Raw genomic sequence first — 144,179 nt, 5'->3', positions numbered from 1 at the left:
CACTTCCATCGCCGTGGCAATGGGAGCGGCGTCTCCCAGTAAAACACGGAAAAAAGCCGAAAATACTGCAGCGCGAAGGAACAGTGGTCTCTACCACTGTTCCCAGAAAGGTGCAGTATTTACCAGAAAGGTGCAGTAGTTGCCTACCTTACACAATGTTCTACCAATACAGGTGGAGGCATTGTGAACGGTTAGGACATACAAAACAAATTGAACCGCGACAGAAAAGAAACCGCCTTCGTGTTTATGGCAATGCAACAGAATACAAAAAAAAAAGAAGGCTGTAAGAACGAGCTGTCAAACTTTATGAAAAGTAAGCCTGTTTAAATGATTGTTATTCAGTAGAAAAGAAAGCTAAAGTCGGGAACTTTGCCCGTCCCCGAGTGTGTCAAGTCGGGATTCGGCAGATTTACTAAATATTTGGGGCTGTCCCGCTAAATTCAATACGGTTTCACCGCCCTGACTAAGAGCCAAGAAAAAGTTACGCCGCTGTTCAGATGTGATTACGGTGTCCATGAATTCACGTGCAAGGCATGATTGCCGCCTACACCGTACACGCAATGCGACAGACGTGACGATCACATCGAAGAGCTCGTTGGCGTTGGCAATGATCAACGCGTGCGTGAGGTTGTGGCCAAGTCGTTAGAGCATAGGGCTGCTTTGTTGGGGGACTGAGGTTCGATCCCACCGTCGAGCTCGCAATTAAATTTTTTTTCTCCAGAAGTACGAGCTATTCGGCAAGACAGTAGCAGCAGCACCCAGCCAGCTACCACGGTCATGAATGTTAGTAGTAATTGGTTGTTTATTTAAATAAAAGGATAGATAAACAAAGGAAAAATAGAAGGGAATGAAAATTTTTTTTGCTGACCGCAGTAACTGTCTAGCGTGATCTGCTGACACCTGAACAGCGGTCAGCAGTGGAGTGGGGGGCGAGTCAAAGGACAGGGAGAGGGGAGGGTTCGCAAAATTTAAATCTTTCTACAACTTTTTCTTTTTTCTTTTTTGCACCCATCGAAGCGCACTACATCAAAGTTGTCTTTACCATATGTCTTCTTCAAATACCTGAGCGAGGAAAACCGGTGATGTCATTCTTATCCAATCAGAGAGAGAGAGTAAAACATCTTTATTAATAATATTTGAATGGCGAGAGCAGTGTGGGAGGAACCCTCAGTCCAGATTGTCCGAAGACACCGTTGACTCCGCCTTTGTGGTGAAAGAGCGTTGACCGTGTGCCTTCGTTCATGGAACACCGAGGGGAAAGGGACACAGCGGGAACGCAGTGCTGATCGTCCCAGTCATTCGACGTCCCAGTCATACGAGGGAGAGGTGCCACACTTTCTAGTGATTCTATTGGACCACTAGAAAGTGTGGCACCTCTCCCAGTTGAAGCTCCTCGGCTCATCGAATGGGCGGGACGCGAACATTCTTCTCGGCAATTATATAGCTGGCTTTGCGTAGCAGTCGATCCCTTCATAACGCGCCCTTTTGAGGAATCGCTCGAATCGCCTCGTCGTCGTGGTCTCATGAGGAAGAACTAACCTGCGCTTGATAAACACGCAGGCCCCGGAAGGCAATTCCCACAACGACTGCGCGGGCCAGTTGCGTGAACATACAATGGGTTTTAACCGCTCTACAACGAAACGAACCCACCTCCAGGCCCTAGAAATGCCGGACTTAACAGCATTTAAATGTTCATGCTGGCATTCGATCGTGTCATTACCTAAAGATTGCCGAAGACTTATTTTTCCTTCAACAAATGAAAACTTGCGTTCTAGTGGCACTACCACTTTTTGGTCAAGTAATAGTAGTTATTGAAGAGCCAAGTGGCAAGGACGACAAATATATAGGCCTTGTTGTTCTAAGCTTGTCGAGCGTCTTCAAAATTGTAAGTTCCATGAAACAGCATAGTGGCTGCATGGGTTGATCACAGGATAACTAGTTCGCTACCTTAGTTAACAAACTACCTAAATTAACGCATATGCAACATTGCTGGAAATGAGTTGAATCGCGAATAGGTTATATAAAGGCTGCCTGTATCCCCGATATAGCGACCTCCCAAAGATGATTAGCGGAGACCATGGTGCAAGACTGCACTATAGCTATGGCACAAGCACATTGCGAGCACTGCTTACGGTTTTGTACTGCAGTAAGAACGCCATGACGGCTCGTAGTCGCACAGGAAGAAAGCAAGGTAGGAACCGCGCGGTCTCATCGTGCGATGATCTCAGTTGAATCTCTTATTCCCCCCGACAAGTTATAATCACAGCTCTCGGTACGCCTGCTTATAACCAAGTGGTCAAAATACAAGACCGATGAGTCCTAAGAATGGTTTTAGTTGCTGGTTTCAACGTTTACCTAAATTGTGCGCTGGGAGATGCAGTAAGCTGAAAATAAAAACTATACGAACCTGGCTTTTATTTTTCATCTGCGATATACGTGCATTAAAATATCTAAAGGGGTTTTACGTCAGCCATTACACCACTTTCTTTCATAATAATGCTACTACTACTATTACGACTACTACTACTACTAATAATAATGATAATTCTACTTTATGTCCACTGCAGGATAAAAGCAATGGCCATCGATATCCAATTACCTCCTTTTTCCGATAGCTGACAACGTCATACATGCACGGTATTTCTTAATTTCATTAGACCACGTATTTCCCTGCAGTCTCCGACTGCGATTCCCTACCCTTGACTATAGTAAGCATTCTAAACAAAGCTTGCTAGCTGCGGCAACTCATTCGTAACATCATTCGCATAATCATAATAATAGTATGCTCTTGGCGCAGTGCGTCATGCAAAGATATACGCAGATTCTTGAATGCACACAAAGATGGAGGAATAAGGGGTGAGGAGAAAGAGAGAGTCACCAAGAACATTACAAGTTTTGTAGGCTTTGAGGAACACTTATACCTAAGAAAAAGAAATCGCAGTTCCGTCCGACAGGCGAAGCACCGACTGCGGTAGGAAATTAGTGGGTACCTGTACGGAGTAAGGATAGTAGCTTTATCGGCCGTATAAACTTGTACTTTATTCTCTTACTAACTAAATTAACGATGACAGAATATGTAAGCGTGACTCAACGAGGACGTAGAAAGAAACAGACACACAGAGACAGCGCTGTCTTTCTGTGTCTGCTTCTTTCTACGTCTTCGTTGAGTCGAGCTTACACATTCTATCATGGATTCAAACCAACTAGCCCGTCAACGTGTTTTAACCAAATTAACCAGCACGGTGCCACGCGCGCACAGGTAAACATCAACACATCTCGCTCGATGAGCGCGGAAACTCGCTGTGAAAATTCCGGAACCTTCATGCACCTCTCGCTTCAGCGCGAACGAAACGTCGAAAGCAGATCGCATACGAAGCTACCGGCACTACGCGCACTATGCAAACCATAGAGTTTCCTACAAAAATTTTGTAGGAAACTCTATGGTGCAAACATCGCAGATCGCTTTGACGATGAGGCCCGCGCGGGCGCGCACTTTAGCCCCATCGCAAACCGCTTTGAAGACACACGAGCGCCAGCAAACGCGTCCCTTTACGGCGTCCGCCAAAGCGTCTACTACGCGTCCGCGATTCGCGTGGCCAGCGTCGTAGTGGACGCCGCGGTTGACTCCATTCTGTACGAAGCGGCGGGCGAGGAGGACATCGAGGCGCCGTAGCAGCCGCCGGGGAAGGACGCACCTCGTCCCTCGCCTCGCGCGCCACAGGATAGGGCACGCATTCGGGTCCCGTTCCTCGCACGCGCACGCGAAATTGAACCACGTTCACTCACACCTCACACGCTTTCACTCATACGGAACTTCAAGGCGACGCCGACAGCAGAAATGCGCCTGGAGTGTCCATATAATTGCTATCGCAATAAAATTGATCGTTCTTCCACTACTGTGAAGAGAGGTGCAAGCGAAGCTCGGTATCCGCGGCTCTTCGTTGTCGTAATGCCTCGGCTTCGCGCTCCCTCATGGCGAGGTCGGCACGTCGACGACGAGTCCTTTCTCGTGCGAGTTTCCGGCAGCATTCATGAAATACCATAGAGTTTCCTACAAAAATGTAGGAAACTCAATGTGAAATACCACCTGTTTTTCGGCCGAACGCACGACGTGCGGCCCGCTCTCGCTGCCGTTCCTTCAACGCAGCCTGCTGTTCGGCAGAACGAACCAAACACGGCCTCCACATCTAACTGCCGGGCCTGAGCTGGCTGGAAACGGCGGGCGCCCAGGTGAGCGAACACGCGATCACACCCATTCCCTCCTCCGGAGGGAGAGGACGCCTGTGATTGACTTGCGCCTGGCTCTGCGTCTGCTTCTTCATGTATATTGAACCTCGCTTTAAAGGTCGCGTATGGTGAACCGGGAGTGGTTGAATCGGTTAGCCTGGTGGTCTCGAGACCCAACAAGCAATTTTTACTTTCGCGCGGCTTGGGTTTTTTTGCACGGCAACACCAACACCGACGTGGGCACGAGTGAGGCAATACAACCTTCTCTCGATCCAGACTTCTGTGAAGGGGGGCTCAGATGACCCAAACACAGCAGTCCCGATGTAGTAGAGGAATGGTTGAGACATGTTATACTGATCGACGCATTTGCCGCGATGTAATGAGACGCGCATGTTTCGCGGAGTTCTAAAGTCTGGCATCGGACAGTGTGCGACAGTGAAAAGACAGACTTCTTTCTTCCTTTCCTTTTTTCCGCGTGCACAGCAAGGTTTGCCATGTTATGAATTAGCGGGATACTCTTGTCGGGAAATACGTCCTCTGCACACAAATTATATAGTTTCAACACAATGTAGACGATATATACACGTTGTGAGGTGCTTCTATAACATAATTTATCAGAGAGTAAGAGGGGGCACTTCGTCTGTTTCCAGTACACCTCGTTCGCCGTGAAGATAAAATAGTTTGGTAATTTTCTCAGTCTGCATAGAACACCACGAGTTCAGACCGCTTAGAGAATGGTAAAACTGAAGATACGTGCTCACATGGAAAGTGCAGGTAAGCACGTTCGTGCATTCAGAAAGGTCTTCCAGTCCGGAAGCTGTACACGGCATCTGTAGCATATGGTTGCTTTGCTATAGTTGATTCGTTGATGTTGCTTTATGCACAGAAGCGCATTGAAACACATTACTATTAGCCGTAAACCCTTATGAACATATGTTAACATCGTCTCCCTGGTAAAAAGAAATTTACTCCGTCGAAGCAGAAATAACATGCCTATTCGAAGTTGTATAGAAGAATGCTGTAACGGCTCACGTTGCCGGCCAAGTAGATTAATTCGCTGACATGATTTATGTACAATTTACTGTTGGTGCAGAGTAAAAAAAGAACTGTCAGAATAAAAAAAAAGAATAGCCATGCCAGTCAAATTGTCATTCCATACGTTGCTCCTGCAGCGGCTTCCGGATTGCGTGAAAACTTGGTCGTGCATGGGCAACGAAACAAAAGCTTTCTTCAGGCCACGGATAAATGAAAGAGATGGGCACACGATAAGAAATCCCTTTGTGCAGTAGTAGAAAAGATTAGTTAATATATTTACAGTGTCTCACCGATGCTCAACTACATAGCCAAAACTTCGGGGATACCGAAAAAACTCTGAAATAAAACTGAGGACAGCTCAAGAAGTAATGAAGAGGAAAATTATAGGCTTGATATTACTCATGGCATTTGCTCATGTTCGGTATAAAGGATGATCAGCCTTATGAAATAATAGTAGTTCTTAATTAATCGCGACCGAGACGCATTCTCGCAACATTGAGAAAGGGGAGGGATCGGAAAGCTTCTCTAGAACTAATAAAGAGGGGCAGAAAATGGTCTTAATACGCCGTCGCTCGTTATCTTATGTCGGAAAGAATTTCTTGGTTGATGAGCATGATGGTCGACGACAGTGGCGGAGACGCGAGTGTTTGAAAGCTCCGGCATATGGTGTGACTTGCACAAAGTCGTCTACTGGCGCGCACGCCGTATTCGCTCTTGGGCGGTGTTACGGGTATTCACTGTGCTTGCACTGTTCTGACAAAACTAATTCCTTGCTGGCTGATTTCCTGGGCAAGTGGGGGAGCGTGGTGCCATGATGCTATGTTGTTGTACTTGAACTGTCTTTTCAGGAGCGTCCGGAAAGTTGTCTTGGCGTACTTCGAGGGGGCGTTACAAGTCAGTCGAGTATTTTCGAGTGACCCGGCATTGTGGCTGCGTCTTTGTTGCTTTCTGCTGCTAAACTGCTGCTGCGTCGCTGCTCGAACGGCGGTAATATTCCGTGGATGTAAAATATGAAAACGCCGGAGCACTTAGCTTTATGTGCACGTCAACCCTTTGATTGCCAAGCTTATTTTCCACATGCTTCTCAGCCGCAGCTGGTTTTCTTTCTCGTGTGGGTTCAGTGGACATCTTATCCTAGACAGACGCAGTTATTCTTGTCGCTGATTTTTCCAATTTCAATTCACAGATTCCTTCGTCTGCCATAGTCCGAACGAAATTACATGCTACACTGGTTGCTCTTCCAATGCTCAGCCCTTGCTTTCTTAAGGTTGTGCGATAATCCGATGAATGTACGGAATTACTACTTTCTTTTTTTGGTTCTTCGCGTCGCTGCTGGCAGGAAGACTGTTTCCTAATCGTTCTTACTTCTGCGTCATCCAGCGAAACTAAAATGTGGTCCGGGTAGCCAGACGCCTTCAGGCGATTAACTTTCTCCGAAAGACACTGCTGTGCAAGGTGCGGGCACGATTTCTTAAGATCTTTCCTGGAGCCAAACTTGGCGACGCTCCTTTTGAGAAGTTTTGAATGAGCCGACCAATAAGGTAGAACGATTTTGCTTGATGTTGGCTGGTAACCGCCGCACGTGTAACACGCGCCAGATACGACTACCACCGATTAGCGAACCAGACCATCGAGCCGTTGTGGCAAATCACAATGCCACAATTGCGATGACCTTCCGGTTATAGGAGGTTGCCACCGGTAAGTGTAACAGTCAACCTAACCGTGATACGCGGCAACTTGGCAGCGCCCATGCATACAACGCTGACTGCCCACTTCGATCGGAATTCGCACTTTTTATTGGCCGTCTGCCCAACAGCAAGAAATAAGTTGTACAATCCGTCATCGATTAGTCTCAGCTCACGCTAAGGGCAAGCATTAGGTACGTTTTGTCGCAATCATTAAGATCAGCTGTCTGTTTTGACGCTGCTAAGACTACAGAGTCGAGCCGAGCCGAGCCGTAAAAGTGTAAGGGCGTTCGCCCTTATCACTGGCTAAGGAGGCTGGAAACAATGAATGAATGAAAACTTTATTTGTACTTCTTTAAGGGGAAAGAGCAAGCGAATAAAGGGGGGAGAGACTACTCGGGCTAGGCCTCCGCTTCTCTCTAGCCAACCCCAGGATGGCCTCCTGAAGGTCGGGCCTGGAGCCGTGCAAGGCAGCCCACTGCTCCTCACTAGTTAATAATTGTTTAAGGAAAGGGGAGGGGGTTCCGAGGGCTCTCCCGTATGATGTGGTTTAAGTCTGCTTTGGCAGAACAGCAGAATCTGCAAGGAACTGCTGAGAAAGTGTATAGATGAAGCAAAGCCCCGCTGTCGTATTCATGTAAACACAGCTCATTGTTATAACACCAAAACATTTGTTGCGTCAATTAAGCAACCGTGGACATGTATACAGGGTGTCCCACGTAACTTGAGCCAAACATAAAAATATGCAAATGCCACGTAGCTGAACGGAACCAATGTAATGTTGTTCGCCGTTGAAGAAAGATACTCACATTATTTTTTTCATTCCGCGTTAATTAATAATAATAATAATATTAATAATATTAATAAAATAATAATAATAATAATAATAATAATAATAATAATAATAATAATAATAATAATAATAATAATAATAATAATAATAATAATAATAATAAGATAATTAATTTTAATTAATTGATCAATCAACTTCTCAAATATTATAGTTAGATGAAAAGTGTCAATAAGAAAATTGTAGAGCAACATGAAAAACTCCCGATACAGCTTTCCGTAGCTCGATACGTGCTGCATAAAAGTGTTTTTCCATAAAAGTGTCCATTTCGCTTGGACACAGATTCTAAAAGCCTCCGTGTTTTTCCGTGTTCAGCATGCATTGCTCAACAGTACATACATTCATTAAAATCACCAGTACAACACACAAAACAGCGTACATTTCACTAAAGAACAAGCTCAAAACAAGCATCTGAACCATCAATATAAAGCATTGCATACCCCCCTCAGCGTTTGTAATGGTGGTTTCGCAACAGCATCGCTGGACATCCATGTTGATAAGGACAAATAAGAGTTTATAATGGTCGAATCATGTTAGATAAGGTTGATAACGACCGATGAGAGTTGATAAGGGTTTATGCTAGTTGAATCAAGCATGCTCACTGACCTGGAGAGGCAAAGTAGAAGGGTGGGTCTGAAAATTAATCTACAGAAAACTAAAGTAATGTTTAACAGTCTCGGGAGAGAACAGCAGTTTACGATAGGTAGCGAGGCACTGGAAGTGGTAAGGGAATACATCTACTTAGGGCAGGTAGTGACCACGGATCCGGATCATGAGACTGAAATAACCAGAAGAATAAGAATGGGCTGGGGTGCGTTTGGCAGGCATTGTCAGATCATGAACAGCAGGTTGCCACTATCCCTCAAGAGGAAAGTGTATAACAGCTGTGTCTTACCAGTACTCCCCTACGGGGCAGAAACCTGGAGGCTTACGAAAAGGGTTCTGCTGAAATTGAGGACGACGCAACGAGCTATGGAAAGAAGAATGATAGGCGTAACGTTAAGGGATAAGAAAAGAGCAGATTGGGTGAGGGAACGAACGCGGGTAAATGACATCTTAGTTGAAATCAAGAAAAAGAAATGGGCATGGGCCGGACATGTAATGAGGAGGGAAGATAACCGATGGTCATTAAGGGTTACGGACTGGATTCCAAGGGAAGGGAAGCGTAGTAGGGGGCGGCAGAAAGTTAGGTGGGCGGATGACATTAAGACGTTTGCAGGGACAACATGGCCACAATTAGTACATGACCGGGGTAGTTGGAGAAGTATGGGAGAGGCCTTTGCCCTGCAGTGGGCGTAACTAGGCTGATGATGATGATGATGATGTACTGTTCGCTTCACTTTGCTGAGTGCTTGTAGCCTCTGCCTTACGTAGTAGTGAGCCATTGCTTACGGCGCTATGAGCGATGATTTATGGGGTATGAGCCATTGCATTCGTCTTACGTGAAAGACGGACAACCTAATCATTGGGCAGGCAGATAAATACTTACGAATTTAAAAACTTCTTAATATTGGATTTCATCCTCAATGACAGAGTTTTGCACAGTCTGTGTTGTCGAGACACCACGAAGCTCTAATGCTCTAGAAACAGCAAACAGGTTAAAACGGACGTTTGGGTGAGTTGGTAAGCCATATTTGAAACAGAACAGCGCGGTTTTGACGGGGACAGCAGGGAGAACGACACGGAATGAACGCCGGAAGGAGCACAACAACAATGTGCATAATGCTGTATAAGGGCATCTTGGCATCCACTGTAGGGACTGCGACAGCAAGGCTTGCCGCCCCCATTTCGCTTGGACACAGATTCTAAGTAAGCATAGTAACCAACTAACGCTTGAAATCCTCGAAGCAGCGCACATCGCCTGGTCAAAAGACGCATGCGTCAGTAGCCCCTCCTTATCGATTACGTCCAAAGAACTGGCATCTTTAGCGGGGGGGGGGGGGGATATGATGATTATAGTTATCACCCTTGTTCAGTGCGGCATGTATGATTGACTGTGAATATATGTACGTTTTTTTTTTTGTTTCTCCTGCTGGTTGGAGCTTTGTTGGAGCACACTGATAAATAACGCCCGAACTACACAGTAGTAGAGAACAGCGACGAGGAATCACTGCTGCATATTCTGTAAACTCGCTCTTAGAGGCACGGATAACGTGGCAAGTCAGCAAACATTGTCAATTTATACCAAGACGTCCACAGGTGGAATTCGCAAGTCAAAGGCGAATTTCACCTGCAATGCAAAATTGTTGGTCTGCTTTTTAGGATTTCTGAACTCTTGCCTGTTTGGTTAAAGGTATCAATGTATAACGCACTGTTTTTCTCAAAACTGTCATATTGTAATCTTTTATGGGGTACAACCACTTCTTAAAATTACCATAAACTACTACTACTACAAAAAAGAGCCTTGCGTGCTATTGAGGGCTATTACGGTGCACCACAAAAATTACGTACACAACCCTTGTTTGTTGAACACAGCATACCACAAGCTGACCAAGTGTATTATCTATGACTGTTGCAATACATTCGTCGAAACCATTTGTACTCTGTTGCTGACAGTACTATAAATTACAACCTTCGTGAGCGAAAACTACAAGTCCGGCGAACGCGTACGAATTATGGTAGACAAAAGCTAAACTTTCAAGTACCCAACGCCCTCAACGAATTTCCCTTTGCTGATGATTTCTCTTTATCAAAAAATGTGTTCATGTAAAACACGAAACGACGTTTGATTGAAGGCGAAATTCAAATGTAAAAAACTGTAATCTACCGTTTGTTTATACATATGTTTCTCTCTATCTATCTTTGTTGCGGACAAGTACTGTAGTTGCATTTTTTTTGTGTTTTAATTTACCAGTCATGTATGCATTGTATTTGTATGTGTATGACTTTTGAGTGCTTAAGTATTACCTTGCACATGTGTGTCTTTTTCCCTAATTATGTTTCACTGCGCGCATTGTAGCGTTGTTTTGACATATTTGACACACCTTCTATGTAAATTTTTTTGGCCTTTATATTATTACTGCCAACTTTGTGGGTACCGGGGCCTCGTCAGGAGAGACGCCTTTTGTCCCGCCTTTTGTCCCGGTCCCCTCTATTCCTTGAAAAGAAGGATAAACTTCACTTCCCTTCACTTCAAATTATTACGATTGTGCATTGAAACTTGCGTCGCGTATTTTCATCGTAATGAGTGACGTTAGCTGCCCCCTTTTAATGCAAAGCATTCTTGGCTAGTTCTATGGAGATTTCTGTAAGGACTAGCTGGCCGTTGCCGTGGGCTGATCCCGAAGGTGAAGCAGTAAAAAAAAAAAATAATGTGGGCCGTTCCCTTGGTTATGTGGCACTGAATGTGTGCGGCTCTTCAATTAACATATTTGGCAACTTGGCTATGTACCCTTATGTATGTGCCGCTCTTCATTAAACCTCTTTGACGCCACATTGGGGCACTGGGTATCACAACAATAACAAACAAATACTCCATGCGCTGCACTCGATCCACATCAGTTCTCCAATACGTCGAAAGATCAATAACGTTCACTGCAGAACAGTTACGATTCATAACAACCATTCTCTGCCAAAGCAAGCATGCTTCGCATTACCTAGAAACCAACTGGGGTGGAGTCTGCTCATTTTCTTTTTATTCAAAAGCTCTTTCAAACTCTAAAAATGAAACTGGAATAAGAATGGCAAAGGCCCAGGGGACGAGTGCCCATGGCTAGGAGGATACACGTTAAGACGCTGCCGACACAGAGAAAGAAACTTTTATTGATAAAATCAGTGTCCCGAGCGAAGCCCGATACCATAAAAAAGAAAAACAAAGAAGAGAATGTGATACAACCGCATCGCTGTTTGATTCAGAATGCAAAACCGCTCCCTTGACTCTCCCCAGCACATAACCAATATTAATCACGGCCGTCCTCTTGTCCCAGTCCCGTATCGTACCTTGCCCTTCCAACCTCGAGCTTAACAAAGCCACAATATATAGTGCACGTCCAATTACACCGCACCATTGTCTTCGCGGCGAAGGAGGACAACAGGTCGCGGGAAATGGCAAAAACAGGAAAGGAGGTGTGGAGAGGTTGCAACTCTCAAGATGACGAAGTCGGTGCCGTCTTTTGTCTTTCTGACTCTATTTTTGCCCCTCACCTGCTTTCATGGCTTCGGCACGCTTGCGTCATCGCCGCGAGTCCGGGTCGTGTACGCGCTGCCTACATACAACGCTTCGCTTGCTTTTCATCATGCGCTTTTTTTCTTTTTTCGTTCTTTTCTTTTTGGGGGAAAGATGCGATTTCTTGGGCAGCCTGTTTTCTCTTTTTACGGTACAGTGCCCGGATTAGGGGGCCAGCACCATTCCTGCCGCAAGCCCTTTAGCGTAGCGGAGATAGCAATGAAGTGTGTGAGCGCGGGCGGGAGGGGGTCGAGCGGTGTGGGAGGGGATGAGCGAGGAGGAACTCGCCTTGTCTCTTGCGTGCAGGCCGTGTCCTGATCTACACGCGCACACCCTCGCGTATCCTTTGAACGAGCTTCAAAGATTTTCTTTCACAGCCTGCTCTTTCGCGGTCCGACTTTCTTAAACTGGAACGGATTTCCCTCGCGTTGAAGACGTCTCCATTGAGCCGAGGCAGAAGAGCGTGCACGCGAAGATGGGCAACGGACGACCGTCGGCAAAGCAGGAACCGCGTCAACACCCCACGGGTGCGCGGAAACAAGCAAACGCACATTCACACGCCCGCATGCGCGCATGCACGCACGCCGCTCAGCGAGCCGCGAAGCGCTGCGTGCCCTCGGGAAAACCCGCGCTCGTTTCGGACCTCTGACAGCACGGGAACGCGGTTCCGAGCCACTAACGGCACTGCACAGCTCCGGGAGATTGGAAAAGTGGAACGCTGCGCTGACGTCATAGCATTTTGGGGGCGTGAGTGCGACGGGGGTTGAGTTGTGGGAATGGGGGTGGGCGTGGGGGGGGGGGGGGGGGACAGGTTTGTAGTGCTGCAAGGAAGAGTAACAGCCGCAGTTTGTTGCGATATTTGGGCCGCTTTGCTGGGTTTCTCGCGCTCCTCGCTCAGGGAGTCCCGTCGACTCCCCCTCCGGCGCACCCCCCACACAAACATACAGCACGCACATTGAGCGCCGGAGAGAGGTCGTCCCGTCTCGAAAGCCCCACTTTTCAAGCTGCCATTCGTCTCGGTGCTCTACACTCATTCTTGTTTCGTTGTCGTTAACGCGGCGGCCCGCGAAATTCGGCACCTTCCCGTTGACATGCAGCTTACGGACGCCAAAAACGAGTCATTGAGGGTTTTTCCGGAACTCGCCGTGGATCATTCCTTAATGAAGCTTGATGTAGTTTCCTTGCTTATATGCAGTTGCCAGTGACACGACTGTATTGCTATTCATTAACGTGTGCGCTCGTAATAACATTGTTCTCAGACAATGTTGTCTGAGAACAATGTGTTTAATATATTGGTCCTTTTACGTCGAACATCGCTGGCTGCGAACAGACCGATGAAGTTTCGCTTTACGCATTTTTTTTCTTTTAAATAAACGTTTTGATATATATATATATATATATATATATTCAGAAATTTGCCTTTGATTCGGCGAAGTTCTTAAATATGTTGTCACACTACAATTCACATAATCAAATTAGTGAGCGATAAGGACGAGAACGTTCAGCCAGCGACATTGACCAGCTTCTTCTGTGCAAGCCCGTCTCTGTCTTGTTGCTTTTGTTGATCTGAAGGAAGGAGGCATATACCCACAATGGGAGATTGCCAAGAATTGGGTGGTTATTATAAACGGACAAAAAAAAAAAAAAGGACAGGGTGAATTAAATATTTGGACATCTTGATTTGGATGACGAGACATTAGATCATTCTCTTCCTCCTTGTCGCCGTTTCAACGCCATAAGTCACATTTTCATCTAATTTTCCGTCACCATGCGTTTTAGATGCATGATTCAAATTTATTATCGTTTCGTAATGTTCATTTTAGCTGTAGCCACAGAGTAAATTGAGCTGCACTTCTCAAGCTCACAAGCACCTCACTGCAGCGATGTGCTTATATTTACAGTTCGAAGAACAGGGTGCGTTTTCTTTTATTATTATTGCTGATGTTGTTTTGAAAAAAGTCCCTGCGAACCCGTACCAATGACAATGCTCTTCATTTTTTTTTCATTCGCAGCAAGTTTCGACATTTGCAATGCAGTTTATTTTATTGAAATGGAAATATGACTGGATAGTTGATCACCTTCTCGCCTAAGGATGCAAAGAATACGAAAGCCTACGCTAATAGAAAATGCAGAAAGAGAAAATAATAGATAAGTGAAAACGGATACCCCATGCGAACGAAAAAAGTACCAGTAGTGGTACTGGTCATGTCCATTACCAGTAATGGTGATGTATATGCCAGCAATCCAAAGCTCAACATGAGTGTCAATGAAGACGCAAATCTCGAAGTGCTGTTCATGTTAGGCTTTCTAAGTTCACCTTGTGAATAATTCATAATTTGTCTTTCCCAAGGCAACTCTATATTCGTTTGTAATTTAATAAGTACTGCCTATAATGTTTAGAAGCGACGGTGCGCCAGCTGTCATTGACATTCTGAATCTAGTTTTTTAAATTATGACACCCGCATAAAATTTTGATTAAGTAAAAGAAAAATCCCCGAATAGTGGCACCGGCACTCCATTTTCCGCGGCTCTTGCTCGTGCGGCCGGACGGCAGTTTACGTACTACGGGCATCAAAATTCCGATTACGTGCGAAGGGGCGCCCAGAACCAACAGGATTATTGTCATATGTTGCATCTGCCATCGCTTCCCTAAAGTTTCTTCCCCTGATCGCAAGGTTCGAGCGATCTTCTCAAGCTGGCATATCTTCTCAAGCATACTTGGAATAGAAACTTGCCTTATTCATGTCCGACGATCAGCCGGGCTAAGATCTCCAGCCTATCATTTGAGCTTGTATCTCTGCCTCTCTCTTGTCTTATTCAGCTTCCGCCGTCGTCATTGCTCCTCCTCCATTAGAGATAGGACGCCGTAGACGTTTGTACTTGGAGTTTAATTTCTACATTTAAATAAAACAATAACAACTAGATTTTAGTAAACACATAGGCAGATATTTACATTGCATCTGATGCGTTAACTCGGCGAAGCCGAAAGTGCACCGCTACTACTCCCAGAACTTCCCGAACTCCCCTCCCCCCGTGAGAGGCCGGGAGCTCGGTTTACAATCAATCAATCAATCAATCAATCAATCAATCAATCAATCAATCAATCAATCAATCAATCAATCAATCAATCAATCAATCAATCAATCAATCAATCAATCAATCAATCAATCAATCAATCAATCAATCAATCAATCAAATGTTTGTTATAGTGCCCAGGAACAGCTACGGAGCCTTCGTACTGGTGCACTTAAAGAGTAATACACAATACAAAATGTACAAAGAAGACATATGTAATAGACGAAACAATGCGAGATGGAGAAACAAACAAGGAAACAGAAAAACGAGGAGGCGGCGCGAGAGGCAGTTAATTATACAAAAAGATTATATACATTTATACAAGACACAGGAAATGAACGCTGAAATATGTCAATAAAGGCAGAATACTTAATACGTGTTTTTTTCTGTCGAGCCATAGCACAGTCTTTAATGCAACAAGGTCGGGCAGAAGAATGCGCAATGTTGCCTGGTGTACTTTCGTGGCGCGGAAAATTGCTCATGATTATGTAGGTTTCGGTAATGCATAATGCCATGTAGCCCCTTACAGATGAACACAATGTCTAATTTAACACGTCTTGATTTTAGAGGTGAGAGTTGGAGTATACTTGAGAGGGCTGGACTATGGTCGCCAGAAGGGCAAAAGCGGTGTTTGAAAATAGATACCGGTTTATTTTGAACGTGTTCAGTGAGGTCAGAATCAGATCTGCACTTTCCGCCCGCACTACAGAGGCGTACTCAAGTAGTGGAAGGCAAACAGTAAAATACAATTTCAGAAAAACAACCGGGGAGCGGAAGTCATGCGATATACGACAAACAATATCAAGATCGCGAAGGGCACGTTGTTTCGTATATTTGAAGTGTGAAGAGAAGCTTAGCGTTTTGTCGAAGTATACATTAAGGCGTTCCGTTTCATCAACCCTGGGCAGGAAGGATCGGCCAATAATAGTGGGCAGCGGGCACGTGAACAGCGCTTCCGGCAAGGCTCTTAATCGTTTCCCCTTCGTGATGCAGGCATTCATCGCCGTGCTTTCCGTCGGACTGACGACTGATTACCATGCTACGCCGCTACCTCACCGCAAGAAACTCGGTCACGCAAATGCCCTTTTTCGTGCAGGCTGCCATTCTTTGGGCCACTGCGGCTTCAGCCTTTGCTGACGCTGCCGGTGTCTTCATCGAGGACGGAATCTACGAGCTGCCACAAGAATTTCAAGTTGGCGAAAGTCTTCACTGCGCAGCTTTCCTGCTACCCCCAACGACAGCCGTCAACCCCTCTCTCGCCTGGCCACAAGGAACAATCAGCGCGGGAGCAAACCCGTATCTACAAATACCGCCCTCGCCGGACGCCAGTTTGGGGCACCTCACCGCAAGGATCTTGGTCACGCAAATGCCCTTTTTTGTGCAGGCTTCTATTATTTAATTCTGCCGTGACAAACTGGACGTATCAGTCGATACTAATAACATTGAACGGGCCCATAAACTAGGTGGATTCCAAGAAAAGAAGAACCGCCCTATTATCATGAAGTTTGCGTGGTTTAAAGAGAAATCCCAAATTTTCTCCTGTGGCGGAAAGTTAAAAGGCACATCGTTTGCTATACGCGAAGATTATTCCGCACGGGTACGCGTGGCTAGAAAACAACTTCATCTTTACGCGCAGGAGAGAAGCCTACCTTTTAAGATTAGGTTCGATAAACTTATCATAGGCAATAAGCGTTTTGTTTACAATGCTCAGACTGACTCTGTTATCGAATTCGAATCCTAGCCACCAACACGTGCTTGCACTCACCCGTTTTCATCCTTCGCTCTTGACTGTCCCACTCCTGCCTTTGAAGTAACTTATCACCTTATGCAGGGTGTGCTTTCGAACGTCCGTAGTTACTTACCAAAAAAGGATATCGTGGAAGCTCTTCTTCCGAACAGTGAAACCGACTTTGCCATCTTTACTGAATCATGGCTAACCCCGGACATTGAAAGCGAGGAACTATTGCAGGATGTCACCTCATTCATCACTTATAGATACGATAGGACTTCACGTATGGGCGGTGGTGTATTGGTCTTTGTTCGATCCAATATAGCCTCATGTTCCGTTGCGATTAACTGCAGCCTAGAGATCGTCTGCGTTAAACGGCCCCTCAAAACATGTACGAACATACTTATAGCATGTTATCGCCCTCTGTTAAGAACGGCCAGCTGCAGTGCAAGTTTGCCAGCCATTTACGCCAGCGGTGGTAACCTCATCTTGGAACGCCGCCGCCAACCTCTAGCCTCGTCGCCGTTGCGAGTGAAGGAGTTTGACGAAGCAGGCTTTGTGCTGAAACCGCCACCGTTACGCTCTAGCCTCGTCGCCGTTGCGAGTGAAGAAGTTCGACGAAGCAGGCTTTGTGCGCAACACGACAACGCCGCCCTGTTCTGCTATGAGTGGGGGAGTTGCCGCGAGAACGTCGACAGGGGCTCCTTCCCGCGTCCCGACCAAGACGCAAGACAATGTGCTACCCGGAACGGCTCAGAGTTCTACGAAGCCCCTCTGACGTCGGCTCCGGACCATTACACCTGTGTGCATGTGCGGCACGTGTATGTGAGTCCTCATCCTCCTCTAACAGCCCTCATCCTCCTCCAACAGCCCTCATCCTCCTCCAACAGCCCTCATCCTCCTCCAAAAGGGCTGGTCTACGGTGACGTCGAACGGTGACGTCGAACGATGACTGGACGAACGTTTCCGTCCGCTTGGAATCAAGGGGGGGGGGGGGGACCAAGTGCTTATAAGCAGTGATTGTCGGCTGCTAGTGGGTGCTCGTCGTCGTGCTCGAAATGTACTAGTGAGCTGTGTGCTCGTAAGCTGTTTGCTGTATGCGTCGTCTTGCGTGCTCCATTTGGGAGTCACGCTAGACTGTCGATGTATGTCTTGTCTAAGATGTAAATAATGTAAATAAATCCTGTTCACCGAGTTCCTCTCTACGACCGTCAACTCCTTCAAATGGTGGCAGCGGCGAGATCGTCCGACGACTCCTACATCTGGTTGACAGCGATGGGATCGTCCGACAACTCTGACACCTCCGAACTGTGACCACACCTTCACTAGTGACTTGCACTCGGTTCTAGTTAATTTGACTCTCCGGTTCCCCAACGCCAGTTACATCCTTTGTGGCAATATAAACTTCCCTGATATTGATTGGAAGAACTCAACCGCATCCTCACGGTTATCCAAAGACTTCCTTCAGTTAACCCTATTGTTCAACCTTACTCGGACTGTCCACTCGCCCACTCAGGGCTCTAACATACTCGATCTTGTTTTGGTCTCAAACCCTGACTTAGTTTCATCAGTGTCCCTTGTCATAGAACTAAGTGATCCCAAAGCCGTAACATTCCACCTATCTTTTCCAATTAAAGAAACAGCCAATACAAAAATATATCAGGAGCTACAACAACGCCAACTTTTCTGCGATTAACTCCGAACTGGAATCTTTCTATGAATGTTTTCGTCGCTCTGCTTCTTCACGATCAGTTAACAATAACTGGTTGATGTCCAAACAGCAAATTCAAAATCTAATTGACAAACACGTCCCTCTGATTCGCATTCGAGGCGATGCAGGAAAGCCTTGGTATTCCAACTCTCTAAAGAGACTATCGAGCAAGCAAAAAAGATTGTATCGTGTCGCTCAGAAATCGTCCTCAGCATCTAAAGGGAAGAAATACTCGGATTGCCTGCGCAAATATGCCTGTCTTTTGAGGCACTTGAAACGCAAATTTCATCATGAGGATCTAAAAAATATAATTAGCCTTAACCACCCAAAGTTTTGGAGCATATTAAAACCAAGAAATCAGTCCCATAACATTGCGCTTGTTTATCCAGACGGCTCTGACGTTCCACTTGATCAGCGGGCTAATGTCAGGAATTCCTATTTCTCGTTTGTTTTCACCTCCGAACCTGTTCATGATGTACCGGCGCTGCCTAGACCAAATTTTGGTGCAATGCCGCCGGTCGTCATCACAGTTGAAGGCATTTTGTGCCTCATTAACAAATTAAAAATTTCGAGTGCTCCGACACCTGACAATATTCCTGCAAAGTTCCTTAAAAGTACTAAGGACGTGTCGAGTCGCATCTTGCAGATAGTTTTTGCGCAGTCCCTTTTGTAAGGTGAAATTCCGCACGACTGTAAGACTGCGAAAGTAACCCCGGTTTTCAAAAACGGCAACTGCTCTGACCCATCAAATTATCGGCCTATATCGCTGACATGCGTTGCATGCAAAATATTGGAACACATCATATATTCCCACGTCGCCAGTGATCTCGATAATTATTCTTTCTTTTTCCACGAGCAGCACGGCTTTCGCCCCGGGTTATCATGTGAAACACAATTATTCGAATTTACTACAGACCTTAACTTGAACTTGGATTCCTCTTTTCAGACCGACGTCGTTTACATCAATTTTTCAAAGGCATTTGATCGTGTAGCTCATTGTCATCTCATGGCCAAACTGAGTTGTCTTAATCTTGACCCGCTTGTCATGGATCAAAAGCTTTCTAACAGCACGATCTCAGTTCACAGTCATTGGCGGTAAGCTTTCAACAGCAGCACAAGTAGTATCCGGCGTCCCTCAGGGATCAGTTCTTGGCCCGCTTCTCTTTCTTATCTTCATAAATGACTTGCCATCTGGAATAACGTCATCTATTCGCCTCTTTGCTGATTATTGCGTTGTATATCGTCGAATCTCGAACAGTAGTGATCAATAATTACTACAACGCGACCTAAACCTAATTCAAACGTGGTGCTCGTGCTGGTTGATGGAGCCTAGTTCCTCAAAGTGCAAATGCATGGTTGTTCCACGCAAAAAAAAAAAAAAAAAAAATCTGATTTTTTAGTATTTTCTTAGATCGACAGCTTTATGACATGCTAGCTCTTACCGATACCTAAGCGTCCTCATTAACAGTAAACGAACATGGTCGGAGCATATCTCGAATGTTGTAACTGATACATCAAGGTCACTAGGTTACTTAAAAAGAACACTACGTCTGTCCCCCCCCGAAGATCAGAAATATAGCCTACGAAACCTTCGTTAGGAGCAAACCGGAATATGCTTCTTCCATTTGAAGCCCTTACCAAGATTATTTAATTACCTCTCTCGAATCAGTCCAAAATCGTGCCGCCCGATTTATCTCATCAAACTATAATACACACGTCAGCGTAACCCACATTAAACCAACTCTTGAACTACCCCCTTTACCAGTAAGACGCAGAATCTCACGTCTCAGCGTGTTCCATAAGCTATATCACAACTTTCCTAACCTGCATGGTACACTGTTACTGCCACCCGCTCGAACTTCTCGCCGCCTGTTCAACTCCAGCAGCGTCCAACGTCTTCATGCTTCGACTCTTGCATTCAACAAATCGTTTCTTCCCGCAGCCATTGAAGACTGGAATTGCCTTCCCGAAGCAGTTGCTCTTGAAAGAAATCCAGAAAAATTCAGGCAGTCCTTAACTGAGCTCTTTGTTAAATAACTTGAACTACGCATTTTTTTTCTCGCACCATTTTTACGTTACAGGCATTGTCCAATAGAAGTTATTGATTTACATTATGCTTTGTATACTTTGACTTGTATTTCAATGTCCGGTTGGGTGTCAATCTCTTACTACAAAGTATCTCTTCGTTTGTTAGCTTATTCCTAATTACTTGCTCCATCCCATTCTTGTGTTTTACCTTTCTTTGCCTTGTGTTTTCCATTGCTCTTTACTGTATCTTTTTTTTCTTATGTGTGTGTGTGCGCGCTCTGTACTTGTAACGTAGTTGGTTCATTGTTGAATAGCATTCGCTCCATTATATGTTATTTCAATACTGTCCCCCCCCCCCCCCCCCCTTATGTAATTCCCTGTTAAGGGTCCTTAAGGGTTAATAAATTATGACGATGATGATGACAATCGTAATGCGTGCAAATGCTGATCCCCGACATCGACAATATGGCGCCTTTCCTGGATGCACCCTTACTTACCTGGCGGGCTCGTTCACCCGAGTTCAGCCACATCGTCAACGTTTTCAGTACGTTCCCGTATGGTTTCCGTATTCCATGCGAGCAATGTACTACTCTCCTAAACACCTTCGTCAAAAACTTTTCCACGCAGTGTAAAAGTGTTCTACCTGCCACACATGAATATGTCTATATACGATGACGATAAAAGACTGGCTAAAATGTACAAGTACCTGTCATTAAAAGCAAGGACACGGAATGGAGGAAGAGGTAAAGAAAGTTGGCAACCAAGTACAGGGTAATTGAAAGTGGAACTAGACAACCAGGAGAGATAAAAAGGAAAGTGAAAGAAACAGAGACGGTAAGTTGGATGCAAAGGACGAAAAAAAAAAGATTATCGATATTTACAAGAACGGCAAGAAAGAAATCAGGAGGGACAATCTGTGTGAGGAAGCAAGGGGGAGTGCCTTGCTATTTGAGGATCGAGTTGGCTACCTGAGGAGAAAAACATACCGGAGCAAATGTGCCATAGGATGAGGTATGTGTGTGCTGCAAAAAAAAAAAAAAAGAAAGTAAGACAGTCCGGAAACGACTTCCCCCATAGCAATAGAATGCCAAGATATTCACCCAGCGAGACCCATAGAAACAGTCCACCTTCCAGAAGAGTTGGTATTCGAAGAAGATGGAAGGAATAGTTGGTTGGCGGCCGAGATAAGCAAGAGACGATTAGGGTATTGGCGGAAGAAAAGCAGAGAAGAGATTGATAGAACAGGAGTAATTGCAAGTGTAGGTAATGGTATAGTATAGTGGTAGAACGTACCGAAGTTAAGATCGAAAGACACGAAAGTTAAGATGGAGATCAGATAGAGAAAAGGCTAGATATATATGTAATAAAGCTTGAATAAATCAAACATGCTAGGAGACTATTTGTCCCCGCCCCGTTTAAAAGGGATGCAAATAAACATGGTTATCATCACCCACGAATGAAAAGAAGCAAATATGGATGAAATAAAATGAGTGACTGAAGCGCATAAATATTTGTACCTCAATATCGCGGGCACGGCATGAAGGCAGGGGTCAACAAAGTTCGCAGACAAGCACAGGGTCATTGAAACTATAGGTAACCCGGAGTAATGAAAGATAATGTGAAAGAAACAGAGACGATAGATTGGGTGCAAATGATGCGAAAAAAAAGTCCATGGAGATTTACAAATACTGCAAGAAAGAAATGGCGAGGGTGGTGATGGTGGTGGCGGAAAAATTTTAATGGCCATATATACAAGAGAGAGTTGGGGAAGGCCTTAAGGGCCAACCCCTAACAAAGTCTAGGACCCCTGTGGACTTCCGCGGCGGCCCGGGCCCTAGCCACGAGAGCTCTTTGGCTCTCTGTGGTGGAGCAGCCGAGCAGGGCAGCCTCCGAGCTCTCTCGTGTGGGTGAGGGAAGGGGGGCGGGTAGCAGGGTTGGAAGGGCAGGCCCACACCATGTGGTAAATGTCCGAGAATGAAAACCCACAGAGTGGGCACTCGCCATTAAATGCAGGATGAAAATGTTTGAGTACTGCCGGGTACAGTACTGTGTTGGTGTACAAGCGGAGAAGCCAGCGCTCGTCGCTTTTAGATAGCCCTTTCGCGGGGGGGGGGGGGGGGGGGGATGAAAACGGCTATGCTGAAGCTGAGTGATTTCTTTAAATGTAAGTGCAGGGGTTGGTGCTGTATCTCAGACGGTGGTTGTCGAGGCGATGCCCAGTGGTTGAGCGCGCGGGCAGAGGCTAGGGAGAATCTGCACGATAAGACAAAGCCTTGTTGTTTGAGGCCCCAGCTGGTTGCTTCAGAACAAACACATACAGGTACAGGAGCAAAAATTCGCAACAGGATGATGCGGTATCATGACGAAAACGCTGTTTTATGCATTGAAGCACGAAAGTAACTGGAACACCAATGCGTTTCGTTGGACACTGAAAATTAATATCTCGAAGTTAGTGCAGTCTTGAAAATTCGTTCCAAGCAGATACACATTGGAAACTCATTAGCTACACATCGTAAATTGATATATGTGCCCTAAAGCGTGTAAATCAAAAGTGAATCAGCGTAATTACGTTACTTATTAAATTTAGCATCTTTATTTCTCGTAGATGTAATGACCGCCTCGTCGTGTAAGTTAGATCGAGGATTAAAACTGTGCTATCTGCCACAGGCAATTTTTAAAATTTGGTGCAGCTAATAAACCAGCACCCTATATATAGGATCAAAACTGCAAGCTGAAAGAGTTGGTAGGTACGCAATGGACAAGGATCCACATCACACGAGAGCTGTCCTTCCTTCTGCAATACAAGCATTGTCCGATGTCCGTTTCGCGCTGTCCTTTTATGAACATGTGTATGTAGCTTTATTGTATTTTTTTGCTCGTGTTACTTTTAGTATGTTTCCATCGGTTCAATTTTCGATGTTAAGTTCTTGCTTTTATTTGCGTAACTTGTTTGGCGCCTCCTTTCCTCAATGCTTCGTCAATGGGGCCTGTAAGGCTTTCATAAATAAATAAATAAATAAATAAATAAATAAATGAATAAATAAATAAATAAATAAATAACTCGACCAGTCTCTTAATGAAGAGAAACAGCATAAGGTAGTGACAGGCAAGATGTTAGGCTGCGATTAGTTGATGGGAGGCTTCATTGACTTAAGCAGGCTAGGCGACAAAACGAGGATGCCATTATGTATAGTCATCATCGTCTCCTTCACCCCCCCCCCCCCCCCACACACACACACACGCACACACACGCACACACACACGCACACGCCCACGCACACGGACACGCATACGCACACACACGCTATCAATCTAGATTGAGTGAACGACGACTCGGCTCCCAGCGGCACTCGGCCGACTGGTGGCATTGACCAGGTGCGGCTATCTTCCTTTTTTTTCTCGTCCACCCGAGCATCCTTTGTTTTTTTCTTTTCGCTGTCCCATCCGCGCAGCGGACACTCCAGCAGGAACGCGCTCTGCGTGCCGTTTGCTGCACAGAGCGGCGATGCAAACAACCGAGCGCGCCGTAAATGAAGGGGAAGGAGCCTTTCCTGCATCTTCGCCACGCGTAGCTGCGCCCCGCGGCCGAGTGTTCGCCCGTGCGCGGCGGAGAAGACAAGCGTCGTCTTCTTGGGCCCGAGCAGCGCCGTGGATATCCCATCCGTGTTTACTGACCCACATTGGAGAGTGCGGGGTACGCGGGCAGGCGCTCGGGCGGCCGACGTTTACAATGCGCTCTCTTTGTTTATCCGATCTCGATGCGCGCGCACGCTGTAATTCTGCGCGCTCGCTGGCGCCGCGGCTAGCATTAACTGGCCGTCGTTGGCCGTGTTGACCGGTGTCGAAGCTGCTGGCTTGCCGGACGGGGGTTTAGCCGAGCAGAACTTTTACGGGCTTCTCGCTGGACGAGCGTCGCTCCACTGCCGAGTCCCAAGCTCGGCTAACCAGTTCCCGTTCAAGGCTTGTGCCTCCGTACAGATGAAGAGAGAGTACGGGACAGACAACGCTCTCTCTGATTATTTTTTTCAGAGCGTGTCTCGTGAAACTGACATCTGATATCATTCATTCATTCATTCATTCATTGAAGCAGACGCAAATGCCTTCTTTATTCAATTGTCAGTGTGTGCTCGTGATGCTGATGCTCCTTACGTTTGATGTTATGAATATAAATGAGACAGTGGCACCTTGAGGTCGAAGCGAAAAGCCCAAGTTTATTGGACTCAAGTGGAGCTAGAAATTGCCGACACCAATGCTGCAGAAGTTGGTTATTATAGTCGCTGTGGACTACGTCGAATTTCACCTCGGGAGCGCTAGTTCACAATCTTGCTCTTTTGTACCGCCGTCACAGAAATACGATCAGTTGATTCTTTTTATAAGTAAATTTACTGTGTATTGCCAATGTGGTTACACATGACTGGATCTGAAATGCTCGGCTAAGTTATGTTTTCACTGCGGTCCATGACAACCGCCACGACGCACACATGAATGCTGCCGCAGTATCGAAAACAGTAAGCATGATACCAAGGTATGGTGAATGTTTTACGCGTGGAATTGTCAAGACTGCTGCAATGGCGTTAAAAAGAGTGTGTAATCAGACCGGGAGGCACCGCGCAGGAATAAAATGGTAAAAGGAAAGAAGGGAAGAAAGAAAGAAAAAAGAAAGGAAGAAAGAAATAAATAAACAAAAAAAGAAAGACAACATACAAGAGCAAGAGCTTGTGTGCCGCCCTTCATTTGCATGACCTTGCATTTTTTCACTACAACTTACTTTTTCTTTTAATTAGATGGGGGCTTGCTACAAAGTATACTGTCTGCTATGTATTAATTGTGTACTTTAAGACTCACGTGGAACTGCAAGGAGTGTGTTGTGGTATTTGTTGTAACGTGCCCAGCGATCATAGATACATATAATAGACGTGACGCTATAGCGGAGACGTGCAAAAGGAAATTGGAGTGTTGACGCTGTAAGGATGGACAATTCTGTATTGAAAGCCGAGCATCTGTTTCCATCAGAGGAAGGGGACAGTTTGTCCATGACGCGTTCAGTGGAAAGTGCGGTGACAGCCTGTGTGAGGGCCAATACGGCCCGCAGCCTCCAAAGCACTGCGTCCCCCTCCCTAATAAGGAAATTGTACAATGCCAAGTACCGAAAAACCTGTGATTAAACTTTGAATCTTTCTGAACTGCGATTTCAGTTATCGTTTACAGGTGTACCTGTCACGTAGCCAATTTTACCGTACGTTTTCTTCCTTAGTTTTTCTTACTATAAACTGCGTCCGTCTGTCCTTCTTGTGATACCATCCAGCCAGTTCTGAACCTATTTGCCTTGCATCACCAGCTTGGACAGACTTTTGCGTTCTTACAGACAGCGAAGAAACAAACAAGGAAGTAAAACTCTTAAGTACATCTGTAATGAAGTCACTGATTGTTGTGGCTTGTAACACTCGTTGCTGAATATCAAGCTCGTGTTTTGTGCTTGCGGATACTACATGAAGGCTATATGCATACGTGGTAAAAAGAATGGCATATTCAAAGACAGCGCGGCAGGTACAGTCGGACCCGGCGACCGTGGATGTTACGAAGTGAATAATCGCTTACCTAATAAAAGTTGTCCACAACGTTGCGGCTTCCTGGGATCCTTCGCAAAACACCATTACTGCTTGGTCCGGGAAACTCGCATTCTTGTTCGCTGGGGAGGCGGTATCTGGCTACGAGAGTGACGGCGCTGTGCATGGAGGTGTGAAAGATGTTGTGCAAGATGATGTGAAGCTAATTTAGAGCGTCACGCCCCCTGAGGTTGGCTGCAGCTGCGAGGAATCCGTGTAGTATGACCGCAAGGCCACAACGATCGGGATTTGTCAGATGACATACGTGAAGAGTTCCTTTCTTAGGCATGTTGCCACCTCTGATTGCACGGGCAATGACGACATGTCAGAACGCCACAACAAACCTGTGATCGCATGATGTGGCACTAGTAATAAATAGCACATTAAGAGATTGACAGTTTCGCCCGAACGGCGAAGCACTGACGGCGATAGCAAGATTTAGCGTTACGCTTGAACCCATCGGATGGTGTTATAACTATCCGCTGGTACAACTAACGCATATGCGACATACGCGGGTACGGCAAAATTTCTGGCACCCTTAAAAGCTTTGACACCATGCAATGCTTGCGATGACATCACAGAGGCGCCACTATGCAGCCCGTGAAGAACTGCGCCAGTAAACGTTTATAACTTCCAGGTTTGAGCACTGATATTGTTTTGCACTTTAAGTATTTAATAGTCTGAGGAGATTTAAATAAAAGACTTGCGCTGTCCATGTTATGTTTCATGATATTTGTTTATGGGCTGCCATTCTCATTATTTCTGAGGAGTAATTTAGTCAAGAACGTAATACCTGGTATGAGCAACTTTAGGGATTGAATAATGCAGCAATGTATCCCGTATGTACGGCATGAATAAGCATATAGCACACATATAACTAAATATATGCGAAGCCCCTCGGCGACGATGACGGCGACAACGGCGTGTATTCGCTTGGTTGGTCCATACAATTGCTATCGCAGTAAGACAGAGTCTACAGAAACTAATTATAGAGCTTTCGTATGGCTTGTGGCTAAGAAATACCTGTGAAGGCTGAAAGCAACATACGGGAACATTATCGAATAATTTCACACAATCCAGTCTTACTACGACTGAAAAAAAAAAAAACTGCAAATTCACGCTATTTGAGAAAGAAAAAAAAGAAAATCTTTCTGTCAAATTATTGGTTGTATAAATGGACAATATTAAAAAGTATACATTGTAGTGAATATACTGATATGAACGGATGTCCCTCAATTCTGAGGAGTTTACTATAACAAGACTCTACAACGTTCTGTTGGCTATATGCTAGTTATACATCTACTGCGCATAGAATTCGGTCTAATGCACAGAGATACGCCATGTATCCGCGTGGCCCAGTTATCTGTGTGTCGCTAGTAAAACTCAAACTCCGTGAAGTTCCGGCGCAGAAGAGTCCAAAACGATACCTTTTCAGTTACGCGAAAGTGCTACAAATGCAGAAATGCAGTGCTCACCAGAATGAGGCTGCCTCGCAGTCTTGCCCTGGCCTGTTCCTTATAAGTGCGAAGCATTGTCCGAGTCAACCGAGTTTGTTCCTTGTGCGTCTTGTCATTTTCGTGAGCCGATCCCGGAGACAGCACAGTCCAAACAGTTCTGCCACTGGGGCTACTGGATATGTGCTATTGGCTATGTGCCCGTGAGCATTTGCCTCTGGGGCCACACGGCACACTTGCGTATGTGCCACTGGGTATGAATGAATGAATATATGATGTTTAATGGCGCAAGGGCCAGGTGTGGCCAAAGAAGGTGTGGCCACTGGGTATGGGCACTGGACATGAGCCACCGTGTATGTACCGCTCTTCAAGAAACCTTTTTGACGCCAACTTGGATCAGTGCGTATTACATCAACGACAAAAAACACCTGCGTAATTAGCCTGATTACGCATTACGTGATCGTCTAGATGTCAACTTGAGTTGAATCTGCTTGACTTTTCTTGCGATGTAGCCTATTTGAGAAAAATGACGTAGATGTAATGCATCCAATAAACTAAGTCAGGCTTCACTTGCGTATAGAATCTTTTGTCGCTTCACACGGAACGCCGGGCAGAACGCGGCGCTCAACCCTCGAGATGGCGTTGTGCGAGTTCTTTGCAGGTGCTGCACCAGCAGTGACACGTGGAGCACTACAACGAACGTGCTTCGCGATCCCCGGCCCGGATACGTTGAAACAAGAAAGAAATATTGTTTATTTTTCTTGTGGGTAATCTTCGTTTTGTTTTAAGGAGTTCGCAGCCGGCGCATTAAAAACGGGCCAAGCAGTGCTTGCGTAGTGTGCCTGTTATTCCTGGTGGACCTACGTTGCTTTGTGTAACGGCCTCCTGCAGGCTAGTTCGTTCACGACCGTAAATGCGAAGTTGCGCTACGTAGTTCTAACGGGACATGCACGATAAAAGCTGGCGCATCGTCTTGCGTGTGGAGTCGTGTATTCTAGATGTGCGTATGTGCTGTTATTAGCTGTGCAGCGCTACTTCATATTCATGAACAATTGTAAATTAGGAACGGTGACACTCGTTTTCTAAAATCCTGGTTTGCTTTTGCTAGTACACCTGATCAGGTTACGTAATGAAATAAAATTCTACAGCAACTTCTAACGAAGGCAAGTCGCTAGCCAAGACAAGCATAGAGTGAAGAAGATGCATGAATCTAACTTGAGGACGTCTGACTACGGGTTAAAAATGTTTGAAGTTCCTGTATGAATTTTCGAAAGGCAAATACAGACAAGAGTAGATAATGGTCGCATCCCACGCACTGTGGGAATCTATCTTGTGCGAAGCATTTTGTTAAGTGCCTGGCTATCCAGCATTGTTTGGGCTTCGGCAAAACGACACCAGGTGGACCAACACGTTCCTCTAAGTTCAGTAGTAAATTGTGTGGGTCGCGGGCGTTTGTATGTGTGTGCAACAACAGCAGGAAGACGACGACCTCGTTCTGGACCATCGCGTATGACAGCAATGACTTGATTTCTTCGCCCACCGTTCGACGCGATACGACATGGCGCTTGTTGGATTGTTCATAGTGGACGAGCGTAAGCGAGAGAAAGACGGATTGTAGCGTCATCAACCACTCAACGTCAAATCGTACGTACAGATATGGCCATTTCATGTGGTGTATGCCAAAATGACGATGACATTTGTACTTCGACGAATAAACGTTGAATTTTGATCTTGGGCGATCATGAAGTCTTCACAACGCCGCACAGTTAGTACGCAGAGGGAGCTGCTACGAGCAAATTACTGGGCGAAGTGGGCCCGTCCCGGAGATCATGACGGCGCTTCAAAGAGTGAGCTGTCATAAGAAAAGAATACGACAAAGGGGTACAGTGTGAACGCGCCAAGTGTTTCAAAGAGCTGGCTGGCATTGGAACGAGAGAACCATGCGTCCGATCGTGGCCCACACGATGCAGTAATTCGAAATTTTAAGGTCATTTGAGGACCCTTATACTTTGCTTTTAAAGCGCTGCTCTTAGGCGCCCGTTCCTGCGTCGGTGGCGGCGTAACCGAGCGAACAAACACAGTGACAGATGAAAAAGCGAACGCGGAGCGTAGCGGGGGATGAAAGACGCAAGGAGGAAAGCAGAGGAGGAGGGTATGGTGAAACGGTGAGAAAAAAGGTGTAGTGCGACGACGATAGCTACGAGATGGCGCCAGAGTACCGTGCGTCGTCTGTGAGGTCTGTAGGCGGCCGCTGCATGCTGTGAATCGCGCCCACGCGTGAACAATGTGGGAAAGAGGCGCGAGACGCACTCGCTAGACGCTTCAAAGAGCTGCTTTGGCTCGGAAGCAGCATGCATATCATCGTGGCCTATAGGTTCGAGTATTGGGCCGGTGCACTGGGAGAGAGAGGTTCGGTCGCACTGTCGGTCACGCATTTCTTTATAGTATATATTATAGACAGGCTATACCCACCTTATGAGACATATAACAGAAGATTCCAGGTGTCTTCAGCGGTTGCGTCACAGCGTGCATGAAATGGCGAAAAATTTACCGATGATTACGACATTCACTAATGCGAAATTTGAGGGCAGCTCAAAAGTGTTTTCATTTCGCGATATATTGGCTGGCGCGGACAATCTGTTACGTGTGGCAGGTTCCAAACAGAGCGAAGAGTGGCGCGTCTGCCTCGCTAATCGGGAGATTGCGAGAGGCGTTGCGTGGGTGACACGTGGGTGCGATTCACAGCAGCCGCCGCAGACAGACCTCCGCTCGTGCAGCGCTTTGTTTCCATACAGACGACGCGTGTTACACTGCCGCCATGTCGTAGCCATTGTAGCCGCATAGCCCGTCTTGCACGCCAAAACACTTTTCTTCTCACGCTTTCATTCCGCCAACGATGAGAGCGGCCCTTCGTCGCGGGAAAGTCGTACCACCGGGGTCAGCGGCGACAACACCCAAGGGAGCGTCCGATCGAGCCTTACTCGTAGCCTCTCGACATCGCCCCTTGCAGGAGTAGTGATTCCCGTCCCACACACTGGTAACGCGGGCTGACCTCAGCAGCAGACGCTGCGGACACGAGTATAGCCCTTCCAATTCACGGCACACTGTCTCCCTCTCGGAAGCGCAGATGAGATCGGTCACGCGGCGTCGGTAGCTGCGGATGCCGTGGCCGCGGGCAACTCAGTGCATGCGCAGGCCGTCTCCCCTGCGCTCCTCCTCAGCTTTCTGCCTCATGGTTCCGCGGCACCCTTCTCCTGCGCTTTCCTCCTCCTGTCTTCGCTATGGCTTTGCTTTTCATCTACCGCTGCCCTCTGCGTTCGCTTTTATTCTTCGCGCCGCTCGCTCACTCGGTTACGCCGACGCTGCCGACGCTCACTGCAGGAACTGGCTATTAAGAGCTACGGAAACCCAGTCTGCGTACAATGTCTCGTCCCGTTGTTGACTGGGTGAGCCTTAGTTTTTGCACATTGAGCTGCGCTTCCATGAGTTCGTCAGCCTTGCATTGCATTCGGTCTGTGCGGCCTTCTCCCAAGCAACGCACCCCTGGAAAGTTGGAAGTCTTGCCGGGGCTTGCTTGTATCCGTGTGCGTACAATTAGATGTCCGGTAGGGTATCAGTAAGTGTCCGCCGGTGAGGATGGAAACACGCGCGCATGCACGCACGCACATGCACAAAGCTGTTAGCGTGTATTGGGGAGGTCGGGGGCAAGTTGGCTGATAGACGATGAGCTGGTTTGCGGAGCGAAGCGCCTTCAAATCACCGGAGACGGAAAAGGAAAGAAAACCTGAAAGAAGACGAACTGTGCAGAGAGAACCACGCTGCTTTCTATTTTTAGCACCATTGTATACACACACGCACGTCGGCACGCGATCACGCGGTTCCGTTTCGGCTGTTTCGTGACCCCCCGAAGTTTAAAGGAGGCGAGCTGAAGAAGCGTGTCGCTTGCGTGTAAACGACGACTAGAAGAGAATTGTGTGGAGAAAAACAAGTGTAAAAAACACCAGAGATGGAGGGAAACAAGGCCACCGTTGAAGGCGGCCATGCCCGTCATTCTCTGATTCCACTGGCAGCTACAAGCACGTTTGTTTAGTTTTTCGTCCAGTTAAAGTACAAGAGAATGTAGTAAAGCGTTTACAACTTTTTTCGTTCTCCTCATAAAGAAATTGATCCCTAACTCACTTTGTTTATTACCGCATACCACCTAGCATGGAACTGCAACTGTTTTAAACAATTTCACGCACGAACTAGTTCAACCTATTCTTGGCGCAAATGTAAATCTTTAAAGAATTATTGAACTAAAGGCATTTCCTAATCAGATATCGGAACTGGCTACAGCGACAAGATATGTATATACTTACAGATGTGGTATTCACGAAAGACGGTTTCTTCAGAGCTGTCCCTCACCCGCGCAAACTGGCATTACCTTGGCACGTTTGGTGGATCGTTTGCATTAGGAATGCCCCCAAAGCCATCTCACTCCGCCTACCAAGTCCTGCATGTGCCCGTACTAGTCAAGACTTGATGCATGGCGGCAACTTAGATTAGACTCTAGGGTTTTATGTGCCAAAACCACGATCTGATTGTGACGCACGCCGTAGTGGAGGAGCGCGGAATAATTTTCACCACCTGGGGTTCTTTAACGCGCACCCAATGCATGGTGCATGGGCGTTTTCACATTTAGCCTTCATCAAAATGAGGCCGCCGCGGCCGGGATTTGAGCCCGCGACCTTGTGCTTAAGCAGCGTAACGCCAAAGCCGCTAAGCAACCACGAAGAGTTGCGGCAACCTCGGCTAATCGCTCGTCGCAATACAACAGTGGAATACAGAGGAATTTGTCCATTCCTGTCGGCCCTACCTCTACGCCATTAGGATCACAAATTGAGCAAGTTGTCAACGATTCATTGCGAGCAGTATACTGCTTAAGAAAAAGACAGAAAAAGAAGAATAAGAGGCCCCCATACGTTCGTTTTCCTGGAGTAAGGATTCCAGCTGCTAGACGGTCGCGTCGTCTCAGCTCCTTTCCGTCCTGTTCGTATAATCTTAGTCGGTGCGCTACTGTAATTATGAACCGGTTAGGTCGGATGAAATCTTGGGTTCTTGGTGGTGCAAACTTCGGCAAATGTTTCATTACATTCCTAATGGCGTTTTATTTAAAACCAGCGCACATAGTAAACCGATTCAATCCGCCAACAGTCCAAGAACTATTCTAGTTTCAGAGATAACAACGTCACTAGTTTCTCGAACAAAAGACTCCGGCACGTTTTCTTTTGACGTGCTCGAATGCCGCACGATTGCGCCAGTTGCGGCCTTCGTTATGAATGTGTGTGCGGTGTTTGTAGATGGGTGGTGAGCACGTTTGACCTTGGTCAAATTCATTGTCAGACAGCTAGACGATTCATCTCAGTTGAGGACATGAATATTGAACACTTCAGCTACTTAAATGGCGAGAAGAATGAACGCCTGCTGTGTCGATTGAACAAGGTTGTGAACACAGGTTAAGAATGCGCGCTGTCACCGGAGACTGAAACGTGATGGCAAAATCAAGAACGTGGACAAATAAACGTGAGGGCTTATTTGACATTGAATAATTGCTATGTTAAGTTCAGTGGCGGAGAGCACTAATCACGCTTCGTGCATTTAAGTGTGCTTTGTAATCCTTGGCTTACACAAACACAATTTTTTGCTTCTGGTTTGTATTTTCGCCTTGCTGTCTTAGTTGTTTATAGGGAGACCGGCTGCCTGGTTGACGCGAGCACAGAGAGAGAAAGCAGCAGGGAAAGGGCCCTGGCCTGTACGCTACCAGGCATGTGTTCAACAACAGTTCTGTACGAAGCCGCATCAGTGGGCTGCAGTACAAGGTCTGCTACGACGCAAGTGTCGTAAATTTCACTGCAGCACGGCAGTCAACGACAGTGTCTTTTACCGTATGTGCTGATAAAAAAGAGATGAATAGAAATAAGCGGACTTAAGTCATTCCTTTGTCATTGAACTCATTTAGTGCGACAGCAGAAGTCTCTCACAGCGGTACAAGAGTGCAAGGTTGGTCTAGTTGGTAGAGCATCATTCCAAGAAAAACAGCGGAGCGACATGACTGAAACAAAGACAGAACAACACGGCTGCTTGTGTTTTGTTTTTCGTCTGTAATGTTGCTGGACACTGCGTTTTTCTTGGAATGACTCTCAATGACGACACAACCATCTTCTGAAAAGCAGCTTTGCGATTAACGCAACATCGTCGCATTGCCTATTGAGCCTTTCAAATACAAGTATAGACACCCCTACTTTGAGTCGATGTGGAGTGCAATAGCAAGGTCATAGTACCCAGGACCAAGCCGGCGCGTACCGCGATGGTTAACGAGTTGCGCTTTTCAGTGCACCATACCGCAGGGTCATGAGTTCTAACTCCCCTATCGCTGGTGAGCAAAATTCCTTTAATGTGTGTGTGTGTGATAACTTTATTTGGAATACGGCGATTGGGAGGCCCGGGCCTGGGGCCGCCTAGATGGCCACTGGGAGCTGCTGCTCCCGTGCGGCTTCCTTGGCTCGCTGGACGGCCCAAAGTTGGTCTTGGAGTTCTGAGCTGAACAGCACGGCCGACCACCGCGCCCGTAGATTTTCTGGGGAGACTGCCATTTTATTTTGGTATATTTCACATCCCCACAACATGTGTTGTAGGGTAACCCTAACAGACTTGCATAGCTTGCACATATTGCTCTGGTATATATCAGGGTAGAAAGTTTTTAGTTGCATGGGACTCGTATAAATTTCTGTTTGTAGTAGCCTCCAAGTAACGGACTCAGCTCTGTTCAGTTTAGTGTGAGATGGTGGTAATACTCGCATCCGATTTTGATAGAATTTGGTAATATTGCTAAATCTTGTTAATCACCCGCCATGGTTGCTCAGTGGCTATGGTGTTAGGCTGCTGAGCACGAGGTCGCGGGATCGAATCCCGGCCACGGCGGCCGCATTTCGATGGGGGCGAAATGCGAAAACACCCGTGTACTTAGATTTAGGTGCACGTTAAAGAACCCCAGGTGGTCGAAATTTCCGGAGTCCTCCACTACGGCGTGCCTCATAATCAGAAAGTGGTTTTGGCACGTAAAACCCCATAATTTAATTTTTAATTTTTTAAATCTTGTTAATCTATCTTTTTCTCTCCAGATTTCCTCCTCCGCGTTCTCCGGACCGATGGAAATCACTCTTTGCTCAGCTCGGCGAGTAAGACCTCGAGCTTCGCGGTATGCTACCTCGTTGAGGTTGACTGCGGGAATGCCTGGATTAGTATGCGCTGGGAACGAGAGCAATCACCTGCCGTTCTTCTCTGCATTGGAGAATTTTGCTTCATTGACTCTGATGATGTGCCATGCCTCAGGAGAGATCCTAGCTTTCGCATACTTTCTAATGACCGCTTGAGAATCGCTAGTGATGTACTGAGCATTCGTGGAGACCAATGCTAGTGCAATGGCTACCTCCTCTGCTGTCTCGGAATGTTTGGTATTAACTGATACGCTTGTAAGGGGTTTTTGGGTGTGATCTACGATTACTGCTGCGTAGCTATTTCTGTGTGGGTATTCAGCCGCGTCTACGAAGGTTGCTCTGTCGTCTGACCCAAGCTTCGGATCATTTTCTCTGCTCTACTCTTGCGTCTGCCGTCGTTGTAACCTGAATGCATGTTCTTGGGCATATTTGGTGCTAGGAGTTCGTCACGAATTTCTCTCGTTATCGTCCTCTTTTACCCGTATAGATTGTGGTAATTCACTCCTAGTTTGCTTAGTATATGCCGTCCCATTTTGGTTTCCATTACTTGTTATGCTTGAGATGCTTCTATGAGTTCGTCCAGTGTGTTGTGGAGTCCTAACTTTAGCAAGAGATCCGTGCTCGTACTGATGGGAATCCCTAATGCTAGTTTGTATGCCTTTTTTATGAGGTCGTTAATTTTAGTATTTCAGCTGCAAACCAAATGTGGAAGCGTGCTATGTATGTGATCTGACTGATTACGAATGATTGTATCAGCCGTATGATACTTTCGTCCTTCATACCCAGGCGCTTGTTAGTAATTCGTTTGATTAATCTCATGGTGCTTGTTACCTTTGTGTCTAACTTATTTATGGTTTCCCCATTTGTGCCTTTGTTCTCGATTGCTAGACCCAGCACCTTGAGCTGGTTGACTATTGGGATATTCCGCCCGTTCTTGGTGTGTAGCTTGATTTCCTCATGAGCCTTGTTCCTGTTGTATCCTTTGGGAGGCCTGCCCCTAAGTGTGGGGCTGTACAAGAGAAGTTCAGATTTCTCTGCAGAGCATGTGAGGCCTGTTCCTATGAGGTGTTCCTCTACTGTGTTAATTGCAGTTTGGAGTCGTTGTTCTATTGATCCGTCGCTGCCATCACAGGTCCAGATAGTACTATCGTCCGCGTAGATTGTGTGATTTAGGGACTCTATGTGATTTAATTTTTTGGGGAGTCTCATCAAGACGAGATTAAACAGCATCGGCGAGATGACAGCGCCTTGCGGCGTCATCTAATTCTTGCGAGTCGTTACATAAGTCCCTTCCTTTTGCTCTGGTATGTAAGTATCCCCACGTGGTGTATGGGGCATTAAAATCTTCTCCTATAACTACCGGATTTTCTCCAGCAAGCCTTAGTGATTTCCGGAATAGGTTCGTGAATTTGTGTTTATGTAGCGTGGGGTTGCTATAAATGTTGAGAATAAATAATCTACGTCCTTTCTTTTTTTTGTGGGATGAGTTCCAATAGAATACTGTCAATGTGCGTTATTCCTGTGTTGTGCTGCACGCAAGTTATGTTTCTTTTCACCTGCGTGGTTAATGCCCTGGTGTCCCCTTCGGCATAGCCAAAAGATCTGTATCCTGCTAGCTTTGCAATCCCGTGTGTTTCCTGCAGAATTATGACGTCCGGTGTATCCTTGTCTTTTAAATACTGCTGCAAAACTGACTTTTTGTTTTCGTAACCTCTAAAATTCCGCTTCCATGTCCTGAACCCTTCTTTAGCTCGCCTCATTTCGGGTGCGACCGTGGGAGGGAGACGGGAGGTTGGAGAGAAGCTGATCTGATATAATTATGTGGTTGTGAAGTCGGTAAGGATTGTGGTGCTTCTGACGCAACGGAGGGGAGTCCATTACCTGGTGACTGGCTTGCCTCTAGGATGTCTAATCTACTCATAATTGCTGCTATTGCCTTAGCCATTTGATTCATCATTTCGTCCCGTTTTTCATTTGACTTTTGTATCTCTGTTAGGGTCTTTTGAATATCAGCTAATGCTTTATCTACCACTGCGTTATCTTGTTTATCACTTCTGGCTTGGGCCTTGCTCTTGAGTGGAGGGAGTCATCCCCTCCGTCCATCTTATTGTCCGGGATTTCTGATGTCTCTTTCGTGCTCGCGTGTGGAGCGGGAGTTACCTGATTTATTTGGTTTCTTCCTTCAATCCTCAACTGCGCGTTCTCATGTTTTAGTTGCGTTATCTTGTTATTAATGGCAGTCTCCCCGCCAGCCCCCGGGCGCACGCCATCGACCACGTCTGCCCAGCTCACCGTGTTTGTCTGGTTTGCTGAAGAGGATGGTCTAGTTCTGGACCTGGATCTGGATCCGGGTCGTTTCCCCGGTGTCCTGGAGCAGGACCGGAATAAGGATCTGGTGGTGGATGGAGACCTTGTTCTCGATCTGGAGCGTCGTTCCCTGGCGTTTTGGAGGCCAGGCGTTCCTCGAGACTCTGCCTTGTCTTCTCTTGAGGTAGCGTCTTCCTGTTCTCCTTGTCGTTCTCGTTGCAGTCTGTGCCATTGTCTCTGTGTAACGATGAAGGGCTTTTTGAATTTGGCTTTGCGCGTCTTGTCTGCGGTCGGATGGTCCTTGCCGCATAACTGACATTTAGGTTGGCACCTATGGTCTTTATCTGGGTTTGGTGTTCCACATCCCGCACAAATCTTGTTGTCAGGGTTGGGGCATACATCTCCTCTTTGTCCAACTCTGTTGCATTGGTGACAGAAATCCACTTGTTTCCTGTACAGGGAGCAAGGGAGTAGCGCTGCCCTGTATCGGACGTACGTGGGCACTTTGTGTCCTTCAAAGAGCACAATCACTGTGGTAGTATTACTGAGTCTTTGCTGCTATCGCCGTTGGGTTTTCGCTCGTAACCACCGCTACTGTGATGTCTCTTGGGCCCTCGTCGAGTGGGATTTCTCTGATGACTCCTTTGGCCGTCATGTCAGGCGCTGTCGCGTAAGCATTGGTCTCGTAAAACGTATTTATTTGGTTACCCTCCACACCTTGTTTGAAGGACTCCACGAAATACTGCGGATAACAACAGTATGACAGCTTGACACACTTGATAAAGAATTTTTTTCGGCATAGGCAGTGTTTGATCTATACACGCGCAGTTAACTGGGTACCTAATAAAAGAAGGAAGATCACTTTATTCCGTGACACCTCTAGTCCAAGTCGTCCTTGCTTGTGGAGCGGACCCTCAACGCTGTCGAATTTGCGACTGGTGCAGTCGCCCTATAGTTGTGGTGGACGTGGCGCACCAGGAGGAGCCCCGGATTCTGACGCGAGCCTTCGGGTGGTGCATGCCAGTTCGTCCGGGAGCAAGACATGGATGGGGGGATGTCGGCGCGTCTGATGATATGATGTGGAGTGAGGATAGGGCCCGTGGACATTCCCAGTACGGGTGTACCGCCTTAGGACTCTGCGCGCAGACCTAGGAGATGCGGTGGCCAAGCCCACGCTCAATGCGATGAATAATTACATCGTTAAGGAAGGTTAGGGTCTGTTACTGATGGATGAGAGACGCTTCTGCACGCACAAACAGGTATAACTGTGTCGGAAGAAGCATGCAGGATTCGCGGGCTTCTTTGAGTCACGCGCGGCGTTGCTTGCGGTGCATTGCTCGGCAAGCTTTAGGGGAATAGACTTCTGGCCATCGGAGTGGGATGCTCGGTGCGTCGACGTGGGCTAGCGAAAGAGTTTGCACGGTGCCTTCTATCCCCTTATAGTCAGGAATGCATTTCAATAGGACTCGGAGGTTTGGATGAGATGACACATATGTGTTTATGTGAGCACTAAGGTAACAGGGAAGGGAATTATGTGTCTGATTTCGGTGCGCGCCTTGGCTGACCGATCGCGTAGTAATTGTGTCTGTGTCATGTGCGGGTTGGCAGATGGCGTCTGCAATGGCCTGCGTTTCAGCGTCCGTGACAATTGGCACGCTTATATAGGAAGCGATGAGAGAAAATAAGGATGAATACGTTAGGCCCACTACTGCTGTAGCAGTTCGCTCCGGTCTTTGGGCAGCATCTACATGGCACGTGGTGGGCGGCAGGTGTGGCAAGGCAGGTGGCACAGGCCTGTCGGCGACCCTGTTGAATACCCGCGTTAATTTTCTGAGATACCAGAAGTACATCATTCCGTGGAATCGAATCTCATGGTAGCGGGTTTGGTGTAAAAGTTGGAAAGTGTGCAATATCATACCGAAGGCGAGCCATAATAGCCCGGCCCTGAGTGGACGTGGGGAGTCTGGGATGATGTGCTTGGTGATACGCTTGGTGTTGCGCTTGGATTTTTCTACACTGCTGCGGCTTTTACATTACTGTATACGCCGTAATTAGCTCTGATGCTTTGGATAACGCTTACGCGCAAGCCATAACGTGTCCCTTATTTCTGCCAACTATCAAGTTCACGTAATGTAGAGTTTCCTCGGGACATTCGGAAACACAGCGTAAAACGCTCCTATATTTCTTTCCAGCACTTACTAAATGAATTTTTTTTTTTTTTTTACAAAATCTCTGTTTCATCCACGTGCATTTACCTTTTCAAACCAATCTGGTATAGCGCGTTCTCTGTGTTCGGTAAGCGTGGTCTCGGTGGCACGTGTATTTAAGCCAGGACAACGTGCTCAATAATGTGCCACTTGTTGTAATCGCACCGCTGGCACGAGTTGAGGGGGTCTCGGTGCTGACGCCCGTTATTGCCAATGGGTCGCAAGCCCCAAGGGTAGCGTTGGCCTGGCGGCCTGGGGCACTGGAAGCATCCGAAGGTCCCGGCAAAGCAAGAGAAGACTGGTAACAGAACAACTTGTTTATTCTAACATAGCAAAAGAGCGGCCGGTCAGGTCGACCGAAGTGGAGAGACGGGAGAGCACGTAACTCAACAGTACAAATCGGAGCCTCTCTCCTGGCGTCCGGGGGCAGCTGCTCTTATACTCTCGGCGTCGCGGTCCAAAAGGGAAGGAGGGAAGGTCACGGGATGAAGGTCACGGGACGGCGGAGCATGAGCCCACGACGGCGCGAACTGTCGGGCCGAGAGACCTGCTGAACCGAGTGTAGTGACGCATCGCCAACCCTCACCCACACGACGGCGCGAACAGTTGAGCCGAGAGACGTCCAGGCTCCTCATTCGGGGAACTCCGCTCCCCGGCTGCCGCGCTTTGACAAGCGAGGGCACACACACACACACACACACGAAGACACGTGGCACTGAAACACGCCTGGACACGCTTGGCGGGTAGGCGTTGCGGCGGCGTCGAACAGGCCAAAATGTCCGCCGTTTTGAACAAAGCCCCGGCGTCCGTTGCATCCGCGCCGGCATTACCGCGCGTTGTAGGCGAAACGTAACAGACCGCCCCGCCGGGGGAAGGAGATCCCGATGGTCAGGGGACTGCATCCGCTGTCCGGAGGGATGTCGCTCGATGATGCTCATAACCGAAGTTGGGCGTCCTTGGGCGTTTCTTGAGCGCAGCGCACAGAGAAGGCCTCGTTCTCACGTTCAGGTGCACACAGGACACTGCAAAGTGACTTCGGGAGAGTTGACATTTTTGTTCTCGTTTCCGGCAAGCGTTAGAACCACGCCAAAAGTCAACCGCTCAGTCAGCAAGCACGGCACAACCCTCACTAAGCCCTGCCAGGCTCTTCCCCCTTTTATACTGCTGCCTAGTTCCTTACAGTAGTTTAGCAGCACTCAGAACGCGTCCACAAATCGGAAAAATTGCACTAAAAAGCACATCATCACTTTGAAACACTACACAAAAGCAATAAGTTAAAAATCCTGCCTCAGGAAGAAAAACATCAGTAACAAGCAATTTTGAGGCTGATTCCCACGTTAGGGGCTTCGACTTAAGCCATCGGCGTTACCGTTGAGACTCCCCTTTTTGTAACGCACCTCAAAGGAATATTGTTGCAAAGCGAGGCTCCAGCGCAGGAGGCGGCCATTTTTGGGAGAGATGGTCTGCAGCCATTGGAGAGGGCAGTGATCCGTTTCAATGATAAACCTCGAGCCAGCTAGGTAACATGACAATTTCTGAACGGCCCACACGATACACGCACACTCTTTCTCGGTGGCGCTATACGCCTGCTCACGACTGGTCAGCTTACGACTAGCATACAGGACGGGGTGTTCTACTTCTCCATTTTCCCGTTGGCACAGTACAACGCCCATGCCTCGCTCACTAGCATCACACTGAACAACGAACCCTTTTGTGTAGTCGGGCGATCGTAGCACAGGTTGGATTGTTAGGGCGCTCTTTAGGGCGCTAAAAGCTCTTTCCTTCGTCTCATCCCAGACGACTGTTTGCGGCTCTGTCTTTCTTAGAGCATCCGTCAAGGGAGCCGCGATATCAGAGTACCTGGGGATGTACCTCTGATAGTAGCCGGCGACACCTAAGAACGACCGAATATCGGTCTTCGTGCGCGGTTGCGGGAAGTCTCGCACAGCGGCCACCTTTATTTCAGAGGGGCGGCGACGACCCCGACCAATCACGTGTCCGAGGTAGACAACCTCGGCCTGTGCTAACTGGCACTTGGGAGCCTTGACTGTCAAGCCCGCATCGCGCAGGCGGGTTAGCACTGCCCGCAAGTGCGCCATATGTTCCGGCCAGGATGCGGAGAATATCGCTACGTCGTCTAGATACGGTAAAGCGAATTCTTGCTGTCCCCGCAACACTTTATCCATGAGGCTTGAAAAGCAGTATGGCGCGTTCTTCAAACCAAAACTCAAAACTTTAGGACGGAATGTCCCCATTGGTGAAATGAACGCCGCATACCTACTAGCCTCTTCTGTAAGTGGAACCTGCCAATAACCCCTGACAAGATCTAGGGTGGAAATAAACTGAGCGCTACTCACTCTCTCAAGGCGCTCCTCGATGTTAGGGATCGGATAAATTTGATCCTTAGTGATGGAATTAAGCCTGCGGTAGTCGACGCAAGGACGAGGTTCCTTGCCCGGTACCTCAACTAAAATCAAAGGGGAGGTATAATCACTCTCACCCGCTTCAATAACACCGAGCTGTAGCATTTTCTTTACCTCAGCCTCCATAATATCGCTCTGGCGGGGTGACACCCGGTACGCCTTGGATCGTACTGGCTCTGGGGAGGTAAGTTCTATGTCATGAGTAAGGACAGAAGTCCTACCAGGCCTCTCAGAGAACAGACCTTGAAACTCTTGTAAGAGCTGGTGTAGTTCGGTTTTCTGCTCAGGCGACAGCGATGCTTTACTTATTAAGTCACGAATGACTTGATCGGTGTCTTTCCTGTTCGTCACTGAGCCTAGTCCCGGAAGCTCGACCGGAAGCTCTTCTAACTTTCCCGCATCGGGAATTTCCTCTCCAGTATCTGGTGCCTTTAACGCTACAGGCTCAATTTTATCCCGTTCGGGCGTGCTCTGACTACCAGCTTGCTGCGCCTCTGACCCTTTCTCATCGTTCAACAACGTCGGCCCCGCAACTACCGCCTTTTCAGCGAGCTCCCGAACCTTCGATCTGGTTAAGGCCTGAACGCTAGCCTCACCAAACAAAAGCCCCTTCTCGCGCAGGAGGTGATCGGACCTGTTCGAAAATAGGTACGGGTACTGGGGGGGCAGCATAGATGACACTGCGGCCTCCGTCTCAAGTGCTCCGAAAGGTCCTTCAATAAGCACTTTTGCTACCGGCAGACACACGCTATGAGCTTCCACTGCTTGCTTGATCCATGCGCACTCGCCCGTGAACATATCGGGTTCTACGTAAGAGGGATGAACTACATCCATCGTAGCTGCGGTATCGCGAAGCACTCGGCACTCTTTCCCGTTCACGAGGAGGTCTCGCATGTAAGGCTCGAGAAGCTTGATGTTCTCGTCAGTGCTGCCTAATGAAAAAAACACGACTTTTGGTTTTGTTTCTGGGCACTGCGCCGAAAAGTGACCCGGCTTCTGGCACGTATAACACAGGCGCGCTTGCCTCGCCTCGAACCGCTTTCTGCGTTCGGCTTCGGCTGCCGCCGTCTCCTTACGTTCGGTCGGACTGCTTTCACTCGTATCCGCACTACGTGTATCCCCCTTTGCTCTCATGGGTGTGAACTTCGGCCTCTCAAACTTGGAGCCAAATTCACCCTTTTGACCGTCCTTAGCTCCGCGAGTCCGACGCGTCACAAACTCCTCGGCTAACTCAGCGGCTCTAGCCACCGTACTAACGTCTGGCCTATCCAAGACCCAATACCGCACGTTCTCAGGTAACCGACTATAAAACTGTTCTAGCCCGAAACACTGCAGAACTTTCTCGTGGTCACCAAACGCTTTCTCTTCTTTGAGCCACTCCTGCATGTTTGACATAAGCCTGTACGCAAACTCTGTATATGACTCACTTTTGCCTTTCTCATTTTCCCGAAACTTCCGACGGAACGCCTCCGCTGACAGCCGGTACTTTTTTAGCAGACTCGATTTCACTTTGTCGAAATCCTCTGCCTCCTCTCTCTCCAAGCGAGCGACTACGTCGGCCGCCTCGCCGGGTAGCAAAGTGAGCAAGCGCTGTGGCCACGTTTCCCGAGAGAACCCCTGCTTCTCGCACGTTCGCTCAAAGTTAACCAGGAACAAACCAATGTCCTCTCCAAGCTTAAACGGCCGCATCAGGTCAGTCATTTTGAACAATACTCGTTCTCCTGCACCGTGTGCCTGACTTCTATTACGAGCGCGTTCCATCTCTAACTCGAGACGCTTCATTTCCAAAGCGTGTTCACGCTCTTCTTTTTCTTTCTGTTCTATTCGTTCACGCTCATCTTTCTCTTTCTGTTCTTTTCGTTCACGCTCATCTTTCTCTTTCTGTTCTTTAAGTTCACGCTCCTGTCTTTTTGCCGTCTCCCTCTCCTCAATGGTCTCAAGGCATTCCGACAGCTCGTCATCCTCAGCTTCTAACTCAAGAATAGCCCTTAGCAGTTCTGGTTTTCTGAGTTTGTCTGAGACATCCAGACCCAACTCTCTTGCAAGCTCCAGCAATTTCGGTTTGCGCAACGACTTCAAATCCATGGCTGCTCTGAATGCTGCTTTCTCTACTGCCTACTATTGTCTTGCCGCAAACTAACCCGGCAGCAACGACAACCACAATTACCAGCTCTGTTTCTAACACTAACAAAAGCCTGGCAAAACTCAGAAGAAGAAAGTCCCGCACTCACCAAACCTTGCAGCCAAGAATTCAGCGCAGTCGTTCCGCTGCAGGCAACCAGTCATCACACAGGGCTCGTTGCGCTGCTCCCGGATGGTCGTTGTGCTGCTCAGCATACAGTCAACCGCATCTCTTCGCTGCTGGCCTCCGTTGTCGCGATCTCACCGCTGGCAACCAGATGTTGTAATCGCACCGCTGGCACGAGTTGAGGGGGTCTCGGTGCTGACGCCCGTTATTGCCAATGGGTCGCAAGCCCCAAGGGTAGCGTTGGCCTGGCGGCCTGGGGCACTGGAAGCATCCGAAGGTCCCGGCAAAGCAAGAGAAGACTGGTAACAGAACAACTTGTTTATTCTAACATAGCAAAAGAGCGGCCGGTCAGGTCGACCGAAGTGGAGAGACGGGAGAGCACGTAACTCAACAGTACAAATCGGAGCCTCTCTCCTGGCGTCCGAGGGCAGCTGCTCTTATACTCTCGGCGTCGCGGTCCAAAAGGGAAGGAGGGAAGGTCACGGGATGAAGGTCACGGGACGGCGGAGCATGAGCCCACGACGGCGCGAACTGTCGGGCCGAGAGACCTGCTGAACCGAGTGTAGTGACGCATCGCCAACCCTCACCCACACGACGGCGCGAACAGTTGAGCCGAGAGACGTCCAGGCTCCTCATTCGGGGAACTCCGCTCCCCGGCTGCCGCGCTTTGACAAGCGAGGGCACACACACACACACACACACGAAGACACGTGGCACTGAAACACGCCTGGACACGCTTGGCGGGTAGGCGTTGCGGCGGCGTCGAACAGGCCAAAATGTCCGCCGTTTTGAACAAAGCCCCGGCGTCCGTTGCATCCGCGCAGGCATTACCGCGCGTTGTAGGCGAAACGTAACACACTCGTAAAATACACTGACGAGGCTCCGAAGCCCTTTAATTCGTGATTTATTGCAAAAGAAAACAAAAATTCAAGTGCGTTGTTTATACCCACGCACTTGAATTTTTGCTTTCTACAGGTTACCCATACTGTGTCCCTTAGCTTTGCCAAATACACAAGGTGCCTAGTTAAATTCGCCAAGGACAACGATGAAACTAACTACGAATCCCTTATGACGCATAAATATAGGGAAAGAAACGAGGGTTCAGTAATTATTTGCAACGCTTCTAATTAGGTCCACAACGCGAAAGCTTTGCCACACATTAGAATTAACATTTCCCTTATTTTCACTGAATGTTAAAGGGGCGTCTTGCATAGATGTTTCAGGACATTGGGAAACATAGAGGATACCGGCGGTATGGTACAGTGGAATGCATGAATAACCAACTTTATACAGAAGCTGTAATTCACCTACACAGCTTAAGCATTTAACGTCAGCCACTCTCAACATGCTTGATTCTTTAAGGACTTACTTACTTAATGATATTTCCCGGAGGAGCCCGAGGAAAAGCAACTTCCTACCACCGTATGAAGCATAAAATTTCCTGCATTGTATAAAGTCCTGCATTCATAAGGTCATGCATATGACTTTCATGCATAAAGCCCTGCATTGAGTAACTAACTATTTTGAAAGTACATATTTAAGGTACACACCTCAAACTTTTGATACTCGTCGAATCTAGGGTAGGCCGTAATTACTACAAATATGTATTTTCTGCCGTTTATAGTCTTCTCAGGAATATGGGGTAATATTCTAAGCATTTCATATAACGCATGTAAACGATGGTCAACCAATTTTTGTTAAGCCATAATCGACATAACACTTAAAAATTTGCCTGCCATATTGCCCATAACGTTCCTCAAATTTCCTTAAAGTACAAGCTTAGCGAATAATATTGTTTTTTTTTTTTACATAGCCGTGAAAACTGGCATATAACGTATTGCGGGCGCTGCAATTCACCGGAATAGCTTCGCTGTAAAAACAACTTAGCCGCTTAGGCGAACAAGTTATCCGTAGTGAGTGGACCTAACGCGTGCTGAAGCAATTTAACTGTGGTCCTTTTGTTCGGGAACCTTGATTTGTCCCCGAATACATGTGACACAAATACTGCCACGCGCACAAGCTTCTTCCGCCACCGCAATATGTAAAATCGGCAGCGCTACGAGTTTTCGAGTCACCGTTCGTCAGGTTATTGCCGGCCCGCAATTCGACCCTGAATTCTGTGACGCGCGTGTGCGGCCACTAAGCGACGCCTGCATGGCGCGGCCTTGTCGTTGGCGTCACCGCGACCAGCTCCTATCGCGACCAGAGAATCAGGGTCAAGTGCGCGGCCGGCGCCAAGGCGCGGCAATCCGCCGGCTCGGCCGCTGCCCGCACGTCCCGTCGCGGTACCTCCGTGGATGCTCGCCTCTCGCGCTTCCCAGGGGGGCTCCTCTCTGAGCAGCGCGCGCAGGAGTGGACTTCTCTTTCTCACTGTCCTCTCGTTGCGTCTTCCCTCCTCCCTGGTATCTGCTGCAACGAGTCGGCAGCGCGATTTGCATTGCGGGGTCAGGGCGCGTCTTTCACGGGCAAGTGCAACGCCAGCGGTGACGCAGCCATGCTGTGAGGCGCTCGCCGCGTCAATTAGAGGCGGGAGAGCAAGGCTCAGACGCACTTTTGAAGGTTGTAGAGCACAGAGGCACGGCGGCGCCGCGGTTGGCCTCTGATGTGTACTATGAAGTGCCCTGACAGCGTACGTACGTGATACATACATACTTGAGCGTACGGCCTTTTGTGCAGGGTGGATCCGTACTTGCGTTTTCCGATTAATATCCGTGACCATGACATGAAGCATTTGGATAACGTTTTAAGGTTCGCGCAAATGCGGCTTTCTTTATCGTATAGCCCGGCTTGAACAATAGCCCCCTGTCGGAGGATAAAATACTCGAACGCTGGTCCAAAACGTTTTTAACGCGTGGCTCCGCTTCTTGAAAACACCCGGATTGAGTGACAGGCCTTAAAACGTGTGTCGCTCTGCATCACGTTTATGGGCACAGTTTTTTTTTGTTATATTTTTACGTCGTCATAATCTCGTCTTTGTTTCTCTCATGTTTAATTCCATTTACCCCCTCACCCCAGCGTGTAGGTTAGCCAGCCGGTGTTTACTCTGGCTAAGCTCCCTGTCTTTTTGATGATCCGGCTCCCTACACCTCCACTGCCGTCTTAAAATATATTTTTTGGGGGACTGAGAAATAACGCATTAGCCCAACACATTTTTGAAGGAGAGGTAAATGTAGCCTAAGTATCGATATATGGCGAGCCATGTATATTTTTATCTCTTTGTGTGTTTATTTCTTGAATAGCTTTTTTTCTATTTCCGTGTGATTTATTTTTGCAGAATTCGGAGTGCCGTTCTTTCTTGCGTGATTACAAGTCAGATTTTATGTTTGTGTGCTTGGCTTTGATGATGTTTATTTGCTTTTATTGCGGGAACGAAAAAAAAATAGGCATGACATAAACGTCCTGCAGTGGACTTAAAATAGGTTGTAGTTGTTGTTGTTGATGATGATGTTGATGATAAACGGACAGCTTTAGGCAGTCACAGGTGTTCACGCAGGCCAGTCGTCCTCAAAAAGTACAGAACTCACTTTACTCCCCTGTCTACTGAAGAACAATGGAAACGTTGTTCTAGAGGCGTTTCCATCGGCATTTAACGACCTTGCAGTCGTCCCATAGCGTTGGAACGGTCGATACTGGTAACGCGATAGAACGCACATGATAAAAATTTACGTATATATCGCTCTTCTAGATGTTAGCATTATGCTTACTTATAATTTTAAAGCAGCTTGCTCCCTAATCCGTGTTTTATAGCTCCAATCACATCACCGAAGAAACTTGGGGCCCAACACTGAAAACTGCGGCGCAAACACTATAGTTCAATTTATGCAAGGCACGTGTAGCGTCCACTGCTTGCGTTTATTATTGCGCTTTATGGCAGTTCAGAATTATGGAAAAGACGCAGCTGTTTTCGGGAGTCGGAGTTCCACCCATTCTGCGCGCCTCATAATGAAATCGTGGTTTTGACACGTAAAATCCCGGAATTTAATTAAAGTTCTTACCTTAATTATTAGTCTCCATGCAGTCGTCTTTAGAAACGACATGTGCAGGAACGACTGGAGCGTGAAGGGCACCTTGCGGAAACATTTCTTCGCCTCACTTGAACTTTCGAATCGGAGTTCACCGCGACCCGTGAAATCTCGAAGGAAGTCGATCGTCAGAAACCGGAAGGAATGCGCATGGGCGCGCTCGGTCGCCGTGACGGTTTAGCGGAGTGGCGACATTCTCGCAAGCGCGGCAATCTCGGCAGGTCAAACGGAACGAGCAGGAAGTTGCGGAGCGGCCAACGGCAAAAGTTAAGTCACCGGCATAAGCAGCGGCTGGTGCGCGGGCCACGTCATGACGCATATTTTGTCGGGGCGTTTGCGCAGCTTCCGTGCGCGTTTATGCGGGATAGCGTAACGCAGTCGCATGCCTCCGCTTCTGGTCTCGGGAGGTTCTTCGAAATGAGACTGTGGCGAGAGATGAGAAATGCATGTTTTTTTCCCATTGTAATGGCCTTGACTCGATTGCACCGAAACGGTCCGGTAGGACACTAAACTTTATCCGTACGTCACTCTTAACAGGGTGTCAATTTTCACGGAATGCGAGCTTCGTGTCATGTACGACATTGCTGTATGAGAGAAAGCATTGTCAACCTCCAGGTTGTAGCACGAAGCCAGCAGGAAGACGGGTTTCCCAGAAAGAAAAGGATGACAGTTTTTCCTGTCGTGAAGCCTCGACCACTTTGCGAACTTCTGCAGAACTGATTTGCCAGTGCTTCTGTGTGGCACTGAGAAACACTGCTGATAACGGCCGTATGACGTTTTCGAGCACTTGCTTGCGGAATTTTTCGGAAAGCCCGTACTATACTGACACTCCTAAACTTTGCTCGCTTTACCCCTCAAAATCCTGACAATTGCTTCAAGGAAATATGCCTTGCTAACTCACCGGCTAGAATTCGTAAGTCGCTATATGTGGGCCAAGTAATTATGCATCATTATTACTTACCAGCGCGCACTACAACACGGAAAAAGAAGAGAGACGAAACACGAGCGCTGACTCACGACTCGCCCAGCTAGATACCGTACTACAGCGAAGTAATTCGTTAAAAAAAAATCTGTAAAAAATGGTATAATTGTTCCATTACGCATTTTTATTTATCATGCAAATAATGCCGGCCTCTTCGAAAATTTCAGCTGAAGGACTAAAATCGTGCTATTTGCCACAGGTGGTTTTCAAAATTCCTGCATTGTTAAAAACAAAACCCGAGAAAAAAAGCCCCTTGAACATAAGACAATTTCTTTTTGAAGTAAAACTTAGTTACGAGTTTTAGCGTTTGTGTGGTGCACACCTTTGGTTTTATTTGGATGGAAATGAAAAAAGGCGTAATTTCTTTTGTTGCGTTTGGTGCACTTCGCCCTCAATCCGTATTGGCCCTGTTCAACACTAGCTCCACCACATCCAACAGTGATAGCGTCCCCGATGAAGCCAAACCACAGCAATGGCGGATGGGGACAGAATGTGGTCTCGGCCTTGGACGCTGAATGTCATGTGATTCAGTGGATTGTGCCACCATTTCAAGTGCTTGTCGAACAAACGTGGTTACTAGTTCGCGCTGGTTTTGTCTGCTTTCCTATAGGAGGGTAGCAGATTGTCTTAAGAAAAAAATATTCTAGCCCAGCTTGAATGCCAATTGGAGCACAGCAATTCCCTCAGCAACACAATGGTAGGATTCTGAAACCACGTTTCTATGCAGTGCTGCCTGCTGATAATTCAAAAAAGAAATGCTGCAACTTAGATCCCAAGTTAGAACAATGTTCGGGCTCGATATATCAGCGAAGCGTTCAATAAGGTAACCCATAAGACTGTGCTCGACAGCCTACGTGACCCAAAGCACGGACCTTAGACGAATAACTGCATCACAAGCGTTCTTCACTGACAGAACCGTATAAATAAAAATCAAATATTACACCAGTTCACCCTTACCAATTAACAAAGGCGTTTCCAAAGGTTCCATATTACATCCTACACTCTTCAACACAACGTTCAAAGACCTACCGATAAAACTGGCCAACATACATTTAAATTAAAACATATATGCGCCAACGATATAACATTGGGGTCAGGCCGCCTTGAAGAACAAAAATCGTTATTGCAACAGAGCAGCCATGTAGTACTTGTTAGAGGCATCTTCAGCAGTTTTCTCATGGCAAAACGAAATACACAGTATTTTTTGCTTCAAACACTTAAAAAAAAAGAAGCCCCAGAACGTAACTCGAATCACGTCGCTGCTCACCGCTAGTATGCCTAGGCGGACATCGTTTGCAAGAAAAACCAAAGCAATGAAGTCAGTAATTAAACTGATGACAATGACGAACTTCTTAGAAACTCTACGGCACGCGTTCAAATCATGGTAAAAGTATAGTCTTGTGTTTCAACATTTTAAAACAACCCCGTTAACTGAAATAACGGCCTCGTAATATTTGTCGAATTTACCTCACTGCGCGCGCAATACCGCGAAGCGCGGCTCGCGCCGCAACCCTTCTGTGACGTAGCACGTGACGTAAGTAGCGAAGAAGTGACGTAGAGAAGAAGTGAAGCTGGGCTGTAAGGCGCGATAAAGCGCTTCGTCTGGCCTCTGCTGTTGCGATTACTACGCATCCTACGGCCAGTTACTCACGGCACGAGTACGAATAAGGGAATAACGGAAGCGCGACGGCGCATTCGTTTGGTTCTGAACCCAACTACTGCGACAGCAACATTCACTTACAGTGAAGACGCCAACTGTTTTCGCTCGGCCGCCCTTTTCTCGTATAACTGCGCTCATATATTACAGGGAACTGGACAAGAACCCAGCGATTATAGGATGGTTTGTTAAGGGAGTGTGGCGCGTTCACACAAAACTGTATTTGGTTGAAAGCCAGAATTTGAAGAACAAAAATTTATTGTAATATTTAGATATAACTACAATTATGATAGTACACAAAGAGCAGTATGGATTAGATATATAAGTTCTGACTTTTGTAATGCGTGGTACAGCTATACAAAAAACTCGCGATACAGCTTTCTGTTGCTCAATACGTGCTACATAAAGCTGCTTTTCCGAACATGAAAGGAGCCCGCAAATACACGCAACATTGCCGCACGACAGGCCGCTAGAGGCACTTTGCGTGTATTCGCGGGCTTCTTTCACGCTCGGAAAACCACTTTTATGTAGCACGCATTGAGCAACATGCAGAAACTGTATGGCGAGTTTTTCATGCTACTCTATAATTTTCTCGTTGACAATTTTCATATAATTTTGATATTTGAGAAGTTTAATAATTAAGAATAAATGTGTAATTCGACGGAATGCAATAATTCCCCAGCGCTGTTTCACCACAGCGCAGGGCTTCTCGGCCTTTTGGCTAAAATCGAAGTCTAGAGGTTAGAACGTTCCATTCCCAAATGTACAGTGCGGTCCACTGTTAAAGGGAACACTCTAATGTGCGGCTCTCACTCAGTTGGTGCTGCAGCGGCAGGTACATACTCAAGTTATGTCAATGTAGTGCACCAGTGTGTCGAAAAGTGCCAGTGCCACCAACCAGAAGTCATCTACTGCAAAGCGGGATGATTGTACACATGCAAGAGGCGAATATTCGCACGAGTTTGACATACCTGTGTTCGCTTTACCAGCGGACCGTACTGTACATTGCTTCACTCATGTGGGTCCAAATCCATGAGAAGGTGGGTGCGGAGAAGTTTCCTTTTCAGAGCGCAGCGCTTAGGTGCCAATTCCTGCGGTGAACGTCGGCGTTGTCCCTCGTAACCGAGCGAACGAGCACAGCGGAGAATGACCCGCCGTGGCTATGGTGTTAGGCTGCTGAGCACGAGGTCGCGGGATCGAATCCCGGCCATGGCGGCCGCATTTCGATGGGGGCGAAATGCGAAAACACCCGTGTACTTAGATTTAGGTGCACGTTAAAGAACCCCAGGTGGTCGAAATTTCCGGAGTCCCCCACTACGGCATGCCTCATAATCAGAAAGTGGTTTTGGCACGTAAAACCCCATAATTTAATTTTAACAGCGGAGAATGAAAGCGAACGCAGAGCGTAGCAGATATGAAAGACGTCGATAGCAAAGAGAGCGCGAGGAGGACAGCGGAGGAGGAGGGTGCAGCGGAATCATGAGGCAGAAAGCGGCGAAGGAGGGTATGGTGAAAGCGTGAGAAGAAAAGCATAGTGCCGCGGTAGACGGGCTTTATGGCAACGATGGCTACAAGATGGCGACAGAGTAGCGCGCTTGGTCTGTATGGAAACAAAGTGCTGCACGAGCGGATGTCTGTCTGCGGCGGCTGCTATGAATCGCAGTCACGCGTCAGCCACGCGCTGCCTCTCGTGATCTCCCGATTAGCGAGGCAGTCGCACCACACTTTGCTCGGCTTGCAGCGTGCCGTACGAGACTTTGTATCGGGTAAACCGCACAGCCAAGGTTTACCCGATACTAACCCCACTGAAACGTATTCGATTACAGAAGACTTAATCATTCGCCACTGCTCTGACTACCTGGGCACCCAGTTAAGCCCTAACAACATTTAACGCGCCCATCGCCTTGGACGACACTCTAAGGACAGAAAACATCCAATTATCGTTAAGTTTATATCCTTTAAAACTAAAGAACAAATTTTTTCTAAAGGTTCAAAATTCAAAGCCGGAATCATCTTGTCGCTTTTGCCAGGGCGAAGCCCGTGCCGTTTTCCCTGAGATTTAAAACTTTGCATATTGGCCCAAGACGTTACGTTTTTGATGAACTTTCAGAATCTGTAAAAGAAATATATTAACAATCAACTCATCCTTGCCGGTCATTGCGCTATCCCCCACCTACGCCATGTGCCAACGTTTCACTATCAGTAATTTTTACTAACATTCGCAGCTTCCTGCCGAAACGCGATATCGTATCGAAGCTTGTAACTTCGTCAGGCAGCAATCTACTTATACTAACCGAAACGTGGTTGAACGATATCACTGACTCAGAAATTCTGTTTGACCTGCCAAATTTTAATCTTTTTCGTGCTGATCGCAAGTATTCTCGAGGGGGAGGAGTTCTAATTGCAGTCAGCGAACAATTGTCTTGTTCTGCCATTAATGTCGCTTCAGACTTAGAAATGTTGCGGATTATGTGCCGCGCTTCACCACTGGCATTATTAATTGGTGTGTGTTGTAGGCCACCTCGCAAAAGTCCCGACTTTCCCCGCATGCTCCACAATGTTCTAAATAAACTAGTTTCAAAGCATCCTAAAGCACACATCCTACTACTTGGGGACTTCAATTACCCCAATATCGACTGGAGTAATGAACCTCAGCCCATAGTTGGTCAAGAAGAGCCGAATGACTTCATTGACGTTAGCCCTAATTTTAACTTGACCCAAGTTGTATCCGAACCGACATGCGTCGCAGGGAAAACAGCTAACACTCTGGATCTCATACTGACCACTCATCCAGACAGCCTTAATTTCATTACAAGCCTCCGAGAAATCAGTGACCATATAGTAATCCATGCCAATTTTAACTTTTCACCTGAATTAAAACAAACTTACCAGAAAACTATTAAGCTCTACGATAAGCGAAACTACGAAGCAATCAACACTGAAATAACGAACTTTCTGTCGGTCTTTGAAACGACCTATCTTTCCAGAAGTGCAAATGAGAACTGGATCCTTTTCAAACATAAAATTATCGATCTAACAAATAGATACATTCCGTCATGCAGTCTACGAAAGAATAATCAGAAACCCTAGTTCTCAAGGACACTAAAAAGGCTCGAAAACAAGAAAAAATGCGCATTTCGTACAGCTAAACGCCATGCAAATCCCCACGCATGGGAAAAGTATTATGAAGCTGAGAACGCATACTTGGCCGCGATTGGAAGTGCTAAGCGCTCATTTTACGAAGTAGTGCTACCAAAATGATAGTCGATAACCCCAACAAATTCTGGAAGGTGATAAACCTGAAGGAAGCGCGCGCTATCACCCTCACTAACAATGCTGGCGAAATCATGGCTGATACCGACTGTGCAGGCACCTTTAACACTGCATTTTCATCTGTATTCACCGACGAATCCGAAGCACCATGTTTTACATTACCGCTTATTATTACTACAGCCATGGACGCCATCTCTCGCATATCTGAGAGCTGCCCAAAACTTCACTTCCCTACCTACATTGTACTTTAGCGCACTATTCTGACCGATTGAGTTCTGCACTGGTGCTCCTGTCAAAGGACTCGGTGTCACTTCGGACTTCTGCACGAGCTACTTCCGCGATGCACTGCCTTGATAAGTGTGCCAAATCGTCGCCAGCTGGCTTAGCTGATTCTCTAACATTCCATTGCCTCACGTCACGCTCAATCCGGTCCACATCAACGGGCTGCTCAGCAACTACGTCACGGTCTTCAGGTCTGGCATCACCTACGAACATACATTTATGCTCACAGGAATTAGCCTCTCTTTCAACCATCAGCAGAACCGCGCGTGCGACTTCTTCGCACCTTCCTTGCACTACTTCTACGGATGCTTTACATGCTGTTTCACTTCAATACCCTGTTCCATTCTTGCAACCTCTTTTCTTAGAGCTTAGATCCTTCCTTCTTGTTGCTTAACATATTCCTGTCTTTGAATTTCCTCCTCATGCCTAATTCCTGTTCCTGTTATTTTAGAATTAGGTTGCCGAAGTAGCGGCCGTTTTTTCATGGGCACCGCCATATGATGATGATGATGATGATGATGATGATTTATTGCCATCCCCTTTGAAACGTAGCGTTCAAAAATGGTCACCTAGCTTGCTTGACTTAATCAAGTACGCTATACATGTTTTTCATCCTACCATTTTTGTACAGATCTCTTTAATCTCTTTTTTCGCTGAGAACTACACCACTGCCGATGCCAGTACATGAGTTGGTCGTATAAATCTCTCCCTCCTTTTTCCATCAATACTCTAAAGCCCTCTTGCTTATCTCGACTGCTGACCGGTTTATGCTTCCGACCACTTTAAATCCAAACACTTCTGGAAGGTATACGTTGCGTACTGATCTCCCTGGGTGAATCCCTCCAAATTCCATTGGGATGTGCCCAATGGTCTCCAGATTTTTTCTGCAGCATACACACGCCTCATCTAATTAAGAATATTTGGTGCGGCATCTTTTAGTCCTTGTGCAATCACCTCGAGCCTCAAATAGCAAGGAACTTCTTTTCGTGTTATCGTGCAAATTTTCCTTTCTAATTTTTGTCTCATTTTTGTGAATCTGCATGGTGTTTTTCATTTCCATCATTTGCGTCCAATTCGCTTTCTCTGTTTCTTTCACTTTCTCTCTGATTCCTCTTGGTTGTCTCTCGACACTTTCAATTACCCTGTACTTTGTTGTCAACTTTCTTGATCTCTTCCATTCTGTGTCAACGCTTTTTAAGGTGCAGATACTTGTGCATTTTAGCCACCCGTTCTTTTGATCCATGTTCCTGAGCCTTCAAAACTAATTTTGTTCTGCACTTCTCTGACTTCAAACTAGGCCGACCCCATGTCCCTTTGCACTGCTCCTTTGTGGCTTTGCCATGGGCTCCCAAAGCCAACCAGCCTACTGATCTTTAGTTAACCTCTAACCATGATAGTATGTCCGATTTTAGACACAGAATGACATTTGCGAACGTTAGCGCTCGCACCGTGACTCCTTTCCACATCCCACGCACGACTTCGTATTGCATAGGCATTCAATTGCGCCGTCTATGGACAATAGGCATGCTGGGAGGAAATAAATGTATCGCGCAAAATTCAACACAAGGACGTAATAAGAAACACGGACAAGCGCTACCTTTCAACTACCTTTAGGTTTCATCACTCGTCAATATATGCCCTTAATCACACATGTGCGAAGCATGTAATCACATTGTCGCAACCACAGATTATAACAAGCCACGCAAAAAAAAGAAGAACACTTCTGACTATCCATTAAAGAAATAGATGTCACTTACGCAAGCTTTCCCTCTTAGAGATACATAAAATGCTTCCGCGAGCTCCAGGGCAGTGATAGCGTTTACCCAGGATCTTGGTTTCTTGGAAATCCGAAATTTGCCTGCGCATCCTTGAGAATGCGCAGGCAAATGCGCATTCCCTTCATTTTTAATCGAAAGCTCATGTTCCCTTCCACGGTCGTTAATAGACTGTCCAGTTTGACCTACATATTGACTTTCCACAAGGTAACAAAATCTTGTAGACAACGCCAACCAGGCGTTTCACATACTCCCGAGCGTGCTTTTTGCCTCAACATCCGGGTTCTTTCTTCTCTTCAGAAGACATTCTGGGGCAAAGCCCAGCCCGCTCTCGCGGGGCGGAAAAAACGATCGGTACATTGTGCCTGCTCGCTATCTTTTTCAGGTTGTGGCATAAGCTATGCGTATACGGCAACACTTCTGGACAACTCCTACCTAGGGGCCCGGCGTTCATTCTGGAACAAGCTGCTGCTTCTGTTTCCCGCAGAAGAACTTCTGCAATTGGCGTTACGACCGCGCGAAGGTAACCGGCATTAACCAATCGCTGTACCTGATTATTAGATCTGCTCTTCATTGCATATGAGCACGATTTGCTGAGGGCACATTCCAGCTAAAGTTTGTCGATCCCCCTTTTACCCAACTTGGACTGTGCAGAATCATATGGTAACCGCAGCTTTCGTGCTCTGGGGCTAAGCGCCAAACACACATGTTCACTTATAACCAGGCGTAGATCTAAAAACCGCAGTGAGACGTCAGACGATAACTCATGAGTGAGGGCAAGCCCTTCCTGCTTTGCCGAAACGCTTCAAGGATCGAAACAACAGACTTGTCTAAGGCGACATGGGACTTATTTAAGAAGATTAAAAAACATCTATGTACCTAAAAACTTTGAGAACAGTACCCTCGTCAATGACAATATTCAAGCAATGGTCAACGTCCGCTAGGAAGATATTGCGCAAGACAGGAGCAACACAAGGGCAAATGCAAATCCCTTGCTTCTGCAGATAAAATCCGCTCTCAAAAGAAACAAAGGTAGAACTAAGAAAGAATTCGAATGAAATCACAAATTATCGACAGACAGGCCCGCAGAATTCTGAAAAGTAATAACCCCACTGACTTCAACGCAGTCACGAACCGAAGCAAATGAATGCTTATGTGTAACTGAATAGAATAACTATTCTGTATCAACAGAGAAGAAATGATCAATAGAATTCTGTTCCTGCAGATACCGCACAACTTCATCCGAACTCTTGGTGGCAAAGGGATCAATGACTGTCAGCCCATTTAGGTGCTTAAGCAGAAACTGGTTAGCTAGGTGCTGCAATGATCCCCACTCATTTACAGTTGTATGAAACGGTACTTCCGGCTTGTGTATCTTTGCAACGAAGAAAACACTGAGTGCATTTCCTTTACATGCACTAATATCTCTAGCCAGCCTATGAAGTTGAAGTTCTTTACCCATATTTACGGCCTTGTTCTTGACATGGACGGCACTTCTTTCACCGAATCGAAATTCTTATTGACGGCCTTCCTGGCCTTCTCAGCGAAGGATTCCGCACTCAGAACCACAAAACTGCCCTCCTTATCAGCCTGAAGAAGTCGGAGGTCATTTTCTCTAAAGTGCTACACAACCTGATCTGTCGGGCCCGGGCACTGACGAAAGTTTTTATTGTGCACTGTCCTAGATAACACGTCAACACTTTCTAGCAGGCACCTAAGATATTGATCCTGAAGTGCTCTATTCGCAACGCGTCTGTTGAATGGCAACAGTTCGTGGGGAGGGCTAACTGGTTCGTGGCTAATCTTCGGACACTTCTTGAGTAGACGCTCAACGTCTACCGAGATTTCCACATCCTCTCCTAGGAGCAAAGCCTCCGTCCTTTTTGTCTTTTCTGTAGAGCTGGTTCAGAACGCCACCCAAACAGGAAGCCCCGAGCAGTGAAGGACCTTAAAGAACGAAGCTTCACTTGAGCCTTCCAGGGAGGGTCCCTCGCATAGCACAAGTCTCGCAAGTAACCCTGGAGAGGCCGGGTTTGCTTCCAAAGTTCAGGCCGAAGTATGCGGCACACCCATTTTGCATGCCCCGGGGACGGTCACGCAAACCCAGATAGCCCCAAGACTTCTGCAGGCACCAGTCCTTTCCGTAGGCAGAAAGCATAATAAATTGCTCGGCAGGTAGCAGCGACAATGTGGCTCACCAAAAGGTTGAACGTTGACGATGATACTGAAGAAGAGGCATTGAAGAAAGAGCCCGATGTAGTTAGAAACGTGGTTCAATAAAACTTATTGTTCGGCGAGTTGGTTCATACTGCGAGGGAATAAATGTATTGCGCAAAATTGGGCGCAAATGGCTTGGGCGGGCACGCCGTGTTATACGCAATGCTGTACGCTCGGAGGCAGTTTCTGGGATTTTTTCGCACTCGCACGGTCTTTTCAATGTGATATGGTGTCTTCTACGTGGGAAAAGGTTCTGTGAAACGTACCAAAGTGAATTAAGTCTGCATGGCCGGAGTTTCTGCACGGAGCACCCGGCGCGACGTGTGTACGCGTGTTTGGGCCTGCAATAAGGCTCGGAGATCAGCTTTGTATTTCTAAAAATTAGTTGCACGGATGCAACTTTACTGCAGCATCCTTGCTGTAACGATAAGGTGTGGTTTAGCAGCAATGAGTAGTTTTGAAACGTATGACCATATTAGCAACGTTGGTACCATTCTGTTACGGAATAAGATGTGCTGTTTACATTAGACGAACGCTCAAATTGTTATCTGTAGATGCATTGCTCAACTGCCTTATTTGCTGAATGAGGTTCCCGCCCACGAGTACAATAGTTTACGTTAGTAATAACAGCATACCATACAGAGTGAATCACCCTTGTGGAGTGATCGAGCGACGTATCGGCTGCTGTCCATATAGAACATGTCCATGTCCATGTCCATATAGAACATGGCCCAGGCATGTGGCATAACCATGCGAAGCCTTAGTGCGGCGTTGACCCGTGTTCAGTTTTGTTTTCACGAAAGAAAAAATAACCATTTTTTAAAGTCTTGTTGGTCCCGTACCCTACGACGCACTCGCCCATTTTCGACACTTGTGTCTTCATATATGCGCTGGATTTTTTATGCGATTCCCTTTGGATGTCATGCCTTACAAGGCAAAAAGGCAATGCCGACGCACAAAGCTTATGTATTATACTGGTTTACCAACCGCAGTGATCGTTATGTTGAGCAAGGCCATCGGCGTCACACAGCCGGGTGACGTAGACGTATCATAGTCCTTTCAAGTCCGCTAGACTTCAACTGCAAGAGAACAGTGCCTGCGGTTGACGCAAATATTTCATAATTAACTACTGGTGATTGCGTGTTTTTGGGTTGCATTGGGTTCGCTACACACGAGCACTCTCATGTTTAAGTTCCCGCGCCAAAAAAGTCGAACAGTGAGAAGATTTTCCACTTCATACTGGCAATTCACAGACGCCGATTCTCTTCGTCGAGTGAAAAACGATACGGCCAAAATAGTTTCCAAGATATACATACAGCACGGCTGATGATGCATGTCGCGTATGTTTGCGCAGCCAAGAAAAAATTCCGCATGCTGTAATTACCGCTTCTTTGGAAGGCTGCACAGTGGTTCTTTGACGACCTCGTACGAACTGTTATCACGTAAATTTTACAAAGAGCGAGCTCCAGCATCTCCAAATCGTTCTGCAGCACGCAACCGCAACTCCTTCAAGCAGCGCCGCACCGGCCCACACAAGCCAGAAAGGAGGAAAGGCTCACCTCCTCGCCTGAAAAAAAGCTATATTGAATGCTTTCCTAATAAATGTTGCTTTCTGAAACGGTCCTAAGAATTTTGGCTTGTGACCTGTCGTACTCTATCTCTACGTCGAGCTCCTCACACAACCGCAACAAGCTAGCTCTCGTTAAACTCATTAGGTCCATGGTCACTACTTTAAGCTCAGCTATGCCACAATACTTGCTGCGACACAAACAGAGGTCTCAACGCACGTAAAAACTACCAGCGGTGCAATTCTGTTTTTCCATGACAATTTGAAGACTGTCAAATACTGCAGAAACCAAACGCCTATCCACCGAAGTAGCACCAAGTCCCCAAGTTATCTTCCACCGCATCCAATCAGTTGTACGAAGTTGTCAACCCTTAGTAGTGTTCGGTTCACTAGGGGTGCGATCTTGTACGCGTTCCAAAATAGAACGGAGGCGGTTCGTTCCACCGAGCCAAATACGATTCGTCAATTTGAACCGTGCCGAACGCCATGACGTCAATTGTGACGTGATATCTGCTGTCAATCATTCCGTGTCGTCTGCTATCGGACGAACGGAACGGAACATACCGCCTATTTCGTGACGTAAAGAACGGGCCGCCTCCGTTCTATTTTGGAACGCGTACAAGATCGCACCCTAGAATTCTGGTAGACCACCACGTCCCAATTACTTCCACATAGGTACGAGGTCTGGCTTTAGTAAGTGGTTCAGATCTATGCTGAAGGTTGCTTTCTGCTGGACACGCTACAAACACAGCACCATTATGGGCATTTGTATACAATATATCGGTTTTTAACAAGTCCAGTCTATATGATCCAATGAATCTCAACCGCAAAGCCAGGTACTCACCTCGTACAGAACAGTCATGAGGGACTGCGCTCAAGCAGCCGCTCGCGAACCAGTTCTTTCCATCTTAACGTTGTCATCCACTTGTGGCGCCTCGGAGCAGCGTTTAGAGCAGAAATCATCCATGCACCGGGATGAGTACTTCCGGGAGTAGGAGCAAAAGGAAAATAAAAGGTTTATTTTACGTATTTACGCTGGCTCGAGATATAGGAGCTCACTTCATGTAGAAACACTTCATATGTCTGAGCTCATTACATGTCGTAGCACACGCATGCCAGCACACGTCAGAACACACTCACTGTACCAAATGTGTCCAAATTTAAAGCAGTTCATTTCTCCCTTTCGCTTGTCGAGGAAATTCAATGTCCTTCTTCTCGGCCAATCGGAACTGTGGCACAGTCCACAAAATCCCATCCATGACGTCACACCGTTCCGCAGGACTCCGCCTTCAATGTTGCCCGGTCGCCCCCGCATACGACGCAACCATGTGACAATACGGGAACGTGAAGTCGACGCAGCTCCTATAGAGGTCCTCGACGTTCGTCCCTCGCATCAATTAGTGGGCTCTCCGTGACGGTCAGCTTGCAGCGATCTGGGAAGCCTGGCCTTCACGGTTGTTACCGCGTCTACAGAATCCGGTGGTCGTTGTCATCTTACTGAAGTACTAAAGCGCCAAACAGACGACACAAGAAGAGACACGGACGAGCGCTCGTCCGTGTCTCTTCTTGTGTCGTTTGTTTGGCGCTTTAGTACTTCAGTAACATGCACCAACTAGCCCAACAAAAAGTTCTGCTGGGTTGTCATCTTGACGGGAGGTTCTCTGTTGACCCGTCAACAGTCGCTGCCAGGGCTCCGTCATCGTATAGGCAGGCGCTGGTCACGTGTTCGTTTCAAGGGAAGCATCCAAGGAATGCCCATTGATGTTTTGAGACGTAACACAACCATGCAGTGTTCATAAAAGCCCAAACCGGCTCACTCCTTAGGCAAAACTACACGCACTATTTCTGTAGGCTACAAGGTACACTCTATGGCTCAAAATGTGGAGCATGTCCCAATAGCAAACGCAGTTTCAGGAATATACCCAGCCGCACAGCAGATAAAAAGGCAGTATATCAAGAAGAAACCCACTCCCTTCCAGCTAAACTCCTCGGAAAAGTGAATCACTCCTCGACGGTTTGCCGAGCCAGAACTTCGGAATCTTTGGTCGTTGTCACCCAGCAAATTCTTGAAGACTAAGGAGTGAAGGACTGGTCGTTTGGTACCAGTAAAACATTCATTTTATCGGTCTGTCTGTGTACGCTTGTTGTTGAGTGAAACAATCCATGCCGAAAGCATCGAAACATAGCCCAGCTATTTCCGGGAGAAATCGATGCAACCACATTCTAGCATTTTATTACATACTACCAGAAATCTGCCGTGAAAAAGGGTGTGAAAGTTACTCCCTTAGGAATGAACTATCTAATAAGATTCGTCTGTATGACGTTACACGAAACAATAATAATATGGGTAGTTGTTTCGTTTTCTGTTTATTATTAATAACGAAACAATTTTGTGAAACAACAGGAAACAGAAGAGAACAGAAAATACATTTATTAAAAGAAATTGCCAAGGCTCTTTTGCTTCTTACTTAAAAAAATAAGAATTGCTGTGTACTGTACGCGAAATCAAATTTGTGTCTTTACTATCCTCAAACAATTTGTGTACAGCTTTACTACCCACATATGTATAGGCAGGTAGACATGTTATGTGTGAGCCAATTGGTCTTAACTTTTGAAAAAGATGTAGCTGCTCTCAGAAGGAGTTATGTCACTCAAAACGTGGCTACAAATACTAGCAGAGCGGCTATGCATCTGCCGCGTAGTGCTGGGTGTCGTGTCACATTTCATATCATATATGTAGCCTGTTTATCTGTACTTGTATGACCTGTTACAACCGCAAGCCAGCATTTGACTCTTCCGCACTCCATGAAAACTGCAGTCGGGAGTAAAGTCATGAACATAATGAGTTGTCGAAACTACAGAAATAGTGAGAAATAGAAAACAGGAGAAAATAGAAAAGGGTATGTTAATAAATTCTCCATACTTCTACCGTTCTTTTTTCTTTGCAAAAATATTTGCAGTGTAGATTTACTCATGAAAGCCGGTTTGGGTTGTAATAAAGAAATTTCGAACGTAGTTGATTTGCGCCCGCTAAAAAAAAAAAAAAAAAAACCACGCGCAATACAGCTATATACTTGGTTTGCCACGTGCCGCCTCTTGCCCGGTTCAAACTGACCACGAGAACTAAAGACTAGGTCAGATTTCCATCCGTCTGGCGGCGAGTACTTTGGAGGCTGGTATTCGCGAAGGCCCGTCTGGTGGCCACTCGCGAAGCTCCTCTCCGAGCGCTGCGCCCGAATCACGACGGTTTGTGAATGACTGCCGCCGCTGCCGCCGCTTCTGTTCCGCGCACGTCAGTGCCGAGGCCCACCTGGCTGCCTGCGCAGCCGTCAAGCCGGCGCACCGACGCTCACGTCCTAGTAATAACGGAGACAACTTCCCGACTTACCACCTCCCTCTCGGCTGCTGACTTTAAGGTCACTTCCACCGGGACGTGCGCGCACCCTGCAGTCGGAATACCTGCGAGGTCCTTGGCCCCGCGCTCGCCAGCCGTCGTCCAGCCGGCAACGCCACGCTCGTAGTACGACGTTTACGCGCGCGCAGAGGGGCATTTAAGGGTCCGTTTTCTTCCCCCCCGGTGTGGAAACTACTCCGGCTGGTCGCACTTTCTGACTCGGCCGAGAAGACGACGATGGAGCCGGCGTTTTTGTTCCTGGCTTCCTCGGTTTCGTTTTCGCGCCGCCGCCGCGTGCTGGCCCTTTCTCTAAAACCCTTGTCTTTTTTTCGCCTTCGCTTCAAAGATTCTCTCCCTGGGTCGCCCTTTCGTTATTTCTTTCTTTGTTTCTCTCTTTTTGTGCCGTGTATGGTGTCCCGCTGTGGGAAGCGAGGCGTGATGAGCAAGCAGCTCGGGCAGGCGTGCGTCGACAACGACGAGCGCGTGCCCGCTTCCTCGACAAGTCAGCGAGCTCCGTCGACACACTGCGCTGCTCTTGCTACTGCTGCGAGCCGCCGCTGTCCGAACATTGCGTTTCTCCAACTTCTTTCTCTGCAGTGTTTCTTTTTTTTATTTTCCACCCCCTTCCCCCCCCCTCCCCCTTATCTTTCTTCCTTGATGCTGCTTCAGTGGAGGCACATCTGTCCGTCTTCCTGCATGCCTTGCGCGGTTGGTCGGACCCAGACCAGCGGCGTTGCGGTAAACCGAGCCAGGACACGTGCGGTATGACCGAGGAAAAGAGAGCGTAATTAGAATTTCTTTCTCGTGATGTGGAGAAAGCGCGAAAACAGCAAACGAAAACGAAACTGTAGACGTATCTGGCCTGCTCGCACTAAATTTAGTCGACCTGCGTTGTGATGCTGCGCTCGAATTTTGTAGGAATCTGTTTGAATCGAGCTGCGGGCGTTCGGACAGCATTCGCGTCGCTCAATGACAACTTGCACGAGGCGAGAGCTACGCGTGTAGCATGGCTTCAGATGGCGGCTTGCCTAGCATGACGTTAGCACGGAAGTGTCAATTGTGATCTGTTCGAACAACTGGGTCCTCAGAGTTAAGATGAACTTTGGTTAAGTTGGCTTTTCCACAGAAAATGTTTCTGCTAACCATGGCTTACGCAAACTTCTTTCTTTTATTTAGTGATCGAGAACTTGTTGGAGAAGTCTTTATTCTTCAGCCAACTCGTTTGGCCTGCATGGAATGCAAGTTCATCGAGATCATGTGAAGCTCCGGATCAGTCGCTGGTGATGTAACAAGACATTACAAATTGGCTCAAAGCTATGCCTTTAGACTGCGACAAGTGTAATGGAAAGGAAAAATACTAGCGGTTATCCAATGAGAGAGAGATAGAAGGAATTCAGGAATGTTAAACAGCCAAAAGTCTGGTTGGCTACACTACGTTGGGGGAAGGGAGAAGGAGAATAGAAGAAAGGGAGGCAGAGAAGGGGTAGAAAGACGTGCACGAAGAGCACTACAGAGTCAAAGGCGCTCGCACAAGCCAGACGTCCACAGAAAGCACAAAACTTCCTTCACTGTCTTCTGAGCTGATGATCGGTGGGGACTGTGTTTTAGTATTGTCTTCACTCGGAACACGGTTATATAGTTTCCTGAATGAGTTGGACAGAGATTGTCTTTTTGATTCAAATTGAGGACAGTGGCACAATAGGCGGTCAATGCTCTTTTTGCAGCAGCAGGCATCACATGCAGGACTCTCAGCCATTCCGATTACTGCTAAACAAGCATTCGTGAAGGCATCTCCCAACCACAATCGACACAGAAGAGTCCGGCTGGAGATTGGTGTTGCAGCGAACGATTTAGTCTGAGCAGTCTGGTGCACCTTGTTTGTGTGGTATTCCTCTCAGCTAACGAGAATGGGCGTGCTAGAATGCGAAGTTGTTTCGCATCGTCTGTCCTTGATGACGCAGCTGCCTTATCTACGTCATATTTCCAATGACACCGCAATGGCCCGGTGTCCATTCTAAGAGATATCACGGCCTTTTTCTCTCAAGTGATGGATAAGTTCCAGGATTTCGCATGTCAATTGATTGAGAGTTCCGTCGGAGAAACGAGTGCATACATTGCAAGACCGACCTTGAATCGCAGAAGACTGTTCATCTTCCAGGACTCCCTGTATTGACCGCATGAAGCGCACCACGAAGAGCTGCGAACTCTGCAGCTGTAGATGTAGTGATATGGGAAGTCTTGAACAGTTGCGTTATTCCCCTTGTTGATATAACTACAGTGCCACCGAAACTAGTTGATGTAGTTGAGCCGTCAGTATAGACTCATGTGCAGTAGCTGTATTTTTCGTGCAATAGAAGCAAACTAAGTTGCTTGAGCGCAGAAGACGGTAAGTCCTACTTTTTCTGAAGTCCTGGGATTGGGAGGTTTACTTGAGTACGGCTCACACACCAAGGAGGAATCCAAGGTATTGCCGCAAGTGTGTAACCTGATGGAAGAGAGGCACGGTGCGCGAAGACAGTTGCACTGAATGTCGTGGGTGGCTTTTCTACTGGGAGGCTTGCGAGGTAGTGGGTAGGGGTCGGGGCGAAGCTTCCTAGGTGCACATGCATTGTTTCAATGGTACTGTGCGTTCCAATAGTCAAATTTTGAGTGATTGCAATAACTTCTGTCCTTGATACGCTCCGCGGTTGACCAAGACCTGAAGGCTTGGGCTTGGATACCTTGTGTTATATTCAAGTTAGTTCTACAGGGGTTGGAAATGACTGTGTAGGCCGTACCGCAGGAATCGAACAAAATGCATTGTACAGTAGCAGCATGGGGTGCATCCACACACCCCAGGTCTTTCCTGTTAGAAACCTGAGCATATGTTCACATGTTCACATGTTCTTCCACATAGTTCACTTGAGGGGTCCAGGAAAGATTTATGTCAGTAAACACCCCCAAGAATCTGTCTTGTGTTGTACGTGATCAGCTGTCCGTCGACAGGTATCGCATATGGAGACATTGGTTTCCTGGTAAATGCCACCACTGCACACTTTTCGCATGTTATTTGAAGCCCTTGTTCCCGAAGGATGGATTATGTTAAAGCGCCTGCCTTCTGAAGCCGGACGCCAAGCTGAAGTCACGTCACACCCGACGTCCAAATACAAATGTCATCCGCATAGATGGCGAGCCGAACGGTGCATGGAAGGATGTCGGCGAGTTCAGTGATTGTTAGATTGAAGAGAGTTCGGCTCAGTACTTTGCCTTGAAGGACCCCATGGCTATTGTAATTCTGGGAGGTGAGTGATCAAGTGTCGATGTTCCAGCGGAACTAGTTTCGCCAGCAATTCTTCTGCAGAAAAGTTCAGCGACGTCAATCTACGTTGTTGGTGAAGGGTGAAAGACTTGAAAGGGTGGCGCTGCTGAGGGTTTCCATGGAAACCACGAACCGTTCTCCATATGTGAGACAAAGGTTTTCTTGGATCCAAAGACTCCCATAACGACATCTATCTTTACGATGCGAGTTTGTCCATGCGGCGCTCAATTTTCTTTTGAGATCGTCTGGCCAACCTCAAGCCATGTACGGACTTTGTAAGCCTATATCTTCTCTCTGTACGGTGACGACCTGCGCGAAACTTATCCAGCTCAATAACATAGTCGGTGCTTGTAGACGTCCTCGAAAGCGAATCCATGGCCGCCTCTAGGGCACCCTTTATGTTATCTAGGCTAGAGGATAAGCCATCACGACATCCGATTTCCACAATTTATTTGAACATTGGCCAGTCGACACATTGGGTGACGGCGGGTAACTTGGAATTGTGGAAAGATATGTGGGCAGTTAGTCACTTCCCCGCGTTTCAATATCCGAAAACCATGTAACCTTTCTGGTGAAGGAGCGTGAAACAAAGGTGAGGTCCAGGCAGTCACTGTAGTTACACGCAGAAAGGTGGGGCTTCCATCATTTAACAAACATAGCCTTTGTTTCAAGGCAGATGATACTAATCTTCTGCCCTTAGAGTTTATCTTAGAGCTTTCCCAGAGATAGTGGTAGGCATTAAAACCTCCAGTCGTCACCAAAGGTTGCGGAGTCATTGTCTTGATTCGCCGTAACCGCTCGCAGTCGACCCGACTTGAGGGCGATGTGTAGGCTCCAACTACTGTGAAAGTGAGCTTGCCTCTCTTAATTCTCAGACAAACATACTGGTTTTCGTGGCCAGGCGGCACTGGATGATGAACATACGTAACATCACGTCGTATGAAAACAATAATCTTGCTGAATTCTCCGTGTGTGGCGGACATGAAGCACTCATACTCGGGCGGTTTGATGGCAGCTGATAGAGACTCACATATGACGACAATGGGGAACTTATTCATGAACACAAACTTTCGACATGCGTTATGTCCCCTGTAATGGTAGATGAAGTTATCATGCTGTTCAGTATAACGCAAATGGCGTTCATAAGAGACAGCAAGATGTTGATGACCTGGATATCATAAGAGAACGTCGTTTCTACAGTTGCCACAGCCGTCGAGGTCGGTGCGCTTTGAGGTAACTCAGCAGCACGTGCCCTCGGTAGTTCAGGTTATTATTCAGAACAGGCGAGACTTTCCACTTTGCTTTGCTTGTATCCGTCTTGGTGGTGCTATGCATTGATGATGCAACCCCTCGGACGGAAGATGGCGTGTCACTATTTGCAGCTGTGGTTTTTCGTGCACTTCTTCGGTGTCTAAGCCCACGTGGCCGAAGTGTAGCAGCAGTTTCTCGATGCGTTGAATTGTCCCACACCAATCATTTGAGGATCGCGAATTTCTTCTGCACCCGTGGGCGATCCTTTTGAGGTCTTGTAAGCACCACTGCAGTTAGGGCACTTTAGAACATCTGTGCGGCAGGTGTCTTCTGACTTGGACTTAGACTGGGACTTAGAACACCTCGAGCACACGGCGTTGTTCATGTAGACATCCTTTATGTGGCCAATGTGGCAACACTAGGAGCGCTAGAAGAATTTCGGCACGAATGGTCATAGTGGATGGCGGACACATCCTACTTTGATATGGGATGGAAGGCTATCTTCCTCAAGCAAAATCTTCCCACAGCGTGTGTTTCCAAGTCTGGAAATTTTCGTAATGAAAGTGCATTCCGTCCTTGGTTTCATTAGCGTTGGCAAGTAGTCATTCGGGATGGCGACGTCGACGTCATAAATGACGCCTGCAGTACCAATACCGCCTGTAGGGACCATTGATCTCACCTTTACATTGTCGATCTCAGTTATATTGCGTAGGCCTTGTAGGGTGCTACGGTGTAACACGTCAACTGCTAGGGCATTGTTTTGTGAGTATATTCTCACGTCTTTAATCTCATTTGGTGCAATTTTTTTGAGCAACGAAGGGAGAAACTGCCTGTTTAGCAGCCGCAAATTGGTCCTCGGTTTCACGGGCCTGAAGAGCACAGTGAGTGGCTAGCGCTGCGGTGCATTCTTCATGACAGAAACACTTCTCAACGATGACGCCCGTAGTATTTCTTTTGCTGTTCTAATCATCACGAGCTTGAAGTCGTCGTCTGAGGGGTCGTAGCTGCCCGAGCATACCTAAGTGGCATCGCTGTCTGTATCACTGGATGCATAGGCGGAAAGTTTTCATTTCTCCGGGTGGGGGGTGGGGGCGAGGGCTGGGGCCCGACCAGCTTTCCGAACCCCATACATACATACATACATACATACATACATACATACATACATACATACATACATACATACATGCATACATACATACATACATACGCACACGCACACACGCACACACACACACACACACACACACACACACATATATATATATATATATATATATATATATATATATATGTGTGTGTCTTGCACTTAAAAGAACTTCGGGTGACCTCGAAGAGTTGCCGGTCTTATATCAGAATTTACAAGACCTAGCTCATAGTAGGAGACAGTTCAATTTCACCCTATTTCCCCCTACCACGAATCTGGCGCCTCTCGGTGGTGTAATCTTCCTTCGTGTAATTGTCGTATACTTCGCTATCACTAATACTGCTTCGCCTTTCCAGCGAAACTGCAGTATCTCTCTGTCTTTCTTTTTTCTTTTTCTGTGAGCCAAAGTATAAGCGCTCCTGTGCATGACTGCTGTTGATAATGATTTCGAGTAAATCCGTCTTGGCCTCATTTCGGTTACAGAGTGCATCACACAGGGTGGCCCCAAATATCATGCACCAAGACTTAAAAAAAGAGCAGTTGCTTTACTCGAAGAAAACCTAGTGCATATTGTTTCCAGTACAGTGGAACAGCCACCAGTAATTCTTTCGCTCCTGAAATTTAATTCGAGAATTGCAATTAATCGTCTAGCTAGAGAAGTATTGTCCTAAACATCAAATTGTTATTGAGGCATTTGTAGGCACCCTCAAATGACATCTAACTGCTCTGTTGTTAGTGGCGTACTAATTGTGTGCAATTTTTTCCGACTTGCAAACAAACCTCACGAAATATGAAAAATACCACGTGAGTGCGCTCCCACCCGCATAATCAAGCAACGCCCTCAATAAGCTGACTGAAAGCAACTGCACTGCCTGTCACAAAGCCGAAAAGGCAGCGCATCAGCTTCATAACGGTACGGAAGGAGCACCAACAGCAGGTTTCACGGCTTTGCAGCTATTCGTTCCACCTACGTCACATTTATTATCCGTCTCTCAAGACAGACTGATCACATTAATAACAAAATTCTTTTGATAAAGCGGTCGAAGCACCACTCTGACGCCGCACGAAACGCGAAAAGCAAGGTAATAGGCCTAGCATGTTTTAAAATCCCGGCTTTGCTCGTACCACACCGACAGAGTGGGTGCGCATCTATAATTCGCGCCAGAAAGTTTCTTCGGATCAAAGCCAACTTAAAGTGATGGTTTTAGTTTTCATGAGAGTGTATACGTTCGGCAAAAACAGGGTCATGTCATCAAATATAGGCGATATTGACACGTGTACTTGTTTATCTTTTCCGGGTGACCACTTGTCACCACCTAACAAATGTTATGGCACACGCAGCACATGCCTGCATGTATCGGAAGTTTCTGGAATGTTATCGATGGTTCCATCCGCTGTCTGTCACCGAACCTTGTGTAATCTGATTGCATGTGTGCGTGACGCGAATAGTGTAGCACTTTGTGGAAGACACGCGGGTCCCAGCGATTACTCTGGAACATTCGACGACTGATGTATAAAAGTCGACGCGTTTGACCCACTGATCAGATTTTGACGATCGCCGCTCTATGTTGGCCGCTGTCGCCGTTCTTTAAGTGTAGCCTGTTTTTGTGCGCACAGGTTCGCCCAATAAAAGTTAGTTTCGCATTTCACAGTATTGCTACTGTGTTCTTTATACGTCACTATCACGTGACAATATAAACAAACCGGGATGCGACTCACATGTTGAGAAAAGGCAAAACCGATGAGTTCAAGAAAGTAAGCCGCCACTTCTAAATGAGCCGAATTGGCAATCTGGACGCCTGCACAAAAAGCAACCACAAAAAAAACAAACACCAGATTTCAGTGTGCCCTTATTATCTATCAATTCGTAAGGGCCGTTGAACATCAGCTGCTACCTTAAGGACGTGTTCGAATAGGTCTCCTTCTGCAGCTATGCAGTACTGAGTCCGCCTTATCACATCTTCAGTGGCTTTTTTGATGACCGACGCTCGAATTCTACGGCAGACATCCGTTATCCTTATCTTCAGCTAATCTGGCATCCGTCTTGATCATATAAGCATGATCTTTCACATAACCCCAAAGAATAAATGTTATACACGTTTGATTAAGCTTTACGTGGAATGCGCTGGCAAGGGTGAATGTGGTATTGTTAATAGCGACTTAACCTTTCACCAGGCTCCATATCGGTTCGATAGGATTGAACTCGCAATGATATGGAGGAAGCCTCACGACGTCGTGACCGGCACTGTTAGCGACAACATCCACGCGATAGGAGGAAAATATCTTTTTATGTTGGTTCACTAGCTCCAATAAATCTGCCTTTACTTGGTCATGGGAAAATGCGAAATTCTCCGTCAGCCAAAACTGAATGACAATCTTTCGTGTTGACGACGTTGGAACTTTCTCGAGGCGAACGATATGGTAAGGGGCATTGTCCATTACTCCGTCATTGCGTGGTTTGATGCTAGGCAAAAACTGCTCAGTGAACCACTTCTCGAAGCGCGGCCCACCCATTTCCTTGTGGTAGTCAGCAGTTCCTTACGCTGCTCTGAAACGACGCATGCAACATTTAAGACGCCATCCTCGCTACCGGCATGAAACAGGACATGCCTGCCAGATCTGCCGCTTGGGGAGGCACAGTCGGCCGCGGGCGCCCGCCCGCCCGGGCTGCTGTGTCTTGAAAGCCATCTGCGACGTGTACAGAATCAGGCGTCCTCTGTGTTTTCGTTTAGTTCGCGTTGATGCGAGCGGCTGCACGAAGGCCAATTCGCTCGCTGTTGCTGCCGCGATTACTCACTTCAGCGTGTTGACAGCGAGTTTCCGCGGTCACCGAGTGAGATGCGTTCATGTTCGCTTGTGCACGCGTGACATCATGCTCGTTATTTTGGTTAGTATATATGCCTCTGTTTACAAGTTTATACGGCCGATTGAACTACTATCCTTACTTGGCATAGCTCTCCGCTAACTTGCTATCGCAATCGATGCTTCGCCTTTCGGGCGAAAATGCGACTTTTTTTATTACGATAGAAATTATATGGAAGATCGAGGTGCATTCTAGTCGACGGCTCCATCGCAGCCGTAGTGCTCTCCCATTATCGACGGCATACACGCAGCTTGCGCGTGATTGGTCAGACATGTTTTTAGAGGTGGAGTGCGTTTGGCTGCACAAGAAATGAAGCGAAGTGTCAACGTTACATTTGATCACTTCCATGGCGGAACCAGGGCTGCACAAGCACACTAACGTTCCTGTTGAACTTGCGTGCTTATGCACATACGCACAGGTATGAGCGATATCACTCACGGATCTCCGCGTGCTTGCATTCCGCCGTTGGAGGTGGATGTGGCGGGGGTGATGGCGGTAAAATGTTTATTTTCTTTAAGAATGCAATCACCCCTTGAGCGAAGTCGAATGGACGAAAGAGGAAGAGGCGTAAGGTAAAGCTAAATGAAGTGTCCGAGATTACTTTCCCGGATAAAACACAACAGGCTCTCAAAAACTGGATCAGTACATCCGGTTCAGGAGTAGGATGGGGCCAAGCGCGCAAGTGTGCCGGCTGTTCCTCAGTGGCAGCGTTTTCATGGCTTGTTGGCGCTGCCGAGTGGGTCCAGGGCTAGCCCACATAATAGGCCGCAGGTCCGCTGAGGTGAAGGCTGCAGGGTACATCGACGGCCATCTGCTGATCATCACTTTGGCGTCACCGCTGTGCCTGTGTGTGTGTGGACGCTGCACGAAGAGAATTCGCAGGGGCGGGTGTAGGCTTTTCAAGTAGTGTCGGTTGGAGTGTTTTTCGTCATCCTGAGCGCGCAATAGACATCGCTTCATCGTAGTCGTGCAGCGGAGCCTAGACGTCTGGGGGACTAAGGGGTTGTGCAACTCCTCCAGACGTACCAGACGGTCAATACGCGCGTTCCCGGGAATGCCACTGTGACCAGGGACCCAAATTTATACATGAGAGCCAAAACTCTCGATCTGGCGGACTGCTTCATGTAAGTCATGTACGGCGCCACTAATGGGAGGTATGCCGTAGCAGGCCCGTACCGCTTCCTGGCTACCAGACTATATGTGATAGGTACGTTGAGAAAACGTGTCGGCAAGTGAAGTAATATCGAGGTCTACACAGGCGAGATCAATGGCTCCGCCGTCGCCGCAGTTGGCAAGCCCGTACGTTCTTTGAGACGCTATAGCCGCGTTTCGGACAGTAAACGTAAGTCTAACGTTATATAATATTTCACTCGGTACTCACTAACGTCGATGTCTTCTGCGGCTTCCCGCCCTTCGTCGTGTGACGCCTGCAATGCCACTGGCAGTTCCTGGCATTACTACAGTGTACTGAGAGGCCTGGTAGCTGCCGGGGCACTGCTCCTTATACCCAACAGCTGTTGTCTTACGTTCTCCGTCGCGCCGACATGTCGAACCCCCGTATAGTTCTAGCAACGTCCAAACAGTTTAAGATAAATGTTAGTCTTTGATATTGCTGTCAGTGCCTTGCCCTTCGGACGAAATTGGTAACTTTTGTGACGATTCTTTGTTCACATCACCGTTCCATGTAGTACAAGTGGTCGCGAAGCTGCCGGCGGTGACATGCGTGGCGTGGTTGCTATTTATGCAGGTGATGCGGGAGACCGGGCGAGGACAGAACACTGGCTGAGTGTCCTACGGCTGAGTATAATCTGCAGCCGCTATATAGCATTCTCTCATAGCGGGAAACTTGGACAAATGCTAGACTACGAGAGAAAGCTGCTCTAGCAGGGAATGAGTTCAGAACCGAAGGAATCGCTGGTTGATGTTTATTTTTGTCAAATTGTTTTTATGAGCGACGAATTTTAGTTTTCTCATATTAAGCAGAGGGAAGAAAAAACTGGGCCAGAACTTACCACCTCTAACTATAAAAGTATGCGATAACGTAGAACACTTAGAATATTGTTATTTTGACATCTCGACAGCTGCGCTCGTGTGCATCATGGGCGACCTTGCGCACTCTCATTTATCAAAGGGACGTCTCTATATCTCGTATCTCTTTTGAAATTTCGCGCATGCTGTGGCGCGTTCGTGTACGCTCAGCAGAACTCGACTTTCTTGTTAGACGTCTCCAAAGTGGGCGAAGTCTGCCTAAATGTTCATACGAAATGCGTGACCGACAATGGCATCTAATCTCTGTTTGGGAGGAACTCTGTCAAGCTGTTAAAATTCCTGTCTGCCCAGCGTATACCTTGTTACAGGAGAGAGTGGTTTATAAGATCCCTCAGTCCTGTAACAAGGCATACTTTGGGCAGATGGGCGTGTGCTTGAATGCGCGGCTAACTGAGCACAACTATCACTGCACGGCTAACGATTCAGATCATTTAGCCTTTCATTGTAGGGATTGTAGCAGCAAACCTGTCCTGAAAGAAACGGAAGTTGTGTACAGGGAGTAAAAAAAAAAAACAAAAAAAAAACAAGCAAGATAAATTCTTGAAGCAATGTAAATTGACAAATTGAAAGACAACTGTATCAATTATCCTCGATATCTTTTTCTGACAAAGCGCGCCGCTAACTTGGACTTTGATTATTCCTAGAGTCATAATAATAAAGAAATGCCATCTTTGCTTTTTTTTTTACTCTGGGCCTTCTTCTTGCCTCACTGCCGTCAGAGCACGTGCGTCTCTCAAATGGCACTACAAAAGTCGGGTCTTTGAGCAATAAAGCAGTAGTCGCAGTCCAGCGCCTGTGTATGTCCTTTTTATGTGTATGTGTGTCACATTTAGGTACGCTGCTTTAATGTCACCTTGATAAGGGCTTCTACCATGGCTTCTCATCAAGCGCCGTCAGATGCACAGCTCCGTTTACTCGTTTGATTTATGAATGACAGGTCTCCATCCATTTTCTTAACCATAGCAGCAATTCTTGGAAACAAGTCTTAAATTAACAATTTTGTACAGCTCGTTGAAATAATCTTTCTTGTTTAACAAGGACACATTTCCAGGAGAGTTCTAATCCCGGCCGCGTCAGCGGCATTTCGATGAAGGCGTAATCTAAAAACGCCCGTGTAGTTAGATTTGGGTGCGCGTTAAAGAACCCCATGGGGTGAAAATTATCCAGAAGGCCTGCACTACGTCGTTTTTCATAGCCCCAGAGTTACGTTGAACGTTAAGCCCAATGAACGAAACAATCACTGCATCTGCGCACAGCCCGGCGGGACGGACGAACCTTTTCAGGCATTTTAAGAATTCGATGACTATAGCGCCAGTCATGTCGCTAGATTGAACGGGAACAGCTTTCGCTTTACTATCGCTCGGAAATGCGCTTACATATGCAACCGCGTTTCCCGCATTGCTGCGCTCGTTTCCTGCAGCCTCTTTTTGCTTTTTGAGACGTTGGGCTTTTGCCTCGTAGTTAGGAGTCACGCGCCCACGACGTTCTTCGTGTCGTGTGCGGAATGGGTCCTGTGTGCGACGGAGACGTCAACAGCCTTCCTCGCCCCATCGTTTGCTCATGTCTGCCATTTGGCGATTGCTGACGCAGCACAATTGGTACATCCCTCATCTGCAGAGGGGTTTTCTTATTGCATATGAGCGGGAAAAGCGGTGCGCTCTATTGACTGCGCTTATAGTGCCGCAGACACTGGTCGGCTGCATGCGTGTCTCCGGAGACTTGTGTACTGTGGGCGCAGTATTAGAAAGCGCCTTAGGCATCGTGTATACCGGTACCCAAGCTGCGTGCATTGTTCCTGAACCAGCTTTTAGATCCGAGGAGGCCGAAGGTTAAGTCTGCACTTTGCCAGGCGAGGCATCGACCACTTGTCTACGTGGACGAGGAGTAGTAAATCTTACTTAAACCAGTCTTTAGCATATTGATTAGTTCAATTAGCTATGCGCTATTGCCGGCAGTCAAGCAAATGACGCAGAGATCGCATTTATTCTTTTTTAAATATTATTCGTTCAGTTTATCGAGGACGAAGACTGAGTTTCATGCTCTGCGACCAAATATCCTGCTCATCACAGCAGCCCATTACAGAGTCACTCACAATGACCTGTAAAGGAGCCAACAATTAAATTGGATATGTAGACCTGGAAGCAGCTACCTGATACAAAAGGCTAGTTGTTGTTTCTAGCTTTATGCACATTTACTCCTTGAGCTGGAATGTAGGCGTAACATGGTCGTTATTATTATCTCTTTATGGCTATTGTGCTGTCCTGCCGTGAAGTTATAACCAGTGTTAAATGTTAAAGTCATTCATGCAAGGCACTGGGGCCTTGCATGAATGAAATACCTAATGACACACTGAGTGCACAGGATAGGCGTCTTTGTTAAGAGTAATGCATTGTAAAACTATCGGAACCAAGGCTTACCTGACGAATCTCCATTGTTTCAACTGTAACTGGGACCTTGCCAACTTTGGTGATGAGTTAGTCAGTTTCGCCACTTCGACACAGCGAATCTCTTGATATCACTTTGTATGTGACATCTCGGAATTCTCTAGCTCTACTTCGATCAACCAATTCTGAACACGTGATGGACATTCTTGTCTTGTTTTCCCTGGCATTTTGTTCAATCACTCTGTCATTATCTGGGCTCTTCTATTTAAGACGTGTACTTCACGTCTTCGCGTCTGGGGGACACTACTCAAGTACTCTTCGTGCACGTCTCTACACCCTCTCTCTCTGCCTTCTCTATCTTCGCCTTCTCAATTCCCGCAGTGTAGGGTAGCCAACCAGATTCTTGGCTAGTTAACATCCCTGCCTTCCTTATATCCATCTCTCTCTCCCTCTCTCCTTTACCTGCGACTCGATTCACGTGGCCGGTTATCCGTACAAGCGATTCATGGCTGTGCGAGCCTCTTGCTGACCGATGGCTGTACCGAACACGCAGGGAAGTCACTAACAAGCCTCACATGCGGAAACATATACGAACTCGATAACCGATTCGTACATATATCAAACAGCGTGCTGACTGTATCGCTTAACATGCAAAACGCTGACGTTGAAGAAAGGGAAAATGGAAAGCCAACGATCAGGGTACAGGATCACACAGTAAATCGCACAATCGTGTTTGTCTCCGAGTTACGGCCAGCGCAAATCTATGATGCAGTCCTCGACATTGATCGTTAAGAAATTGCTGTTAACGGAACGCTGATTTCAAAAAGCTGGGCTAGTAACCGTGAGTAACCAAAAAAGCAGTAACCGTGATTGTTGCTCAGGGCCTCGAGAACTGCGGCACACACCGCTAAATTCTGTTGTTTGTTCGCAATCGTAGCTTTGGTAGGGATGAACTTTGGGTGTAGCTACAGTAGAAAATAAAGAATATATAGGCCTTGTGTAAGTAAATTTCATTGTACATCCAAGAAGTCTTTGTTGCCTAAATTTGCTTCGTGGCCTCTATCCTGTCGCCTCTGAGAAGCTAGGCTTTTACGCACGCGTAAACTTTTGTAGAAGAACCAAATCAGGAAACAGCAGACGCGGCCACCGCGGCAGTGAGGAGATGTTCTCAGAGAAATGCAACCGGGCCACACACAACACAGTGTGATCACTGGAGAAGAAATGAAAAGGGGACGGGAAATTTGCGGGCAGGGGGTTGGGGATCAGTAGTAGCGAATGAGCGGACGGGCCAGTTTTCGGAGCTACGTTTCTGGACAAGGCCTGGATGTTTCGCGCAGTGCACGTGCAAGCAAGGGAAGAGTGTGCGTGTTGAGAGAGGCAGACAACCGAAAGAGAACAACAACAACGCGTTGTCGTCTCCTCTCACCCAGAACGTTTCTCCCGGCCTCTCGGTCTTGCCTCTCTCACGAGAGGGTTCGGCAGCGGGGCTAACGGTGGGAGATCCCCACCGCTGCCGCTCGCTGTTTCCCCTCAGTGAAAGGCGGCCTGTCGTCTTCCTCTCGCCCGCCGCTCGCTGGTCTCGGGCACCGTACTGACCCAGATTCGCGGCCAAACCCTTGTTTGCCCGCTCAGGAAGAAGAAAAAGAAGAAGAAAAACAGGGACTCTCCAGCGGCCACTGACTAATAAATGAGCCTCTTCACCCGATGCTGCTACTGCTGCTGCTGTCTCAAGGCGCAGAAGCAAAAGAAGAGAGTCTAACCCCTCGCCGGCGCTCTTTCGACTTCTCTTTCGTTCTCTATTTCTACTAGAGACAGCCAGTGGTGTCCCCCTTTCTCTTCCCGGTGTATTCCGCGGGTCTTTTTGGTCAAGTGCGGCGGGTGCGCGAGTGAGTGCGCTGCCTTAGTTTTCATTTAGCCCGTTATCCTTTCCCTTGACGTGGGCGCGCCTCCTCCTCGCCACCACTCGAGCGTGTTTTGGACACGGCGGCATATAAAAGTGAATGGGTGCCGCGTCTTACCACGAAAGGAGTGTGAACGTCTTTACTGCGGTGAGGTCTACGACGGCATCGTCTTAGCGAAACATCGGAGAACGGTTTTCTCGACTTGCTTGCCTGCCGACGTTGTGTGCGTCGATCGACGACCGGGACCAGTGAGTACCAGCCTGTGGCGCCGTCAAGGCTCGTCATTGTTACAAGACTGGAGCTCAGTCTCGTTTAACACCGGTGAAATTCACTGGTATTGCGATGCAGCGGCGGATACATGTAAATGAGTACGTTTGAGCACGTCATAGTGCTAGCAGTTTCATTGGGCTATATCTTCAAATTAACATCGTGGCGAAACAACATTCGCTGGAATTTACCGGGGACGGTCATTCCATGTAGGAATATTGTTATGGAAGCATGCTCAAGTGGCGTTTTGCGTGAGGCCGACGCTGTCGACAACTTGAAGAATGGACGATTTTTGATAGTATGGGCTCTTGCTGTGACGGAACCATGGGTAAGACCAGGGGCACCCTAAATGTCCCGACAGTCACGATTTGTACCTCTTGATGCATAGAATCCAGTATTGACAGAGTTCAGTGCGACAACACTTCATCAAGGTGCGCGCTGTCAGTCTTACCCTGAGTTCGCCGTGAGAGCAATGCACATACTTGGATGAGGGAAGCCTTCACCAGCCCTTGAGATAGATTGGTACGAAGGATGGAGGTAGGATGATGGATTAGGCGTACCTGTAACATCGTCTTGCTTCGCTTAAAGTCCTAAGCACTCTTTCAAATGATGCGCTATCACAGTATCCAAGATAGTGTCACTACCGCACATATATGGCGTGGAATCCGGTGAATTTGCGCCTTTACCGAACCATAAGTCGCCAGTACTCTTAGCCAAGATCCAAACGAAGAAGACACAGAAAGACAGACTTGACTTGATCGACTGTGGCGAACGGGGAAGGCCTTGACGCGGAGCCTTTATCATGGAGATAATGCTTCGAGAATACTTGCCCTCTTGTCCGAAATTCGGTTGCAGGCTGAGACTTTCCTTAGTGACTTACTGTTGACAAGTTTTCTGCCGATGGTCTAGCGGCACGGAAACCATGCTTGCAGTCCCCAATTTGAACAAGACGGTGAGAACATGCTAACGTAGGGCGCATGTTGTGTTGCAGCTGTTCATATGACTATATAAACTCAGTGCGTAGTTTCAAGGAGCTTGGAACATCTACCCGTACATCACGCCAACGTTCGTAAATCGAAAAAATCGCCTTCATAGACTTAGCCTAAGGGCTTGAGTTTTGTCGTTGATCAACCATCCACTCGGTCATTCAAATTTGCACGCAGTCCTTAGTGTCTTGAGTGTGAGGAGCCTTCGAATTTATTGTTTGTGGCCCGAGGCAAAGCGGAACCAAGATGTGCTCATCATAATGACAGAAACTTTCGCTCCTCCTTTAAGCAAAAGGTAATAATAATGTTAATACTGGCATGCAGAGTTGGACTTGCATGACTTCAAGACGAAATTTCTTTTCGATTGAGCCCTACTAGTAAACAAAAGAATATGAATAACAATAAATCAGTTTACATTTGTGTTATAGGTAAGGTGACCAGACGTTCCGATTTCGGTGGGACACGTCCCCATTTTAATTCCGTGGTCCCGCTGTCCCACGGCTTGTGCGCGGTACGGTGTGTTGTCCCGCTTTGGCCTCTAGGGACCCCGAGTAGATCCTAAACGCCTGCCCTTTGGGATCGTGAACTAACTGTCCACTTCTCGTGTGTGGTGGCATTACCTGCAAAATGGTCTGAAAGGCGAGCGGCAAAGAGACAGACTGCCGGAAGTGAGGCAACACTTGCAATCTGATAACGGTTGCTATAATCTGTGCTGTCGGAAAGCAGAATGTTATGCGATTACACCCTTCCTAAAACGCACGAACACTTACGATTCGTACTTTTTCTCGATTCCGCTGCAATATACTTCTCAAGGCGTTTGCTAACGACCCTTAGCCATGCCAAAGTACACTGACCACGCCGTCCTTATGTCGTCTTGCTTGTCCCGCATGCCGTTTTGGAAGCACGTAGCAAGCAAGTGGAAATTTATTGAACAGATTGAAAAAGTGTTTTTCTTCATGAAAAGAAAACTTTAATTAAATGTTGAATGTAGATTTTATCTCCAATCTCCCCCCTTCCTCTCCCCCCACCTCCCCGTCCGGCTGTGGCATCGATGATTCTGGTCACATTAGTTATAGTGTTAGATGCGGTATAACCTGTAACTGATCTCAAGGGGAGAAATGGGAGGAAAAAAAAATTATGCAATATAGGAACTTTATGAACCTGAACTATTGATAACAGTAAAAGTAAAGAATGAACCTTTGTTCGCAAATTTTTTCTATATATTGCGATCTACAAGCGGTTGGTGAACACGATATCACGGAATTTAGAATATTTTCTGGCTCCGAAGCAATAATACTTGAAAGAAATCGGATCAAAAGAGCGCATCTGAATTGAATAGGTTATTTTCATCTGTATTTACTGTTGAAGATAATTCCAAAGTGTCCATTGTTCCTGTTCATGAATTTCGATTGATGGAGCCAATTAACGTCACAATCGAAGGAATCGCAAGCCTCATTACAATCCTTAAAGTATTTTCCTCTGTTGGTCCCGGTAACATATGTTCTAAAATCCTGAAGAGCACACTATCTCTAGTAAAATATTATACCACATTTTCACGCACTCTTTATGAACAGGATATCTTCCACTTGACTGGAAAGTCGGAGAACTAATTCCAGCGTTTAAAAGCAGCAATGGAAATATGGCAGAGAACTACCGCGCTATCCCGCTGACTTGCATATGTTGCAAAATGCTTGAACACGTTGTTGAGTGAGATAACTTTATTTACAATCCGGCGATTGGGAGGCCCGTGCATGGGGGCATCAAGTATTTATGACCACCTCGAGTCTAATAACTTCATTTTTGTTAATAAACGTGGGCATGGGCAGGACATGCAATGAGGAGGGAAGATAACCGATGGTCATTAAGGGTTACGTACTGGATTCCAAGGGAAGGGAAGCGTAGCAGGGGGCGGCAGAAAGTTAGGTGGGTGGACGAGATTAAGAAGTTTGCAAAGACAACATGGCCACAATTGGTACATGACCGGCGTAGTTGGAGAAGTATGGGAGAGGCCATTGCCCTGTAGTGGGCGTAACCAGGCTGATGATGATGATGATGATGGGTTACGAAAATATTTTTCGTGTGATACGAAATTACTGGAATTCGCCACGGACTTGCACTTTAACATGGCTAATAAACTTGAAATTGATCGCACCTGTCTTCACAACTCAAAAGCATTTGCTCGCGTTGCTCACTGTTGCCTCATCAGTATGTTATCTTTTCTTGAACTAGGCTCACTAGTCATGTCTTCGCTTCGTAACTTTCTATATTTTGACAAGCAGTTCCCAGTCGTCAATAATTTTGTTTCTTTTTCTCACGTCACACCTTGTGTACCGCAGGCCAGCGTGCTAGGACCTTTACTTTTGTTGCAATAGCAATTATATGTGGACACTTCAATCGCATTTCTGCCTTCGGCGTCGCCGTGAGGTTCCATATTAAGTCCAAAAGCGATAAAATCGTCACCGCGTGCCTTATGCTGTATGCGCGAGAGAAAGCGTGCGAGGGTGAGTCGGCGATCGCGGCTCAATCGCGCGCACGAAAGAAAGGAAGGCGGGAGAAAGCGCGCCGACTTCCATCGCGCGCAAGGCTCCAGGAGTCGGGGAGGGAGAGGGACGCGTACTACTCCTGGCGGCCCGGGTAGCCACATGCGTCCTACCGGGCCGTTGTATCTTGAAAGCAATCTCCAGCGGGCGCACAGTCCTCTGTGCGCTGTGTTTTCTCGGCGTAGTTTGCGTTGGATGCGAGAGGTAGCGCGAAGGTCAATTCTCCCGCTGCTGCTGCCGAGCTTCTTCACTCCAGCGTTTTGACAGCGAGTTTCCGCGGTCATCGAGTCAAATGTGTTCATGTTTGCCTGCGCGCGCGTGACACCATGCTTCTTAATTTAGTTAGTGTGCCTATGTTTACAACTTTATACGGACCATAAAAGGACTGTCCTTACTTCGAATAGCTGTCCACTGATTTGTTATCGCAATCGATGCTTCGCCTTTCGGGCGAAACTGCGACTTTTTCTAATTTACTTTAATGACCTACCTTCTAACATTTCCTCTTGCATGCGACTATTTGCTGACGACCAGGCGCTAGCTGGGATTGTATTTCCGGAGGGTGGGGGTGGAAGGTCCCATTATTCTCTATTACGTTTCCCATGCTTGGTGCATAATAATACAACTATTACGTTGAGCAGGCCCTTGGTCTGCCTGAAGGCGTGTACGATACTGTATTTATGCAGGACGGCCATTCGAAGGCGTTTGCCTTTGTTCATAGGCGACGTGCCAGGCATAGAAGGGAGCAGGGTGCCGGCCGGAAAAATTTCGGAGGAGGGGCTGAAGCCCTGTCGGCCCTCCTGGCTACGCCACTGCTCACGACTACATCGTACACCGCGCTATTGAAAGTCGCGATGACCACCTCATCCTCCAGTAGGACCTTAGTATTGTCTATACCTGGTGTGGTAATTGGCAACTGACGCTGAACTCGACTAAGTGCACAACAATTTCTTTTAATCGTACACAGCCACTGTCTAACTTCATGTATTCTATAAACAACGTTTCGCTGCCTCGTGCGGTGTCATACAAGCACGTAGGCTTGAACCTTGCATCTGAACTTTCCTGGAAAATAAATATCACTAAGATATATGCTAAAGCGTCACAAACACTAGGTTACTTACGTCGAAATTTGCGTCATTGCTCAGCTCATGCATGAAAATTGTTATATTTAACCTTCGTCCGCCCACAACTTGAATTTTCTTTGTCAATATGGTCGTCCCATCAAGAGTATTTAATTTCAAAGCGGGAAGCCGTACAATATAGAACCGCTCGATTAATTGCATGCAACTATGACCGCCGTTCCAGTATGACAAAAATTAAGGTAGGCATTCCGCTTCAGACGTTACGCACTTGTCGTTCTGTTGCTGTTTTATGCTTAATACACAAATATATTCATAGCGTAACGCTATCCCCTCTGTCATTTGACAACTCATTACGCACACTTAGAGGTATCTTCATAATCACCTCAGCATATCAAATGCATATTTGGTAAAACTAAAGCTTTCAATTCTTCGGCTTTGCCACAAGCCATCGCACTTGAGAACGATCTTCCAGCTAACACTGTTTCAATCACTAGCCGCGAACTTTACCGCTATCATTTGTATGAACATTTTACGAACTGAAAATGTATAATGATGCCTTTGGTGTGTTCTTCTTCCTGCTCATGGTGTATTTTGTTGTATCCCCATCACTGAATGCTCCGACCGGAACCTGTGATGTACCTCTAAATAAATAAATAAATAAATAAATAAATAAATAAATAAATAAGTAACGAAGGCGAGGCGCCTGTTAATGTTATTGCTGAAAAAGCATTCTAACGTGATGTTTACTCATACGTCTATGCTGAACTAATACACACTAATATGAATTATCAATTTCTCGAAAGGAAATGGCTGCACTTAACTACAGATTTAATGTTTCACGTCTATGCGCATTGTTATACTTTCATTGTAGATAATCTTCTGGCAAAAAATAACAAACATTACGTAAATGAATACACATGAGGCGCTAGGGGACCTTGAGTGGTGTCAGCTAGTCATTGTTCCATGAGATCAGTCCCACAAAACGCGCACATACCTTGAGCAACATATGTATGCCGTACGCGAAACGTTAACAGAACACGTACTAGTCCTGAAAAACACACACATAGAGGGTTTTAATTTTTAAAAAAATCGGAGGACACCTATGCACTTATGAGCTGCGAATGTGAAAGCATTAATGCCCACTTGAACGCCGCTCAGTGGCCCTTTGAGTTATGAACTCATCGTGCGCAAGCGAGCGCATTGAGACGCTTGGTCAACGCCTCCTAGATAGCCCAAGGCCGGTGCACTTTGATCAGTGACGTCATGCTATCTTACCCGACTGCCATAGGAACGAATGAGGACGCTCCCGTGCAAACTGTGGTGATTTTTATAAATAAATTATAAATTATGGGGTTTTACGTGCCAAGACCACTTTCCGATTATGAGGCACGCCGTAGTGGAGGACTCCGGAAATTTCGACCACCTGGGGTTCTTTAACGTGCACCTAAATCTAAGCACACGGGTGTTTTCGCATTTCGCCGCAGTCACCGCTTTCGTCATGTCGGGTTTGGAAATAGAAATTTTGGCCCAAGTAGCACGATGTCATAAAGGAGAGTGCATATGCCTGCTACCTAGAAGGCGCTGGTTTAACCCAGAGGTTAAGACATTTCAGTTTTTGAGCGTGGAGTCGCAGGTTGGAAAATCGCTACCGCCAATGTTCTTTAATTCTTTCGAATTTATTCCATTATTTATACATTAATCTCTATATAGCGATTATCGAGACAAAGTCAGAACGCAGGCGAGAGCTTGCGCAGACAAGGAACGCGCGGATAACACAGGCGTCCGAGAGCGAGAACGAGGGTGACGGTGGCGTCGCGGTGATGCCCTCTCCCTTCACACAACGCCTGGCGCGGCAGCAGTTGTTCCCGTTCGCCCGCATTGCTCCGACGTGGCGTCACAGCCAATGGAAATACAGGTGCCCTTTCGCTCCAGCAGACGCCGGTTTGTTCGCTTAATGAGCCATTTGATGCTTTGGCATCAGTGAAGGTATAGTACACTGACGTACACATAGACACCACTCTTTGATAGTTTGAAGAAGCACGCACAATGCGAGGCAAAGCGCTTACTTAATTAACTACGCGCATGGTCGTTTACGCTTGTGACAGAACAGCTCGGTACCGTGTTAATATGCGCACTATAAGCAGTGACAAACGCAGAGCCCCGGTGTGTGTGTCGTTTCATGTGATTTCATTTATAGTACCTTAGGATCTCGAGGGGTGTTACATGATATTGTTGTCATGATAGCTGGTATGACCCAGAAAAACAAGTAATTTAAAAAGAAAGTACACTGTCCAGTGTCTTATGGAACGGGCTTCACGTTTGTTGGCTTCAATTATCGCTCAGCTCTCAATAAATGATAGGACGTTACGGGGTGGTAGCCGCCGGGAAATCGAACACCGCTCGTGAACGTACTCAAGATAATCACAGCAGATTGACTGGAAACAAATAGGCAAGCCAGCACTCTGGCAACAAAATCTGACGAAGCCTTATATACTTAAGTGTATAGTCACATATCTGCGTTTTAACAACAGAGAATTTGGCGTTTTAAGAAGAAAAAAAAAATAGAACGATGGTTGAGTTAGACTGCAATAAATAAAGTTACTTGTACTTTGTGCCCAAACAAGAAGTCAGTAAAAAGATCCAGAAACGGGCATCCAAACAGCTCACTGATTGCTACGGGAAAGCAACGTGCGTTAAACATGTTAGACGGCGGAAGTAGGGGGAATAATCATGCTTAGAATATCACTATTTCAAGACGCGCAGCGCGTCTCAGTGCAATATCGAACTGACTGTGCAGTTATTGCAAAGGAAGTCTTGCAGGTTCCGTGTTTTGTTCAATTTGTTCTTGCCTACTTGTCTCGGTTTTAAATCGAAGTGAACGAAAATATACTTTTCAGTTAACGTCAATGTGTCTGCACTCGTGTATATTTCTTTGCTGCATGCACCTAGGCTCACATACTTTTTCTAGTGAGAGCTACGTTGATCAACAGAGAGTTTCTTACGGTTCCCGATTCCCAGAAAGGAAAGAATTTATAAATATTCTATGTGTGGTAGTTTACTGAACAATGAAATTGCCTCAAACCTAATGAAAGAACTTTGCCTACTGCATAAAAAAAAAGGGGGGGGGGGGGTGGTGCCCGCGCTAAAACTAGGATGTTAGTATGGGGCCTGCCATAGTGGGGGCCTCTTGGCAGTTTTTGCCCTGTATTGGCGGGGTCTACTGACTATTTTTATCTTTAACATGAACCAAATGCATGGTACATGAGAATTTTTTTTTCATTTTGCCCCCGTTGAAATGCGGAAGCCGGAAAGTGGAACCCACGACTTCGTGCTTAACAAACACAGCGCCATAACCGCTTAGCCACTACGGCGATGGCTTGTAACGCTTCTAAGGCTTAATTTAGTTTATTTGGTGAAAAAAAAAAGCTAGTGAGCGCGGGTAACTCTAATGGTAAGAATGAACAAATAGCTGCTATTCAGTTCCACGGTAGAATGGCGTAGCAGTATATTTCATCAATCATGCAGAAGCCTCGATCTTCGCCCACCCATAGTTTTTGGTTATGAATGGAAAGCTCAACGACCCCCTCTTGTTTTTGTTTCATTCGCAGAACATCAAGAAATATGACGTCCCCAGGATCTGCAGTGGTGGGCCTCGCCCTATGTGCCTTCCTCCTAGCGACCTTGCCGGCTACCAGCAGTGGTTCAAAAACAGTCTTTCCGTCGTCCTCATCCTCCGATCCGAGGCGAGGCGTCATGTCCGGTGCTACGCTGTCTCGTTTCTCCGAGGAAGAAGACCTTTATGCTGACCACGAGCCGGCACCTTCCATGAGTTCGGGCTCTACCGTAAATTTTCCGGACTCTAAGGCTTCAAAAACAGGCGCCTTGCCTGCTTCCGGGACCAACGGCGGAGGAAGCGGCGCAAGTGTCTCATTCCCGAGCGGCAGCAGCAACGCCGGTAGCGCCAGCCGAGGCGAGGAACCAATCACGTTCGTTCCTCGCCAGGGCAAGGCCATCACGTTTCCGTCCTTCCCCGGAGGGTCTGGAGACAGGGCTGCTGCGAGTCTCAATGGTCTTCCACCCATACACCAGATCCCGTTTCCTGGGGGCTTCAGTGGCATGCCGAAAGCTTCGTCGCAGGGACTCCCCGACGCCAGAAGTCTGCTGAGCTCTCTCGTGGGACTCGGAGGTGCGAACGCCTTGCCCATGTCCTTTGGCAACGTCAACGTCAGCGACCTTGCAGCAGCGACGAACAGAGTCGCCGACGAGCTCTCCAGGAGCCTTAGGATGGACGTCCGTGCCGTTTCGAAGGCGCTCGCCGTCGGCGGAGCTGCGTTGGGCTCGCTAGTCTTTCTTGGTGGCATGGCGGCGATGATGATGTCCGGACTCGGTTTCTTCAACTATCCGGGACTCTACGCGGCCTATCCGTACAGCACAACGTACGGCGCGGCCTATCCGAACCAGTATAGATCGGCCAAGTCTCTGAATGGGGGGGCTCAGGGAGACGCCAAGCGGCCCGTCAATCCCAACCTGGTCCCGGCCATCAACGACCTCATCGGCAAGTTGGCCAAGGCGACGCAGGAGTTTGGCATGCCGAAGTAAAACCCGCAACGCCTCTAGTGATATGAGGAAAAAGTGGCTTTAACTTTGTTCAATATTTACAGTTTTAGAAGCCACTCCTCGATCGCGCGGTACGGATGGACACTTCCTTATTGTTTGCAGCACTTTGGAGTCAGTCGCTAGTTATACTTAGAACAGCGGTTACAACACCGCCCAGTCACCAACAACTTCTGTTTTTGCTCGACTTACCGACTGCGAAAGAACGATTGACGGAGTCGGTCTTTGAGTCTTTTTGCAGGTGGCACTCCTTTCGGGCTGAGCTCAGGATCTCCATCTTTCATGCATGAATTACAAGTAGGGCTGCACGATAACTGTCACCGGCACAAGCCGATTAGAGCCAGCGTTAGCCACCATGCACTGCCAACGAAATGACAAAAAGACATTGGTTCTCAGGTAACTGTTTCTCGGTGATCGAGTCCAGAAGCGGCGCTCACATCAAAGCTTTATTGTAAGCGTGTCTTTGAGGAATCGTGTAGCCACGGTTTCCGGCACCGCGGGAAGGCCAATTATAGCAGATGGCCGGAATTCCACGGGTCTCGGTGGTTCGTTGGGCTGCCTCTATGCATATGCCATAAACCCGCTGCGATGCTCCTGAATGAATCACATTAGAGATTTCCAAATGAGCATGGCGAGAGTCGCTCGTCAATTGTTCTGGCCATTTCTGGCCTATATGTAAAGTGCTGGGTACAGCGTCTTCGCGAATTTGAGCCGATGGGCCAAAGTGTTGAGTGCTGTATATTTGAACATGACGCGAACTATCAGGCCGGAGGCAACCGGAGAGGCAAACTAGGCTGCTTACGATTTACATGCAAGCCTTGTCACTGACCTTCACAGCGTACGACGCCCCTCTGCGCGTGCACAGTACGAGGAACTGACCAGCTGATCGGGTCAATAAGCTCCGCAAAGTCGCGGAGTGACCTATAAAACCCTGATTGCATATGGAGCGCGCAATCCCCCTGGAGAGCGAATTCTGCTCGGGTTTTCCCTGTCAACTGCTTCTTAAGGAAGACAGCACTGGCTGGACGGTCGCGCGTTGCTAAGATGTCATTCAAGTATTTTAACACCGGCAAAATGCTTCTGAAGAAATAATTTTGAACGTGGTTAAACAGAAAAAAAGGTATGATTTGATTTGACAAGAAATTTACGAAAGTATCGTCGGTTCTATTGAGACGAATTGTACACCATAAAAATAGCCTCGATTTCATGTCAATATTTCTTAGATGTTAGCGAGTACCAGGGCACGTTTTGACGCGTTCATTGAATGCTGTTTGCGTGAAAAAATGCGCAGCGGTTGATTAACACAAGCGAGCTTCGCCTCGGATATCCCACTCATCGCTTGAATATCGCACTCATGTTTCGTTAAAAACTTCGCTGTCCTTTGGACGAGCAATACGATTTCGACAGCGCATTTCGAAGTACGAGCAATGTACAAAGGAAAACGCCATTTTTATATCCGGACAATAATCAGAGAGATGCGAATAATGGGCATCTGGGTATCAGCGAATCAGCTACGTCAGATGTGTACGTCAGACGGGTGACGACATTCAAGAACGTACCTGCGACAGATAGAGTTACTAACTGCTTGCTGGAATATATTTTCTCAGCGAAACTGGTTGTTGGCGTCACGTCGGTCTCTCTGACGTTCGATTGCTTCCTGAGAATGAATCATGCGCGGCACATCTTGTTCAGTCATTAGTTCTGTTGTGCCTCTGGTGCATGCACCCACGGCGTGACGAGTTTTTTGACCCATGTCTTTATTGTACATTTACACATTATTTATTTGTTTTGCTTTGCAATAAACTTTCATTCTTGTGCATGACTACGCCTCTTGATTCCCTGCAACTCGGAAAGCGTTTCTAAAGCTTGGTGGTTCGTTAAGCAGACGCAGAACACGCAGATAGTTCTTTAAGCAAGTCAGAATAACGGGAGGACGACTGCCATTAGGTGACGACGCGGTCTACTAGCCACTGGCGACTATGCGTTGGTCACACAGAAACGTTCTGGCGCGAAGCAGCTGTAGGAGTCCGGCAACAATCTGCGCAGAGCCGGGAATTCCAAAACTGGTGGGCGAAAAAGCTGCAACAGAAATACACTAAATCAAAGTGTGTTTTCCAGAAACGCGTAGAAAGGAATCTGCCGGTCAACTTAGCTCAGCACGCGGTGCTGTTCAGACGGCCCATCAGCTGGTGCAACAAAGCCATATATTGGAATGGTTCAGTTTATAAAAAAGAAACGTTATTACATTTAAGCAATAAGAACATAATAAGCACTCATTTCAATGAGAAGGAAACAAGATATTTGAGAAAGAAAACAAGACAAGCAGCAAAAAAGAAATCCCAGTCGTTGAACAGAATGACGGAACACCATTTTATCATATTTCTTAAGACACTCTTTATGTGTTGGCTGTATGCTGGCTAACCTTTATAAGCATTTATTGGACTTACATTGCGACTGTAATTTTCTCACATTCTATTCCTTATTGTTGTCATATAGAGAAACCTACGAGAAGCAGCAATTCGCCCTGTTGTAATAATTCATTTCGAGAGTTGCTAACGAAGTTTGCTATGCAGTTCGAATGTTAGTAGCATAGATAGGCTGAAAAGAAGAAACGTGATATAAGAATGCAAGCCAAGAGAAACTACGCGTTGCGGCAATTGGGACTAAAATTCAATAAACTAAAAAAAAAAATGGGGCAGTTTCGCGACGGCGTGGTCGATGTGAAATGTTAATTCCACACAACGTTCGTCAGAGCCACGAATTTGCTTTGAAAAGCAATAATCAATGGCTATAAAATAAAGGTTACCTTGCATATCTCTCATTTATATCGACCACTTATAAGTCGTCTTTAAAATAAACCCTGAAATTTATAATATTATTTCTTGCGTTACGTTATATCGGCTTCACGTTGGAGGTCGGCAAGGTACGTATTTGTGAGGCTTCGGCGGTGGAAGTTGGTGCCGGGCTGCCAGCTGGCCACGACCGCGCCCGCTTGAAGCAGCAACTGCTGTCCGTTGCTGTTGGGGTCGAGTGAGGCCGTGCGCCAGCAAACCGATCTGCATCAAAGTACTTCCGCATGGTGTGATTGTAGCTGTCTCAGGTCTCTGACGTATCTGTTGCCAGATTGAGATTGTTTATCCGAAGGAATATTTTTTGCAGCCAGACGGAGGTTAATGCGCACCTTGCGTATCTGAAGACCTTCTCACCCCCCCCCCCCCCCTCCCCCACCACGCACGAGCTGTTAATGGTGCTGTCAGCAGCTTTACAGCACGACGACAGTGGCACCGAAGGGATCGAAGGTGCCTTGAGGCGCCCATATAATTGCTCTCCTACAAAAATGAAATATCAGCGTTCATTAATTAGGGACCATGCAGACCAATGTCCGCATTGGCATCAGGAAGGAAGGAAAGTGAAAAGTAGAAGGCAGGGAGGTTAACCAGAATAACGTCCGGTTGGCTACCCCACACCGGGGGAATGGAATAGGGGAAAGCAAAGATCACAGGGAGAGAGAGGAGGGAAGGAAAGAAGGAACGCATTGGCATCAAAGTGCTTGAAATGTAGACAGAAAAAAAGAAAATAATAAAAAATTACGTTGCAATAATTCCGCCATAAGTCTCCGGATGTAAGGGGCACCTCAACAGATACCGTGAGACATAATAAATATCACAAATCGCTACGCAGAGAAACTCTTCAGAGCATCTTCATTGACAGATTCCACGCTCACAGAGCAAAGAAATAATGTTCGCCAGGAAATAGACGGAACTGCACACAATAAAGTGGGCAACAATGCAAATAGTAGCATGCAGATTTTTCACAGACCGTCACAACACACTCAGACAACAGTGAACAGATATAAGGAAGCACCAACGCCTGGTAAGCGCATCTCCTTTCGATTCTTCAGTCAACCAATTTCCTTTAACGAACGTTCCCAATGGCTGTACTGTGCATTCTTACCTGTGTTTTTTTTTTGTCGTGTCCGGTTTAGTTATCACTTTATGCAGTTGGTCAAATTCGCTTAACATAGTGCGCTTAATTAATATCAGCCAGCTATCGAGCCAACGGATTGAGCATCAATACAGTTTCGCCAACATACAACGGTAGTTTATTTTATAGGAATACAACGGAAAAGGAATGGTCTGTTGAAAACGGTCTTCCAATTAATGCTAAAAAACTAAAGCAGTTTTGTTTCAAGCTAAAATCAGAAAATTATTCCAAAAACTTATTTGCTTATAGGGGGCTCCCAAATTGAAATTGTAAACATAATAAAAGCGCTAGCTGTCTTCTTCAGTGAGCATATGACGTGGAACACCCATTACAACTTCCTGGCCGGAAAACTGACCCAAGCTGTAGGCGCAGTGTACTGCCTTAAATATCCTCCACGCAAAATAAAAATACTAATTCACAATGCTTTATTCGTAAGTAACTTAAGTTATTGTTGTCTAGTATGGGGCATGGCCTCCAAAACCAATATAAACTGTCTCTCTATCTTGCAGAAGAAAATAATACGCTTGGTATGTAATAAGCCTTACTCAGTCACTGTTCACATACAAAATCTTTTTCAGCACCGTTTGGCCCTGACGTCGAAAGGACCTCCAGCACATGGTTAACGGTATCCGAAGTATAGCACCCCTTACGAAAATGCCATATCTGGACTGATATGAAAAAGGCCATATATGGGACTATTAAAAATTGGGCAGATATGGCCATATGTTGCACGTAAGGGCCATATATGGCCATATCTGCCCAATTTTAATATACCCATCATGGGTCCCTTATGTGCCATATGTGGCCATATCTGCCCAATATTTAATATACCTATATATGGGCCCTTTATATGTTATAGATTACCATATCTGCCAAATTTTTAATATGTCAGATATGGCCCTCTTATATGGTCATAGATGGAATCTCATTAAATTAAACATCTGGGGTTATACATGCCAAAACCACAATTTCATGATGGGGCACACCATTGTGATGCACTCCGAAACTAATCTTAATTTCCTGGGTTGTTTTAATGTGCACCCATTTCTACGGTACACAGGCACTTTTGAATTTAACCATCGAAATGCAAGCGCAGCGGCCGGTATTCATTCCTGCGCCCTCAGTTTATTAGCGCAACGCCTCAGCCACTATGGCAGGTCTGGAATTTTATACGTACATATCCTCAGTCAAAAAATTCCGTCCGCCTATTGGCTTACATGTCTCTTTGCTAACTGTAATTTCGGACCTTGACTGTCTACTAGCCCATTGCCTACAAGCCTATACATGTATATAAGCTTACATGTCTACGAGCCTGTCGTTCTATGTTTGTCGGTATGCCATCACTGTGATTGCATTACAGTCATGCAGTCTTAATCAGAATATATTCTAACACCTCAGTATGCCAGTCAGTACTTATGATGGCTCACTGTATAAGTAAGCTCACCATTCCATTTAAAACTTCAATCATGGTATGTGTGTGATATGGGAATCAGATTTATAACATATAAAAACAATATGAGCAGAGATTAAACTTTATTGCAGAAGTTTCCTACTACAGTACATCACCAAACTGCTGCAAGGCGTACCAGTGCACTGTTTTCAGCCTCTTTTCCGTTACTACCTTTGACACGGTGCTATCCACGTCGTGAAAACAGCTGCACAAAAAAATGAATCATAATCGCCATAAGACAAAAAACTAAGTAGAATACTTTCTGGGTTGATCAATACACTGAGAAACGTTGAGGAATTGAGTGTAAACGTTGTTAGTAAAAGGTCAACAAGTGATGAAAACAGTACAAGTAATAGCCATGACTGTTTGAAGCAGGCTTTGCGGCTCGCGAAAGGTCACTTGGAAGAAATGCATATTTTCAAGCAATAGTACACCATGGGCACACCAAGCTGTTTTCATTACACAGTTTTCTATTGAAGAGGCATGCAAAGAAGGATTTACCGGCACAATTGAAAACCTTATTACAAGTGTACTGGAATCGTCTAAGTACACATTTACATCCGCTAAAAAACGTACGTATTTTGACATGGAACTTTAGCGACTTCGAACGATTCGCAGAAGAGCCGAGAGGCGATACAGGCGCACGAAGTCAGTTCATGACCTTAGAGTCGCTCGACGTATACAGAAGAAAATCCAACGTCGTATGGACAGGTTGGAGGAACAACGGTGGAAGACGTTCTGCGAATCACTTGACCCCCGCAAGCCACTGTCTATCATATGGAGGACGGTGCGCGGCCTTGGCTCGTCTCCACAGCAACGACACCCATTCTCAGTCCTAGCCCTCCATCAAGGCCGCTCACAGGTCGATATAGCCGAAGATTTCTGTGTGAAGATTGCGGGCAGTGTGGTCACCATCAATAGTGAAATTCTTGGTGAGGTTCCTGCGACACGCTTTCCAGAATTGAATGTGTCCTTCTCACTTGAGGAATTGGACGCTGCTCTGGCCTCATGCAGGCGCTCATCGTCGCCAGGACCAGACGGCATCACCTACGCTGCTTTATGCCACCTAGGTGAAGATGGCCGAATCAGACTGCTGGAATGTTATAACCAGTCATGGAATGATGGCGTCGTTCCTGAGCGGTGGAAGTCCAGCCGCTTGATACCACTCCTGAAGCCTGGAAAGTCGCCACTTGACCTAGCGTCCTACCGACCCATTGCGCTGTCCAGCTGTGTTGGGAAGGTCATGGAAAGAATGATTCTCACCCGCCTAGAATGGTATCTTGAGCGCCACAACGTATACCCCGGTGTCATGGCTGGTTTTAGAAGAGGCCGTTCCTCTATTGACAACGTCATCGACCTAGTCTCGTCTGTACAACAGAAAAAACACCACACGCGTATATCGGTTGCACTATTCCTCGACGTGAAAAGCGCCTATGATAATGTAACGCATGAAGCCATCCTTGATGCCCTGGAAAATAATGGAATAGGTGGACGCATGTTTCGGTGGATTCGGAGCTATCTATTCAAAAGATCCTTCTTTGTGCACAGTGCAGATGGCCGAACTGCTGACCGTGGCGTCCCTCAGGGTGGGGTTCTTAGCCCCACTTTGTTCAACCTTGCAATCCGTGGCCTTGCCGACGTTCTACCACTTACAGTAAACCTTTCCATATATGCTGACGACATATGCATATGGGCCTCGACAGTTACACGTCTCCAGGTGCGTGCACGGCTCCAAAAAGCAGTGACCCTAACATCATCGTACCTGCGTGCGCAAGGCCTCAGCATTTCGACCGAGAAGTGCGCCTTAGTCGCCTTTACCCACAAGCCCATGACCTGGTACCCCATTTCTATTGACCACCAACCAATTTCCTACGCAAAAACTCACCGATTCCTAGGCGTTATTATAGACAGAGACCTTTCACGGAGCCCCCACATCCCATATTTGAAGAAGAGGCTTACTTCTATCTCCCATATACTAAGGTTTCTTGCCGGTGAAACGTGGGGCACATCCGTGGCATCTATGCTTCAACGATACAGGACGCTCTTCCTAGGATACTTGCGATACAGCACACCAGTGCTGTCCAATGCTAACAAAACTAACATCCATGTCCTAGAGAGCATTCAAGGCCAAGCCCTTCGAACATGTCTGGGGCTACTTCGAAATGCTTCAACCGTGGAAACAATTGCCACCGCGAGAGACCACCCAATAAGGACCTATATAGATATCGACGCACTCCGGGTGCATGTTCGCCATATATCCAGAGTCCCTGACCACCATCTCGCTCGCTTGCCTGAGAAAAGACCCAGGGCAGCGTTCTCCAGATCAATTGCGGCTAACCGGCACTTTTGTCTTTGAGGCACTCACCCGCAACAAGAACGCCATCCCCTATGTGGTGCTTGAAGAAGCCTCCTGGGTACCTTGCTGTTCCAGGAATAGTGAATAAAGCTAGCCTGACCACCGCGGCTCTCAAGCAGATCACATTGGAACTTCTGCATTGCTCATACGCTAATCGAATTCATGTTTACACGGATGGTTCCGTTTCGGAAAATTCTACGGGCGCCGTTGTTCTACCATCTCAATGGGTCGTCATCAAGTTTAAGACATCACACGTTACGACATCTACAGGCTCTGAACTGGCCGCTCTTCGCGCTGCTGTCGAATACATTGAAAAAGAACCGCCCAACAAATGGGCAATATTTTGTGACTCGAAAGCAGCCCTCCAGAGCTTGCGAAGTTTACGACGTGGCAATTATGAACAGCTGGTGTCACAAATCAACGAAACCTGCCATTGCGCTTCTGAAAGAGGACATGACATCATATTTCAGTGGCTGCCGGGACATTGTGGCGTCGTTGGTAATCACCTCGCCGATGACGCTGCCCGAAGTGCCCAGGCTGGCTCACTGACACTCCTTATACCTTTATCCAGAGTCGATGCTGCAAGAGAGCTTCGTAGTCTCGCTCGTACAATCACGTTAGGTTGCTGGCATACACCACAGAACTCTAAGTGTCGTTTACACAGCCTCGACCCATCACTGAAACTTACATTACCAGCGAACCTTCCATGACGTGACGCAACACTGCTGTGTCGGCTGTGGGTAGGAGTAGCATTCACCAACTCCTACAGCTATCGTATTGGAATGGCGGATTCACCAATGTGCGCTAAGTGCAAGTGTGAAGAGACCATCAGTCACCTTCTGTGCCACTGTTCTCGCTTCGATAATCAACGCGAGACTCTCCAGTGTGCCTTAAATAGACTGGATGACAGGCCATTTACGGAAGCGAAGATCTTGGGAGCCTGGCCTCACAGTTCATTGGCCCAGAAAGCAGTTCGAGCGCTTTTTCGCTACCTGAGGGCAACAGACTTGAGTGCCCGACTATAGACATCCTACACCTAAGTTCTCTCTCTCCCTCTTTCACTCCCCATTCCCCTCCCCACGTGTAGGGTAGCAAACTGGACTCAGTCTGGTTAACCTCCCTGCCTTTCCGTCTTCCCTAGTCTCTCTCTCTCTCTCTCTATTGAATAGCAGCCATAATCCCCAAAACGGCTAAGCCCTACTGCGTGCTTGCTGGGTTAAATAATAATAGTACAGACTGTAAGTATGCACACAATGAAAATTCACATATCCCCCTCTCCCACACAATGACTATACTTGCAAACAAGCACTGCAACCAGTGGCCTGATTTTGATTTCCTTCGACTAATAATAATGGCCAGCTGCGGATGCCAGCTGTTCTCTGGCACTACCAACAATGGAGTTATCTAGCACTATGTGCACAAAGCTAGTATTTTCCATGTTTTCTTTTTGTCAGTCGGGGCCGTTGGTCGTGTCGCACATGCATGGAGTGATCACACTCAGCCTGCCACAGGAGGTGGTAAGCAAGCTACCGCACCGGATTCAAGCTCAAAGCTGTTCAGCATGCTTTGTAGAACGGCAATTGTCCATTGGGAAGGCACTTCAGCGTCAACGAAGTACGCACCTGCTGTTAGAGACGGCAGCATAAAAAGCCGAATACTACCTGCAAGACAAGCAGGAATTTCTGTAGACCACACATCCATCAAAGCGTACAGAGAATGACATTGAATTGGAAAGGCTTCGTGCACTACGTCGCCGAGCTGAAAGGAGGTACAGGTGCACGAAGTCAATTCTTGACCCCAGAGAAGCTCGGCGCATGCAAAAGAAGATCAAACGCCGAATAGATAAGCTAGCGGATCAAAGATGGAAATGTTTTTGCGACTCACTAGACCCCCGCAAGCCATTGTCCTGTGTGTGGCGTACCCTACGGGGTCTTTGCTCAAGTCCCCAGCAACGACACCCATTCAACGCCCTTGCTCTCTATCAAAATCGCCGTGAGATAGACGTCGCAGAGGAATTTTGTGCGAACGTCGCCGGCGGTACAGTTTTAGTCCCTCACATGTCTCTAGGCAATATCCCCGGCCCACGAGATGCAAGTATGGACGCTCCATTCTCTATGGAAGAGTTAGAAGCTGCTATGGCGCTATGCAGGTGTTCGTCTTCACCAGGGCCCGATGGCATAACATATACTGCTTTGCGCCACCTAGGCAGAGAAGCACGAAGAGAACTCCTCAGCCTTTTTAATAGTTCATGGCAAGATGGTGTCGTCCCACAGGAATGGAAACGCAGCCGCCTGGTACCGCTTCTAAAAGCAGGAAAGTCACCGCTCGAACTGGCATCCTCACGGCCTATAGCTCTTGCCAGCTGCGTCAGGAAGCTCATGGAACGTATGATCCTCATGCGTCTCGAATGGTACCTTGAACACCACAAAATTTACCCTGACTCTATGGCGGGATTTCGACGCGGTCGTTCATTGATTGACAGTGTCATCGATCTACAGTGAACTCTCACTTGAGTTAACTTCAAGGGACCGAAGGAAATAGTTCACTTAACTGAAAGTTCACTAAACTGAATATTCACTAGACCAACATAAGACATGGCATACAGAGTAAAAAGTTTGAAGTGCAATTCATGGAGCAAAAGAAATGGCATCCATAGTGTTAGAAATGTGTGAAATGCAATTTGTACATATCAACAAGTACAAGGTTCATAACAGTTATAATGCTGCCTTTCTCACTCAGAAAAAGAATCTGTAATCTTCTTCTGCACTTGTTCTTTTAAAGCACAGGAAGTAACAAACTGTCCAAAGAGTCAATGTTCTTGTACACTTCTTCTGGCACAGCTTGCTGCGTCGACACAAAGTCTTTCAACTTTCCAATGTACTCTACAACCTCAGCTAGAGTTATAGGGTTGAAACTGGCTCGGCAGTTGCCTCTTCTTCGTCGCACTCTTCTTCTTCTTCAGGACGAACACTGGAAACAATCTTCAGATCCGTCTGTCCAGCACAGGTAATCAGTGCACTGTCACACTGTGCATAATCTTCAAACGAAGTATCTGATCGTAACTGATAAGTTACGATCAGATAACTGAGTAAGTAACTGATCGCAAAAATAAGCCTTGGTCCTCTGAGCGAGTTCGTTAAACTGAAATATTGACTTCCGATATTCGTTCAAGTGAAACATTTTTGCATAGAATCTATAAGAAAACTGCCGGGAATTTTTAAAAAATTCGTTATTCTGAAATATTCGATAAACCGACGTTCGTACAACTGAGAGTTTACTGTAGTATCATTTGTGGAACAGCAAAAATCTCGGAAGCGATTATCAGTAGCACTCTTTCTTGACGTGAAAGGCGCTTACGACAACGTTTCCCATCAAACCATTCTAGACGCACTTTTGACAATTGAACTAGGAGGGCGAGTATATCGATGGGTCAGTAACTACTTGACACAAAGGTCCTTGTTCGTACGAACGGAAGATGGTCCGACTACCGACCACTAGATATGCCGAGGCGTTCCCCAAGGCGGTGTTCTAAGCCCTATTCTTTTCAACCTCGCGCTTCTTGGGCTGGCCCAATCCCTACCGGAAACAGTGAGTGTTTCAATCTACGCCGACGACATCTGCATCTGGACATCAGCGGTCACTCGCCTGCAGGTTCGCGCATGGCTACAGAAAGCAGCAACACAGGCATCTGACTACCTTCACACACAAGGCCTTACCATCTCAACAGAAAAATGTGCGTTAGTCGCTTTTACGCGAAAAGCGATGACTCCTTATCCAGTATGAATCAATGGTCAGCCTATCTCCTACAAGAGAAATCACCGGTTTTTGGGCGTCATTGTAGACCGGGACCTCACTTGGAGCCCTCATGTTGCCCACTTAAAGAAGAAGCTCACATCTATTGTCCACGTCTTCAAGTTCATCGCCGGCAAAACATGGGGATCGTCAGTGGGCTCCATGCTACAGTTATATCGAGCACTGTTCATCGGATTCCTACGCTATAGCTCCCCCGTGCTTGCTAAATCATGCAAGTCAAATCTTCGAGAACTTCAGAGCATGCAGGCGCAGGCACTACGTGTTTGCCTAGGCCTTCCGCGCAGCGCCTCAACAGCTGGAACCATTATAATGGCTAAAGACCATCCGATCACGACTTACATTAGCACCGAAACGCTTAGAGCCCATGTTCGTCATGTTTCACGGATGCAGTCAAGCTCTCTTGTGTGCCTGCCAGAACGACAACCACAGGCGTCCTTCTCCAACAAGGTCAGCATCCATCGTGCCTCCTTACCATCGGGTTTCACACCCTCTGCACGTTCAACCTCAGCTTTGTGGTGTTTAAAACAACCTCAAGTGCGTCTTACGGTTCCAGGGATAAGAAAGAAGACCGACCTGCCTACCTTGGCCTTGAAGCAAGCAGCTCTGGATTGTTTGCACACTTTCTACTTTGATCGAGTACACATATGTACGGATGGCTCTTCCACTCAGACCAGCTCCACCAGCGCAGTGGTTATACCATCACGATCACTAAGCATCCAATACAAGATTTCTCACTTGACAACATTGACTGGTTCGGAGCTTGTTGCCCTCCGAGGTGCCGTTGATTATATTAATAACCAACCGGCTAATCGGTGGGCTATATTCTGCGATTCGAAGGCGGCCTTACAATGTCTTCTGGCATCTCTTCGTCGCGGGTCATGTGAACAACTCGTGTCGGAGATACGAGAAATGCACCATCACATGATCGCGAAAGGACACGACGTCGTGTTTCAGTGGCTGCCTGGTCATTGCGGTATCTGCGGCAACGACCTCGCTGACGAAGCTGCTAGAAAAGCACACGAAGGAGCAACCTTTGTTTCAATACCTTTATCGCGGACCGACGCAGCCCAACACTTAGGCAAGCTAGCGCACTCTTTGACATTGGAGAAGTGGCACACACCTGAATTCACTCACCATCGCTTGCATTCCCTCGACCCCTCTATGCAACTGCGGTTGTTACCAGGTCTTCAGCGAAATGAGGAAACAGTGCTGTGCCGCTTACGTTTGGGCGTCGCATTCACAAATGCTTATGCATTTCTGATTAGAATGGCTGATAGCGCCGAGTGCAATGCCTGCGGTGTCGAGGAAACCATAGAACATCTACTGTGCTACTGCCCATCTTATGAAAATAAAAGGCAAGACCTCTGCACAGCTCTCAATCAGCTAGATGGAAAGCCGTTCACCTTGAACAAGATCTTGGGATCATGGCCTCGCATATCACAGCTACAAAAGGCCACAAAAGCGCTGCTGCGATATTTGAAAGCGACCGGACTGAGTCAGCGTCTGTGATCCGGACTGAGTGACCGACTGATATCTCCAGTGGACTTCCTCTTCTTTTAATCTTTCCGTCCCCCTTTCCCTTTCCCCAGTGTAGGGTAGCCAACCGGGCTCAGTCCTGGTTAACCTCCCTACCTTTCATTTATAATTTTCTCTCTCTCTCTCTCTCCGTAGACCAAAGACTGATTTTTACCCGCAAGTTGAAATAGCAGTGCTTTAGGGCTCAGAAGTCTCTGGTTATACAGCTGTGCTATTTGAATTGAAATAATACAGAACAAGGCTCTCCAACTTGCAAGGAAGCAGGACTTTACGGCTAAATACTTCAACGCAAGCAGCGACTGGATGATGCGCTTCATTTGGCGGCTTGCGTTTTCGTTTCGAATGAGAACGACATGTCAGTGGCTGCCTTCCATACAAAAATCACTATTGGTCATCATCCCCTGACGCCAGGAGGCAAGCTTAGAATGCTTCTAGTGGAACTGTTGCATGCATTGGTTCTAGAGGCACGAAGCATAATTTCTGATGAAACTGTCATCAAGAGTTTCAAGAGAACTGGCATCTGAAGCTCAACTGACGCTACTGAGGACCACCTACCATGGGACGACGTTGCTGAAGCTGGACCAACTGGAGAGCCTGCCAGAAGTGCAGATTTCTCAAGCCCAAATTCTTATTTGGAATGTGTTTTCAAGATTCGAAAATCAGACTTGGCCCATTCTTATAAGTTACGCCTGCTTGATTCCTCCGTAACTGGCTTATGGACACAATCTTAGTTTACCGTACGTTGAGCTGAACTAGGTGGCAGTGTAAATTCACTTAAAATTTTACCCTCCATATAGATGTACCCTCCAACTTGGTGCCATTTCCTTAGGTGTTTAATGTAGTAGTAAGCAAACTAATAAATATATCTTGTGTGTACGCTACTTCTATAAAAAGTATGCTGCAACGTATCAGCAGGGCTGGCATACTGTAGCGATTCATTTCCCTTCATTCTGTATTCCCTTCTTATCAGCCACTGCACATGGCCAGCCAATCATGATGGCGTAGGCAGAACGCTACCCTTACAACGTACCAGACGGACAAGAATTGCAATAGAATCATTACACTACCCCCGCTGTAGATGCTTTCATAAGGCGTTCATTTAGTACATGAGCGTTATACTTGAGCTAAATATGCGTATTTGTCCACAAAATTTTATAAATGCTAAACCACAAGAAAGTTCAACGTGTCTGAAAAGTTTTCAAAGCAGAAGTCATGATAATGTTCAATTTGTTTACATACATTGGTAGCTTTGACCAAATATTAATGGCAATTAGCCAGTAGAATGCATTTTAATAATACTGTAGAGGGAATGTGGGTGGCCAGCTTCAAGCTTAAGTGCCATGTTGCATTAACATTATTGCGGTATGAATGTGTCTTGTGATATGTCCAAGTGCTTGTGACTGAGCGTAGTTCAGCAAGTTGTTTAGTGGGAAGTATGAGTTGAAACAAAAGAGGCCAGAACAGGGACTGCTTGCACGAAGCCATTTACTCATGGGTAAGCTCATCAAGCAGTAGCAAGGTACTTCAGGCCCCTAAGTTGGCATTGAGCTGTGTCCGGCAGCGCCTGAGGCAAACACATATTTGAGCTTTCATGCGAACTTTTTCTGCTGGCCCACTCATTCACATAGGGTAAAGACAAAATGACCTGCCTGTCTTTGGTGGACGAAACTTTTCCAACCAGAATTTCTTGCCCTGCTCCTTTCGTTAGTGCGCCTGCTCACAGTTTCTCTTGTCTAAATTGCAGCCGCTACTTCGCATGCACGTGTAATGAGTATTCCTTTAATTGCCCTTGATGCAGAGTTCCCGCCTCGGGTGCAGGACGTTGTGGGTTTGATTCCTACCACCACTGGGCGCCCACTGGTTCAAATGGACGCAAGGGTACCACAGCCTGGCGTTCAGCTTTCTTCAGGGAAAGAAGCCTGTGCTCTAAATTCCAGTCGAAATGCTCATGAGCACAAAAAGAGTAGGTTTGGGCCTTTCCCGTAACGGCAATTTCCCATGTGGTGCCCCAAATACATCTATTGAAGAGGGAGTACCTTTAGGTTGGGGACAAAACATCCCTTTACAAGCTTTGAGGTGCTATAATGGCCGAGCACCAGGCCAAGAGCCCATTTGCACCTATGTCACCGGTAGGTGCCCGGAGGCTGTACTTGCCTCAAACAGCCGGGGCTGGTGCTCTTCAACAAGGCCGACTGTGGTTGGACAAGAGCTGCCAAGAGACCACGCATGAAATATCTATTAGGCCCCCTTTCAAGATTTGAACTCTCTCAGAAGCTTAGCACCAGGCCAGGGGACATCTCTACCCATTAGAAAGAAACGGAGGGTTCCTGGCAGCACTCAGATTTGAGCTCAGTATCTCCCACGTGTAGACGATCGTCCACATAAACATGTTGCAAGCTATGACACAAGGGCGCCTGAACAATGGAACATTCCGCATTCAAGAACGAATTACGGTCAGCAAATGCTTAGACATACACTTCCGACTTTACTAAACAACCTCACCTTACAAAAACTAGATGTTCTGTCCCTATACCGCTAACAAAACCACTTCCAGTCAGACTAACTTTGTCACTGTTTACTGCGTTTGTGCATAGCTATACTGTATATGACCTATTTCTTTTCTTTTTCTGAGTATCTACTCTACTGAACATAGTGCTTTGTTCAGTTTTTCTTTTCTTATTTTTTCCTATCGAAATTGTTTTAAACTAATCCATCATGCTCACGTATTAATTTAATATTTTCCTTGTGCACACAGACTACTAGTTCTTGTAAATATTAAAATGTATTACTTCCCTATTTTATACATACATTTCTTTTTTAAGTTGACGTTTACCCTCCTGTGTGATCACATGTGAGCGGCCACTGCGCCCCGTTGCCTTTCACCGGACTTTGGGCTGGTCAAGTTGGTTGCGTGCAACTTTTTACCCAGAACCCCACCATAGAATTCGTATTATGAGAAATAAATCCATTCAAAGCAAAAGGTGTATTTGGTGACACGCTCCCGGTACACCATGTAGAGCCTGCGTAGATGCTCTGTGTAAGCGCATATTTCACGCTGGAGATTTCGCCCGGTATTGGTTAAAACAGAAACCCAAGCGTTACCTTAAGAAACCCAACGCCAATTTAAGCGCGCACGTTTTGTCCTAACATTGGCAGTACACGAAATCGGAGAGAGTAGAAGCGAAAATTTTCTCCTAATGGGTTCCGAAACACCCGCGACATTTCTTTAGACATCGTACATATAGACGCTCGCTATCTTTTGCGAACATGGAGGCGCAACGCATCACGTGGAACCCATAAGAGGAAACAAAATAAAATAAATAAAAGTCCTCCCGAGCCCTTTCCGGTCTCTTCTTCGCATGTCGTGAACCCGCCGCGGTAGCTTAGTGGCTATGGTGTTGAGCTCTTAAGCATGAGGTCGCGGGCTCGAATCCCAACCACGGTAGCCGCATTTCGATGGGGGCGAAAACACTCGTGTACTTAGATTTAGGTGCACGTTAAAGAGCCCCAGGTGGCCCAAACTTCCGGAGTCCATCACTACAGCAGGCCTCGTAATGAGATCATGGTTTTGGCACGTAAAACCCCATAATTTTATGTAGAAAACAAGAATTTTACTTCGTATGTCGCGAGGCCAGCAGTGGCCCATACACTACTGCGGGAGAGAATTGTTGTGAAAGAAGGCACGGAGCAGTGTTTTGTCCTACCGTGTGTCTTGTTCCGTAGACTTCCCAACCTGGGATTGATGACGGCACTCCGGACACTGCTGAGCAGCGTTGCTCGCGAGAGAGAATGAAAATGTCAACAGGCAGCGCGCGGTTGCGTAGGCGTGTTGTGCATATACGGGTGAGCACGGGCTGTGAGATTGTGTCTCCCGTGCTTTTGTTCGCCCAAGCCTGCCATTCAGCGGCACAACAGCCTCGAAAACACGAACGGCCGACACCCGACAGTGAAATACCACATATTTCCGGGGCTGGTATAGTGCAGAAAAAAACGAGAGGAGACAAGCGTGCACCACTTCTGTGGTGGGCATAGTCAAGCAACTCGCGCTTGTGCACTTTCGCATGCTAATTTATGTAGCGTTCTAGCATGCGAAATTTTTGTCCGTGTCATGCAGTCAGTCGAGGGGGTTCTCGTGTGGAACTGCGGTCCATCATTAAAGGACACTGGGGCTCATATAGTCTTTGCTGGGTGCCACTAAAGTCCCTAGATTTTCTGCTGCTTCCTTAAAAAAAAACTATCTAGGGAATTTAGGTGACACCGCTGAGCGTCGACAGGAGCGGCACTTTCTCGCAGGTGCAGCGATTGGCGTGATGCGACGCGATATTGCTGCACCTTCAAATAGAAAGCGATGAACGAGGCAACGGATTCATGAAAGACTAAAAAAGCGTGAAGAAACTCGCCTGGAAAGCCGTTTTGCAAGTACGAAGACTGACGATCTTATGATAAAAAAATTAAAGTCTGGGGTTTTACGTGTCAAAACCACTGTCTGATTGCGAGGCACGCCGTAGTGGAGGACTCCGGAAATTTCGACCACCTGGGGTTATTTAACGTGCACCTAAATCTAAGTACACGGCTGTTATCGCATTTCGCCCCCATCGAAATGCGGCCGCCGTGGCCGGGATTCGATCCCGCGACCTGGTGCTCAGCAGCCCAACACCATAGCCATTGAGCAACCACGGCGGGTACAGGAAAAGTTGCCCAACCCCTCAGTCCCTCAGACATCTCGGCCCCGCTGGACGACTGCGATGAAGAGATGTCCATTGCGCGCTCAGGACGGCGAAACACACTCCAACTGACACTCGAGCGCCTCACGGTGCAGGAGGCCTGATGCATAGTGACGCCACTCTCCGCTAGGGAAAGGAGTGGCGCAAGGAGTCTGCCGAGGTTGGGATCTTGAGGTTGGGCTCTCTACATGAGCTTGCGCTTCATTTCATTGTCATGTGCCCGTTAAAGCAGCTACTGAATAAGAAGGCAGACAAAAATCCTCTCACTATTCCCACAAAGTGTGATCAGTGCACATACTTAATGAAGAGCTTAGTCACTTGAGAATGTTCGTTTGCCTTCATACGAAATACAGATACTGGCCACCTGCTTGCGTTATGCTACGCACGTTTTAAGTCTTCCCTAAATGTGGCTGCACGTGAGCTAGCTATAGGCTGTTACTAGGCGTACACAAAGTACATCCAGTTCATGCTCAACTCAACCAAATAACTCAATTAGAAAAAAAAAATTAAATTATGGGGTTTAACGTGCCAACACCACTTTCTGATTATGAGGCACGCCGTAGTGGAGGACTCCGGAAATTTCGACCACCTGGGGATCTTTAACGTGCACCTAAATCTAAGTACACGGGTGTTTTCGCATTTCGCCCCCATCGAAATGCGGCCGCCGTGGCCGGGATTCGATCCCGCGACCTCGTGCTCAGCAGCCCAACACCATAGCCACTGAGCAACCACGGCGGGTAACTCAATTAGAGCTTGCAATAGTTCACTAATGACATGCATCCTGGGAAGTTGTTTTTTTATCTATAGAAATAGAACAAAAGGAAGACACACTCATGGAAGATGTTGACAACACTAAAGAGCCCCAAGTCGATTGCCCTTGAATGTCGGCACTGCTGAGAGAGTTAGCATGCCTTTCATGGTACCGCTTAATTTGTGTGCACGTTGATAATATTCATATATTGTTTGCCATATACAAGTGCTGGATTTAGTATGACCAAGTAGTATACCGGCAGCAGATTGGCCACCAAGTCAGCAACAAAAGTTGTAGACACACGCGATTTTACTCCTGAAAAGTTGTCTTGTAAGCTATAAATATATCGCTCTTCAAAACAATCGATGAGCATCTCTGCATATGTCCGTATAGCTTTTATGTTAGGCATAATGAAGTGCTTAAATGCACAGCAACCTTACACATGGTGAAAACTTGACCCATGCCTTTTATTTTATTATTATCTTTTATTTTTCTGCCTTGAGTTAGCGTATACATTGAAAGGCCTTTCATGTCGCAGTGCTTCGAACCTCCAAAATCGTTCGTTATATAGGTCACTCTGTTGTGAAGAAAGTGCACCGTACCGCTCACACTTGGCAGGCTAAGCACGCTCAACAAGAGAAAAAATGTTTATTTAACATGGGTTCAATAGACTTGATGAAATGAGCCGCAAATATGTATGTATTTTTGGACACTGCATCTCACGGAATTTGCGACTGCAGCCGATATTATTTTACCGAGGTTCGCTCGCTGCATGGTCCGCGGCGAAGCTCCGGAGCGAAGAAAAATGAAGCTGCAGATTCTCGAACGGCGCTAACGGCTCCCTTGCTGTGAAAATTTTTGGTTCGTTCGCAGGCTCTTCATCACTATTGCTTTCATTGGCATTCGCGTTCTTTCCGCCCTAGACGACTTTGAAGACGTCATTCGTAAGTTCTCTTTTCATAAACACGCAAGATATATATATATATATATATATATATATATATATATATATATATATATATATATATGTATTGCTCGTTTAATTAACCTACACTTCTCCAAATGAACGAAAAACTAAATAAAAAATTTACGTGCAATCTGCTGAGGGAGTTATCCGAATGATGCGCAAGCATTTCGTAGTAACGACGTCGACTAGAGTGGTGCTCTGGTGTGTTTGGTATAATTGCGAAAAAGACGGTGAAAGAATCGTGAAACAAAGCGCGGTTGCCGCACCGAACTGTTAAGTTGCGCTGATGACATTCCGTTACGAAGCCACGGCTGCTGCACAGTTCTCGCTTACTATAGGTGTATCTAGTGCGTGCCTGATTGCCCAGGTCATGTGGCCACCGAGACGCGCTCGCGCCACGCGCGTTCGTCGTCTTCCTCCGCAGCTGGCTGGCTCTATCGTGAAAGCAATTCTCGTACGCGAAGGATGGACGGGCGGGCGCACGGACAGGTTTCTCGCTGGGTAACCATATAAATGCTTACGCATTTAAAAAGAACAACGCTTTGGCCCTCTGCTCCTGCAGCGCTGAGAAGGCCCTTCCGACCGGCCCGTCTGTTGCCTTCGGCGTCACTAGAGAGGGTAACGCTTCATTCTGGACAGGCTGCGCCATCTAGTGGCGCTGCCTAAAAGTCCGCGCGTGGCCTCCGAGACCAGAAGCGTGGCGCACCGGTGCCTGCGAACGTTGAGTATTGTTTCCTGTCAGTGGCACATACTGACCCAGGCAGACTTAAGTTGGCGAGAGGTTCATTGAAGAAGTGAGCGAACTGGCCTCCGTGCTGCCTCGCATTTCAACGCAAACTGAGCGGCGAGAACGCAGCACACACGAAGCCAGTAGCTCTAGGCTCGCTTACAATCTGTACCCATCGCAGATCGCTTTAAAGATAGGGCTTGCGCGGCCGCGCTCACCCGTGCCGTACTTACCGCCGATAGAATGAAGCCCGGCCTTCCGATCGCACAGTCTCCCGCACGTAGGCGAAAGAGCGTGCGGACTGAGCGAGTACAGGCTCTAAATGCGGGCTATGGGGGAGCCTTTCTTGCGGTGGGGTGACGCGACCCGCAGTTCTCGCGGTGATAAACCCTTTCTATCCATGCTGGAAACGAAATTGTATGGTGGGGCTTTGCGCTGCACTGCGTCGAGTTGGTGAGCCCATGCAGCGGGGATGAGAGGGCGCCTGTGAGCAGGACAGAGAAAGCGAGCGAGAAAGGTAGGTGACCGCCTTAGTCGGTTACCAAGTACCTGTTACTGCTATTACAGCACCAATTCGAAAAAACCCGAGCCCACCTAAGCACGTCTTATGAGTTCTGAATGCGAAAGCATTAACATCCAATTGAACGACGCGGAGCAGTACCTCGTGTTTCGCGCTGCGAGTTCTTTTTTTATTGATATGATATAAGGAGATTTTGACGCACCATTTAAGGCGCCAGCTACTCCTTAGCTCTTGAATGGTTCTATCTGACAACACGCAGGGTTCAAGATTACATATCAAATAACCTTTTCACATAAGCACCAGGACTTCTCACGCAACTTTTTCGCAGTAACACTACGACGTAAGAAACACATTGTATATACAATATACAAGTTAGATGTCTCCACAGTTCTGTAAAAAAAGTCTCAAACCTACAAATGATACTAATAACACAGTCTCTAGTCAGCGGGTGGTACGCATATCGTGTAAATGCATTATCACATATAGTCACAACAGAACAGTCAACATAACATAATCCCAAAACACATACATATATACAGCTACATTTAAATGAAAGGAACAATAAAAGCGTTAAATAACGGCCGAGAATGCTGCTGTATTCAAGAAAAGTCTTTAGTGCTTTTAAAGCACTCTTCTGCAAGGAGGTTGTTGAACAAGGACCCAAAGTTTTTTTAAACTAAAAGGTCTGCGGTTTAACGTAATTAAGGTTGATTTAAGTCGGCGTCTTGGTGTGTCGTGAAGTGGGCAACCTAGAAGGAGGTGATGTATGCCTTCGTCTACAAATCCACAATCACGTTCTGGGGTTTCCGCACGGCCAGTTCTGTGTAAGAAATTTTTTTGTGTAGACAGTGCCCAGCCTTAATCGATGAATAAGGGTTTCCATATTTCTGTCTAATGACAATAAAGATTTGAATTTAATAAACTATCAATATGATGTAAATCAGGGCTCTTAGACTTCTCGTCAAACCACGTATTTCTACCCATTTTGAAAGACATTGCCCTTATAATGCAGCGTAATTGATTCTTTGATATTGGGAGCGGAACCATATCATATATGAGGTGTGCTTGTCGTACTTGTTCATCGGCTGTTGTGTTGCCAGGAATGTTGCAATACCCTGGTATCCACTGGAATGCTATTTCATGTTTCGCTTCTCTTGCCTTTGTGAGGTCTTTAAGTGTTTCATATATTATACTATCACTGATTGTTCTTTTTTATGCTGCAGAGTGATGTTAGAGCCACCTGTGAATCGCTGAAAATTACCCATTTTTGCGCATCTCTTACTGACAATACAAATTTTATAGCACATAGGATTGCGAACAGTTCAGCCGTTGTGGACGAGGTCGCACAAGATAACTTAAATGATTCTCGTTTGTTGAGGTGCGGTATAATGAATGCTGAAGTTGAAGAGGTTGCTGTACTGAAGCCATCTGTATAGACGTGTCTGTATCCTGAATACCGCATATATATCTGCTAAAGTGCTAGATGTTGAGCAGCTTGAATGAACATGCCTCTTTTTCTGAACATCCTGTCTATTGACAATGCGATTTTTGGAAGTGTAAGCAACAATGGAGGATATTCGACGTCTGAGTTCCAAATTCATTTCTTGGCAATAAATGAAGATTTTCTCGAATTTCTTTATGAATATAACTTCCGTGTCGTTTCATTATGTCTAGAGCCAATGGGTGGCTTTTATGCTGTGTTTTAAGACGGATATAATGTCGGCATGTTTCTGTAGTTCGCATGACTGGAAATGGTGATTGGCGAGCCTCAGCCATTACAAGACCGCTAGAAGTCGCTCGTGGAACTCCTGCACATATGCGTAGTCCTCTAGCTAAAATTCTTTGAAGTCTCTCTTCTGACGTGTGGGAAAGTCCGTGTAATATGGGCGCGGAATACGCAATTTTCAGCCGTATTAATGCATTGTAACCAATCAGCGTGGACGATGCTGATCCACTCCGTGATGTGCCTACAAGTCTGCGAAATACAGTCGCTATCGCATTGACCTCGTTTTCGAGTTTTTTTTTTTTTATGTGGGGTGCCCAGGATAGCTGCCTATCAAGTATCATGCCAAGAAATCGATGCTGTGTGACAATCATTAGAGGGTGTGCTTCCAGATTGAGTGAAATTCTTTAACTGCCTCCGAGTGAAGGGCAATACAGCTGTCTTTGCATGTGATAGAACGATTCATCTCTCTCTGAAAAATTGGTTAATGATATTTGTGCCGTCTTGCAATGCCCTCTGAAGTATTGAGGATTAGACCCAAATATCCAAATACACACATCATCTGTATAAAGTGAAAACTTTAATTGTGATGGCTGTCCTCTCGTTAAATCAGCCATGGCGCAGTTAAAAAAGAAAAGCGCTGAGTACGCTTCCCTGTGGTACTCCCTGTTTTACAACATGTTCAATACTTTTTCCTTCACCCGTCTGAACAAATATTTTGCGACCTGATAACAATTCAGAAATCCATCGCAAGGACCTGCCAGACATTCTGAGTTTCAGCATTTTTAGCAGAACATGAACGTGACTAACAGTGTCAAATACTCTCTTGATGCCAATGAATACTGCTATCGTCATGTTTCCACGTGCACGCTCGTGTTCCACACAGGTTACTATAATATTGCATCCATTGTGCATCTATGTTTTCTAAAACCTTCTAAGTAGTTGGACAACACATCTATTTAATTACACCACCACTAAAGTCGCGCGTAACTCATTTTCTCCATTACTTTGCATAAACAACTTGTCAAACTAACTGGGTGGAAGGATTCAAGGCACAAGGGCGTCTTACCTGGTTTTAAAATTGGTATGATTCGAGCGACTTTCCAAGAGTTAGGTACAGTCCCTTATATCCATAAATGATTATATATGCCTAAGAGAGCATTTGTATCTGACGGCCCGAGGTTTCTTATCATATTGTACGTAATGCCATCCGGCCCAGTAGCAGACGTTCGGCGACATGATGCAATTGCACATTGAAGCTCGCTTAATGTGAAAGCATGAGCTAATTAAGGATGTTGGGCCCGATAGCAAGCGGTAATTTTCTGCTTAGCTAACACTACTGAAATATCAAATTCTGCACATTGTGATGAAAACGCATGTCTGGAAATAAGCTCGCAAAATTCATCTGCAACTATTACCTCACACGCGTCCCGAGCTACAGTGAGAGCACAAAATAGGAAACTCTGTGTTATAGGTCCGCTTAAACAACGAATTTCCAGAAAAATTCGTGGGACAGACGTGTGAGGAGACAGCGTGCCTCATAAATTGCACCAGCGTCGTTTGCCTAAATTTTACATGCGCCTGCGTATTACATTGTGAATTTACTGAGCATTTTTGTATGCTTCTAAACTTCCGCTCCGTCAGTACGCTCTTTCGGATCGGCGTCTTATGTCTCTTAGGTGTTCATACTCTCCGTCAACTGCAGCTTAATCTTTCGGAATTGAGACCTTCTTTGTGCATATGTTCCCATTATCGTGAAAAAATTCTGTAAATCTTTCCACCGTTGTATAGATACCCAGATACCGAGCGACGCTTCATCGAAGACAATGCCGCCTTCACCTCACCAGCCGACGGACGTGTGCAAAGAGTTAGGTGGAAGCCGAGGCATCTTACTAAGCATTGTATGAAATCCAGTGCTACCTTGATTCATTGGCATATTTGCAGAAGCCCATGTCCATCATAAGAGTTACAGAATGGGTGCCAATTGATAGGTCGCGCAGTAGAAGGCAGAAAATTAGGTGGGGTGATGCAAGTGTATATATATATATATATATATATATATATATATATATATACTTTCCGGGTCCTCCGGGTCCTCAAAGAGGTGCGACGTCATGCTAACTCATCTATCTCGCATTTACCTCTAAATATGCGCAGAATTTTTTTTATGCTAAAATTGTCCTCTCTCTTTCTCTCTCTCTCTCTCTTTGCCTACGAATAAGTTTTCTCCTCCTCCGGCCGCACGACAAAGTAGGGGTCCGCGCTGAAGTTTGCTGGATATTTTATCATATGATTGTAGCTGTACATTGCTTGCCTAATGCGACTGCTTCTTGTGAAAGAAAGAAAACTGTATAAAAAGATATCCCAATTTCGCCATAACGGCGAAGCAATGAATGCGATAACACCATGGTAGAATATTACATGAAGCGTAAGAATCGTAACTGCAGTGGCAATATGAATTGAGATAAACGTAAGCTGGATGAGTAAAAGCTAGCTGCTGTGCTAGAGGTCCTCTGTTTGATTCCTGTCATCGGACAATTTCATTTATGTTTATTAATTAAAGCCAATGTCTCTCCTAGCGGCTTCACCACCACTTTTTCGTATCGGGTATGTTTCAAACCTCTTTCCTGTTCCATGTCCACATCCTTCTTAATGAAGTGTGAACTCCAAGCAATTTCTAATCATAAATCCGTTGATTAAAACGCCTAATTGCATGCTTTTTACCAGGAGTAAATGGAAGCTCATGGTGTGGTTTAGCTTACCTGAGCCGTAAGGAGACCCTTTCACGACGTTCATGCAGCCGGCAAAGCAGAGGAACATAAAACAAGATCAACAAGACTGGTCCGTTTGATTAGGGAACCTTTATTGCTGCATTTTTCGCGCGCAATAAATAACGACGACTATTTACAAGGACGCGCAGCACGATATGAAACAATAATGCACAGAAAAGCGACCGCGCACATACAAATGCGGACGGTGGGATTACTATAGTACTTGTGACGTCACGGACAAAATGCAGTAATGGTTTCAGCCCAGCTGTTTCTCAACTTGAAAGGAAATATACAATAAAATGCAAGTGCAGCCGCGATGCGAGCGATGTAACAGCTGTTGAATTAAAATGCACGCAGTTGTAACAGACGACACTTCTACCGCTCTGAATGCATTACGTCTGGGTCAGCGAATGTGAGGTATCGCTTGCTGCCAATGCGTTGAACATGTGCGAATGGTGCTGCACGCTAATTTGATCCCGCAACATCTTTTTGTACGTGTTTTTGTTTGTTTTGTCTGCACAGTTTGCCGTGCGGCATACCATGGTTGTGTGCCGTCCTTCTGCGCAGAGAAGCTGCATCAGTGGCCTGGAGACCCTATTGTCTAGAAATAATGGTTCATGGTATGTGGGATGATCTGTCCGTATCCCAGCCCCTCTGAGCACTTTATGTCTTGTGGACTTTATGCCTCGAACACACACAGAGAGAAAGGATGCATAGAAAGGCAGGGAGGTTAGCCAGAGGTAGTTCCGGTTGGCTACATTGCACGGGGGGAAGGAGCAGCGGGATAAAAAGCGAAATAGAGTGGAAGATGAGAGATAGATAGAGAGAGAGAGAGAGAAAGAGAGACGAGCACAAACAAACCGCGTACACTATAGAGCGGAGTGCGGCGTTCTTAAAGTCTATCGTGAAGGCCCGTAGACCGCAGGAACCTTAGTAACACAGATATTGCGGGACATGCCTTGACAATGAAGCCTTTTAAACCACTTAAAGTAGAGAGCATCATGCGTATAGCAGTGTCGTACAAATACCACATCTTGAGTCCTTTGAATAAATGTGAAAACTAATCCTCAAATTTGTATGTCGAGGCAGTGCATTATGAAACCATCCCGACAAAATTCATGTGTTCGAGCCCTTAGAACCAATTCCAGATATGTGCTCGGAAGAGCGAGTACCGCGTTCCTTGTTGCATGCATGCTAAGCAGTCGCTCTGTACAATTTTTGTCCATGACAGTGTCAATGCAACAACTACAGCAACGTGGTTCGTAGCATGACAACCATCAAAGCAAAACTGGTGTCATTTCAAGGACCGTGATCGTCGCTATCTGTTGTACTGTCTTACCTGAGAGAATACTCTGTAAGAGTACTGGGAATGTGTTAAAATATTTCTAGCATCAGACTGCAAAAACAGACGTACATTTTCTTTCCTTGATCGATCATTCGAGCAGGCGACAACAGGACGCGTTACACCATCACGCATGACGTTCAGAAGTGCAGAAGCATAAATGACAATGTCTTGACAATCATTCTTGCAGTATATCGGAAGGTTGCGCTGTCTGCACTGTCAAGTGAAATGATCACTGGCTCGCGTGCAAGCAAAAAAGAAAAAAAAAAGATGTTGAAGAAACTGAGCGTACGTACGTGTGAGGTTGACCTCTGAGCAATGGGACGCCACACTAAAAATGACGCTTCCCGCGCTATTACTTTAACATACGTGACGTCATACAACCATAAAATACGAGACACGGCAGGCAACCGAAAGTCGACGCATGCTTGTCTTTGTCACTCGCCTTTTGCACTCGCGCAGTGTGTGATAGTTCGCACTACATGAGAGACGCTGTTTCGGCCAGCCGAAATTGCACAAACAGAGAAAGGCTACCAAGATCCCCAATCCCAGCATCGAACATGCTATACTCCCACGCGCATCGTCGTTCGTGCTGTTAAAGCTACAGTTACGTGACTCGAAAATGCCCCTATGCGCATCCTGGTGCTCCTATACTTTGTCCTGCGTTTGTCTTCACCTCCCCCCAGCACCGTCTTCCTGAATCGCAACCTCTGGCTGCTTTCTACCCGTTCCCTCCAGGTACACTGGTTGGCGAATGCTCAGCCCTGCTGGCTGTGAGGCTTGGAGCTGCTCGAGGCGGCTGCTGCGGCGGCCTTGTAGATCTGCTGCTGGTGGTAGAGGGGGTACCGCTGGTTGGTGGTGTGGTACACGTGCTGCTGAGGCTGCTGTTGCTGCTGGACGAAAATGGAGTAATGAGAAAACAATAAAAGGTGTGAGTGAACTTACGAAAGCTATCAAGCTGTCATCGCTGTCGGGGAAAACACTAGAAGCTCGATCGAAATACAGCTGTATTGCGCGTTCTAAAACAAGCCGAGCCGGCCAGATGAAAGAACAGAGCGCTTACTTCCAGCTGGAAGTCAGCGCTCGGTACTTTCATTTGGCCGGCTCGACTTATTTCTTCCTTTCTATGCGGAAGTCAACGCTCTGTTCTTCATCTGACCGGCTCGGCTTGTTCCTCCCCATCTATTTTGGGTTGTACCAGGTTTAGAATGCGATACCAACTCGCCCAATCCTCAGCCCTAGAAAACTATATTTCACGCATTTCTTTTCCAATTTCTACTTATACGAACAATCAAAACCTTCACTTTGTTCAGGGATATATGGAAGAGACGGAGCAAGAAACCCGGGGTGGAAGCATGAACTCTTATCTCCCTAAAGCAGTTCTTTTTTTTTTCCATACAGCCGTGCAGTATATTTAAGACTTTATCGCTCGCATAAAAAGGCTAACATCTTATAAAACGCTTGCTACGGTAACGTGGCGTAAAAATACCTAAAAACCGTAACGTTTAGCGGGAAATGCTGGCTGCGAACGTTGTGCACGAAGGCGTGCTTTCTGGTAGAAACGCGGCCTCTTTCGTGGGTCGATCTCCTGTCATTGTTTCGCACTTTTAATATTTTAGTCTGAGAAGAGCTAACATAAAAGACATGCGCTGTGGGTGCTTTTTTCCATCACATTTGTTTGTGGGCTGCCGTTCTCAAAATTCCGAGGAATAATTTTGTAAAGAATGAAAGACAATGTTTGAGCAGCTCTAGTGGTACAGAAGTGGTTGGGTATGCGTAGTACGGAATTTGGTTTGAAATTGTTTTGCCTAGGCGACGTCCGGCGCTGGTCGCCGACGCAGGACGCCGACGCCGGATTTTCTGCGACACGGACTCCTTAATGCTACCTCGTTAATAAATAAAAAAAAAAACAATACCCGCCGTGGTTGTTCAGTGGCTATGGTGTTAGGCTGCTGAGCACGAGGTCGCGGGATCGAATCCCGGCCACGGCGGCCGCATTTCGATGGGGGCGAAATGCGAGAACACCCGTGTATTAGATTTAGGTGCATGTTAAAGAACCCCAGGTGGTTGAAATTTCCGGAGTCCTCCACTACGGCGTGCCTCATAATCAGAAAGTGGTTTTGGCACGTGAAACCCCACAATTTAAAAAAAAATAAGAAACAATGCTACGAAAGTTTCTGCAAACGTTGTACAATAGCAGCGAATGTTCGCTGTAAAACAGGGCCCGTAATAAAGAAAAGATGTTAAGCTGGCACTATTCGTAAGAGCAGTTCACAGTTAATTGGGGACGATGGACACACTATCAGCGAAGGCAGCGAGCCAGTGGCAAATAGCTCTTACGAAGTAAGCTTTTTGAACTATAGACCATAGGTGGAGAATGTTGAAATTTGATATACATACAGATCGAAGCCATTGCTGAATATTTAGGATCTTATTCTTGTCATCGTAATTATGGCATTTCATTCCGTAGATTTCTGAGTATCGTATCCTCTCTGCATATAAAGATAGCAATCAAGGTGCTAAGAGAAGAATAGGCCGCAATAAACAGGACCGGTACAATGTAGCGATTCTTCTCACTTTATTCAGTCGTCTTCTTATCGGCCACCGCTCACGACACCGTAGGCATGACACGTGACAACTTACGTGGGGCACCGTTTGGATAGCTGCCGTAGCGCGAAATTGAAAATAATTGAAGTATGATTATTGCATTATCTCGGACCCAGCGGTGACTTTCATAAGCGTGATAAATTTTTTGAGTGTCAAATTTACCTTGAATTACCGATTGTTCTGTTGCGATATAACCAGTGCAGCATTTCCATTTGACACGTTGGGAGCAAATGTTAATAATATCCCAACCCTTGATACATATACTGGCTCAATAACCTTATAGTTGATTGCCACGTTTATCTCCCGACAGGCAATCATACAAATGGCTCGTATCATTGACGTTTCTTGCCCAGTTAAGGTGCCGAAAGGGATGGGAAAGGGGGCGGGTGCGCTTTTGTCGCCGCAAATGGTATTGAACACAAAGAGGGCACGCACGTAGGAATAAAGGTAGCGAGCATCACGTTTTACCTGTTCTGCTAGAAATCTGGTATACAAATAGCCATATCGACTAATCAGAGTACATTGACCTCGTTTTGAGGAGACACCTCCTCTTGAAATTGCAGACAACTGGACCCTCCCACGGACTTCCTCCAAAACTGCGGTCGGTTGAATGAAGCTGCGCCTTAAGAAGTTTCACCCGCGTAAAAAGAAAGAGATTGCATGATCATCTCACCGCGGCCTATGCTTGGGCATTCGTGCTCCCCGCTATACTGATGCAGATTATAAGTGAGCCTAACACACAAGTGAAGACGAAGACTTGACATGCGCTGGTAAATACAACTTCTTGGCCAATCTCCATCGGCATTATCATCATCAGTGTTCTTAGTTGCTCAATATGACACAACAATTTAATCAGCTTTAGATTAGGCAAAAAAAAAAAAAAATAAAGCAATTATACGAAGGCTGACTCGTGCCCTTTCTTTCAAGGTGTGAACGCATCAATTATGATAAGCACGCGATGGCCAAAAGCTAATCGGTTTCGATCGGTATCGGAGTCCTTCCGACGTTTTGCTTCATTCCAGCAGTGCCACACCAACGAAGTCAACCGGCAGCGCGAGCTCAAACAAAACGAGTGGAAGAAGCTGAAGCTGGCAAGCATGCTCCGCCGATCGTGGGGTGGACGTGAACGCCCGCGCAGTGGCCTAGAGGCCACTGGACGAGTCATTATCGAAGAGCTAGCTCGTTGCTTGCGAAGACGTTTTCGAGGTACTACTCGGGCGCCGAAGTCACGCTTGGGCAACTTTCCGTAACCCGTTTACCCCAATAGGTGCTACACCGCGAAAGGTGGGTCAACCATTGGCGTGAAACCTTCCCACATCGCTGACGGTAGAAGGCTTGGAAGCATTCTTAAGAGGTACTACTCGTAAAGTACTACCTTGTTTCCAAAAGTAAACGCGTCATGGTCTCAATGTGACAAATCAGATGGCAGAAAAGGAAAAAAAAAACACGAAAAATAAGAGAACAGGACAGAAAAACTGTTGATTCCAGCGAAGATGGAGAGATGCCGATCTAGACTCTTGCAAGAAGCTGGAATACATCCATATCTTATGACTCAAGATGACTAGTATTAAGCCTCAAGTATGACATATTGGAACAACAACTATACAACTATAGGTATACGGGAAGTTTGAGTTCAAGGGATGCAGTATTATGTTTGTAGAAGTTTTATTACCCTTTGAGCTAAATGATAAAACAAGCAACGATGAAAGAATAAATTTTCGTCAGGAAGCGGAGGAAATTAATTTTATTTGGGAGAGAGAGAGAGAAGGAGATTCTTGTTGATGGGAAGGAAAGGTTGGGGTAAAGTGCAGCAGAAACGGGCTCGTAGCCTATATTCTGGAGAAGGGAAGTGGGGGACGGGCTATAGAGAAGAGGAGGCGCGGAAATCTCGACCACCATCGACGAATGGGAAATGCCCTGAAGGACTTCAAGTCTACGTTCAATGCAGGAATAAAGTCTACTTTCTAAAGGAGGAGGAAATAAAGAGAGAAGGCAGGGATGTTAACCAGAAATGCGTCTGATTGGCTACCCTACTCTGGGGGATGGGAAAGATGGAATAGAAAGACAAGATAGAAAGAGGGAGGGGAGGGGCAGGAAGACAACCAATGATGTTATAGAGCATTCAAGCTTTCCTATCTTACAAAACTGCCTCCTCTGAGCCACATCTTGAGGCATTCTTATACGAGTATTAGACGAATATTTCAGGGCTTTCAGACGAAGAATAAAATGATGTCATCTAATTCGAAAACGACATTTGCGCTTACCATGTCGCACGCGTGCCCATTACTTTACTACCGCCGTCTTAATAGTGTTGCGGTCTACGGCTAAACACTTCCCCGTTTGGTACAAAGGATAAATTATGCACCAAAAATATTTTTTTTTGCTCATGTGGGATAATCTTTAGTAATGCTACTTTTTCACAACGGTACCTGACAAAGGGTGGTATTATGTAATCATGTCAATGCTGGCGTCATTTACAAACTTTGAGTGTGATCTAACACCTTTTAGCCAAACGGTGCTTCCTACTTTCTCACAGCAGATCTCGGATTTCCCTTATATACGTATAAAGTTTTAACAACAGGGTATAACAGAATACGCTGAACCAAAGCTCAAGCGTGCAATGTCAACACCAGTGTGAAAAGAGAAACTCTGCCTAAACGCACGTATAATCAGACTGCTGGGCTGAGAGGTGGTTATTTATTATCTCTGGTTTCAAGGGTCTCCAACAAACTCGTTTTGGTCATCTCGTTTGTGACGCGTTTTGAGAGATCTCACGACTGGCCTACGGCCATGCTCTGCCGTCCAGTGACCGTACCCTTACCCTCGAGCACACTTGAAGCGGCATCATTTTCATTGATGGTTCGTCACTGGGGAAAGATTCGAAACCGAAGCCGATCCTCCGGCACTCACCACATCGTACTTGATGTTTGCTCCGTCGAGCATCTGCATTATCTCGAGCACCTCGCGGGGCAGCTCCGTGTAGCCGTGGCGCTTGGCGAAGCCGAATACGTTGGGTATCTGCGATACCACCGAGGGCACCATGCGCACCAGGCTGACGACACCGGTGGCCACCAGGAAGGGCACCACCATGTTCGAGATGAGCGGCTCGAAGCGCGACAGCATGCCAGTGCGCCCGGTCACCTGGTTGTCGCTCCTCTCCTTGATCGAGGCTAGACTTCGCGCCTCGATGCTCAGCAGCAGAGGCACCAGCGACAGGCCGCACAGGCACAGGAGCGTCTGAGTCTTCATGTCCACACGCACGGAAAGCTGCAATGGGGAAGCACACGAAGTTAATTCGTTACAACAAAGCTTATTAGGTCGACGTGATTCGCGGCAGCGCTGGTTTACTGTTCATTTTGTTGTTGCTGGTCGTCACCGAAGCATCGACGCACGGTCGAGTAGTGACGCGACGACAGAAAAAGAAAGTAAAATATGTATAGGAAAAGCGATAAGCTCGGTTGGCAATGCTGCCCCGGACACTTGTTCCGACTTCAGCATTGAGGGATCAAATCAAGGAGACAGACCCTAAACTTCCAAAATAAATATTTACCACGCACTCTGCTCCTGGGGATGTGCTAGATACGGGACACGTGCTTTTTATGTACCTTGGGATGGGTGCCACGAGACGGAAGACATTACGCTACGCGAGACAGAAGCCCGATGTACTTGAGAACTGTACACGTTATGCGAGAGACAATAAATTGCCAGAGTCATCGTTGCAGTTTCTGCGCAAACTGCAAGGTTTACTTTGAGCCTTCCCGCGTTATACCACGCGGGGCATCTGACGAGTTATAAATGAAAGAAATAAGTAAAAAAAAAGAAAAGACATGAGACGAATGGTGAAGGTCAAGCTAGACGGGGACGATGATGCAGATTGTGTTCATAAAGAGTTATAAAAGGCTTTTTTCGATACTCAGACTTCAGGCCTTGTTGTGTTAGAGCGAGTGAGATATGAGAGAGAGAGAGAGAGAGAGGAAAGGGGGGCACACAGAATAGCCAAGAAAATTCCGGTTGGCTACCCTGCGTGCAGGGAGGGATGCGGGAGCAACAAAAGAAAGCTATAATGACGAGGAACATATGTAGGCTCAAGAAGATCTGCACTAGAACGTAACCTTGAAGTTACAGGGACATCGAAAGCTCACTATTTTCAATTTGGTCTGGGCCCTGACATTACGAAAACCTGGCGTTCATGTAGCAGTGGCAACCCTTATGTGTAGCCAAAACATCAGTGTTTAATCATTTCTTCGCTGAAATACTTGGTGCTTCTTGCTTGTCTTCAAGTGAAATTTCAAGTATGTTTCTCAGCTTTCATATCCAGTTTGCGCAGTGGTCGATATTATGTGCGAGTGTTGTATGTATCCGTATGGGCCCGGTGTGCACGTGTAATAAATCCAAAGTGGAGGTGTATAATCCTCGCATTTCCTTCTCTCTATATATATTTAGTCGTTTGCTGAAGGTATGTGCCTAACAGTCGTTTTACCTAAGAAGTCCAGTGTATCCTTGAAGAATACATCATCTCAAATTTGGAAGTTCTTCTAGTTACACTACAAATATTGCGCGACAAAATGGGATACTGAGATAAAGAAAGGAACACAGCTTTTCGATATGCCCTGTTGTAAATTAATTTAAGAAAGTTTGATCTCGCACAGGGGGGGAGGGGGAGAGGGGGAGGAGGGCCAACGAGAGAGGTAGTCAGATGACCTTGGTACTTTTGAAGCTACAAAACCGCACACTGGATTTTGCTGTAATCCTAGAGATTGTTGTACTTTCCAGGCCTGGCATAAGCTTACCCGCACTGCGCTTTCTAAGACGAAGTATCTAAGGTCCTTTACCCTGGGCTAGATTACAAAGGAAACAGAGCCATAGCCTGGGTCATATGTGCGGAACAAATCCCCACGGGTGCACGGATTCAAATAGAATTCGCATTTTATACAGCATATCACGGATAAACGCGCGCAAGGAAGTAGCGGTCATTTCCTCATAACCCGTGGAACCTCTTTTATCGCAGGCTCATTTTCGGCAGACTAATCCGACCGGGAATATCCAGGAAGTATAATGCGTATGCAACATTTGCACAGTGATCATGCACTCTGGACTGCTTGGAAAGCACTATGACGGTTGTCAGCTGAAGTAGCAACGCTCCCGACACCCTTTAAGCTCACGAACTTAGTTGAAGTTTGAGTGTGGCACTTCCGTTGAGCGTATGCTGAGTAATGTTTGTGAACAACTTAGACAACGAACTAAGGTCACAAGGCGCTTTAGAAGTGCTAGAGGTTACCTGAGCTCAAAATTTTTGTAGCTTCTTGCGGATGATTCTTTGAATACGAATATCAAGAAAACACCGAAGCAAGAAAGGATGCTATAAAACTGACTGAGTACTTCGCAATACATTATACCTTGTACTTGTCTCCCAAATATGATAACATCGAAGTGAAAGGTATGGCGCACTTGGGGGTGCATTGATCTGTGCTCGTGTGGCCGACCAACTAGGTCACACGATTAAGTATTCCATATCCAGGGCACGCGTCTCGTCTCTTCAACGTCGTTCAGCTGTGCGTAGTTGGAGTTGCATAACACGGCTCAATTGAGTCCCGCTGTGTGCAAGGTTTCTTTACTAAATTTCAAAGATTGAGTGGTTCTTTAAACAGCACAAAAAAGGAGAGTAAACTGAATCATCAACTACAGATCCACGCCGACTTTGTGTGCGATCACGCTGAGCCCACCATTAGGTACTCGGTGACGTCTTACCTGAGTTAGTCAGAGATCTGGACGAATCCTTCTCGTCCGAGGTGCTTATCCTCTTGTGCAAAGGTGACGAAGTTCTCTGGTGGCTTTGAACAAAGTCGCTGGCGTCTCCTCCGATCACTGACTAAATCGTGCGGTCTCTGAACGAGCAGGCCTGTAGGGATGCGACGTGCCTCGCAAAACTGTCTCGTCCGTTACGGGAGGATGTCGGTCAGATTTGGAAGGTCTCGTATCGGGCGCAGTGGCCTTTTAAGCGGCGTCGCGCTCTCCACACCTCCTCTCCTCTCTTTCTTTCTCCATCCTCCTCTTTCCCTTGCGGAGTAGCTGCTGCGACTCGATGCGCGCGGAAAGAAGGATGCGGTGCTGCTTAGCGGGCCCTAAAGAAAAAACAAAAGCCTACCTAATGCGATGCGGCGGTACGACGTGCCGCGTGCTTGTATGCGTGTGCGTGAGTGCGTGCCTGGAAGAAGCTGGAGCCCGCGCGCCATTCTGGGAGCGACCTGTCTTACATAAGCAAACGGCCTTGAACTTTCAACCTCGAAAAGAAGAGGCAGTGGTAGCGGTGGTGCTCCCCGGCGAAACCCAGAAACTAACGGCGCCCGAGCTGGGAGGGGGAGAAGGGGGATGGTGGTGCAGGGAGGGCACGCGTTAAAGGTCGCCGTTCCCCTCTTCGAGTCGCAGGTGAGAGAGGGGATGTTGGAAGGGGGGGAGGGGTCGAGCCACGCGGCTTTCTTTTTATATTTATTTTTGCTGCCGAAGCCCGGCGGTGATTCGGGCAGACGAAGAGAAGATGCGCTCAGCAAAGCTACTCGGTGGTAGGGCGCGGTTCTAAGAAGGTTGTTTGGCTGGCGGTGGGGACATGCTTGCCTAGTGCTGGGGAACACGCGATTCGGTCCGGAAATGTGGAGACCTGAGCGTTTCTTATGCCCGTATTTTGCGTCTTATGTTTTGGTCCCGGTCACGACATTAGTTCCGCTCTACATTATAGAAAGTTTTCCGAGAGTATCTGAGGTGATGGAATAATGAGTAAAAGAAAGGTATGCGTGAGTCCTAGAAAAAAAAAATGCCTCGGAAATTCAGTAAACTTGGATGAAGGCTTAGTGCTGTCCGACTGTAGCTGTAAATAATTGAGGCCCTGAACCAGCAAAGTGTATGAACATGTTGAAATATTCACACACGGAAAACAAGAGTAATGTTCAATAACATCGCAAGGGAACAATTGTCTGTTAGTGGTATAGTGAGCCTCTCGAACCAGTGAAGGAATGCATTTATCAAGACCAAGTCATCACAGGGGACCAAGCAGCATCACGAGGAGAAAATCTTTTGGTTATGAAGAACAGGTTAGGACGCATAAGGCAGGCACTTCACATTCGTGAATGGCAGGGTCTCACTAGGCACTCTATAGCGTGTATACACGACACTCATGCCAGCTACGGCAGCCAGAACGCTGCCCAGGGTCCGGCAGAGCCCATTAGGCCGGCCGTGATGGATCGTCCCCTTGGTTTCGTAATTTCTTCAGCCAAGCGCAATGTGCGCCCTACTGCGGAGGCTTTCTAATCCTCCGTGCGCGGGCTGCGCTCGCGCCGTCGATACCGTGACAGCACGACGGCGGTGGCGGCGCCCGCGGTGCGAACGCTTCCCGAGTGTCCGCAGCAAGTTCAACAATGATATGATGCCCGTGCCAGAGCAACGACTGGGCTAAACAATACCCCGTAGAAGCTGCGTGCCAGCAGTGCAACGTGATTTGCATATAGATGGCATGAGATCGAGCGACGACGCAGCAGCTGCCATGCAACTAGCTTTGGGACATTTGCACAATACCCGCAAATCTCACATGAAGGGTTAAGTGCCGAATGTTACGGTAGTCGTGGCTGTACTATGCCAGTTCTGCCTCACTGCACGCTTAAAGCAAACGGCAACCTGCGTGATGTGCCGAAATTCAGGTCGGTATTTGCGAAGCAGCAAACAGAGAAATGTTAGCGTAACATGGGGCAACGCTGAGCTGCGCTGACACATGCAAGAAAGTTGCACACGCGCTAAAGACATGCAATACTTTCCACACTTATGATTTATAAGAGCGCTCGCTTGATTACTCGATACACTAAAGTCGTCAACAGCGCATCCTCACGGTTCCTACACGATGAGCATTCCGGAGGCTTGCCCGTTCATCGTCGCTTTAACTGGAACGAAGTGTTTGCTTTGCAGTTCTCTCTGTTCTATTTATTATTTCCTCTACGTGTTCATTAGATGACTGTTTTTTTATCACGTACGTTGCACTTCGAATACATTAGAGTTCAGAAATCTAGCAACACGATGCCGGCAAGATTACCGACTGATTGAACCTGAGATTGAAAGGTACCAATTAAAGTGTTCTTGCCCTTTATCATGCATCGAGGAACATGGGCACAATAAACGTGGTGGCGATAGAAACATGTTATGAACGTGAAACATGAACAGAAACATGAACCGTGGCACTCTCCTGGATCTGAAATATGTCCTCTTAAGGCACTTGTAGCCTTCGCACGGGAAAGGGGACTCAATGAGGCTGTAAATAACTTTTGTGCTAAAGCATTTCGCGCACATGCGTTAATGTGTGTGCTTGTGTTTGTGCGCGTAGTGTGGGTGTTCGCGTGTATGTGCTTGTGCGTGCGTCGTGTATGTGTGCACGCGCATATTTTTGTGGTTGCGCCTGTGTGCTTGTGCGCGCGTACATGTGCGTGCTTATGCGTGCGTGCGTGTGTGTGTTTGTGCATGCGTGCGTGGCGTGAGTGTGTATGAGCGCGCGCTTGTGCGTCTGCGTGTATGTGTGCGCTTCTGCGTGCCTGCGTGGTCTGCGAATGTGCGTGCGTGTGTGTGTATAATCAGTCAGCTATGAGTGCAGAAAGTAAATTTTAGACATTTTACGATGACCCCGTCTGCACCACTTTGATGAGTATCATCGGCCCCCTCGAAAGCTTAGAGAGCATCATTGTGTGCTTTTCCGCCGCTACACACAAATGCTATCGATCGACCAGCGCTGAAAGCTATAGAGTTTTTCGGGCAACGAAACGCGGCCGCAGCGCATTGCACATGCGCTGTGAGGTCGACGAAAGCCATACTGAGACGCGGCGAACGGCAGTGAAAGAGTCGGGCCGGTTCGGCCGACGGCTTTCTGCGCAGCGAACTCGCGCGCCGCCGCTCTCGACGCGAAAGTTCGCCGCCGTGACCATTGTTCGAGCTTCGCTCTCGACCCCGTTTCTGGGTCGACGCTGTAAACGTGACACAGTGACGACACGCACGTGCACCGCCCGTCGCACGACGTATTATGGCAACTGGAGCGAGTGAAATTCGCCAGCGGCGAGAAATCGCGAATTGCCGTGCCTGTTTTGTTTGCTGCCCTATACGATCAGGTTGGCGTATACACGGCACACACGTCGTAAAAGTTAGCCAGACGGGTTTCCACCAGCGCATGAATCTACAAATCACAATCGACGGACGCCCGGTCGACTTGCGAACTAGTGGTGCATACATCGTGGAGATGTCATGATGTCTGAATAGGACAGAATCAACGATGCGGATCCCGAAGTGTGATTTTTGGGAGCGATTTACTTCGCTGCTCTACGATTATGTTGTCGCACACGGCGCGCATGTTGCAACAACTACAATATACAAATCATGATTGGCAGACGCCTCGTAATCTTGTGATCATGTGGTGCATGCATCAACGATGTACCTTATATGGTTACGTCTTACCAGGGCGGAGTAATTGTGACCCATTTGACAGACCTAACCCGTTAGTCTGCATAAATAAACAATAAAATATATCTTGAGAAGATGTTATATTTGTCGATTCTAGTGTCTCCTTTTGCATTGAATCTACTTGTATCGCTCATTGAACTGAGATTCCAAGAAGTCAATAGCTTAATGCTTGAAAAATAATCACTAGTATACGCAATAAAATTTGTTGACATAGCATCTTATTTTTTCAGTTAAAACGTAAATGTACGTGGAATTTCAAGCTATGTCGCTATTCAGCCTTTTCGGACTTCACATTGCTTCACTCATAATCTTTTGTCATGAACTTTATGTTAGGCTACAATCATAGCCTCACTTCCTAAGGAGTAGCATAGCGAATAGCTTTATTGTGCATGTGTGTATCTGGGGGTGTATGTATTGTTTGTGTGATCACTATGCGTACAATAATCATCATCCACCGCGTGAAACAGCATGTCAGCCAATAAGCAACACTAATAATTCCTACAAGTTATCATTCAACTCAGCATCTCTCACTCACTAGACTATTGCGCCACTCCGCGACTCTCATCATCGAGGTGACGAGCATGTAATAGTTTCGACTTACAGGCGAAGCAATGATTGCGAAAGCAAATAATTAGGCGGCTTTACGAAGTAAGGGTAGTCATTTTATCAACTACATAACCTGCTCCAAACATTCGCTTACAAAATAAATTACCAAACACGTTGTCACGCGCGCACAGGCAAACACGAACACATGACCTCACAAATTTGGCGCTCTTTGCTCAGCTCGAGCTACTTTCTTTATCGGCAAAGGCTGAAAAATAGGCTCTATAAAGCGGGGGCTACATGGGGCGTTTTTCTCCTGCGAATATCGCGCGCCAAAAAAAAAGAAGAAAAAACGCACTGGCGGGACGCCGGCCAGGCTACATGAGGCGTACGAGCGGCGAACGCCGCCGCAGTGTGGCCAGACAAGGCAAAAATGTTTTGGCTACCACTAAATGAACGAACAATGCTTATATGTTGTTTGCTTGTGTTATAATTAATAAATTATGCAATAAATACCCCACTAATATGTCTATACACATTACCAGGTATGCTTTCGCCGACGTAGCCATGGTGCTGACCAGCGCACGCGCGCGAAGTGTTCAAGGGACGGCAAGGAACAGTGAGACGGCTGGCCGCTCCCGCCGAAAACAGACGGAAGTGACTCCGACAGGCACTTCCGGTAGCGTCCGACCCGTGCGCGCCGCGTCAAAATCTAGCCGGTCCTGTTCGGCGGCGGCGGGCGTTTTTCTCGACGCCGGGCGTCAAATCGGCGCCGTGAGGCGAAAATCGCCTCAAAAACGCTCCATGTATTCCGGGCTTAAGGACCTTCAGATTATTTGAAGAACATTTACTGAGTCACAGCGGCACAAAATACGAAGCAATACTTGGAAATATGTGATGCCACACTGACGTGACGGCGTCGGCGTCGGGCTTTCGACGCAAGGTTAGAAGAATAAAAATATAAAAGAAATTGATATTGACGTTCTTTTTTCGCGTAGTCGGCCGCTTATCGTGAAATTAAAGAGAACAGAGTTTTCTAAACCGATTTAGTGCTTATCTTAGGGTGTCCTTTTGCGCCTACCCTCGTCAGTGCCGCTTTCTTTCCATGCTGTCACCAAAAACTTGCGGCGCTTCCCTTAGTTCGCTCTTTTCTATTTTGACAGGGGTCCCTTTGTGCTCCGGCAGAACTACGCTGGCCCTGTGCCTTCAAAACATGGCATGCGACCACGTGTTGGATGGGCCAAAAATCGAGTGGTTGTACGCTCATTTAATCACTTCAGAAGAATGAACTTACTTGAACGTTCCAGTGCATTGTTTTCTTTTTCAAGCGACAAGACTACGGGGATATCGATAAAAGAAGATAGGGCAAAGTAAAAAAAAACATGTCGAGGAGCCTAACCAGGGGTACGTATGGTCTGCTAGACCGCGTAGGAAGAACTGGGTAAAGGGATCAACACCTGACAAAAAAGAAACGTCGAGGAATACCTATAACTGCTCCTGTACGCGAAGGTGCACATCAAGTTGTTCTTGATCACAGGCAACGTGGACCCCTTTGCAGTGGTACTGCGCGAAAAGATGCATTTCTTGGGCAGTAATACCATGGAAGAGCGACGAAACTATAACAACGAATCATCGGAACTATTGGAGCAGATGAATATTAGGGAATAAACACTATGCCCGTTAAACCCCCAAAGGTTTATTTCCCACCAACCAGTTTCGTCGTTTTCTCTTTTCTTTTTTCCATGAGAGGCCAGTAAACTGGTTACACTGCGGGGAACTGTGCACTAAGGGCATGACAGAAAAGAACAAGTGCTGCACATAGCTATGTAAACGCTTGCCTGACCGCAGACCCGCCGTGGTTGCTTAGCAGGGCTGCTAAGCTCGAGGTCGCGATATCAAATCCCGGCCACGGAGGCCGCACTTCGACGGGGGCGAAATGCAGAAACACCCGTGTAGTTAGATTTAGGTGCACGTTAAAGAAGCCCAGGTGGCCCAAATTTCCGGAGTCGCAACTATATACGGCGTTCCTCATAATCAGTAATTGCTTTTGGCATGTAAAACCCCGTAATTCAATCTTTTTTTTTTGTCAGGCATATGTCGTCTTCATTTATTTGTGTCACACCAAAAGATGTGCTCCTTGGCTGTAGGCTATATTCACTGTACGAGCGAATTAGTTAAAAAGAAAAGCATCCAGCGTGCCCCGAAACAAAATGATGCTCCTGGCGCTCTTCGGTCCCGTGACGAAAGTTTGATTGCTTGGCCTCAATTACGCAATGGTTTGCAAACCCGCCCGGCGTTTGGGAATACCTCGCCATTGATTTCGACAGCCGCACGAGAACGTAATGCAACGACGTCGGTCACTGAGGTCACCGCTCTTCTTAAAGGGAGTATAGTCGCCACCACCCGCGCTAAGCAGAGGCTGAAAAAAAAAAAAAAAAGACGAAAAAAAAAAGAAAAATAGAACGACGGCGGTCCGTTTTGGTGCGGCTTCGGCGCCGATGCATACGAAACTGCGGGTGAGCGTATCGCTAGCCCAGAATCAGCAGAACGAGCTCGGGCCAACCGGAGAGATCTAGTTTCGTGGACACTCAGCGATGCAAAATGGGGAAACTCGCGCATCCTCGTAAAGGGGTGTGGTGCTTCAAGCGTCACGTAACAGAAACCTAAAAGAAAGATAATATAAATGCAGAAGAAGAAAACGTAAAAAGAAAAGAAAACGAGGGAACTCGCGCCAGAGAGAAAACTATACCCTGCGCGCATCGACGCATCCTGCTTCTCACTCCACTTCGGTGCCGCGGCAAAAGAAAGCGGGCCACTAAAGAGGGCTGCCAGAAACGTGTAATGGTCCGCAAGGACTTCGAGTGTTACCTCGTTATCTCCTTCTCTCTTCTTTTCAAGACGTCGCGATGGCGTAAACGCGCACGCACAGACATGTACACACGCACGCACACACCGACTGCGCAGCCCGGTTCAGCCGCGATTCGACGACGCGTTTAGCGCAAAAAAGGAGCAGAAAGACAGCAGGTAGACAACTCGCAAATTTCTCAGGCAAGAAACTAGGAGGAGGACGAGGCTCGAAAGAAGCGATCCCCAGCCGTACCCCCGTCAGAGCTGCTGCCGCTGGCGACGGTGCATGAAAGACTGAAAGCGCGCGCCGCTGCGTTGTGCTCTGTCGCGCGCGAGCAATCTGCTCGCGCTGCCCGCCGCGCAACTCTTAACTCCCCGCGTATTTCGAGCGAGCGCAACACCCAAATGGCGTCACGTCTGCCGTCGCGTCAGCTCCGCACCGCATCGGGCGTGCTGCGTATAGCTGTACTTTTCTCCAGAAAAAAAAAAAAATAAGTGCTATAGAAGCAAGAAAGCGAACGAGGCGGAGCAGGCCAAAGGGACCAGCGCGTGTCTGGTCGTTCCCGTTTTCGGGCGCCGATCGTTTAGCATCCTGCCGAAGAAGATTTTCACACCACACCACGGCGGAGGACGGCCGTGGCTCACATATGCAGGTGCAGGTAGATAGGTAGGTCGCCGGGGAAACACACACGCCTCGCACCTTCCCTCAATCTCTTTCGCTCGTGGCGCAGCATCTGGTGGCTCGCAAGGATGAGGAGGGTTCTCACGGCGGCACCCCGCATCTCGAACAGGATATCGCGACTGCGGCGCCGCAGAACGTATGCACCCGCCCGAGAGTTTGGCTCCATTCATTGAAAGCGACCGCGATTGACTGGCTGGCTCGCTCCTCGCCCGATATTCCTGTTGCGTGAGCCGAGAAAGCAGGTAAAAAAGAAAGAAAAGAAAGAAAGGAACCAATCGATGCCTCCTATTCGATACTCCCGAGACCCGCTCGTCTATATATCTGCGGCCGCGGCCAGCATAAAATATAGGACGGGCATGCGGGTCGGAGAAGTGGTCAGTTGCGCGCGCGAGATTTCTTTAGCGTACCGTACTTTTTTTTTTCTCCTCGTTCCTTCGGTTTTGTTCGGTGGCGTCCCGGGCTATTAGCGCTAGTGTGAATACGGCCGGATCGGTGTCAGAGCCTAGCGGCGACCGTGCGGAGTAGGCCTGTGAATGGATCGTTAGCTTACGTGAGTCACCGTGAGAGGGAGCGCGGGCCAGTGGGTTTTCCCCCCAAACTCTGCGCTTCAGCTTCTCTCCCTTCGTCTTCTTGACCGGCATTTCGCCTAGTTGCGCAAATATTCCGCTTGCTATCGGACGCATTTCGAAGCATCGATTGAAACAAAGTAGCAGTGTCGGAAACTGCGCCTGTATGGCGGTTTGGGAGGTCTGATGCATGGATTCGCGTACGAGTATCCACATGTACAGAAACTTTTGCCAAATGGCGATCAGACGCCTTCCAACGAAAAAGCGGGTCATTTTCTCAGTAAAACATGTCTAATTATCGGTATTCTTTAGTGAAATAGACACTCCGAGCGATGCTACTTCAGACATGCTTTGGGAGGTGCATGAATGCATAAAAGCATTCACCGAAACAGGCATAAACCATGCGTAATCAAGGATTATTCAACGTTCGCCACAGCTAAGCGATGTTGACAAACGCCGGCACTTGCTGGCAGTCTTAATCGGAACAACTGGTATAAGGACTAGCGGTGCGTCTGATTGTGTTGTTGTTGTTATTGCGGTTGCTTTTTTGTTGCCTGTCAAGTATGGCGTGTACCGACGGAGGGGGATCCACCAGGGTTCTCCGTGGAAACCCTGCACGAAATGACTTTATCTTGCAGCAAGCTTGATTATATTTATTACCAAAATAAAAAAATATAAAAAAGGTCCCATTAAACATTTATTATGCATTTGTAACCCATTTGCCCCCTTCACCGGGCAGTAAATAGTATTGTGTAGGCTGTCCCTACAGTTAATCTTATCTAGGTAGAAAATTTAGGGCGGTGTCCTTGATACTATAGTTGTCATTATCGGTTGACGAAGGTCTATAGCCCACGCGAAAGCACAGGCAGGCAGCAATCGCTCGGATTGGCGTGTCCGCATGCTGCGTGCGCTCTTCTTCATTTGTGGTAGCTCGCGCTTTTTCGTTTAACTTCGAATGGCCTTCATGCGCGAACGGGTACAGACAGGCTTAGAAAGAACAACGTCACAGATCTGGAGATAGCAATAGAAAATACTCAACGACCTGAAATAGCCGTAATCGACGCAATTAAGGGTCACAGACGGCACTCAAGACACACTGTGATAATTTTTTTTTTGCAAGACTAAGTGGTCGGCACGAGGTGAACGGGTACATTTAGATTTTGAAGCTAGAGGGGCGCATATCTGGAGATGCGGGTACGAAACCTTGAAACATTCTTAATTTGAAACAGTCATGATTGGCGCAATTAAGAGAAAAAAAAGGTGAGAGCAATGTAACGCCACGCTAATTTCGCCAACTCAAGTGACCATTGTGAGCGAACGGAAGGAGATCCGCAATTAAGATTTTTAGTGCAAAGTACAAAATTTTAAGATACGAATAGCATACCTTCAAGAGCATGAAACAATCATAACTGGCGTGTTAAGTGTCGAATGGAGTACTTCAGGGGGGGGGGGGGGGGGGCAAAAGGCAAAAATCTTGTACTAAACTTTAAAGGAATCAACGCTAGAACAAGTCTCGTGTCTCTTTCTTCGTTGTTTGTGTTTCCGTGGCTCTTACGTACGTGTTCGCGAGTGTTGCGCTTGGAATGCGGCACACCTCATTTGCAGCTGTCCTCGTTTGCACCTTCCGAGGAACCGATGTCGCCTTCTTTAATCATTGCTTCTATTATGTTGGTCGTTATTAGCACGATTATCACGTCACAGAAAAGGAGTTGCTGGCACAAAAATTTTCTTGAATGTAAATGAAAAAGAACAGAAAGTAAAACAGTCGTCTTGATATACTGCGAACGCCGCAGTGAAGACGAATTCAACGCCAAAGCAGTGAGGGAAGCGGAGCGAGGGAAAACAACTTCTTCGTGCGAAGCGTTTGCCGCAGCTAATTGACTCAAGCTTGAATAGAGTACGCGAGTCCATCGTTCTTCCAGTTCTCCTTATTTTATTTTTTGACGGCGAGGCACGACGCCAACAGAGCGTGAGACAAAACCAGATGTAGGTGATGCTGCATTACAGACCGAGTCCCGCTCTGCGACAGATACACATATCTGGCATCGCCATGGCAAAAGTGTACAGAACGTGTCACAAAACGAAAGAAGCGCCGACAAGCGGGCGCAGCGTCGCGGGCGCACTGCCCCAAATCGGGCTTGGCTGCCGACGCGCCCGCCATCGCCACTCAGGCCTCAAGCGGGTCGGAACGGCTCAAGCTTTCGTTCGCTAATATCGCCTTCCTGCGCTTGAGGTGTGGGGAATCGAGTAAACGGGCAATAGGAAAAAGAAAGATGACAACCAAACGGACAGGAAAAGAATACAACAGAACGCGTCGGAAATGAAGGGTGAAAGAAGATGAAAGAAGAAGAAAGAAGAAGGGTGAAAGAGGCAGGCCAGAAAGACAAAAATATATATATGTATACAAAGAAAAAAAGGACAGAGAAGAAAAAAGAAAACAAAGAAGAAGAAGAGTACCCTAGAAGCATCATCTCGCTGTGTACGTATACCTCGCGAGAGCGCGTCTATATGTGCGCGTGTGCGCGTGCGCTGAGGCCCTCATCCATCGGACGCAGTGCAGTCCGTCCGTGTAAGGCGAGTTGGTGGCGATGTTGGTCAGCCGCGCTGGTCCACCGAGTCCGGAACACCGCGCCAGTCGGCCTCATTGTCTTCGGCGGCGCGAGTGGCGGATACACCCGGCGAAGACGCAAGCGCGCGTTCGCGGCCGGACGGAAACGCACAAGCGCTCACCGCCGCCTTGCCACCCACGCAGCCCTTGTCTCTGCCGACGCGTCTCTCACTCGCCGCCGCTGCAAGGTCGACCGAGTACCCGGGATTCCAATCCGCTCGGGCGGAAACCCGGCCGGTCTCGCACCCGTGAGCCTAGGAAGTGCGCCTCCGATGTCTCGTTGCTGCTGCTGTGGTTTTTATTGTTATACTCCGGTCTGTTCTATAGGATCGCAAAAGAGCGAGACGGCTGCCCAAAGATATATTTAGTGCTCATGAGCTTAGTTAACTCCACAGAGAAGCCACCGCGGCAGATAACAGTCTGTGGCAATAGCTTCGTATCTGGAATGATTATCATCGGGTTGTAAGCGTTTGCAGACGACCCATTTTTGGATGGTTGTCAGAGAGTACCTGGTGCTTCTCTTGTCTGTTCTTATATACAGTACGTGCTCGTGCATCTCGTTCACGCGTACTGCGTTCCGTACATAGAAATCAATGCTGTGGAGGCTAGAGAGACTTCTTGCAGTGGCTTCATGCGCACTTGGATGTAGTTCCCCGTTTCTTGACCGCAATCGTGCGCAACTGTTCTCTATGTAGGCTCAGTATTGAATGAAAGAAGTTTTAATCCTTAGAAACAAACGCACTGTGCACATGGTGTGTGGCTGTTAGTGCGTTGTTTTAGATCATTCTTTATTTGTGTTGTTCTTTACGGGTTTTTCATTCGCAACCCGTCGCAAGGAGCCTCACGTGCATGCTCGCGCGAGCGAACGCTGTTGCCGCGCAGCGAAGCATCGACAGAACGCGCGGAGTTATAACTTTTCTTGAACGAACTTCTTGCATAGGCTCAACCACGTTGACTGCTATGTGTGGAACGGAGTATGCAGACTTACATAGTTATATAGTGCGGGGGTTATATAGACTTGAATGTACAATCCCGGTCGCTCGGCGAAAAGACCGCGGTAGAAGTTCGCAGTTCCCAGAGCCAACCGAGCGGCCATGCATGCGGGCCACTCGTTACAGCGGCTAAATCCGCTTTTTGCAACGCGCTCAGCAGCACACTTACAAAAACAGTCGCTCTGGTCATTACGTCGTGGCAGCGGTAGTATTTGTCAATGAGCGTCGGCTACACTGACATCGGGATACAATTCACCCAGAAACACAACCTGCTGATGTCGCGTTATGTATGGTCGCGTGGCTGCGGGCTTGTTTGTTAGCGCCCGTGTGTGTCTATTCTGTCGTATCTAAGTTCCGAGAGACTTCCACCATGATTCAGAAATACAATGTACGTTGTATTAAATCTATGTGTATAGCACCACTGCAATTCGCCTTTCATGTAACTGATGCAAACTAAGTAGCCGGTTCGTTTTGCGATGTACACACCTGCAGGCACGTTGGCGCTTTAGAGAACCCTTAGATAGCCGGGTTCTGTCTGCTTTTTCACGAAAGAGCCTCTTTTCGCGTGCTCATTTCATTGATAAACTTGGGAAGCTGCAGTCGTCGTAGGGAAGCGAGATGCAAGGAACATTGCAACGGTGTGTTATCGCCCTTTGCGCAGTCAATCCACGAACGTCATTTTTCTCATTTTTCTGGCGTCATGATACGCACAACACTGTGTTAATTTTCGCGAACTGCGAGATAAAGCAATTGAAGAAAACGGGCTCGGTTGATGCTTACGACCCCTCTGCTTGGGCAGCCCCACTCTACAAAAACAAGCCTTACCTTAAGGAGCCACTTCATGTCTACACGTGTATGCACACCACAGCTGCCACGCGTAATTGAGAAAAGGATGCGTGCCCAATATAGTTGGCAAATCAGATCTTGTAATCACGACTAGTTAATCAGTGATGAAACCATGCAGTGCCACGCAGATAGGCTTAGACAACGCTATAAGCAAGAGTGTTCACCGGTCAAACCTGTATGCAGGCTCACTTCCTGAGTGGTTGTTAGAAATGAATTATAACGCGGAATCGACCCGCGTAACGGTGTCTCAACGGGAGCTCGTTTTTCTTGCCTTCAGCGTCGTTAGCTATGTATACCGACCACTCCCTCTCGCACGAGAGATAATTAGCCTCTTCTTTTCGCTTCTTTCTGTCCTTGCTTTCTAAGCATTTTCTTCTTGCTCTATATTCACACTTACGTGTACTAGACCTGCCGAACAACTTTTTCTTCAAGTACAGGACAAATAATTTTGAGCCTGGCGACCCTGAGATTATCTTGCGAAGGAGTGCTGCAGAGCCAATGACATTTAAATGGCTCATATGGGAGAGGGAAAGGTCGTTGAACGAAAACTCGCTGTGCCAGCTACAGTTACTTTCATAGCACATCTAAAACGAACATAAAACAAAGCATAGTAGCTTGTACGTCTGACACTTCGGAATGGTTCCCCGGCATTTGCTATCACGTTTTGCCCTCACACCAAGTTTTATGGTGAGCCGATGAAGGAATTTTCACAATTGGCTCTAAAGATTCACTCGTCAGGAATCATCCCTTGACGGCACCATCTCTGCTCTAAAGATCTCACCAAAGCCAACTGCCTGTGTAGATGACAACGTAACAAATCTGCCACGATTTACAAGCCTACAAGTCTTGCATGTAGCGTAATTTCGTTAATCTATACCACTGTATCAGCAAAAACATCCCTTTAAAAATTCCCGATGTCTGCTTTGTTAGCCCCTCCGATGTGTACGGCTAACGTATGCGGAGCCTGCTTGTCTTTAGTGTGGGACGGTAATTACTGCCATTACTGCCATTTCACCCCCCCCCCACACACGCACGCACGCAGACACACGCACGCACGCACGCACGCACGCACGCACGCACGCACGCACGCACGCACGCACGCACGCACACACACACACGCACACACACACGCACGCACACACACACACACACACACACACACACACACACACACACACACACACACACACACACACGCACACACGCACACACGCACACACACGCACGCGCACACACACACACACATGCGTGCGTAGTAAGTGGTCCAAAATAAGCGATGGTGGTAGTTGCATGTTGCCTGCTCATCGTCGGGTCACTGCGGCCCGACGGTGTAGCATTCAAGGAGGAGGAAAGGAACGGTGCCAAGTCGAGGCTAACCGTTGCGTCGTGTCGTAGATGAGGACTAATAAGCGCCAATTTTGGTGGTGCGACTATTTGACACTTTTGCCGTGCCTTATACGGGCGAGTGCTAAGTGAGGCGAGTACACGAACTAGAAAGGAGCAAAAGAAACAGGAGAAATGCGCCAAATTAACTTAATCGTGTTTGGTGCCCGAACCCTAGTTATAGTTCAGATAAAGAGGAGGAAGTGAAGCGGAGGAGGTCATGTAATCCGTGGAAGAAAGGATAACTACTGGCACATCAATGTAGCAGGACAGGAGCCAGAGAAAAGGAAATGCAGGCTTAGGCCGCAAATAATTGCTTGGCGGTGAAATGGAGGACATTTTCCGGCCTCGGATGGGTTCGGTTCACGCGTGGACAGAGGTAGAACATCTGTGGGACAGGCGTTTGTTCGGCTGCGGGCATATTTCATCTGGTAATGATGGTAATTACGTTGCATTTATACAAATAATAAATCTGGCCGAATGTCTCGGATCTATAAAACCAGATGCGTAAAAAGCTTCTGGCCGATTCCCGAAGCTACGTCAGCGTTTTCGAAAAGCTCCAAAACGTTGGGTTCAATCGAATAGTGGTAATTGATTGTTGTATGTTTAATTTTGACCATATCGTCACGAACTTTATGTGATGGAGTTGGGCCTAGGCCATACATGTTGACCAATGTACGCATGAGGCACAGGCTTTAAAAACTACGAATTTAAAAACATTTTTTTACTGCACAGTAGCCAAAGCCCGCGACTGATGCTTTGTAAGCGCGGGTAGCAGTGTGGAGGTCCAGTCTCCCTTTTGTATCCTAACTTTGCAAATTTCCCTGTGGAACCTCCCCCCCCCCCCCCATCCCCGGCCCTCCCACCTTCTCATTTTTTCCCCTCTTAGAGTGACAGCGGATATCGACGATGCTCGTAAATTAAGTTTTCTTAGGTTACTCAGACGTGACAATTTATTTACGTTCTAGAACTTGCTAACGCTCTCCAAAAACTGCACAACTGGCCGTTTTCTGTGCAGGTGCTGCTGGAACACCGCCTGCATCGCTCGTCGGCCCAAAGCGGTGAAGGCGCTTTTGTGCTTCTTGAGGACGACGAGTGCTTGTGTGAACATCTGTGACTATTAATGTAATTTCTATTAGACCACACGCGTCACCGAACTCACCGCTAATTTCCTTCTTTCCTTCCATCCTCTCTCTCCCTGTCATCCTTGTTTTCCGCTTTCCCATTCCACCGATGTAGGGTAGCCAACCACACCTTATTCTGGTTAAGCTGCCTGCCTCCCGCTATTCTCTTTCCTCCTCCTTCCTAAATTGGAGTAATTCTTACGTTGCGGCTGTTACGTTTCGCCTACGACGCGCGGTATAGCCGGCGCAGATGCAACGGACGCCGGGGCTTCGTTCAAAGCGGCGGACATTTTGGCCCGTTCGGAGCTCCCGCAAAGCCTCCCCGCCAAGCGCGTCCAGGCGTGTTTCAGTGCCACGTGTCTTCGTGTGTGCGTGTGTGTGTGTGTGCCACGCTTGTCAAAGCGCAGCAGCCGGGGAGAGGAGCTCCCCAAGTGTGAAGCGAGGAGGTCTGATCGGCGCCGGCTCGGCGATGCGTCACTACACTCGTCTCAACATGTCTCTCAGCCTGTCCGGGCCCAGAGTCACGTGGTCTCATCCCGAGACGTTCCTTCTTGCCCTCAACTCCGAGAGTATAAGAGCAGCTGCCCCCGGACGCCGAGAGAGAGGCTCCGATTTCTTCTGTTGAGTAACGTGCTCTCTCGTCTCTCATTTCGGTCGACCTGACCGGCCGCTCTTTTACGATGTTAGAATAAACAAGTTGTTCTGTTCCCAGTCGACTCATGCTTTGCCGGGACCTTCGGATGCTTCCAGTGCCCCAGGCCGCCAGGCCAACGCTACCCTTGGGGCTTGCGACCCATTTGCAATAACGGGCGTCAGCACTGAGATTCTTACAACTGTCTGCCAGCGGTGAGATCGCGACAACGGAGGCCAGCAGCGAAGAGATGCGGTTGACTGTATGCTGAGCAGCACAACGACCATCCGGGAGCAGTGCAACGAGCCCTGTGTGATGACTGGTTGCCTGCAGCGGAACGACTGCGCTGAATTCTTGGCTGCGAGGTTTGGTGAGTGCGGGACTTTCTTCTACTGAGTTTTGCCAGGCTTTTGTTAGTGTCAGAAACAGAGCTGGTAATTGTGGTTGTCGTTGCTGCCGGGTTAGTTTGCGGCAAGACAATAGTAGGCAGTAGAGAAAGCAGCGTTCAGAGCAGCCATGGATTTGAAGTCGTTGCGCAAACCGAAATTGCTGGAGCTTGCAAGAGAGTTGGGTCTGGATGTCTCAGACAAACTCAGAAAACCAGAACTGCTAAGGGCTATTCTTGAGTTAGAAGCTGAGGATGACGAGCTGTCGGAATGCCTTGAGACCATTGAGGAGAGGGAGACGGCAAAAAGACAGGAGCGCGAACTTAAAGAGCAAAAAGAGAGACAGGAGCGCGAACGAAAAGAGCAGAAAGAAAAAGAAGAGCGCGAACACGCTTTGGAAATGAAGCGTCTCGAGGTAGAGATGGAACGCGCTCGTAATGGAAGTCAGGCACACGGTGCAGGAGAACGAGTATCGTTCAAAATGACTGACCTGATGCGGCCGTTTAAGCTTGGAGAGGACATTGGTTTGTTCCTGGTTAACTTTGAGCGAACGTGCGAGAAGCAGGGGTTCTCTCGGGAAACGTGGCCACAGCGCTTGCTCACTTTGTTACCCGGCGAGGCGGCCGACGTAGTCGCTCGCTTGGAGAGAGAGGAGGCAGAGGATTTCGACAAAGTGAAATCGAGTCTGCTAAAAAAGTACAGGCTGTCAGCGGAGGCGTTCCGTCGGAAGTTTCGGGAAAATGAGAAAGGCAGAAGTGAGTCATATACAGAGTTTGCCTACAGGCTTATGTCAAACATGCAGGAGTGGCTCAAAGAAGAGAAAGCGTTTGGTGACCACGAGAAAGTTCTGCAGTGTTTCGGGCTAGAACAGTTTTATAGTCGGTTACCTGAGAACGTGCGGTACTGGGTCTTGGATAGGCCAGACGTTAGTACAGTGGCTAAAGCCGCTGAGCTAGCCGAGGAGTTTGTGACGCGTCGGGCTCGCGGAGCTAAGGACGGTCAAAAGGGTGAATTTGGCTCAAAGTTTGTGAGGCCGAAGTTCACGCCCATGAGAGCAAAGGGGGACACACGTAGTTCGGATGCGAGTGAAAGCAGTCCGACCGAACGTAAGGAGACGGCGGCAGCCGAAGCCGAACGCAGAACAAGTGCGCGTGTGTTATACGTGTCAGAAGCCGGGTCACTTTTCGGCGCAGTGTCCAGAAACAAAAACAAAAGTCGTGTTTTTGTCATTATGCAGCACTGACGAGAACATGAAGCTTCTCGAGCCTTACATGCGAGACCTCCTCGTGAACGGGAAAGAGTGCCGAGTGCTTCGCGATTCCGCAGCTACAATGGATGTAGTTCACCCTTCTTACGTAGAACCCGATATGTTCACGGGCGAGTGCGCATGGATCAAGCAAGCTGTGGAAGCTCATAGCGTGTGTCTGCCCGTAGCAAAAGTGCTGATTGAAGGACCTTTCGGAGCGCTTGAGACGGAGGCCGCAGTGTCATCTATGCTGCCCCCCCTGTACCCGTACCTATTTTCGAACAGGTCCGATCACCTCCTGCGCGAGAAGGGGCTTTTGTTTGGGGAGGCTAGCGTTCAGGCCTTAACCAGATCGAAGGTTCGGGAGCTCGCTGCAAAGGCGGTAGTTGCGGGGCCGACGTTGTCGAACAATGAGAAAGGGTCAGAGGCGCAGCAAGCTGATATTCAGAGCACGCCCGAACTGAATAAAAATTGAGCCTATAGCGTTAAAGGCACCAGATACTGGAGAGGAAATTCCCGATGCGGGAAAGTTAGAAGAGCTATCTGCAGATTTGCTCATCGCGCCTACGTCAGACGGACTTAATAGGTTGCTAAAAGTCAGCCGGGCGGCTTTGATAGCCGAGCAAAAGAAGGATGGCAGCCTAGAAAACATACGCTGCATTGTCAAGGAAGGTATCGCCAAGAAAAATGCTCGCTTTGTGGAAAGATGTGGGGTCCTGTTCCGGAAGTATCTAGACCGCAGGGGAGTGGAGTTCGATCAGCTGATCGTGCCTCAATGCTATCGTCAGGATCTGTTGCGCTTGTCGCATGGGGGTTCGTGTTCCGGACACCTAGGAGTTAAGAAAACTAAGGACCGTCTCTTGCAAGAGTACTATTGGCCAGGGTGTTTTCGGGACGCAGACCACTTTGTGAAGACATGTGACACCTGTCAGCGGGTGGGCAAACCAGGGGACAAATCGAGGGCGCCGTTGAAGTTGGTACCTATCATTACGGAGCCTTTCAGACGGCTCGTTATTGATACAGTGGGACCTCTGCCGGTAACAGCCACGGGGTACAGACACATTTTGACTGTGATCTGCCCAGCGACAAAGTTCCCTGAAGCAGTGCCGCTTAAAGAACTCAGCTCAGTTGAGATAGTCAATGCACTACTGTCCGTATTTGCGCGAGTTGGTTTTCCTGCGGAAATCCAATCAGATCAGGGCACGGTGTTTACTAGCGCTTTGACGACAACTTTTCTCGAAAGGTGTGGGGTAAAGCTGTTAGACAGCTCAGTGTACCACCCACAGTCGAATTCCGTTGAGAAGCTCCACTCCGTCATGAAGCGCGTGTGGAGAGCATTGTGGTTTGAACAACAAACTGACTGGGAGCTGTGTCTGCCTGGGGTGACGTTGGCATTAAAGACCGCGCCGCATGCGGCTATGGTGTTTTCGCCAGCTGAGCTAGTGTACGGTCGCTCGCTGCGATCTCCGCTTCGCACGCTTCGAGACGGATCACTGCCCTCTCCAATGGCTGCAGACCATCTCTTCCACAAATGGCCGCCTCCTGCGCTGGAGCCTCGCTTTGCAACAATATTCCTTTGAGGTGCGTTACAAAAAGGGGAGTCTCAACGGTAACGCCGATGGCTTAAGTCGAAGCCCCTAACGTGGGAATCAGCCTCAAAATTGTTTGTTACTGATGTTTTTCTTCCTGAGGCAGGATTTTTAACATATGGCTTTTGTGTAGTGTTTCAAAGTGATGATGTGCTTTCTAGTGCAATTTTCCGATTTGTGGACGCGTTCTGAGTGCTGCTAAACTACTGTAAGGAACTAGGCAGTAGTATAAAAGGGGAAAGAGCCTGGCAGGGCTTAGTGAGGGTTGTGCCGTGCTTGCTGACTGAGCGGTTGACTTTCGGCGTAGTTCTAACGCTTGCCGGGAACGAGAACAAAAATGTCAACTCTCCCGAAGTCACTTTGCAGTGTCCTGTGTGAACCTGAACGAGAGAACGAGGCCTTCTCTGTGCGCTGCGCTCAAGAATCGCCGAAGGACGACCGACTTCGGTTATGAGCATCATCAAGCGACATCCCTCCGGACAGCGGATGCAGTCCCCTGACCATCGGGATCTCCTTCCCCCGGCGGGGCGGTCTGTTACGTTTCGCCTACGACGCGCGGTATAGCCGGCGCAGATGCAACGGACGCCGGGGCTTCGTTCAAAGCGGCGGACATTTTGGCCCGTTCGGAGCTCCCGCAAAGCCTCCCCGCCAAGTGCGTCCAGGCGTGTTTCAGTGCCACGTGTCTTCGTGTGTGCGTGTGTGTGTGTGTGCCACGCTTGTCAAAGCGCAGCAGCCGGGGAGAGGAGCTCCCCAAGTGTGAAGCGAGGAGGTCTGATCGGCGCCGGCTCGGCGATGCGTCACTACACTCGTCTCAACATGTCTCTCAGCCTGTCCGGGCCCAGAGTCACGTGGTCTCATCCCGAGACGTTCCTTCTTGCCCTCAACTCCGAGAGTATAAGAGCAGCTGCCCCCGGACGCCGAGAGAGAGGCTCCGATTTCTTCTGTTGAGTAACGTGCTCTCCCGTCTCTCATTTCGGTCGACCTGACCGGCCGCTCTTTTACGATGTTAGAATAAACAAGTTGTTCTGTTCCCAGTCGACTCATGCTTTGCCGGGACCTTCGGATGCTTCCAGTGCCCCAGGCCGCCAGGCCAACGCTACCCTTGGGGCTTGCGACCCATTTGCAATAACGGGCGTCAGCACTGAGATTCCAACAACTCGTGCCAGCGGTGCGATTACAACACGGCCCATGGTGGATCAGTACCCATGGGCTCCTGTTGCTGTGCACGAGGCCACTGGTTTGACTTCCAGCTCAATTTCGGTGAAGTTGAAATGAAAAAAAAATACCCTTATAGTTAGAATTGGGTGCAACGTTAACACCACGTGGTCAAAGTTGATCGGTGTCCTTCGACTACGACGCACCTCGCATATGCCACTACGCAGATTAGGGGGCATCAAGTCCCACGATTTACCGAATAAGTTTGCACTAATAAGGGTTTGTTGACATGAGGCAAGAGCTCGGTATGGTATGGTATGGTACGGTATGGTAAAACTTTAATGAATCCTGCAGATCGTGAGTCTTCACGAAGCGGGCCACTCCCACGTGGGTAGTCCCAAGAGCTCGGTAGTCCCGCCTTTTTTTTTGTATTTCGCTGTGCACCATGCCTACAGCCGCGTAAGCGTAGCAGGCCTGCAACTGTTCCTCCTGTATCATATCTGCATACGTACATAAACACGCTCCAAGCGCACAGCACACGCGGACGCAAATCTGGCGCACGCGGTCCGTGCGCTAGCTGGGAATCAACGGCTCACAGAAGCCGTTGCAGCTAGTGGTCGCGGGCTAACAGGCAAGTATATCCTCGCCACCGTCGCGGTGTTATAAATGGACCCGCAACGGTCTCAGAGAGATACGAGTCCAGCAGTGGTAGAGTACGGGTGCACCCTTATCGCCTGGCGCTCGTCTGCAGTCTAAAGTGACTCCGCCGCTTCCGGACCAGATTGGCTCGCCGCAGAGGATTACGGTCTGGCTGTCGGGGCTCCTTTACGTGCCCGCAGGGCTTGTTTGTATACGCTGCGGTACCGTCGCCGGCAGGTCTGCGCGGAGAGTCATCTTTGTGAGGGATCGCATGCACGTCGCCCCCATGGTCATTACACTCAGGTCACCAATTATGAAGCGCTAGCCTAGCGCGCGGAGGGGCCGGTACGTTAATTGCATACATATGAGGGTGACTGGACAAGGAGCAGTGTAGAGACGGCTTGCGCGCTTGCAGAGCTGCACTGACCTTAGCGGGCGAACACGTATACTTGAGAACGGGCACCGCAGTACTTATTCCACAGGAACGTCAACGCCGTTTACGTGCGCGTATTAGTAGCCGTGACTCTTGATTTCTTCTCTTTTTCTTTATTTTGCTGTGTGTCCAGGTAGCGTTAATCTGAACATCTGTGGGCCGACGTGTTGGAGTCCTTTATTCGACTACCTTCGCGCGAAT

General features: G+C 47.4%; 2 protein-coding genes across 3 annotated transcripts; one reads left to right on the top strand and one right to left on the bottom strand.

The window, feature by feature from the left end:
- Positions 1-78,169: 78,169 nt before the first annotated feature.
- On the top strand, positions 78,170-89,376 carry LOC126540549 (uncharacterized). Its single transcript, XM_050187383.3, has 2 exons — positions 78,170-78,316; positions 86,549-89,376. Exon 2 carries the CDS (start codon positions 86,562-86,564, stop codon positions 87,537-87,539), a length of 978 nt encoding a protein of 325 aa, XP_050043340.1. The 5' UTR covers positions 78,170-78,316; positions 86,549-86,561; the 3' UTR covers positions 87,540-89,376.
- Positions 89,377-112,947: 23,571 nt separating this feature from the next.
- On the bottom strand, positions 112,948-122,828 carry LOC129387278 (uncharacterized). 2 transcript variants are annotated; one of them, XM_055076112.1, is made up of 3 exons: positions 122,574-122,828; positions 119,736-120,092; positions 112,948-115,111 (listed from the first exon to the last, which is right to left on the bottom strand). In XM_055076112.1, the coding sequence occupies exons 2-3, from the start codon at positions 120,072-120,074 to the stop codon at positions 114,977-114,979; spliced, it is 474 nt and encodes a 157-aa protein (XP_054932087.1). In that variant the 5' UTR covers positions 120,075-120,092; positions 122,574-122,828; the 3' UTR covers positions 112,948-114,976. The 2 variants fall into 2 exon arrangements, with proteins under 2 accessions (XP_054932087.1, XP_054932088.1); XM_055076113.1 differs by having other exon boundaries at positions 112,948-115,108; positions 122,574-122,822.
- Positions 122,829-144,179: the final 21,351 nt, after the last annotated feature.

This window comes from Dermacentor andersoni, chromosome 2 (genome assembly GCF_023375885.2).
Source record: "Dermacentor andersoni chromosome 2, qqDerAnde1_hic_scaffold, whole genome shotgun sequence".
Taxonomy (NCBI): domain Eukaryota; kingdom Metazoa; phylum Arthropoda; class Arachnida; order Ixodida; family Ixodidae; genus Dermacentor; species Dermacentor andersoni.
The sequence above is the reverse complement of the archived record's forward strand: the minus strand, read 5'-3'. Positions and strand labels throughout refer to the sequence as shown.

Excerpts from the sequence above, each read along its gene's own strand:
- LOC126540549 (XM_050187383.3), top strand. The coding sequence starts at position 86,562 with ATGACGTCCCCAGGATCTGCAGTGGTGGGCCTCGCCCTATGTGCCTTC.
- LOC129387278 (XM_055076112.1), bottom strand. The coding sequence starts at position 120,074 with ATGAAGACTCAGACGCTCCTGTGCCTGTGCGGCCTGTCGCTGGTGCCT. Across the intron at positions 115,112-119,735 it reads CAAACATCAAGTACGATGTG|CAGCAACAGCAGCCTCAGCA; the intron begins GTGAGTGCCGGA and ends ATTTTCGTCCAG.